The sequence below is a fragment of the Carettochelys insculpta genome, chromosome 1, assembly GCF_033958435.1.
Source record: "Carettochelys insculpta isolate YL-2023 chromosome 1, ASM3395843v1, whole genome shotgun sequence".
In the NCBI taxonomy this organism is placed as follows: domain Eukaryota; kingdom Metazoa; phylum Chordata; order Testudines; family Carettochelyidae; genus Carettochelys; species Carettochelys insculpta.
In genome coordinates, this window is record NC_134137.1 from 63,267,270 (window position 1) to 63,411,448 (window position 144,179).

At 44.1% G+C, this 144,179-nt stretch overlaps 3 protein-coding genes across 4 annotated transcripts; 2 read left to right on the forward strand and 1 right to left on the reverse strand.

Moving 5' to 3' along the window:
* The first annotated feature begins 22,694 nt into the window (after positions 1 to 22,694).
* MED4 (mediator complex subunit 4) lies at positions 22,695 to 41,033 on the forward strand. Its single transcript, XM_074987949.1, has 7 exons — positions 22,695 to 22,841; positions 27,113 to 27,179; positions 32,682 to 32,852; positions 34,332 to 34,389; positions 37,875 to 37,961; positions 38,779 to 38,910; positions 40,280 to 41,033. The coding sequence occupies exons 1-7, from the start codon at positions 22,765 to 22,767 to the stop codon at positions 40,450 to 40,452; spliced, it is 765 nt and encodes a 254-aa protein (XP_074844050.1). The 5' UTR covers positions 22,695 to 22,764; the 3' UTR covers positions 40,453 to 41,033.
* A 3,892-nt stretch (positions 41,034 to 44,925) lies between these two features.
* Positions 44,926 to 50,558, reverse strand: NUDT15 (nudix hydrolase 15). Of its 2 annotated transcripts, XM_074987963.1 has the most exons (4): positions 50,395 to 50,558; positions 50,063 to 50,259; positions 49,250 to 49,327; positions 44,926 to 45,141 (listed from the first exon to the last, which is right to left on the reverse strand). In XM_074987963.1, exons 1-4 carry the CDS (start codon positions 50,544 to 50,546, stop codon positions 44,990 to 44,992), a joined length of 579 nt encoding a protein of 192 aa, XP_074844064.1. In that variant the 5' UTR covers positions 50,547 to 50,558; the 3' UTR covers positions 44,926 to 44,989. The 2 variants fall into 2 exon arrangements, with proteins under 2 accessions (XP_074844064.1, XP_074844073.1); XM_074987972.1 differs by lacking the exon at positions 44,926 to 45,141 and having other exon boundaries at positions 48,315 to 49,327.
* Positions 50,559 to 61,298: 10,740 nt separating this feature from the next.
* On the forward strand, positions 61,299 to 103,714 carry SUCLA2 (succinate-CoA ligase ADP-forming subunit beta). Its single transcript, XM_074987986.1, has 11 exons — positions 61,299 to 61,448; positions 65,189 to 65,372; positions 82,010 to 82,109; positions 82,338 to 82,500; positions 86,517 to 86,645; positions 87,127 to 87,265; positions 92,008 to 92,169; positions 92,256 to 92,398; positions 99,613 to 99,733; positions 100,289 to 100,377; positions 102,170 to 103,714. Exons 1-11 carry the CDS (start codon positions 61,362 to 61,364, stop codon positions 102,242 to 102,244), a joined length of 1,392 nt encoding a protein of 463 aa, XP_074844087.1. The 5' UTR covers positions 61,299 to 61,361; the 3' UTR covers positions 102,245 to 103,714.
* Positions 103,715 to 144,179: the final 40,465 nt, after the last annotated feature.

The following is a 144,179-nucleotide window of genomic DNA, read 5'->3' on the forward strand; positions in this document are numbered from 1 at the left end:
CTCCTCCTTCTCCTCCTCCGGAATGTCCTCCTCAATGTAGCCTGAGGTGAGCCAGGACTCAGACTCCAGGCAGGTTTCCACACTGCATTTGGGAATAGTGGTGGGGTCACCACTGAAAATCACATGTAGCTCATTGCAGAAGTGGCTTGTCTGTGGTGCAGAACCAGAATGTCTGTTCATCAACCTTGTCTTCTGGTCCATCTGCCAAAGGTCTTTGATCTTAACGTGCCACTGCTGCGTGTCCCTTCTGTAGCCCTTCTTTCCTGTGCCCTGCGTGATCTTCTCAGAGATGTCTATACTCCTTTGGCTGTTTCAGAGCGCTGTCTGCACAGACTCTGCTCTCCACACACCAATAAGATCCACCACCCTCCTGTGTACTTCCAGCTGGAGCATATCTGGGACACTGAGTCTTCATGATCGGCTAGGCTGGTAAGCTCTCCATGCTGGTAAAAGAGGCAATGAGACTTCAGATGTTCCTGGGGCTTCAAGAGGGGAGAAACTGTTTCCTGTGTATCTGGCTGCTGTGCAGGAGACTTGAACATAATCCCTAGAACAGTCACAGTGGGTCATTGTGGGACAACAGAATTTGGAGGCACATTCTGTTGACTTACACAATGCTGCCTCCACGTTTTCTCTCTGTAGACTCATAAACATTGAATTAAGCACTGTGCCTCTTGGCAACATGGAGTCATTCAGTCAACGTTACAAATGAGTTAGTTTGAGGGAAGGGACCTGGTAGTGTAGACACATACGCGATTAAGTCAACAGAAACTGCCTTGCATCGACCTAAATTTGTAGTGTAGGCCAGATTGAAACATTTTCCTAGAAATTAAAGCTGGGATTCTAAACTATTTACTTGGTTCCAAGAACTGAGACTTAAAGAAAAACACCAGTAATTGCTAAACTCATGAGAAGGCTGCAAAAGCTGTCAGCAAAGGGAAAGCACAGCGGCACATTTTGTTCAGCCCTAATAATTGGTTTGTGTAGGCTTATGTTTTCAGAGCTATTTTTGAAAGGAAAAGGCCTGGTAAATCTGATTGGATTCTATGGGTAATACAAGGTAGAAGTCAAAGTCCTTTTCCAAAAGAGAAGCCAAGGCTTTTTCCTCCCATTTTTTGTTGACTTTCTCTCCCAAGTCAAAGATCTCCTAAGAATAGCTTGGGTCTATTCATATTCCTTCTAGTATTTGCTATTCATCCTGCGTGCCTGGTTATCTTAGTCATGTCCTGTTTCTTCTGTTACCTGGATGGATGACAAATATTAACTAACTGGAGGACTGTCTGGACAAGTCTTCTCCAGTCTGAAATTTCACCGTAGCCTGGTCAGGCTCAGGAAGAGGTTCTTCTCCCTCCAGATCAGTGAGGGTCCACTCCACTTCACTACAGGAATCAGTCTTAACAATTGTAAGAGTCCCATGGCCCAGGCCTGTGATCAGGCCAGACAGACAGATAAACAGGCCCAGGCCCTCACTGGGGCAGGCTAAGGCTGGCAACTGGGCTGAGCACACAGCCATGCCCTCACTCAGGGTGGGGCTACAAAGAATTCCCATGGTTCAAGCCCAGGCCTGAGATCAGAGCAGGGCAGCCAATAGTTCATAAAACAAGCCCAGGCCTTAGCACAGGGCGGGGCAGCCAACAGCTCAAGGTACAAGTCTAGGCCCTACCACGGGGCAGCAAAGGGTTCACAGGACAAGCCCGGCCCCTAGCTCAGGGCAGGGCAGCAAAAGGCCAGGCCTCCTAGCAGGGTGGAGGGCTGACAAAACACAAGCATGTGCTTACAGTAGTAACGGGGGGGACTGCCACCCACAGATTAATGGTGGTTGGAGGGTACAGGCCTGCCCGCTCCACTGTGCCCCTGCCCAGGGCCCTGGCAGCAGCAGAGTGGTCTGTCACAGAGGGCAGCAGGGCTCCAAACCACAACACGCTGACTCCGCTATTCCTCAGCCACTTCCAAACTCCCCCTTGGGTCATTCCTCACTGGGTTCCTTTGTGTCTGGACAGAGCGGGGTCACCATCCTGGCTTGTAGCTCCTCCTCGGTGAGGTCTAGCTGTGGGCCTGGCAGTCTGGGCCAGTCCTCAGCCTCTGGCAGGGCTGCATCAGCCTTCCAGCCTGGGAGCTCAGGACCAGCATCTGGCTTCTCTAGTGGGTGGGCTCAGCTGATAGGCAGGTGTGGAGCTCCCTCCACCAGGGCTTGGGGCGAGACTCTTTCCCCTCAAGGTCAGTGAGGGGGCAATCTGCCCCTCTACACTCACATATGTGCATGAATGATCAATCTCACCAAAGTGATTTTTCAGGTTCTTGTCAAAAACAGCTTGTGAATGCAACTTTAACCATGAAGTCATCTGAATGAGCCAGTTACAAACGGATGACTATTACAGTCTGCGTCTGCACCAATGTGAATACTTGGCGCTGGTGAAACTGATGTAACCAACCTATAAGACATAAATGTTTTCAGCCTGCTTTGTTAGGATTGCACATGTATTTTCCTTCAATAACAGGGCTTTCATCCTATGTCTTGCTCAACAGTGTTGTGCAGTCATAGCACACCATCATTAGCAGCTGCACAAATATATTCTATTTTCAAAACTTTTGAAACACATCTAGGCTAAGGCTACACTGTCCTCTGTATCCCCAGATAGAAACTGCGTGGTTCCAGTGACCATCCATCCTTTTTTTCCTGGGACAGTCCCTTATTTAAGTGGTCTCACAGGTGTCCTGACTTTTTTAAGAAAATGGGCCAATTGTCCTGTGTTTTGTAGGGCTCCTGTTCCCTGGCACCCAGTGTCTTAAGGCGGCAGCCCCTTCTGCCAGGGAGCGACTCCACTGGGTGGCTGCCCCATTCTCTGGCACCCCACAGAGGCAGCCCCCACTGCTGGTGAGCCCTGCCATGGGTCAGCCTCTTCATTCCCTGGCACTCCCCTCCAGGGATATTGTGGAGCCCCCATCCTCCATTCCCTCTCATCATGAAGCTGCAAACCCCCATCCCTGGTGTCTCACTGTGGGGCAGCTGCCCCATTGCTGAGGAGCCCTGATGTGGAACAGCAGCCCCCACATCCCGGGAGGCCAGTGTCCTGTATTTGCCATAGGGTAATGTGGTCACCCTACATGCGGCCAAACAGCAGGGCTATTCTGAGCGCGGTATTTAGGTCCTGGTAAGCCTCCTTGTACGAGGGTCACTGGGAATTTCGAAATAAGTTAATCAATTTGTGTTGTGCAAATTGCATAACTTATTCTGAGTTAGGGTTACAGGGTAGCCCTAGCCCCAGTGACAGAGAGAATTAATCCCCGCCTTACAGTAGTGTGGTAAAACTTACGTTGTTAATATTTCTGCAATGTTTCAAGATGATCAGAAAGAAGTGTAAGTACAAAATATTACGATGAAGGACGTGTGTCAGAGCTTAATGAGTGCCCCCTGCAGTCCACTCTCTAAGGGCAGGTCTATACTAGGGGAATAAGTTGATTTCAGATACGCAATTCTAGCTACAGTGATTGTGTAGTTAGAATTGACGTATCTGAAATTGACTTACCTGACTGTCTTCACGAAGGAAGGTCGATAAGACAGGAGTGTTTCTCCCATCAACATCCCTTACTCCTCACAATAGCAAGGAGTACAGAGGTTGACTGCTGACTCCAGACAGATTGATTTTGTGCCTCTTTACCGGATGTGTGAAATCAAACTCCGGAAGATTGACCCTGATCATGTAGTACAGATAAGCCCTAAGATTGCTGTGAGGGACATTTAAGATTATGTGCTAGGGATCCTAGGATTCTTTCCCAAAATGGGAGGCATGCTGGGGGCAGGGAGGGGCATGAAGAAAGTCCAGGGGGGGAGGTGTGAGGTGAGCTCATTTCCCCCACCCAAAGAAAGAGCCAGCCTTTGCTTCAGGCTCTCAGCCCCTGATATTTTGTGTGGGTGACCCGATGCAGCCGCTATCAAAAGCAGGCAGCTGGCGAAGACCCACATGCAAAGGTGAGTGAGTGTGGGTTGGAGGGGGAGGAGGATGGGGTTACATGTGGGGCTGGAGGTGCCTGGTGAGGGTAAGGGGAATGGGGTATGAATGGGGTGCCTGGCTTTGTGGGAGGAGAGGGGCTCAGGAGGGTGGCTTGTGGGGCTCGGGTGGCCAGCCAGCTTGCAGGATTTGTGGGACTTGGGTGTCTGGCCCCGGCATCGCAGGGCTCAGGTGGCTTGTGCTGGTGGGCAGGCAGCTGGCTCTGGTAGCGTGGGGCTCAGACAGCCTGGGCTGGTGGGCAGGTGACTGGCCCAGGCAGTGTGGGGCTTGGGCAGACAGCTCAGGCAGCTGGCCTGCAGCTGGGGTGGGCGGCTGGTGGGTGAGCGGGTGGCTGGCCCCGGCAATGTAGGGCTCAGGCAGGTGGCTCTGGCAGTGCAGGTCTCAGGCGGGCTGGGCAGCTGGAGTGGACAGCTCTGGCAGCCAGCACAGGGCTCAGGCAGCCAACCAGCTGGGGCTACACCAGGCACCTGCCGGGGCCAAGGAAAACCGTCTGTGATTATTTTTAATTTTAAATAACATTTTTATATCAAGTTTTTGTCTTTATTGTAAATTACGAATTGAGTTTTTTGTTAAAAGCAGGGTTGGATGATGGTAAAGAAGAGGTGGGAGGGTGTGAAGGTTTCTCAAAAATCAAAAGGGGGGCATGATGCCCAAAAGTTTGGGAATCAGTGACCTAGTCCGTTTGGGTACACTCCGCCCATCCCCCCCTTGACACTATCCTGGTAATTAAACACACCCCTTTACCTGAACTCCCCCAAAAGGTATGATCAGAGGTGACTGGAGAGGGGAACCTGGGGGGACACCGGTTGTGTCACCCCCTCCAGCCTAGGGAAGGGATAGGACAATCCCGCTCCATCTCAGGCCCTGTCCCTTCCCACCACTCCCCACCCCCCTTTCCTCTTCCCCCAGTTGAGGCTGCCCAGGGGATGAGAGGGGCCAGGGATCCAGCACCACCAGCAGCTGGGGCTCACTTTGCTCCCCTGGCTGCATTGCTCTACTGATACACTGGGGGAGCCAAGTGAGCCAGGGACACCTTGCACTGCTTTCCCTGCTGCTGCTGCTGCTGGCGAGTGCAGGGCGGGGAGGCAGACATCAGCCGCGGGCACCAGGCCCCCCCACTGACTTCTGCCCAGCTTCTCCTGCCCAAAGTGTTTGGGGGCATATGAACCCTTGTGCCTGCCTGTGTATCATCCCTGGGCAGGACACTTCAGTGTCAGCATTTAACCTCTCAGGGTCATGCAGGAGCTGTGATGAGAGACACACTTTCCTCCAAGTCTAACACATTAATGCATTTTTATATTCAGTCATGCAGATCATACACAAAATAAACACGAAACCCACGGCCCCATCCCATTTTCCTCCCTACTCCAGGCATTCACTGGCCTGGGTGCGAAGTCCCTTGGGTCGTCCACAGTTGTTGAGTCATCTGGGCTCAGTAAAGCAAGTGGACATCTCTGTTCCAGGAGGGGGCTACATACGGAAGAGGGCTCCCATCCCAAAAGGAGAAAAAAGTTGCTGTAGTTCACTTCCATCCTTGAAAAAGGGCAAGAACATAGGTCACCAGGAAAGTGATAGTACTACTGGCAGTACCCAGTGACCAAACTCTGGGGGGAGAACGGCATGTCCCTTGCTCTGTTTTACCCACCTTCTGCCATATAGTTCCTTTACAGGTTGCACCTCCCGTGGCCAGCACCCTCGGGATCTGATCCATCCCAAATGAGGGAATTTGCCAGATGAAGAGAGTTCCCCTGCCTCAGCCCCCAACCTCCAACCTTAGTAGCCTGCTTTCCTGCAGCTGGCCCCTGCTGGGCTGATGCCATCGGCCCTGATCCTGCATGGCTGCTGGCTCCAGCCCTGGCCAGGGAGCCAACGCCAGACCCTGCTAGGGAGCTGGCAGAGGGAGCTGGGCAGCTGGCTGCAGCCACATCCAGGAAGCCGGCATGGGCAGACAGCTCCTGTCCCAGGTGAGGAGCCAGCACGGGCAGCCAGCTTTGGCCCCGGGCAGCAAGCCAGCAAGGGGAGCCAGCAGATGCACCTGCCAGGGAGCCAGGACCAGGGACACAAGCCCCCAGCCTCCCATGCACAGGGCTCCCAGCCCCCTTGTCACTTGGCTCCCACCTGCTCTTTTTATAGCAGCCTCTCAGCTGGGCTCTCTAATCCGGTACCATCATGGTCCCGCTGGAACACGGCTGTTGCCAGATGAGAGAATTTCAGTTTTGAGAGGTATAGGATAACATTCTGAAGTAGGCCATGGTATTTGCTAAGAATCATTGCTCCAAAATAGAGTCTGGTAGGCCCCTGTAGCCAGACAGAATCCCCCACCTTTCCTCGACTCCATCTTGTCTCTCCCGGGTGCTTCAGAGCACCAAAGGGTTAAAAGAAACGGTTCAGCCCTCGAATGGCCGAGAGTCCAGATGTGCTTATCTCAGTCTTGTCTCATCACAGTCTTGAAGGTCTGTTGCAAGAGACAATGGGCTAATAAACAGCGGGGCCTCGGACTGCCCCTGGTTAATTACCATCAGTTGATTCACCTACGCAAACATCCCAGACAGAGGAAAAATCTCCAGCCCGTAAAGAAAGAATGCCCTAAAATTATCTCCACCCCAGAGGTGTGAACCAGCCCTGTGAGAACTAGTGTCTCAGACGAGTTAATTCAATTGGCACCCTTTTAGATAAGGAAGAAGCATACGTGGCCCAATGGGTACAAAGAAGTGCCTGGCAGACCCCCTAATTGAGCTCCAGTTACCCCTACCTGCCAGTCAGGAGGGTTGTTGCCTCCCGAGGTCCTCGTTATTTATTGCTTCTTCCCAAGGGATTGAGTGAAACGCTGGGCAGGCCACATTGGTAATGCAGGGGTGAGAATAAGACCTATGAAGTGTATTGCTTTCCTTTTGCTTTCTTTGTGCACATTCAATAATAGATCTATGAATTGTTACATGCTAGCTATTGGCAACTAAAGAGCAAAGTGTAAACCTTGTAATCTTTGTAACAACGTATAAAATCTTGTAAGCTTGCAACAAAGTATACATATATATCTTGTAATCTTGTAACCATAAGAGCTTAACTCTTTTAGTTAAATAAACAAGTAATTGGTTAAGTGGTAACCTGACTCTTTCTGTTACTGTGCAAACTGAACACAAAACAAAGAACCCAGCTGCTTTTCAGCTGTAATAGCCTGGTCACTGGTGGGGTGTATTGAGAGCTGAGCACTGAGTTGAGCTGCCTCCATGGAGCAGACTCCTGGGGATCTCGTCCTAGCAGTTAAAGACACGGGTGTGGGGGCTCTCAGTACAACCTGCGGGGCACCCGTCAGCCTTCTTGGCTGCCCACTGCGAAGGGACTCCATCCTAGCAGTTGAAGACTTGGGTGTTAGGACCCTGGGGCATCCGTCAGCTTGCCCGGGCTGCCCGCTGCGAAGGGGTTGTCTGTCCTAGCAGTTAAAGACTCAGATGAAAATGAGGGCATAGGTGGTGTCTCACCCGACCATTGGCTAACAGCCCCCCCCACCCCAGCCATGTGGGGAGGGCATCCCAGCTGGTGTAAATATGTCCCTATGCAGCCACATTCCAGGAAGGGATCCTGCGGGGTGAGGAACTGGACTATAGTTTAAGGGCGATTGACATGATTCTTTCACTAACTTCTGCTTTGGTCCTGCATTGCCCACTTGCTCTGATTCTGTAGAGATAACATGAATGATCATGTCTGTGTGAAGGTTACATCAGGATGCCAGACAAGACATCACCACTTCACGCGAGGGTGTATTACAGACGAGATATCACCGCTTTACACATCGGTGTTGACTTGTTGTTTATAGATAAAATGTTCTGTAAGCTGCACACAGAAACTCTTTGTAACTCCCAGGTTGTTCGTTAATTCATCTGGATTGCTCACTGATTATGCTCATTTCCTTACTGCCTGCTCCTATTCTTTCCTCTGCCTATCAGCTGTCTGTATAACCATTCATAACTTGATGCCTGTCAGTGCACTCTGAAACTCAGCCAAGTTCAGAATCACTCCACCAGTTGGTTGTAATAAACCTTTGTTGCTTCACGTACAGTATCCAGACATTATTCCAACAAGATGGGCAACCTGTAATAGCTTTCCTTGGATGATGACTCAGCACATGCTCATTTTAAGTACACTTTCACAGCAGATTTGACAAAATGCAAAGAAGAACGCAATTTGAGATTTCGAAAGAGAAGGACAGCGTTGGACCCCCAAGGTTTACGAATCTGAAATGACTTCCAAAATCTGAGTGGGAATAGGAGTGGAGCATGATTTCAGATGATTTAAAAGAGTATCTCTTAATGTGGAATTTACAGAGCCTGACACACAAAAGAAAATCAACCTTTTGTTGGTGGCACCTGACTCAAATGATAAAAATAAAGATTTGTCATTCGGCATTGCTTTGGATCATTACAGAACAGAACCCGTCGTTAGCATGAAGGCATGTCCTCTGAAATAGTGGCTGAAGCACAAAAGGACATATGAATGCTTAGGGCATCTGGTATGTAAATATCTTGCCACACCAGCTACAATAGTGGCATGCAAATGGCTGTTCTCATTTTCAGGTGTAATTGTAACTGGCAGCGTTATCTCCTGCAAAGAAAAATAAACTTGTTTGTGTGGGAGATTGGCTGACCAAGAAATAGGACTGAGTGGACACGTAGGCTCTAAAGTTTTTGTTTGTTTTATTTGTGAGTGAAGTTTTTATACATAATTTTACATTTATAAGTTTAACTTTCATGATAAAGAGATCGCACTATCGTATTTATGTTAGGTGAATTGAAAAATGCTATTTTAATCAATTTTACAGTGCAAATATTTGCAGTAAATAATAATATAAACTGAGCACTGTACACTTTGAGGTCCATATTGTAACTGAAATCAATAAAATTGAAAATGAAAATAATCCAAACATATCCAATGAATTTCCATTTGTATTCTATTGTTAACAATGTGATTAAAACTGTAATTAATAATGGTTAATATTTTAATCTTAATTCATTTTTGAGTTAATTGTATGAGTTAACTGCAATTAATCAACAGCCTTTGATTGTATCTTTTTATTTCTTTTGTAACCAATGACTTACATGCATCTATACTTATTAGCATTTCAATTCTATTTTTCTGTAGCTACTAAACTTACCTTACTGTTTTATCTTAACCTGCGTATATCTGGATTAGTGTGTGGTAGGCCACACCCTCAGAAAACCATCATCCAGCATAGTCCATCAAGATCTTAAATGGAACCCACAAGGAAAACGCAAAAGAGGAAGACCTTGTACAATTTAGAGAAGATCTACTGAGGCTGAAGGACAACAACTGAGGTACTCCTGGAGTCAGGTAGAAGTTTTGTCCCAAGATGGAGTGAAGTGGAGGAGACTTGTAGATGAGCTATGCTCCACCGGGAGTACAAGGATTTAAGAAGAAGTGATGGACTTTCTATGAGCTTATACTGTCAAGGAGAACACTCAACAGCCCATGATGCACATGACTGGGGAACAAGGCTGGGATTATGGATATGCAGTCACCTGTACATAATTTAGGCTACGTCTACACGTGCCCCAAACTTCGAAATGGCCACGCAAATGGCCATTTTGAAGTTTACTAATGAAGCGCTGAAATGCATATTCAGCGCTTCATTAGCAAGCGGGCTGTCGCGGCACTTTGAAATTGATGCTCCTCGCCGCCGCGCAGCGCGTCCAGACGGGGCTCCTTTTCAAAAGGACCCCGCCTACTTCGAAGTCCCCTTATTCCCATCAGCTCATGGGAATAAGGGGACTTCGAAGTAGGCGGGGTCCTTTCAAAAAGGAGCCCCGTCTGGACGAGCCACGTGGTGGCAAGCCGTGTCAATTTTGAAGCGCCGCGGCAGCCCGCATGCTAATGAAGCGCTGAATATGCATTTCAGCGCTTCATTAGTAAACTTTGAAATGGCCATTTGTGAGGCCATTTCGAAGTTTGGGGCACGTGTAGACATGGCCTTAGAGACAGCTGGGCTACTTGCACTCAATACTGTGTAGCTGGGAGCAGTTACATGCTGGATGCTGTGTTTGAGCGGAACCTAGAGAGGAGGTTGTACGTGAGCACAGCAACATCAGAGACATTGCAGGCTAGAATTAAGGGAGCACAGCCACTGCTCAATAGTCACGGTTGTACCAAGGGGAATGTCACACTATGTCAATCTAAATTTTAAGGATAGGTTAAGCCTCACTTTGATTTCAAGTGAGGTGTGAATAGCTGACATGTGACAATCCTGTTGACACAGAGACAACCCAGTTAATTAGTCAATATTAGTGCATATGGCAATCCAGCTGGTTAAAATGCTTTGAAAAAATTATAAAGATTTTTATTTACAAAAATAATTTTGCAGCTCTGGAGCCAGATAACAATGGATCATCTGACAGAGCAATGAGTAGCTGAAACAAACCTTTAGAGTGAAAAAACTCTGGCAGCCTTAGCACTAGACATTACAATGACCTCTACCTACAAGGAGTTGATCCTGCACACTGCTGAGCACTCTGGCTCGAATCCATCACAGCTTCAGCAGATGTTTAACTTTATTCAACTACTCACATGCTTAAAATAACCACGATTCATTGTATTGTTGGATTGGGGCCAGAGTGATCATCAGTTTGAAAAATCAAGCCCTAATTTCTTTTGGTATCCACAGTGCACTCAGTCCTCACATCTTAATAAGTCATTCACTGGAAGAGACAGTGCCTATAGCCTGGCATACTTTATACTGTTTGGTTGGCTGCAGTTGCTTTTTGTTACCAGAGGTTTGCATGAATCCACATCCAGATTTAATTCAAGTCAAGAGACGTAGGCCTTTTTGTCTTCAAGACATCACCATTTCCCAAACAACAGAAGTTATCACCTGACATTCTTGCATCAGCAGTGCGACAGCAGCTGTGTCTACACTTGCATTTCTCTTTTGAAAGAGGCATGCAAATGAGGGAAATCAAAAATGCAAAATGAAGTGTGGATTTATATATCTGGTACCTCATTTGCATATTCCTTCTTTCGAAAGAAGAAAAGCAGTGTAGACATGGCTCTTTTGAAAGTAAACCCCACCTTTGAAAGAACCCTTCTTCCCATGAACCCTGCCTTTCTTCTTTCAAAAGAAGCTCTTTCAAATAATATGCAAATGAGGTGCCAGATATATAAATCCACACCTCATTTGCAGTCTGATTTCCCTCATTTGCATGCCTCTTTTGCAAGAGGAATGTAAGTGGAGATACAGCCAGTCTGTATTCCAGAGTCTGAGCATCACCCATTTCTGTCAGCCCTGTCAAAGGAGCTGGTGTCTCTGTTGGAGTTCTGGGATGAGGCTAGCACGCAATTCCAGGAACATTCCCTTCTGTGTTTGAAAGTTCTGCAGCCACTGCTGAATGTCCTGAAACTGCACTGGGATGCAGTCCCACCAATCACTGTTTCTCTCTCAGGCCCAGAAGCACCAATCCTCTGTGCATACCTGATCAGTGAGTAGCTGCAGCATCCTGTGAATTTTTTAGCAGTCTGGAGCATTCACTCATTCTCCTCTGAGCAGGCTGTCTCATTGCTATCACCTCACCTCTAACTGCTTTTCTAGTAGCTACTGTAATGGTAGTCGCTGACATTATGCTCTGCAAGTACAAAAGGCGTGTGCAACCTGTTTCTAAAACGGATATGAGAACTCTGATCTGCACAGAATTGATGTTCATTCTGGTGAGACGGCAGAAAGACAAAAGGGGTGCAAGGAACTGAAAGCATTGAAAAAAGACTGACAATTAAGGGACAGAGGAACCATTATGGGACACCACATAGGGAATTGTGGGAACTTGATTCTGAAGACATTCCCAGCATCCTACAATATTATGGAAAAAAGAGCCACAGAACATTGCACTGGAAACTGGCACGAGACAGCTGGAGACCTACCCACTGTGCACTGTGTCCTCTGCTGGTAACAGAGGCAGTGACAGTCACTGAGGGCCCAACTGCCCATATTGGAAGGGGTGGTGCCAAGTGCAGAAGGGGCAGGGTTAAGGGCAGTTACCCTTAGCACCACTGGAATTGCAGCACTGGGCCCCCCAACGTTGTGCCAAAGGAGCAGCAGCCCTGGGCCCCCTTGAAAGGCTGGGCCCCAGGGCAGCTGCCCCATTTGCTTCCCCTTTCCCCTCCATTGGCAGGCCTGGCTGGCACACACTTTTGCAGCATGGAAGCACAGCATTGGCAAAGCAGTCAGTGTAGATATGCTGTACTGGTTTAGCAAAGTTGGTGGTTGCAAATATACCAAAGTTTGATCACCCAAAATGTCTGGAATAGATATGATCTGTGGGTCTAGAGGCCATATGTGCACTGTGCCTGAAAAAGCCAAGAGCTAATGCATTCATGGATGAACATATTAGTTTGGAGAACAACAAGAAGTCTTGTGGCACCTTGTAGACTAACAGATATTTTGGAGCATAAGCTTTCATGGGCAAAGACCAGCTTCATCAGATGCATAAGTGGGGGGGGTGGTTTCAGAGGGGTATTTAAAGAGTGGGGTCCCAGTAAGAGGGAGGGCCAGAGCTGACAAGGTCTATTCAGCAAGGAGGAAATGGCCCAGTATCAATAGTACTTATCAAAAGGGGAAAAAACAAGTCAGATCAGACAGGGGGATGTGAGCCTTTCTCAGAGTCTAATGGGGAGATATTAGTTTGGAATTTTTCCATAGACTCTTATGGCCCAAAGCATGTTTACAGAAACCCCAGGCTATGGGCACATGGACTCTAAACCACCCTCCTCCTTTAATATAGTTACTTATTATTTTGGGAGTGAGGAAAGTAATCATGGGAGGACAAGAAACACTAAAATGTTTAAAATGTAAAATTATTACATTTTTATAAGCCTTTACTATGCTTACACGTACAGCGACAAGTGACAAGTTTTGTTAGTTGCTGTACAATGACAAACAATAGTGCTTTCATTCTTTTGTAACCCACAGTACATTTTTAACATTATTTTTAAAAGCCATTTCACAGCTGTGATGCTCTCAAATTGTTATTTATTAAAGCCTGACAGACTGCTCAATTTGAACATGCCACAGGGAGCATGAGTTTCTGCCCCAAAAGGTTAAGCAGACAATGAAATCAGCCACAAACTGTCCTTGATAACCACAGTGAGGTAGCTTTAAAAAAAAAACTATCTATCTTTTCCGTAAGTACAGTACAGCGAAAGTAAATACAAATAAATACAGCAAATACAGCATATGTTTACAGTGTACAATACTACTGCTGTTGGTAAATAAAGAACTCTGCACACATTTTTGTTTGTTTCTTAATGTCTAATCTTGTTTTTCTTCAGTGTTATGCATTGCTGGGTATACCTCTCTATTATCCAGAATATTTGAATATCCAGCAACCTCCTGGTCCCAGGGCTGTCAGATATGAAAGTGTTTACTGTATAAACACATTCATGTCCAAAAGGAAGTTTGTTGGAACCTAAGTCCAAGACCTAGCCCAAGATCATATCTGCCAGACTTCAACTCTCTGCCAATTTATTGTGCAGAAGCTGGAGCCCACATGACCTAATCCTGACTAGACATCTGGAAAAGATCATCTGTTTATTTGGGAGTGGTGAGCACTGTGAGCTTAGCATGTGTGTTCTGTGTTGGTAACTGCTAATTAGTAGAGGCTAAGGCTATACTGTGTAAGGCAGGGCCAGTCCAGGCCAGATATTGGAATTTGTGGTCAATGCTTCACTCTGCCTGAATCACATGGCTAGAGATAAGTGTTCATCACTGTGTCTGTGAAACTCTTATCATGGCCAGGCTGCAGCTCTAAGGCCCGGCCCTCTAGCTGAGAGACATGTGGGCAGCTGTGGGGAGCCTGGGTCCCTCCACTTGTCCTGGGCTGGGGCGCAGCTGGCAGGGATGTGGGCAAGGAGCTGCTTTTGGCCCCACCTACACCCCACCCAGTGGGGAGGCACCAAGTTCCCTGGACACTACTCCTACTTTTAGCCGGGCCTGGGAGGAGACTCTAGGGGGAGAAGTGTGGCAAGGCTGGGGCCTCAAGGGGACTGGGAGTTCCTGGCCACTGTCCCCGCCAGAAATTATGGGAAGTCTCCAGCATCCCTTGCCCTTCTCTCTATATCAAATCACAAATGCACCCTGTTAAAGGGCAGGTGTTGCTGTTGCTACTGTCTAACCCTTAGTTTTCTGCCATGGTTATACACTGTGGTAGATTCTATTCAGGACTCACTGGCATCTCATCAGTAGTGAGTGAACAGGTCACAGCAGGCACCAAATGGAAACACAGGCCTCCATGATGAATTTTGGAAAATGATATTTCATTTCAATTCATGAGTTTAACTTAATGAAAAAAATCAGCGTCTAGTACAGCTTAAGGGCAACAGGGGTGTGTTGGCCCCTTCCAGGAGTGTCACAGGGCCAGGACAGGCAGGGTGCCTACTTCAGCTTCATTGTGCTGGTGATCAGGAGCCACCTGTGGTAAGTGCCACCTGGTGAGAGGCTGCACACCAACCCCCAGCTCCTTCCCATAGCCAGCTCCCCATGCCCCTTCTTGCACCCCAAGCCCCCTGCCCTGAGCCCACTCACAGTGCAAGCACCCCAAATCTCTTGCACCCCAACCCCTGCCTCAGCCTTGATCCCCATCCCAGAGACACAGATATTTTGGCGTGTAAATTTTCTTGGGCAAAGACCCGCTTCGTCAGATGCATAAGTGGCGGGGGGGTCAGAGAGGTATTTAAAGAGTGGCGTCCCAGTAAAAGGGAGGGACAGCGCTGACAAGGTCTATTCAGTCAAGGTGGAAATGGCCCAGGAGCAGTAGTATGTATTTTGGTACATACTCCTGATAATGGGCTATTTCCACCTTGACTGAATAGACCTTATCAGCTCTGTCCCACCCTTTTACTGGGACCCCACTCTTTAAATACCCCTCTGAATCCCCCCACCCAACTCATGCATCTGACGAAGCGGGTTTTTGCCCAGGAAAGTTTACGCTCCAAAATATCTGTTAGTCTATAAGGTGCCACAAGACTTCTTGTTGTTCTCGAAGATACAGACTAACATGGCTACCTCTCTGATACTTGTCCCAGAGCCAGTACCCCATACCTCCTCCTGCACTCCCTATCTCAACCCTGTTTTTCCCTCTCAGAGTCACTACCCTGTTTGAAGGGGTTCAAGGGTCCCCAAGCTCTGCACCCTGTTTGCAGCCAGGAGTGACTCTCACTCAGCAGCTATAAAAGGAAGCTTCTTAGTTGGTAGAGACACAGCATAGTACAGAGGTGTTATTACAACAGCCAGAAACAATCAGCCCAATCCAGGGATAGCTCAGTGGCTTGAGCATTAGATTGCTAAACCCAGAGTTGCAAGCTCAGTCCTTGAGGAGGCAATTCAGAAGTCTGAGGCAACTAGATTTAAAAAAAAAAAATCTGGGAGGGATGGTGATAGATCCCACTGAGAGGGCAGGGGTGTTGACTTGATGACCTCTGAAGGCCCCTTCCAGCTCTATGAAATAGGGGGCAGAACTGGGATATTAGTAACATCCATTGCCTCACTGCACTTAGGGGATCCCATTTCTTAAAAATCACCTTGGGGAAGGAAGCCCTGAGGGGTACCCCCCAAGCCAGGGCCTAGCCCCTTCTTTGTCCCTGAGCCCAGACTAACTGCCTTCTAACTCCTGGTTCCAATTCAAACCAGCCAAACCTCTCCTACTTCCTTTACTATGTTTCCCAGGGAACAAGGTGTCACCTGGGAACGCATATTACCTCTATGCTCTGATGCTACCTAGTGCAGCTGAGGGACACTTCAGGGAACTCTGGAGCATCAGGGAATGCATGCCAGCTGACCAGGGAAATAAAATTCCCACACACCTCACTTTGTCACACCCTGTACCTCCTCCTGTACCTCAACACTCTGCCTCAGCCCAGATCCCCCTCCTGCATCCAAGCCCCCACAGAATTTGAACCTGTCTCCCACTCCTGATTCCAGCTCTCTGCCTCAAGCTCAGCCTGGAATCCTCTCCATACTGTGAAATCTTGGCTCCAGCCCAGAGCCCACATCCCCTCCTGAACCCCAACCTCCACATCAGCCAATTGAAAGTGAGGGTCGGGGAGAGTGAGCAACAGAGAAATGAGGGGGATGGCATGAGTGGGCCAGGGCCACAGGATACATGTTGGGTTGCCTTTAAATTCAGGAAGTGATGTTGGGCATAAAAAGGTGGGAGAACACTGCCCTACACTCTGATACCAGGAAAAAAAAACAAGACAGAAAGCTGATTGGTTAAATCTAGTTTTGAATAATGCACATGGTATGTTTGATTTGTAAACAGGATGAGTATGAAAAGGATGGCTTGAAAAGTATAACTATGGGAGCACATCTTCTTTGTGAGGTGAAATTAACAACACACAAGATGGGTTCCTGGAGTGTCATACTGAACCCATCTTACTGTACTGTACTAATACTGTATTGACACTGAGCAATCAGCTTCATTGATACTGGTCTTTTGAATATACTTGATAATACAAAGTGTGCTTAAGCAAATTTACTATGCAGTTTATCAACTTATTTAGCTAGGTACCCAGAAGCCTTTGGGACTGGATACCTTGCATTATAAATAATTTCTTATTGTTACATTAGTGATGTAGTATTAAAACATTCTCTGGATGATTGTCTGATGCTTAATAACTGGAACTTGCAATAGGAGAACACCCAAAGAAAACAAAAGCCTGAAAGGGACTCAGTCTAAAATTAAACTGGATATCTGACCTGGGTTCTTTGCATGAAAGTCCTTGTAGTTCAACACTTAAATGTTGAAATCAATCCCTTGATTTATGAAAACATAATGATGCCAGAACTGAAGACATAGACTCACATTACTTCACACTATACTAGCCTAGCAGAAAAGTTTTGCACAAACTGAACCTTAAAAATCAATCACTTGGCTAGGCCAACACACGAATTACAGAATAGTTTAGTTTGGAGAAGATAAAAGCACAGCAAAAGTTTGGCAGTACTTTACACAAGATAATTCGAAGTCATAGTAGTCTAATATACTGTTGAGAGGACAATCTAAAGTGAGATATCTACTCTCCAGCTCTAAGGATACATTCATTGCCGTGTGATTTAGGGAAATCCTCTCACGGCATATAAAAATCAATGAAGGGTGCTTAGTTATTCAGAAAGGGAAAAGCCTTTCGGAGTGGGGGCACACCTGGCTCAATCCCAGAATGTGTGTAAAAAACAGACTTACCCAAGAAGAAAGAAAAGACTGAAAACTGCCCAACATTTGAGAAGACAGAGGCACCACTGTTTTGTACTGACGAATGGCACTAAAAACTTTATACGCTTATTGCCAACACTCAGCTATCAAGTCTTAAATAATAAGCCTTTGTTCTAATGAAGGTAACAGCATAACACTATTTGGGTTTGGGTGCAAACAGCATTTTATGTCCAACGGTGAAAAACAAATATCAATAGGTGTCTCTGAAGGGTAGCCATGGCAGTCTGTAGCTTCACAAAAAATAAGCACTGGAAGGGTTTAAGATAAGGGCTACAGCAGCGCATCCTTGACAATCTACAACCTATGCTGGAACACAGTCCCTCACTCTCACAGGTCTTGGGTGACAGGCCCATCTTCTCCTACATATAGCCACCCAATTGTCCTCTTCTACAGACAACCACCCAATCTCAAGAAAATACTCTCCAGAAGCCACACACCATACGACAGGAAAACTAACCCAGGAACCTGTGCCTGCAACCAGGAACCTGTCCGAGTCCAAACTCATTGCCAGCTGTGTCCACATAGCTATACAAGTGACCCCATCATCCTACCTAACACATATCAGAGGGGTAGCTGTGTTAGTCCATATCCACAAAAACAATGAGAAGCTCTGTGGCACCTTATAGCCTAACATTTTTTGCTCACTTCTTTGTGGAGAACAGATGTGGTAAGAAGCAGGTGGTTTAAAAAATGGTGAATTCTGTGAACATATCTGAAAATAGGTTATTTTCTGGTGTTGCTGTGTCTTTTTGTTTGCACTGGCAGAGAGAGACATTGGCAAGGTAATGATCTGCACAAGCCATTACTCCAAAATTAAACGCTCTGTGCACAATAATGCACAGTTTATTTGTCAAAAATAACACAATACAATCATGCCAGTTTCGATTATGTTGGTAATCTATTTCAAAATACCTGCTGAGCAATATGTGTATAGCAATACAGACCACAAAGAATTCAGAACATGTTTTTCGACAAATAACTCCTTTCTAGGCATATTAATACAGAATTATTTTAACTACAACACAGAGGTTGTGTCCACACTACAAAAATAACTTTGAAGTTGCTTACTTACAAGTACAACTCCAAAGTAAGCAACTTCCAAACTGAGTGTCTACAGAAAGCCTACTTCAAATTTAAATTTTGAAGTAGGGCACTACTCCCTTCACAGGAATGGAGTGAGGACTTCAAAGCTGGGCTCCCTACCTCAAAGTTAACTTCGAAGTAAGGGAAAATGTGCGTAGACTCTCTGCTGGCTACTTCAAAGTAGTGCCTAACTTCAAAGTTAACTCCGAAATTAGTTCCTAGTGTAGACACACCCAGAGTCACTAAGGCTACGTCTACACGTGTATGCTACATTGAAATAGCAAGGGGGAGGCATTCTTTCAGGGCTGGGATGTGGAGGTTGGCAGGGCCGACGTGCAGCCACCCGCTGCTCCGAGTCGCCAGGTGGACCCCGAGGGGATCAGGGTCCAGGAGGCCCTGCGGGCCCATTTCAACGAGGCCACGGGTTGAACGCTGGTAGGCCCCCCTACTGCACCCCCCCCCATCCTCCACAACACTCCCTGCCCCTACGCCCACACCACAGAGCACCCAAGAGCACCCCCCACCTTTTCTTGCAAATAAAAATAGACCTGTTGTTCGTGAAACTACCAAACGTTGAATTCTTATTATTATATTATTTACAACAAATATAAATATTATATGATGATAAGCAAAAAACAGTGGAACACAAGGAAGGGGAGAACTATTTACATGGGGGGGCAGGTATCCTAAAATAACAGGGGTCTAATACAAACTATATACAAAACACAAGTAAAAGGGGATATGTACAAAGGGGTGGGGCCACATCCTGGGCCCCGCACCCCCTAATCTCCAGCGCTGGGGGTGGGCGGCTGCGACCCGCGCCTCGGCCTCAGCCCTGGCCGGGGCTGGCTGGGGGCCGGGCGGACCGGCAGATATGGCCGGCAGGTGTCAGCAGGCCCCAGGTCCCACTCGGCGGATGGCCCCTCGGTGGTGGACGGCGGTGGGATGGCGGGTGGAGCGGAGGGTGGAGCTGGCAGGGTAGGCAGAGCGGCGGCTGGCGCGGCATGGGGGGCCGGGTAGTCCGCGATGCGCTCAAATGTGCGCATAAAGGCCCCCTGTGCCTCCTGGCGCCAGGCCAGCGCCCACTCCTGCAGATGGAGGCGCTGCTCCTCCACCTGCAGGCGCTGCTCTGAGACCTCCAGCTGCCGCCGGAGGATGGCCAGCAGCTCGGGGGTCCATCGCCATCCTCAGATGGTGCTGGGTCCGCCATCGTCCCCGCCGTGGGGCTGGTCGGTGCTCTGCCGAGGGGCTGGCCTGGAGTGATGGCCCCGGTAGGCTCTTTGGGACCACTGACACCTTGCCGGCGCTCCCCGGTCCCTCCAATGGTGCAGCTGCGGAACACGGGGGGGAAGAAGAGTGGAGACAGCCGTTAGTGTGGGCCCCGAGCTGTGGCCCTTGTCCCCCCACCCCTCTGCTGCTGGTTCCCCATCCCCATGAGATGTTGCTGCTGCTGCTGATGGGTGTCCCACCCCCTCCCCCCGGGGGACCCTAGGTTCCGCTCCTCCATCCCCAGGGATGGGGCATGGCACTGTTGTGCTGGGGGGGCAGGGGCTGATGCACTCTTCTGAGGGACGTGCCACTGCTGCCCTTGGGGCCATGGTCATCTGGGCATGTGCAGGGCCCTGGTCATGTCTGTTGCCCCCGCCCCTCAACCACGGGGGTGTGCACTGGGGGGGTACATACCTTATGGTCCACTCCCACGGTCGGGGGACACCCTGTGGGCAGACGCCCTGCTGGAGCTCCGGGACAGGATGGCGATCCGGAGCCCCCCATCGCTGGAGGAGGATCCCCCACCTCCTCCTCCTCCGGCATCCCAGGGGTGGGCTCCTGGGGGGGCCCCTGAGGTGCAGGGCTTGCCTCTGGGGTGGACTCCGCCTCCGGGGCCTGCTGGGGCTCATCGGCTGAGGTGTCAAGAGTGGCCAGAGGGGAGGAGGTGTCCCGGGGGCCCAGGATTTCCCTGAGCTCCCTGTAAAAGGGGCAAATGACGGGGGCGGCCCAAGATCGGCCGGCCGCATCCCAGGCCCGGGCGTAACACTGCCGCAGCTCCTTAACCTTACTCCTGACATGGTCAGGAGTGCGGGCAGGGTGACCCCGGGCAGCCAGGCCCTTGGCCAGTCGAGCGAACCCATCCGCGTTCCGCCTCTTGCTCCCCATTACCTGGAGCACCTCCTACTCACTCCAGAGCCCCAGCAGGTCCCAGAGCTTGGCCTCCATCCAGGAGGGGCCCCGCTGCCTCTTCCCCAACTGGCTGCCAGCCTGGAAGCCCTGGCTCCCCTTGGGGGCGGTGCCCTGGGGGCGCTTGGGGGGCTGGCTGGCTGCCATGGGTTCAGGCAGTTGGGCTGCGGCTGCTGTGAGATGTGCAGGCTGGTCGCGTGGCTGTGGTGCCTGCCTGCATGGTCTCTCAGCTTGCTGCACAGGAAGGCAGGGGGCGGGGAGCTTTAAGGGGCTGCTGCACGCGGCGACCATCGAGCTCAGGGGCTGGAGAGAGCGTCTCTCAACCCCTCAGCTGATGGCCGCCATGGTGGACCCCGCTATTTCGATGTTGCGGGACGCGCATCGGCTACACATGCCCTACTTCGACTTTGAACGTCGAAGTAGGGCGCTATTCCCATCCCCTCATGAGGATAGTGACTTCGATGTCTCACCGCCTTACGTCGATGTCAACTTCGAAATAGCTCCCGCCACGTGTAGACATGGCAGGCGCTATTTCGAAGTTGGCGCGGCTACTTTGAAGTAGCCGGCACGTGTAGACGTGGCTTAAGTGTAGAAAATCAGTCAAAGTTCTTTTCTTCTATGGATGAAGTCCAAAATTCTGAAATTTTCTCCGTTGCAGTAAAAATTGTCAATTTTTTCCTTGTAGTGACAGATTCACTTAAGTTTGTAAAAATATCTGCAAGGTATGCAAGTCTTGGTAGCCATGAGGAACTTGTCCGACAGTTGAAACCTGGAATCCAAGAAAACCAATTAAGTTAATCACAAAGTTCACAGTAATAAACTTTTCCTCACGTTAGCCACCTCACCTCTGCATGAAGCAGCTCATACACATGATGTCATATTTAATATTTTAGAAGGAAAAAATATTGCACCAATTTTTTTTTTCACAGAACACCTAGTCACATCACACAGAACAGTGTTCTGGAACACAGTGTGGGAAGCGCTGACTCAGGATATTTCAGCAAGAGCCCAGAAGGTGATTTCTAACAAACCTTTATTACTGGAGACACTTTGGCTGTGTCTGCATGTGCCACTCTTTCTGGAAATGGTATGGCAATGAGCTGTCTGGAAGATGCTAATGAGATGCAGATGTAAATTTCCTGGGCCTCATTAGCAAACGGGCATGTGATTCAGAGTCCAGAAGAAGCTCTTCTGGACTCCAAAATATATGTACAGACACATAGCCCATGGAGATCTTCCAGAAGGAGGGGGCTTTCTTCTTCTGGACTCCAAACCACATGCCCACATGCTAATGAGGCACAGGAAATTTACACCCATGCCTCATTAGCCTCTTCCAGACAGCTTATCTCCATGATGCTACTCCAAGAAGTGGCATGTGTAGACATGCCTTTGAGTATCACAAAATCATTTTGCCAATCACTATTTCTACTCAATTTTTTTATTAACTTTCCTCATGCAAATTCATTGCATGACTACTGTGAACTCCTGTCTATTTAAAAACAACAAGAAGTCCTGTGGCACCTTATAGACTAACAGATATTTTGGAGCATCAGCTTTCCTGGGCAAACACCCGCTTGGTCAGATGCATGAGTGAGGAGTTCCAGAGGGGGGTGTAAATAGGGAGTTGCAGTCAAGGGGAGGGCCAGAATTGATAAGGTCTCTTTAAAGACCCCCCTCTTTAAATCCTCCTCTGAAACCGCCCCCCCCACTCATGCATCTGATGAAATGGGTCTTTGCCCACAAAATCTGATGCTCCAAAATATCTGTTAGTCTATAAGGTGCCACAGGACTTCCTGTTGTTTTTGAAGATACAGACTAACAGGGTTTCCTCTCCGATACTTTATATGTAAAAAATCTGTGCCCCACATGTACCAAAAAACACCTCTTCCTCTTCGGGGGCCTGAACAGCCGCAGCGGGAAAGGCCCCTCCGGGGAGGAGGGAGGCACAGCACCGCCTGGGCAGGCTGCAAGCCGGGCTGAGCCCTAGACAGGCTGCTGAGCCGAAGCCAACAGTGCAAGGACAGGATCCGCAGCGCCACGTTTCCGCAGGCGCTTTAAACCGCACTTCCCCCTCGCAGCGACTACAGCCCTGCGCCATCCCCCGCTCAGCTTGCACAGCCGCCCCCCGCCGCGGCCGAGGCGCGGCCGTGCAGACCTCCGTCGCCAGGTGGCGGTGTCGCCGGGCCCTGCCCTCCGCTGCTGCAGGAGCGCGCGGCTGCTCGGGCGCGGCGATGGCGGCGGGCGGGGAGCGGAGCAGCACGCGGGACCGGCTGCTGGCAGCGCTGGAAGATCTGGAGCTGCTGGCCAGGTACCCGCGCGTGCCCGGCGGCTCCTGCAGAGCGGGGCAGCGCCGAGAGGCCCTTTCCAGATGGGGCCCCTCCGGACGCGCCGCCCGGGGGTGGGGGAGTCCGGCCTAGCGGGCCGGGGGTGCCCTGGGTGGGCGCCTTGCCGGTTAGCTAAGCCGGAGAAAGGGGGCGAGTAAGTGACTGACATCTCGCTCCCTGCGAGGCAGGGCCTGGCAGTGCCGCTTCTTGAACGCCTTCCTGTGTGAGTGTGAGAGAAACGGGCGTGCGCAGTTCTCTGTGCCCCATGCGGGAGCGCCTGTGTGACAACCACCTTCAGGCGTTCTGCGTGCGCCTGTGTGGCGGAGGGAAGGGGGTTGTAATACAGACACGGCATTTCGCGGAGTTACAGTTCAATATGATGAGTAGTAACAGAGGGGCGGCCGTGTTAGTCTACTCCAACAAAACAAAGCAGCAGACATGTAGCACTTCAAAGACTAATTAAATGATTTATTCGGTGAGGAGCTTTGGTGGGACAGACCCACTTAAATTCATCAGAGGAGGTGGGTCTGTCCCATCAAAGCTTGTTACCGAATAAATCGTTTTTGTTAGTGTTTAAAGTGCTACACTTCCGCTGCTTTGTTTTATTTAACATGAAACATTTAAAGGTGGGTATCTTATAGAACTGCAGCCATAGGGGACACTTCTTTGATTGTAGCGCTTACAGTGCAAGTGGACAAGGTATAGGCTGGGTACTGGGAGGAAGGGCTAGAACGCGGGTGTTTTAAAATCTTGGCAATTTCATTGATCTTTGCCAAAAGGCTTTTTTGTTTTGTTTTGTTAGTGCTCACAGTACAACTGTGCCTCATTCTGTGTGGCTCATCTGGCCTGTTCTTTAGGGGTAGTGCAGGGACCCAGCAAGTGTGTACTAAAGGTTCCCTCGTGCATATAATGAAATACAATTTGAAACTAATCCTCAGTAACCTTTTTTGCCATTAAGTCACCCATAAGCTCTTGGCACTTTTAATTTTATTTCTGTCCACAGCCCTCTGCCATGCCACAGAAATTTTCTCACTTTTCTTGAGACCGTAATTATTCAGTGAAAGTTGTCATGCCTATGTCAAAGGTTTGCAGACAGTCTTTTGATATATTGTCTCCTTCCAGAGAAGCAGGGTTTCTCTATATATTGCCTCCTCAAGTTAAGTAGATAACCTAATGTGTTTTTTCTATTTTTGTGAACAATTTATTCTTTGTATTTATATCAATTTTTAGGGCTAATGCCATGAAGATATGCTGGTCAGTTTCACTTTGATTTGAATCAGCTTCTTTTTCAGATCCCCTTGTTTTGCCTCAGCATCTGTATTGCAAGTATTACAGGGAATGTTCTTTTATAAAACCAAACTTTTCATTTTTATTTAATCAACCATTTCTCTTGGCCTGAGGCTCTACAGATGGTTGTTTTTATACAACCTAAGTTTGGGGCAAAGTTTGACTGTGGAGAATTATTTTAAAGTAACTTAGCAAACATCACTAAACTTGTTCACTTCCTGCATATGTTTATTTGAAGTCAGAAGGCCTTGATCTGTGGGGACACATGCTAGTACCCATATGCATCCCATGTTGTGAGCATCAGTGAGGAGGGGGAAACTTGGAAATGACAGAAGGGCTTAATGACTTCTTTGTTTTGGTCTTCACCAAGAAGGCCGATGCAGAAATGCCTAACATGCATGCTATTAGGAAAGGGGGGTAGGTTTAGAAGATAAAATAAAAAAAGAACAAATTAAAAATTACTTAGAAAAATTAGATGTCTGCAAGTCACCAGGGCCTAATGAAATGCATCCTAGAATACTTAAGGAGTGGATAGAGGAGGTTTCTGAGCCTTTAGCTATCATCTTTGAAAAGTCCTGGAAGCTGGGAGAGATTCCAGAAGACTGGAAAAGGGCAAACATAGTGCCCATCTATAAAAGGGGAAAAAGAAACTCAAAACTACAGACCAGCCAGTTTAACTTCTGTGCTGGGGAAGACAATGGAGCAAGTAATTAAGAAATTCATCTGCAAACATCTGGAAGAAAATAAGGTGATAGCTAACAGCCAGCATGGATTTGTAAAGAACAAATCATGCCAGACCAAACTGACAGCCTTTTTTGACAGGATAATAAGCCTTGTGGATAAGGGAGAAGCAGTGGATGTGGCATACCTGGACTTTACTGAGGGATTTGACACGGTCTTGCATGATCTTTTTATCAATAAACTAAGCAAATACAACTTAGATGGGGCTACTATAAGGTGGGTGCATAACTGGCTGGATCAGCATTCTCAGTGAGTAGTTATTAATGATTTGCAGTCATGCTGGAAGGGCAGAACAAGTGGAGTTCTGCAGGGATCTGTTTTGGGACCAGTTCTATTCAATATCTCCATCAATGATTTAGATATTGGCATAGAGAGTACACTTATTAAGTTTTCAGAGTATACCAAGTTGGGAGGGTTGCAATTGCTTTGAAGGTTAGGGTCTTAATTCAAAATGATCTGGACAAACTGGAGAAATGGTCTGAGGTAAACAGGATGACATTTAATAAGGACAAAGGCAAAGTACTCCACTTAGGAAGAACCAATCATCTTCATACATATAGAATGGGGAGCAACTGTCTGGGAAGGAGTCCTGTGGAAAGGGATTTAGAGGTCATAGTGCACCACAGGCTGCATATGAGTCAACAGTGTGATGCTGTTGCAAAAAAGCAGACATGATTCTGGGATGCATTAACGGGAGTGTTGCGAGCAAGACTCAAGAAGTCATTCTGCCACTCTACTTGGTGCTCATTTGGCCTCAATTGGATTATTGTGTCCAGTTCTGGGCACCACATTTCAAGAAGGACGTGGAGAAATTGGAGAAGGTCCAGAAAAGAGCAACAAGAATGATTAAAAATCTAGAGAACATCAGCAATGAGGGAAAACTGAAAGAACTAGGCTGGTTTAGTTTAGAAAATATAAGATTTAGAGGGAATATGATAGTGGTTTTCACGTAACTCAAAGAGAGTTTTGCAGAGGAGGGAGAAAAATTGTTCTCCTTGGCCTTTGAGGATAGGACAAGGAGCAATGGGCTAACTGCAACAAGGGAGGTTTAGATTAGACATTAGTTAAAAAAACTTCCTGACTGTCAGGATGGTTAAACACTGGAATAAGTTACGGAGGGAGGTTGTGGAATCTCCATTGCTGGAGATATTTAAGAGCAGGTTAGATAGACACCTATCGGGGATGGTTTGGTTGGTGGTTGGCCGTGCCAAGAGGACAGGGAACTGGACTCGATGACCTCAGTCTCTTCCAGTTCTAGTGTTCTATGATTCTAATGCTCTGCAAACTTGGATCAGATTTTCAGAGCTTACATGAAACTGTTATACAGAAGTTGATAGTCTGCTTAACTTTAACTGTTGCCTATTTTCCTTTACAAAATATTTATGCTAAATGTCTGAAAATTGTTCCTATCAAGATCATGTAGTTCTGTAAAGATTGTTCTAAGCTTTACAGTGTAATTATTTACATTCTTGAAAAAAATTAAACCAAATTTATGTAAAAATACTAATCAAATTATGTTTCATCTTGTTTATCACTATGGCACAGTGATTCTTGAAAACCAAATACAAAGGTAGAATCTGAATTAAATCCAATTTTCTTCTGGTGGGAGCTGTATGAAATTCAAATACATGTTGATGGCAAATAGGAAGAGGTGTTTGAAATCAGCCACTGATTGGTAAAATGAATGTGCAATGCTCAAGTGCAAGTCTGATCCATGTATTACTGCCTCCTTGACCTTTGATTTCCCATAGATCCATGGGTGATCAGTTCTGTGGTTAAAATCTTTGAGTGAATATTGTCAATGCAAGATAGAGGACTGGAAACATACTTGCAGTGAAAAATTGTGTATTTTAAATGGGCTCTGACATACCCATGGGATACGGAAACTGTGGGTCTGCTGTATCCCTCTTAATTCTTTGCCATAGGCTGTTGGTGGGGCCCTTTCAAAAAGGGCCCTGGTCTGGACAAGCTGTGCATCAGTGATACGCGGCAATTTTGAAGAGCTGTGGCTGGCGACATGTTAGTGAGGTGCTGAATATGCATTTCGACACTTCATTAGTAATCTTGTATTTTGTTTACTGAAAAATAAAGACTTCTAGGTCTTAAATACTGAACTATTTCTAAAATACACTGCCACTAATATATTTTAAAAACTCACTGAGAACAATCTCACCTAATTTCTAAACAGTAGTTTAGAATATTGTTTAAAATGCAAATTTCATTTCAGGGAATTGATTGAAATTTTGGCAATTTCAAGAAACCAGAAACTTCCACAACCAGGAGAGGAGAGCCAGGTAAACAATTTTTATTAAATATTTGTCTAGTCAGCTCACTTTCATATTCAGCCACTTTTCCCTACCTAGCCTACCATTCAGGCAAACTGTATGGTATGATCAAAAAGGAGTTCAGTGACACTTGAACACTAACAATTTTATTATGGCGTAAGCTTTTGTGAGTTGTCACTCGCTTCGTCAGATTCATGAAGGGAAAGAAAAAGGAACGGTAGAGGTACAGAGGTGGGAGTGTTACAGCACGGCTAATTCAGTCCGGGGAAGCTAAAATGTTTTCCTGCTCTTTTTTATTTGTGCCCATTCTTGATATCTGATTTGTGTCCATTTATTCTGTTGCATAGAGACAGTACATGGCTCAGGAACAAACCGGACTGTGTCTATGCAATAGAATAAATGGATACAAATCAGACATCAAGAATGGTGAAATACAAAACTGTTGGAAAACCATTTTTACCTCCCTGGATGTACAGATCTGAAAGTTGCCACCCTCAATACTTCAAAACCAGGCTGCAATGCGAAATTGCTGAGCTGTACAATTCATGTACAAATTTGACACCATCAGGAAGGACCTAGGTAGAGATTGGGAATGGCACGCTTATTACCGTAAGTAATTTTCCACCTTAGGTATTGTCACCTTCTTATCCACATCCCCCCAGCTTGAATTAGCCCTGCTGTAACACTCCCATCTCTGTACCTCTACTATCAGTTTCTTATTCCTTCTCTTCATGTATGTGGTGAAGTGAATTGCAACTGATGAAAGCTTATGCCATAGTAAAATTGTTAGTCTTTAAGGTGCCACCAGAGTCCTTGTTGTTTTTTGCTGAACCAGACTAACACAGCTACCTCCGAAACCCGTGTGCTGTGAAATTTTAAGCAATACTAATACTTGAGAAGTTTAGTGTGAGGGCCCATTCCTACTTCAGGGGAAGTCAGTGATAACACCTCTTCCCTTTCCTATCATCAGTGAGCCAAAGCCTTTGTCCTGAGTTTGTAAATAGTAGGACTGAGATCCTGTGAAAATAAGCCCAGTGGTTTAAGTCTCTCTCCAGTATTTTGCTTTCCCAGGGCATGATTCAGTTGCTTGCTGTGCTTGTAAGTACTCCAAGGGCTGTAGAGCAGCTTCTTGCTGACTTCTGTCCCAGCCCATTTACATTACGTAAGTCCCGCATGTTCTTGGAGAGCTGGTGGCAAGCAGCATGAATATGGTGGCTAAGGAACTTTCTAGATGGGCTGTCAAGTACTGGTCTGGAGAGTTCTGAAGAAAATTGTAACCAGGCTATTTCCTCTGTGATCCTTACTCCTGATGAGCTTAATTCACTCTTGGTCTGGCACTTGGCTAAAATCTGTGCCAGTTTTCTCTCTCTGCGATTTGCAATGGATTTTTGTGTTTGATGGATTGTCCAATTATTTGAGATATTTATGGAAATAAGCACTAGTACATAAATGAAGGAGACTTGATTATACCTTGTCTTCCTGGCTACTAAAAACAGGCCATTGAAGATAGCTGATAGTATCAGAAGATTTTTTTCTCAAGGGGGAATCGAAACTGAAAACAGCAAAGGTTAAATATGTGAACACATTTAGTAGTAATTTACAATTATTTTCCCCATTATTATCTGCTGTAACAGTCTCTTGCAGTAGCCTCCAAATCAAACTTTGATAAATCCAAAGATGAATTTCTAGTGGGAGAAACCGTTAATTCAATTTGTGCTCTGAAAAATGGAGTTGTGTTCTCTAAGCATTGTACACCTTTGACTATGATAAAAGACTTTGTAAGCAGAATTTGTCTGCCAATTGAGTAGATGCATGAAGCAGAATAGACTGCATTGCATTGACTCTGGTGCTGAACAGAAGTAAAGTCTTCATCAAAAGAGAGACAGCTAGAGGATTCCCAAAGAACATACCTTCATTAAGTGGCTATTTCTGTGGAGTGTGTAAATGACAGCTGTGCTTTATAAGAAACTGGTGGCCCAGGTGCAGGATTGCCACCACAGAAATTTCATTTGCGGACAAAATGGGAAAAATTTATGGACAGACACATTTTTTTATGGACATGATTTTTATACTATATGAAGACAACATAAATGGCCAAAAGTGAAACGTAACCATCATTCATACATCACAGGAATTCCGTCCGTAAATTTACTGACAGGTTGGCAACCCTACCCAGGTGTTAAATGCACACAGTATGTCTTGCAAAATAACCCTTTGGAAGAGGGGAAGATGGCTCTGAGTTACAGCATACACTGTATTAGTGAGAGGGCTTCTCAGACCACATGCCATTTGAGAGCATACTAACTTCTAGTTTGGTTATAAACCTTTTTAGGAATGAATTTATAGCTGTGCTCTGCTGGGAGTTAGTGCAGAATGGGGCTTCTTGGCTACGTCTACACGTGCATGCTACATCAAAATAAGCTATTTCGATGAATAACGTCTACACGTCCTCCAGGGCTGGCAACATCGACGTTCAGCTTCGACGCTGGGCAGCACCACATCGAAACAGGCGCTGCGAGGGAACGTCTACACACCAAAGTAGCACACATTGAAATAAGGGTGCCAGGAACAGCTGCAGACAAGGTCACAGGGCGGACTCAACAGCAAGCTGCTCCCTTAAAGGGCCCCTCCCAGACACAGTTGCACGAAACAACACAAGATCCACAGTGCTGACAACTGGTCGCAGACCCTTTGCATGCAGCATGGATCCCCAGCTGCCGCAGCAGCAGCCAGAAGCCCTGGGCTAAGGGCTACTGCACACGGTGACCATAGAGCCCCGCAGGGGCTGGAGAGAGAGCGTCTCTCAACCCCTCAGCTGATGGCCGCCATGGCGGACCCCGCTATTTCGATGTTGCGGGACGCGGATCGGCTACACGTGCCCTACTTCGACGTTCAACTTCGAAGTAGGGCGCTATTCCCATCCCCTCATGGGGTTAGCGACTTCGACGTCTCGTAGCCTAACGTTGATTTCAACTTCGAAATAGCGCCCAACACGTGTAGCCGTGACGGGCGCTATTTCGAAGTTGGCGCCGCTACTTCGAAGTAGAGTGCACGTGTAGACGCGGCCCTTGTGTTAAAAATAGCTGAAGAACAGCCCTGGCTTTGGACAGTCAGTGCCCATAATATGTAAGGGAGCGTCATACTCCATGATAATAAAGCAACATATTGGGTTATTCTACTGTGCACCAGAAACTTCCTACTTCGTTGGCCACAAATGTACTTAGTCCACCTAGAGTGGCACAAGGAACCAGAGATGGGAATCTGAACTTCTGAATCAGCAGAATGTAGGGGTACCACAGAGGTAGCACAGTAAGCTCTCCTTAGGAATAGGCACAGCACTCTTGGCTGAAGAAGCACTGTTTATTCTTTTACATAGAGACTGTCCAGTTTGTCCGATGTATATAGTAGAGGGGCATTGCTGGCACATGATGGCATAAATTATATTGGTAGATGTGCAGCTGAATGAACCCACGATGGTGTGGCTGATCTGGTTAGGTCCTGTAATGGTGTTGCTGGTGTAGATATGTGGGCAGAGCTGGCAATGAGGTTTGTTGCATGGATGGGTCCCTGAGTTAGAGTGACTGATGTGCCAGCACATCATGTGCCAGCAATGCCCCTCTGCTATATACATCGGACAGACTGGACAGTCTCTACGTAAAAGAATAAACGCACACAAATCAGATATCAGAAATGGCAATATACAAAAACCCGTAGGAGAGCACTTCAATCTCCCAGGCCACACAGTAGCAGACTTAAAAGTAGCTATCCTACAGCAAAGAAATTTCAGGACCAGACTCCAAAGAGAAATTTCTGAGCTACAATTCATCTGCAAATTCAATGCCCTCAGCTCAGGCTTAAACAAAGACTGCGAATGGCTGGCTAAATACAGAAGCAGCTTCCCCTCCCTTGGCGTTCACACCTCCAGATCAACTGCTGGTAGTAAGCCTCAACCTTGCTGACTGAGCTAACCTTGTTATCCCCACCCTTGCTCTGGCTTATTTATACCTGGCCCTGCAGATTTCCAAGACCAGCATTTGATGAAGTGAATCTGTGCTCATGAAAGCTCATGCTCAAAACTTTTCTGTTAGTCTGTAAGGTGCCACAGGCCCCTTCGTTGGAGCTTCCACTGAATACACATTTTAAAATCTCAGTGTCTAAAATTGGCAGCTTCACAGTAGAAAATATTTGTTTCTCTTTAGGGTGCTCTAGCTCAGGGCTGCATGTTATTTCAAAAGAGGGGCGCAGAGCCATCTACCTCACCTGCACCCCCTTGTCCCGCCCCACCCCCCACTGCTGGTTCTCCCCCCCGCCCCCCCAACCTAGGGAGGGAGCCTCAAACTTTAAAGCCAACTTTGCTGGGGCTTCTCTGGATGCCCTGCGAGGTGATGCCAGGGGTGCAGCTGCAAATGCTGGACATGCGGGGGAGTGTGGAAGGGGTGTGTGGAGGCCCAGTCAGCAGGGGCAAAGATTGAGCCCCAGTTGTGCTTGAGGAGTATGTGAGGGACCATAACCAGTCCCTTCCCTAGGAAAGGCAGAAGCAGGTGTTCACCTTGTGCTTCAGTTGGGCAGGGTTGCTGCTTCTCTTAGGAGACGTGCCTGCAGTGTGAGCCCTGCTTAATGTGATGCCCATAACATCCTACTGTAGGGGTGCACAAAGCAGGGGATGTGATATTTCATAAGGGGGAGCAGGTCAATCCGCCTGTCTCCTCTGCTGCCTCCCCCTACCCCACCTCCACCATGAGAGCATGGTTCATCACTTCCAGGACGCTCCACTTGCTTCCAGGGCTGTTGCGGGGAGCCCTGTTAAATGCAAGGACAAAAAATGGGGTCTGACGCAAAAAGTTTGCTTGCCCCTGTTCTAGCTAATACTCAACTCTGTGTGATATGTTCTGCAGTGGCATAATTAACAGTGCTGGAGCTGAAATGTTCATAACTTGTCTTACGAATTAATGATTTATTAGATAAATGAGGACAATTGGCATCTTTCTTGGTACTCTTGTTTTCATGTGTTCAGCAGCACTCTCAAAGACAATGCCACCAGTTGCGTAAGTTGGGTTGACCTGATTTTGCTAAACTGAGAGTCATATTGGTAGCTTCTCTGTCATCCAGGGAACACAGATACTTTGCACGTTTATGTGTTCAAATTTAATATTGAAACTTGTATCTACCTTGACAGGTGAATGCAAAGTTCTTGTTTCATTCATTAATGAACTCCACCAGCATACCAGCTTTGTTGCAGATAAATACTTTACTAGATGCTTGTTAGGATGTTTACCTGACCTACCTTCAGGTTGCAATTTGGACTATCTGAACTGTAGGTCATATCACAAAGGAGAAGAGTTGGACACTTCATTTTATTTTAAATACTTTGGGAGATTTCAGCAAAATCAGTGTGACTATCCCAATTATGATTTCTGCTGCTCCTCTTACCACTGGATTGCTGTTTGTGGTACTGTTGTGGATTTTGTAATTAATAAGGATGAATAAATTATATAAACACTTATCTGACAGATCCTGGAGTTGCTGATTCAGAGAGATGGGGAGTTTCAGGAATTAATGAAACTGGCACTCGATCAGGGGAAAATCCATCATGAAATGCAGCTATTAGAAAAAGTAGTTGAAAAGAGGGACAGTGATATTCAGCAGCTACAAAAACAACTGAAGGAAGCGGAGCATATACTGGTAAGTCTTTGTTTTGAGAGTTGTTGTTTGAAGGGGAAATAAGGCTGGTTGTGCATAATGTGTAATTCCAAGAAAAAAAACCCAGAATTTTACATTTAAGAAAATTAAATGTATGAATTCTTGAAAGCCTGGAAATTTATGCTTTCAGTAACCAGAATTAATTAAAAGTTACTGTGGTATTCTCACATTTTGGAAAGTTTGTAATGGTAATTTTCCTCAAAGTTCTTATTGTCCCTTCATAATAATTTTACATCCCACCTCATCCCCCCCCTTTTTGGCTATTTGAAATATTTATAGTGAAAATAACACCTGCTGTAAATAATAAGTGAAATGTGCAAAATCAAACCACTGAAGACAGCTGCTGGTTGAATGAGGAAAGCCTAGAAGGAGAAGATGAATGGTGTACTTCACATTTAGCCATATTCCTTGAGAGAATAGCCAACCCTTTGAGAAACTTGGATTAATGAAACAAGTGGGAGCCCTTCTGGGCTATCTGTAGGCATTACAACTGATGTTGGATGGTAGCTAATTAATTTTTCTGACATTGTGCTGTGTGTTTGCACTGTTGCACATAGAAAAATGGAACTATAAGAATATGCCACATTTATTGTGAATGCAGAATTAATTTTCTGTCCCTAGCTATTAATATTATCTGTCACATGTACACACACTCACACACAGTTCTACAGATCAGATATAATTGCCAGCATCAGTTGCTTATGCTAGTCTACTGGGACGTGAGGGAGGGGAGCTGGGTCATGTTGTAGCTCCTGGAGGATGATTGTAGGACCAAAAGACTCAATCCTATAGTTTCACACCCATCTCTTTATAAGTTTTAGTCCATAGATCCTTTCCTGTCCCACTGCCTCATCAGTTAATGGCAGATGCAACTTGTGATCTGTTTTTTTATGAGACTTTTGTTACTTTCTTTCTTGGGGTTCTTTTGCAGGGTTTGCCTGAATTATTCCTCTGCTAACAAGCTGGTGCTGGCAGCTGGTCACCCAGACGAGCTGGCACTGGGGACTGATCATACTTCTCTCTCTATCACACACACACACTCACAAATGAGATTAAACCCACCCTCCCCCAGTTACAATCTAGAGTGACATTATAGTGTATTAAAGAAAGTTACAATAACATAATTCAAAGGCAGTTTTAATAGGTTACTAACAAATTCATCCAAAAGTGGTTTAAACCTTGTTTCACTTATAAAATTCCATTCTTAAAAATTGGTCCACAATTTATGACGTTACATAACATCACATTGGTAGATATAATTCATTAAAAGGGTGATTTCATTCTTTAGCTCCACAACATAGTGAGAAAATATTTATTTAAAACACTGGCATAGTATAAACGTTTGCAAAAGATGTTCATTTGACCTTGATTTTAAGAGGAAATTTTAATAGTGTAAGTGGCTAAATTCACAGGGCCTCAGGTTATAAATTAATAATTGAAGAATAGTTTCTCTTTAACTAGGCAACCGCTGTTTATCAAGCAAAGGAAAAACTAAAATCAATAGAAAAAGCAAGAAAGGGTGAGTATCAATAGTTTATTACACTATTCTGAAGCTTTGAAACTATAGCTTTAAGTGGCTTATCTAAAGTTGTGTGAAAGCATGTAAGTTGGTTTTTAATTGCATCACGTAACTGTTTGACTTAAAAATCTCCATAAAATGGTGCATACGTATAAGGGGTTTCAGTTGAATTTGGAACCTCTCTATCTTAGAAAAGACATTGTAAGGCTGGGTTAATATGGGTTTTATTTTGGAGCGAGCTTGTGTCTCTTGGGGCAACAGAACATTGTAGTTTTATGGTCTAGCTCAAAACATATTTCCCCTCAGTGTTAATTTCTGTGCAAGTTTTGCTTAATAATGCATAGGATTAGCTTACTTTGTCACACAAGGCATTTACTCTAATATGCTGGTATACAATTTGTATCTGATCCTTTTTTTTTTTTTTAGGGGAAGGGGAGAACATGACTTTGGTTTTTTGTTTTGTTTCTAATAAATGTTGACAATACTGTTTGCTAAAAAGCTGTGCCTCAAGGTTTGCTGACATCTAGTAAAATCTGCTTTAGCACTTGTATGGCTGAGCTAGGCATTTTTACAAAAGAGGTGAGAAGGCATTTTAAAGCGATTAATAGTATCTTTATAGTTATTTGTAACTTTCCTCTAAAATGATTTCAGGGTGTTTCACAAATTATACATTGCTGGAAACAGACATGTATGGAGTGGAGAGTGACTCCCATCTGGCACGAGTACAGTGCATGATAGTAAGAGGAAAAGAGGAGAGAAGCTGAGTTAAGTACACTATGGCAGGTCCCTACTATTACAAAATATGCTCTGGCGTCTTAGAACCAGCTTCAGTGTGGACACTAAAAGTCTCCTATTAGAGATCCACCTAGCTCTTAATACATTTTCTCATCAGCAGGTGTCAGTGTACTGTAAAAAGTAGATTTCGTGGAAATTAGTCTGCCTCACAAGGTTGAAAAAACTTGGTTGACTTTTGAGATATTTGAATCTGTAGCTGTAGAATTAATACATTGCAGTCCAGATCCTTCTGTTCAGCTATTTGTGACAATGTCCTGAACAAACTTTCTGGAATTGAGGTAAATAGTATTGAGTTAGTTTGAATCCCTTTTGGGGTTCACGCTGTTAAAAACACAATGGCATATGTATTGTTGTGGAATTGTATGTCATTCCTCTGGGAGGAGGGGGCTACTGATGCCACTCTTCTGTTTGTTGGTCCTGTCAAGGAAATGGGCGTGCATACTAGATGAAACTGGATTCACCAAGGAATAACAGACAAAGAGAGGATTTTTTAGATCGTCTGGTTTAAAACAGTTTATGGTCTTCCTGTTCCAGCAGCTGGACAGGACCTCTAGTATATAGAGGGCCCCTATGCTTAAAGAAGGGTTGGAAACACTTAGCCTACGGAGGCCCCATAAAACTACGTGAAACCACAAGGAAACTCTTTGGGTTGTACACTGAATGACTGCTCCTGTCAGAGACCTTGTTATGATTGGGATGATCTCCGGTCAGCTTATCAGCATGTGGGTAGGTTCTTTTATTGCTGTTCTTTTTTTCTCCCTAGTACTCCTAACAAGAATAAATAGGCTTGTATAGGAAGAACTGTGTGATACCTTAAAACTGTGGACAGTTACTTAGTATCTGAAAAGAAAGCAAACAAGCCTGTTGAGGCAACTTGTCTCTGTTGGGAATGACACAGTAAAGGCAGGGAACATGGAGAACCTGGTCAGAAGGGAGAGACCAGTATCTCCACTCAAAAGTTGATGACCAGAGGAGTGTGAAGCCTTGAGTGGGGTTTTTCTTGCTGCTCACATAGGTGCAGTTGCCCTGAACTGTGGCACTATCCTCTGTGCCAGTGGTCCCCAACCTTTTTATGCGCAAGATCGTTTTTGGAATTTAAGGTCAACCTTAGATCCACTGTGTCCCTTCCCTGAGGTCGCAACCCACTAACTCTATCGTGTCCCACCTTTTTCCCCCGTAGCTTGCTCTCCCCCACTCTTAACTGACTTTTACTGAGCTGGGGCAGAGGAGTTGGGTTGCAGGAGGGGATATGTGTGATGACTCTGGGATGGGGGGGTCAGGTCTGGGATTTGGGGTACAGGAGGAGGTGTGCGGGGCTGGCTGTGGGAGAAGGCTCAGGGCTAGGGGTGCAGGAGTTGGGTGGAGTGCTGGCTGTGGAAGGGCATGTCAGGCTGGGATCTGGGGTGCCCCAGGGGGTACAGGGTGCTGGTTCTGGGAAGAGGGGTTAGGGCTGGGGCAATAGAACAGGAGGGGGTGCTGGATCTGGGAGGGGCCTGGGCGGTGGCTGTTGTGCAGGCTCCCACAGGGTGGCACTGGTAGCAGCTCCAGGTTGGTGCTGTCGTGAGGCCAAGGCAGACTCCCTGCCTGTCCTGTTCCCACTTAGAGCCCTGTGTGGTTACCAATGTCTGCCTGCAGGTAGATAGTCGATATCCACTGATCAGCAGGGCTCTGCTCTCAGGAGACACGGCGGCCAAAGGAGTGGAGCGCAGTACTGCTGCTCCCAGGAGCCAGCACCTTGCACTCGCAGCTCCTCCCAGCTATGAGTATGTCCTGTTCCCAGCCCTGCCACCAGTGGAGCTCTACAAGTAGCGTTCTCTGTCAGCTTAGCACTTAGGCAGCACCCCAGAGAAAGTCAAATTCCGGCCAGCTGATTAGCAGATTTCCCACAGCTGGCAGTATGTGTTTCTTCTGGTGGTGCACAAACCACGTTCATTGGTGCACACAACAAAATTTATTATGCACATAGATGGACATAAATTAGAGGCAACATTGTCTGTGACCCCCGACAGGAGAGGTGGCTGGCTGCAGAGCTGGGGTGGTACAGCTGCATTGCTGGGAGCAGCTGCCAGTGCTGGCACTGGCTCATGGGAGTGGCAGCATCATGCTCCTCTCCTTTGGCCGCAGTGTCTCTTGGGAGCAGAGCAGATTGGCAGATACCTGTGTCTATCATTGGGTAGACATTTGTGTCTGCGCAGGGCTCTGTGTGCCACTCCCTGAAGGGGCCTACAAGTTCTTTTGGCCCCAAGAATGGTGGGCAGGGGTCTTTGTGTGCTGCCCCTCTCTGTTGACACACCCCCATCAGCTCCTATTGGCCAGTTTCCTGTTCCCAGCCAATAGGGAATGTGGGGGGTGGTGCTTGTAGGCAGGAGCAGCACAAGGAGACTCCTGCCTCTCCCGACTACTCGCCACACATACAGAGCTGCGCTGGCAGCAGGGGGCTGGGGCAGACAGGGAGCCTGCCAAATGCTGACTGTGAACAACTGGGAGAATCTGCAGAGCGACCAGTCAGTGACCACTGCTTTGTGTGATGCCTGCATATTGGGGATACCCTTGAGGTTCTGCTACAGTGTTACACTGTTGCTCTCTATTTGGAATATCAAAGTGTTAGTTTTAGATTAATTATCAAGTCAGGCAATTTCCCGAGTGTATGAGCCTGTGTCTCCCATGTTAACTTTTTTCCTTTTTTACAGGTGCTATTTCATCAGAAGAAATAATCAAATATGCCCACAGGATTAGTGCCAGCAATGCTGTTTGTGCTCCTCTGACGTGGGTACCAGGTAAATGTCACGTTTGACAAATGAGCTGCATGCATGAGTTTGTCATGGCATGGAAGTGTCCTCTGATATTAATACAGCAGCAAAGATTAACGATCATCATTTAATATTTGCTTGGATTTTGTAGAGCTTTCCATTATTTAAAAAAAAAAACTTTTTTTTTTTTGCTTGAGATACTTTTTTTTCCTTGTTGAATACCTTGGAGTAAAATTTAGTGGACATTTTAGAGGTGCTTTTGAGATAGCTACAAAATTCACAATGTATGGATTCCATTGATCAGTTGCTAGTGTATGTCCTCCACTGGATCCCTGTTTTCTGTGGGGTCCAATTCAACGTCTTGGCCCTAATTAAATCTGTTAATGGGTCAGAACTAAGTTATATTAAGCACTGTCTTTCCATTCACATTTCTCTGAGACCACTGCATTCCTCAGGGATGTGGAAACTACAAAGACATATTCAGCGATGGGCCTTGGTATCTGGAACCAGCCCTCCTGCAGCGGATCAGAATATACTTTACTGAAGAGCAGGGCCAAGAACTAAATGAAGTCTTGTTAATAGTAGAGATGAGAACAGAGAGATGTCATTTGAAATGAGTTTCTTGTGTACTTCTTTAGCTAAGCTTCAATAAACAAATGTAAATGGAGATTATATTTGGTTTTAATTGCTAACAGAACAGGTGTGCGTCCTATGGCTGATGTAAACAATCAACACAGTTTTCTGTTTAAAAAGTGTTACAGGAAAACACTAGCACCTGTAGGCTGATAGTTACCTTGCAGATGTTAGCTTTGTTTTTAATTATATAAAACAACTTGTTTTTAAGGGGATCCACGTAGGCCATATCCTACAGATCTGGAGATGAGGAGTGGCCTTTTGGGTCAGATGAACAACCCACCCACAAATGGAGTTAATGGACACTTGCCAGGGGATGCACTTGCAGCAGGCAGATTGCCAGGTAATGGAAGTATGCAGATATTTATGTAATGAATCAAAGAAATGCCATAATCATAATTATGAATTAATTCACTTTCCAAGTCTCCCTCAGTAATACCAAGTCAGAACTAAAACAGCTGAACATTCTGGCTGACACGGTTCTGTGTCACTAAGGGACTGGTAAACAAAGTAAGCCATTTGAAAGGGTGGCACAGGAATATAGAAGAACAAGAAACAATGTGTTCTGTTTGTCCCACTGCTAAGTCAAATTGAGATAACTGAGTCGTATTGGTGAATCGGTGGGAAAATTTCATTTATGAAAGGGGGAATGTGAAGACTTTCAAGCTTCCAATCCATTTCTGTGTAATTTCTAATTATTTTAAAATCATGCACTAAAATACAGAAAATTTTCAGGAGCAAGATACTGTATTCTTAGACTTTTCCCCCTTTAATTTATATCCTGTATCAATCTGTACAGTAACCCTACATGGTCAGAAGCTCCAGATCTACAACTGGTGAACTCATATTTACCACTCAAGATAAACTCTTATTGACAAAGCCAATTTAAATACTGTGGTGTTTTAATACTTTAATTATTGAAATTGCTAGTAACAGTGATCTCACTGGGATTATCTTGAAAGCTAGACTGTCCTCTGGTTTAAAAATACTAACAGGGAACTAAGAATGCAGTGGATTAATTATACTGAGTGACAGCTGGCTTTTAACCTTTCCAGTTGATTAAAGGAGAACAAAATTCTATATTGGACTAAAACAGATCTTTCACTTCTTGTCTACTTGTAGTTATGAAAAAATTGTTTTCAAATGTCTGTGACAGTAGGAGACAGCTAAAAACAAAAGTATTGCAGGCATTCTAGAGAAAAAATGTATTTGTATAAATACTGGACTGGAAGCCAGAAATTCAGTCCTAATCCTGGCTGTGAAGCCTTGGCATGTAAGTTAGCCTGTGTCCTGAGAGGTGAAATACAGATAAGGTTCATTCATTTCTCAGCAGTCTTGGGAGGGCTAGCTAATACTTGAACAGCAATCTGGAGATCTGAAGCATTGTGCAAACATTATTTTGATCACAGTAATTTAAAAATATCAAAATAGAGAAGGGTGGATCCTGTTCTAGCAAAATAGAACCTCTGATGGAACTGGTCTTACAGTGGCTGAATGGCTCATTTACAAGAGACTTTTCAGCTGCCAAGTGAACTGTGCAGGTACGTTGTTTAAAAAGTCAAGAATGAGGATGGAGAGAATAGCTTGGCACTGAAAACAAAATTTTTGAAAATGCTTTAAAAGTATATGCAGCTGCACCTGTTTATAGATGCCTGGGTTTCTCCATTTAAAAAGGCTCATGTTCATAAAGCATTGTTGTATTTATTTTTCAGATGTGCTTGCCCCTCAATATCCCTGGCAGTCGAGTGATATCTCAATGAACATGCTACCTCCTAATCATAGCAATGACTTTATGTTGGAGCCTCCAGGGCACAATAAAGAAAATGAGGACGATGTAGAACCTATGTCAACAGACTCTTCAAGCAGTAGTAGTGACTCGGATTGAATACTGAACAGGGACAACACCCCAACCAAATAGACTTTTAGTTCCTCTGCTGAAAGCAGGTTGGACGCTGTTCATCAAAAGCTTCAATGCCAGCCTGATATGGTGGCTTCACTGTGACAAAGACTGTTTAGATCTAGGATGTCAGTTTTAAAATTATGAACTCTTTGTTCCTCTATCCACTGGGTGCTCAATAAAAACAAGCAAAAATTGGTGGTAACTTTTTGCTGTAGAGAGCTTTGCTAGATTTCCAGGGATTGTGTTCTTTGTAAACTATATATTTTTAATATGCATTAGCCAAACTTAAGTTTCTGGAAGGAAGCTGTAAGGGGAATCCCCTTTTATGTTTGTTAACTTCTGTCTTTTGATAATAGCCTTTCTTTTAAGGCACATAGGTATGTACAGCTGTGTAGATTTTAAAAGTTGTCTGCTTTGTTAGCTACTGCCAGAACTCAAGTGTTTGGTCATCTTGTGTGTTATGAGAAAAAATTGCGATGTAACAATAAGCTGTTATACAAAAATATTTTTGTAATTATTGTACTAATAGTGAATTTGTTATAAATAAAAACTCCTCAATTTTGATATACTTTTGCATTTCAACTAACAGAATTTAATCTTGGACTAGCTTCTCTGCCTATCATGTCTCCAAAGTAGAAAACCCCTCTACCAGGGGTTGGCGACCTGCAGCTTCGAAGACACGTGGCTTTAAGGAGTCATTTGTGGCTCCAGATGCTGCCACTGTTGACTCCTCTTGCAGCTCCCTGCCTTGTTGCTGAAACAGTGGAACTAAATTTAGTTGGTTTAAAAGGCTGACACGGCAGAGGGAGGGATCTGGCCCTTAAACTAACTGAATGTAGTTCCACTGTCAGCGGTGGCAGGGCAGGGATCTGCCCACGCTGCAGGTGGGGGAAATGCTAAGCCTGCAGGAGTGCTGGGAGCGGTGGCCGAGTCTGCTCTTGTGGAACTGTATAGCCCTGCTGGGGGGGTGGCTGCAGAGCTGACCGAGCAGTTCTGCCTCCTGCTGGCTGAGCGCAAGTGCGCACGCCAGTACAATGGGCATCTGCAGTTCAATCTGTACAGGATCTTCTGTAAGAAGGGCAAGGGGCTGTCTCGCGTGCAGCTGGAGGGACTTGTTGGCTAAAGTGGATTAATTGTGGAGATGGGGGGGGGGCAGGTTTGGGGCTGAGGGGTGGATTTGGGCACTGAGGTGGGTAAAGCCTGGAAATGTGGGGTGGCTTTGTGGGCTTGGCGGGGGGGTAGAGCCTGAAAATCGAGGGGCGGGGGAGGGGTTGATGTGAACATTGCTCCTTCCTGCTTAAGACCCTATCCCCAGGCACAGTGCTTTTTCCTTTTCTTCATTTGCTCTCTAACACAGGATGAAAATAACTTAACCCTTCTAACTGGTACAAATCATAGTGTGTGCACTGTTCTTAGAATGGGGGTCACAAAAAGTATGCTTTGACATGACTTGTTAGGGACTGTCTCATATTCACATGCACTGTGGCTCTTGAAGTATTGATTTTGTAATTGAATTTGAAAAAATGGCTCTTCTCACTAGTTTGGTTGCAGACCCCTGGCCGAACCAGCAGTTTCAACTCCCCCTCACTTGTGGTTCTTGAAAGTTTTGACTGGGGCTATCAAACAACTAAAAAATTAATCTTGATTAATCATGTGATTATTACAATTAAACAATAATAGAATACCATTTACTTATTTGTAGCTATTTTCTACATTTTTCAAGTATATTGATTTCAGTTACAGTCCCATAAAGTATACAGTGCTCACTGTATTTTTATTACAAATAATTGCACTGTGAAAAAACTTTTTTTTCAGTTCACCTAAATCAAGTACTACAGTGCCATCTTTTTGTCACAAAAGTTGCACTTACAAATGTGGAATTATGTACCAGCAGAAGGTTGATGTTCTTTTTCGGTGGCTTGATTTCAGTACTTTACACACTAGTGTTGCTCTTTTAAGACTTCTGAAAGGATGCGCCAAGCCTCATCCCACTCAAGAGTTTGGAAGCAGGTGCTGTAGCAATCTTAAAACATCTCACAACAGACCTTCTTTGCATTTTTTCAAACCTATAGTGAAGGTAGTCTTAAAATGAACACCACATACTGGGTTATCATTTGAGACTGTTATAACACAAAGTATATGGCAGAATGTGGGTAAAAGCACAGAGCAGGGGACATATAATTCTCTCAAAAATCTGATTACCTTGGGTAGCACAAGGCAGGGAAAATGAAGAGCCAACTGTCTCAGAGGATGATTTTTCTGTAGGCTATAACCATTATTCAAACCAGCTGATTTATTTTGTCAGCTGGGTGTTGGCTGCTGACAAATAAGGCTCTGAACACAGACGGTACAACCCCCCCCACAATAAACTAGTATTTCCTTTTCTTGACTTGTTTGCTACTGTCAAAGGAGTAGATTACACAATTGGAAACTGTACATTAAAAAATAATCAGTCCAGAACAAAAGAGAGTTTGGGAGCATACTGGACTAGAATACTGTTTGGTGAGCAAATTAATTGCAAAGTTAAATGACACCTTTTCATAAAAATCTAGCACATTGTGATTACAGTGGGTTTTCCTCTATTGCAGTGGCTCTCAAACTTGTTGACCCAGGCATGTCCCAGCCTGCTCAAAGTAAACCTCTTTGTGGACCACCAGCCAAGCAGTTATGATGACAAAATGTGTTTCTCTCTGAATTCCTTTAATACTAAATTAGTCATCTTAGGCTACTGGAGCTATAATATAAAGGGGGGTGGATATAACCAGTAACAAAGGAAATATTATTGATTGAAATAAGTTGTGTGAGAATTACATGCCTGGGGAAATAGGTGTAATTCAAATTTTAGGCAAATTGGGGTGGGTACAGGGCTGGGTGAATCCCCAGCAGCAACTGGGCTCTGGGAGCTGGCTGTGTGCAGCACTCAGCATCCTCTGCTCAGCCCCAGCCCAGCCCACTGCACCAGCCCCAGGAGATGGAAAAGGTGGCAGCGGCCCTGGTGCCCCCGTGCCCTCAGGCTCACTTACTTGGCTGCTGCCTCCTTTCCTCTGCTGGGAGAGACCCCACCCGCCCCGTGCTCTCACCAAGCCGAGCACTGGGGCTGCTCCGCTCCTGCAGGTGCTGTGCCATTAAAGGCTCTGCAGGGAGGCAGGGGGCCAGGCAGCTGTAGGGCACCAGAGATATTAGGGCTGCTCGGCATGGCTGGAGCAGGAGGCAGCTCCGCCCCTCCCATAACTTGCCCCACCCCCTGCCTGCAGGAGAAGATGGCCAGAGCTGCTGGCTGGAGAAGGAGGTGGCCCTGCCCCTCCGCTAACCTAGCCCCCACCACCCGCAAGGAGCACCAGAGCCACCAGCTGGAGCAGGAGTGCTGCAGCCCCCTCCAGCATTTGGCCACATGCCCTGTCTGCTGCACCCACCCATCTCCGACCCCAGAGTTGCAGCCCCCAGCAGCTGCAAGGTGGGAGCTGCCTCCTAAGGAGCTCCTCAGCCGGCCAGCAAGCATGCTGCTGGTGTGCAGGTCCCATGGGGGCAAGCGGCGAGGCAGCATTCAGGGAAGTAGGGTCCCCCAGACTTGACTCATGTTAATATAAAAAATGTGTAAGTCGAGTCTGGGCAAATCGGGGGTCTGCTGTAAACAGATTAAGCACTTCAACTTTTTGGTGTTAATTTGCCAAACTGCATTTTAAATAACCTATTAGTTTGAAACAACAGGTTTCAATGTTTCCTTTATTTATGGAAGTGGGGGACTTTTTTTGGGTCTGCGACCACCGATATACAGAAAAATCAGTTGGAGGCCACACAAGGGAGGCATCTCCCCAAAACAATCCAACCCATACTGATGTGCACCCCCCCCGCAACAACTGATACACCTCACCCCCTAGTGCACCAGCCCCATGGGGGGATAGGAGGCAGTGACCTAGCTTCAGCGCTTCCCACAGGCTAGATTAACTCTTTGGGGATCCAGGGGTAGATTTTGGGGGTCCAGGTAGTAGATTTTGTGAGCCACCTCCACATGCTATGGGGTGGGGCCAAAAAAGGGAGGGTTCAGTGTGTGAGGGGGTTGCTAGGGAGTGGGATAGGGTTGGGGGTCTGGAGGGAAGTAGGATGTGGCAGTGGGCTGGGAGTGGAGGTCGGTCTAGGAGGGAGAGTGCAGGAGCAGGCTGGGGGTGACGTGTCTGGCCAGGAGGGAAGATTCAGGAGCATGGGTGGATGCAGTGTCTGGCCAGGAGGGAGGTGCAGGAATGGGCTGAGGGGGTAGGGGTCCCTGGTTGGGTGTCAGGGGGGAATGGATGGGGTGAGAGACCAGGGAGGGAGGGAGGTGTAGGAGCAAGCTGGAGATGTGGGGGGTCTGGGCAGGAGCAGGCTGGGGGAGTTGAGGGTCTGGGTAGGAGACAGGTGCCAGAGCTGGATATGGGTGGAAGAACTGGGCGGGAGGGGTAGTGCATGAGGGGGGCTGAGGTTGGCCATGAGAGGAATGGGAGGGGTCACTTACCTGCTTCTGTGCTCCCTGCCCAGGTACCACCTTCTAGCCAATGGGAGTAACAGGAAAACCCTTCCACAAGTGATTTCTGGCACTGCTTTCCCCCCAGCCAGTGGCAGCACACAGCACTGCAGCACAGAGCTGCACTTCTTTCCACCAGAAACCAGATCTGGCCTGCAGGGCTCCCTGCTTCCCCCCTGCAAGCAGGAAAGCAATGTTGGGAAAGAATCTTGCAGGGGGAGGAGGTGCTGTGGGGCAGGAACGTGCTCCCATTTTGTGAACCTGTGCTCTACACCATGGCATGGACTGCCTGGCTCCCAGCTGCAAATCTTTTGCTAATACAGGAGCATCCCAAAGGGGTCATATTGGCTATCACTCAAAAGCCCCTTTCTCCCATGGGCACAATGGTACCAAGTTAAAACGCAGAAGTTATGTAGCTAGCTGAGAAAACATTGAAAAATTAAACTTGCATAAGTTTAACCCAGACACACTGATTACATAAAAGCCAAATGGTCTCCGGTAATCCTAGGGAAGCTGGCCCATGTCAAACTGAAAATAACTATTCACGAGGGCTGTCATTAGTGTAGTCTCTCTTGGGAAGTACTGCCAGACACCTCATGTTAATCCTTGCCATAATAGCAGACTGACTATAGCATGAAAAATACTTCGCCATTTGCTGTCTCTTCAGGGAATTCTGAAGATGTTGGCAGCCCAAACAATAACTCTCTCCACTGAGGCTTGAGGGGAATGTAGAACCCTTCCTTCAGTGCCCTGTGGCAGAGAACGACAGCTGCAACTGCAGCCTCCCAAGGGAGTACTTGGCTGTGGTCAGTGGAGGAGTCAATTCAGTGCATAAGCTGTATGAGGAATTTATTATGGATTTTGGAATGAACTGGTAAACTAAACAGCCACTGGTAGTGGTACATTTAAGTTGTCATTGCTGGAAACTTGCCTTTCACTCATGAACTTGTACATGAGGCTTTCAGATAAAATGGCAGCATGAGCACATCTTGCTTACTGTCATGCTTCCTAGCCCTGAAGTCACTACAGCCACCAATGCACTGCTTATAACTGGCAAGAGCACACAGGTTATGAGCAGTGTTTAATTTTACGTCCATGTTTGGGCTGACTTTCATAATGTGCACCAGCCTGGACGTTATAAGTCATTTTGCCAACAGACAGTATGTGGGGGGCAGGAGGTGGGGCGGCTCAGATCTTGGGCAGATAGTTATGCTGCAGGAAAGTAGGGGCTCTTTATGAAGGTCCAGGCTCTGGAGCCAGGGATGAGGGGTATAGAAAGAGGAACAAAGCCAGGGCAGAGGGTTGGGGTAAAACTGAGGATGAAGCGTTTGGGGTATAGGCAGCTCCACAAAGAGAGGACTACTATAGCTCTCTCAGTGCAGCTTGGAGTCAAATGAAAGGCATCTCCCCACACTCCAGCAGGCATCACCAGTGGAAAGGTACCTGTCCTCCAGCCACAGCAGGTCCAGGGCAGGCTGGGTGAGGGCCAGGGAAGGAGTGCCTGTTCCTCAGCCATTACAACTCCAAGTGGATGTCAGGGAAGGAGCCCTTCTCCCCTGGTCTCAGCAGCTCTTTGTGCTGGGGTGGAAGGGAGGGCAACCTTTTGCTGAGCTGTAGAAGCTTTGGGGCTTGGAGAGAGGCATTTCTCCCTGCTGCAGCCCTGAGCCTAAGAGAGGCTTAATAACATCACTCTGGGGGATACAAGAGAAGGCAGCACAGCTCAGAACCTAAGCTAGGCCACCTCCTCTTAAAAGAAAAATCTTAGATCTCAAGATGATTTTTTTCCCAGGAAGGCATGACACAGACTTCCCTGAAACACCTATGGACTGCAGCACAAAATGCTTTACCCTAAAACCGGCACAGCTGAAAACAGCCTTCATATCTGTTGGTCAGCACATCCTTCCACATTTGATAGCATCTTTTGCTATTTTCTGCAGATAGGACTGCTAAAAGCTACATCTCTCTCTCACATGTAATATTCAACAGTAATCTTCTCCAGGCCTCAGGGATGTACATGCTGGCAGCAGCTGCAGGGATTGAGTGGCTGCTGGTGAAGGGGCTCCCACAGGGTGTTTTAAGTCCCCTTGGGCAGCAAGTGGGGCAGGGCATGGAGAACTTCTATCCTTGCCAGAGTGGGCACTCCACTCACTGCCAGCTGCCCTCTTCAGAGTGCAGCAGCTCCTACTAGTGGTCCTCAGCTCTGCAGTCCCACTTACGCATGGGAAACATGGATTCTCTGCAAATTCTCCTCCCGGAGTAAAGGCTGTTGTAATATGTTACTCGGATATTGTAATTGTTATGTAAGGTATTATGGAAACTTAGACATACCACTTAGGGAGAGAAGTCCAGTAATACTTAGGTCTTAACCAGTGCATTGTGACAGCTCTTATGGCTTACGAACAAAGCTGGTAATACCACTGAACCACTACTTGTTTTGATCAATGATGGCAAAGCATCTTGAACCACCCCATCCACTTATAACATTAAAAAAAAAATTCATGTGTCACGTTCTGATAAGTACAGTCAGTGGAGGACCAAAATTTAACAACTACCTGTTCGACATGCCTGTGCTAAAAATATAAAATTTAAATAAGTTTTTTTTTTAAACAAACAAACAAAACATTCTCACCAATATACATGATTGGCCTAGGTTTGTTATGTTTCTACCATTGTGTCTGTGGGAGAAAAATTTTGAATTATACCCAGCTTTACCCACACTCAACAACACTATCAAAATTTTCCACTAATCTGAAGACATGGAGTGGGGAGCCAGGACATGTTGATGAGTTCCCCTTGCTATGCTGCAGAGGGTGATGTGACTAAAGTTATGATTGTGCAGAATTCTACTAGTGCAATAAACAGCTCCCTTCCTTTTGATCATTACACTTTCCCACAGAATTACACATTCCAAGCCCAGGGGAAGGAGAGAGACAGACAGACAGACTTCTCTTCACCCAGCAAAAGGTAGAGTAAAATTAGGCAAAGAAGGAACTAGATGCAGCGTCCATTCTTGTCCCTCGAGGGGCTATGAATGCAACACAGACAACAAAAAAAACCCCCCATGCACTAGTCAATTAATCCATAGGTATAAAATGCTTAATGCAAGAAAAAACAAATTAAATTAGGCATGTTCCCCTCACCTTACTGTCTGAGTCTCCCAACCACAAAGATAGTAATTTTAAATGAATCTCTTTGTTTAGTACTACTTGGATTGATGGACAGGATAGCTGTTATCTCTGATAGTCTTGTGTTTTAACGCAAGGATGGGATAATTTCAAAGTGTTTCTACAGGGTACATGAAGTGTCACCTTCAGGAAAATAACTAACTTAAACATCAATATCCTACAGTATGAAGTTTTATTGAATCTCAAATTTCAAGACTATTTTTAGCAATAAATAATCCTACCATTTTATGGAATACACATCTCACCCCCCCGCCCCGAGATTATGCATAGTTAAGCAGCACATTTTAAAGTTATTATTCCCAGTGGGAGATTAGATTATAATCTATTCTGCCCAGCCATCTTCCAACCATATGTCATCAATTTAGCAGTAAAGATGGTAAGCATCTTCTAAGTAAATAGAGGTGATTTTGCATATAAATAAAGTTACTTCCATACTTTAATACTGTTCAGTTTAAAACAGAGGTTTACCTGAAAATCTTCTATCAGTTCCCCACTTCTCTATCCTCCTACCAGTGATGTTGGGGCCACATCAGTGAGGGTTTTGTGGGGCTTTTTGCTTCTCACTTTTATGTGGCCCCTGAATTATTTTTGTGTTGTCAGTGGCCCCCCCACCCCAAGAAGGTTGTGCACCTCTGATTTAAATTCAGTGTCAAACCATTCGATAATTAGAAATGGTGTGAACACTGTGTAATCATAAAGAGCCATGGCTTTTTCTCCAGTTTAATGGTGTCTGGACTCTATCTGAAGAGTGACATAAAATCAGTAATCTACTCAATAGTATGGCCATGTTGATGAAGATATAGTAGGTTTATAGTACCAATCTGCTATAGCATTCTAGCATTTCAAAGTTAAAATATTCAGCACCATGCTGAAAAGTTTCTTTGGAAAAAAAACATTTTCTACAACACTAATTCTCAACACCATTCTGACTTTGGTAGGGACAGAATGCTAGAAGGCATAAGATATCCCCGTCTTTTACATATAAAAGAGGTTTCTCTTTAAGGACAAACACTGATACAATGAATTTACTATGCCATCTACTGGTGCTTTCCTGTATATCCCCTGAGATGACTGAAGTCTTCTGTAAAAGGGTTATAACCTTGTTCCTTCAAACAGCGTAAAGGCCAGAACAGTTGATCGAGTGGAGGAAATTCTTCCCATTTAACCCATTCCCAACCTGCAGAGGAAAAAAAAAAAAAAAGGAAAGTGCAACAGCCAAAAAAATAAGTAGAGTGTAGCAATACACATCTCTATACATTTAGAAGGGCAGGGCTATTGCAGAAACCTGCAACATGTGTGGAATATACAGTACTATATCAATCAGGAAAAACAGCGCAAGAAATTCACAGGATTTGCCTCTTGTCCTTTGAGTGTATTAACATGAAGTGACTCAGGGAAGACAAACTACGCCCCCTCCCCGCACAGCCAGTGTTGGCACAGTTCTGTTAGGGCACACGGGGCCCAAGAGGTCAGGCGAGGGAGTGTGTGATGTAGACTTGCTCTAGAGCGGGTCTAAAGCACAGATCTCCTCACACTAGAGCTGCGATCTGTGCGGGGGCTGTAGGGGTAGGCGGACTGTCCGCCTTCCCTACGGCGCCCGGTGGCACTCGAGCGATTGAGCCGGTCCGGCTCCCTCCCGCTCAGGGTCTCGGACAGCCTGTGACTCGCCTCAGGGCTTTCTGGATCCATGTATGTCCGCGACCACACTTGGGCTCTGGAGCGGATGCGGCGCAGGGCCGCCGTCCCTGCTCAGGGACGTGACTCCCGCTGCCCAGATCCCGGAGCACTAACGGCCCTGCCGCCGTCTGTCCTCTGAGCACCTGCGTGCAGCAGGGCACCCCCGCCCAGTGCCGCCACTTTCCACCTTCCCCCGGCTGCGGCGCCCGCGGATACCGCTCCTGGCCCCGCTTACTCTCGTTCTTCTCGGGTTCGCGGTTCCTGGGCTCGGGCTCGCGCTCCGCGTCCACCTCCCCCTGCATCAGGATGGTGACGTAGTGGTACCGGTGCGGGGCGCTGACCGAGTTCACGACCGAGGCGAAGCGCACTTGCCTCAGGTGCAACGCAGCCTCCTCCAGGCTCTCCCGCTGCGCGCACTGCGCCAGGTCCTCCCTGGGGGGGGGGGCGTGGGGGCGGCTGAGAACGCTGACCTCACCGCTCAGCTGGCGCGCGACCACCGAGTGACGCTGCGGGAGGCCGGGGAACGCGCGCAGGGTCGGCAGGGACCAGAGGGCGCGCAGCTCCTACCCGAATTCCAGGTGTCCTCCGGGGAGCTGGTACGTGCCGCTACCGACGGCACCTTTCCTCTTGCCCAGCAGGACGCAGCCGGGGTGGCTGGGGCTGGTGATGACCACACCCACGCCGACCCCGGGCCGCCTCTGTACCAACTCGCTCTCCATGCTGCTGCTGCTGCCGCCAGTCACAATCACGTGACAACAAACCCCCGTCCCACGCGGCTTTTTCTGCCCCGCTCGCAGCCTATAGCGATCCACCCGGAAGTGACGTACTCCGAAGCTCCTCCAATGCAAAAGATAGCGTCGTAGACACTTCGGGAATTTGTCACACCAGCAATTTCGAACGAGCGCCACAGTGCATGCGCAGTATGACCTGGTGAGGGTACGAGCGAAGGGAGTGGGGGTGCGCGCGCTGCTGTTGCGGGCATCACGCATTGTCTGAGCAGTGAAGGTCTGCTTTTGCCGCCTGAGACGAAGGGCCTTTGGTAGCCGGGATATCTATCCACAACCAGAAGGCTGTGGGGGAATGCTTGAATCTCCCTGGACACTCAGTGCCAGATTTAAGGGTGACAGTTCTGAAACAAAAAAAATTAAAAAAAAAAAATCAAATGGAGAGAGAAATCTCTGAGCTGCAATTTATTTGCAAATTTGACTCCATTAACCATGGATTAAACAGAGACTGGGAGTGGCTTGCAGCTTACAAAGGCAGTTTCTCTGCTCTGGGTGCTAATATCTCCCCATTAGACACTGACAAAGGCTCACATCCCCCTGTCTGCTCTGACTTGTTTTTTCCTCTTTTGATAAGTGCTGTTGATACTGGGCTACTTCCATCTTGCTGAACAGACCTTGTCAGCTCTGGCCCTCCCTCTCACTGGGACCCCACTCTTTAAAAACCTCTCTGACACCACCCCCCCACTCATGCATCTGATGAAGTGGGTCTTTGCCCACGAAAACTTATGCTCCAAAATATGTTAATCTATAAGGTGCCACAAGACTTCTGGTTGTTCTCGAAGCTACAGACTAACACGGCTACCTCTCTGATACTTATCCAAAAGCAAAGCTCCCTGTATACCTGGCAGTGGTTGTTCCAATGCTACTGTCTGTAGGAATAGTAACAGAGAGGTAGCTGCGTTAGTCTGTATTGTAACCAAACAAACCACCAGGGTCGCACTTTAAAGACTAACAAAATAATTTTCCTTGTTCAACTTTGTCAGATTTCTTTTGTCCTAATTCCCCAATTTATCTAGGTCACTCTGGACCCTGCAAAAGGCCCTTCCCCTTCCAGGGGGCCTGCAGCCAGCCTGTGAGCAGTACCTAGTGGAGGTTGCTTTTCCCCCCAAAAAAAACTATCATATATATTACTGAAATGGATGTTTTTGAAGGTCCCTTGCTGAAAGTTTGGCTACACATTTTTATATTATGGAAACAAGTACATCTGTATAGATGGGTGGGCAAAACCAGCCCCAGGAGCCACGTCTATCTCACCAAGCATTTATCCATGGCTCACCCAGCTGATTAGCAGCTTGTGCATACTTACAGCCAGAAGCCATGTGTTCAGCCACCCCTCCTGCACCTTGTTCCATCTGCAGCACAGCTGCCCCTAGGCTTCTCTTGCTAGCTGTGCAGACGGAAAAGGGCGAAAAGGGAGGAGATAGGGTAGTGCTGACGTCAGTGTGTTCCCCAGCCTGTGTCCCCCATTTCTGCAGAGCAGGGACTGGGGAGAGGGAGACAAACAGCAGACCTGTTCCAGTCTGAAAAGTGGATGTAAGTGACTCAGGAGTGCACAGAGAGAGACAACAGAGAAGGACAGATTTCTGTTAAAGGTGGCTTCTCTCAGAAACTTACCCAGCAGCGGGCAGCACACACACATTGTGTCACAGTTACACATACCCACACAAGTCACTGTCACATGTACAACTGCAGGACACTCAATCTGTCTTAAAGTCTGTCTTTTACTTACAAAATTTCTCTTTCATACTTGAGCATTCTTTGTCTCCCTGTCGCTCCCAGCCTCAACCCTTCTGCTCAAGGCCTCTCCCCTTCCAGGGGGCCTGCAGCAGGCCTGCTAGCAGTACCAAAATTTGTGGAGTGGCCCCTCTGCAAAAGTTATTGCTCACCCCTCATATAGAACAATTCTTTGAGCTTTTGAAAATACCATCTGCATTCTAGCATTCAACTGATTTCAACAAAATGTTAATAGATAACAACAGCACATCAGGTGCAGTGGAGAGCCAGTGGCAAAACAAGTAAGCAACAATCGTGTCACTGAAGGTAGTTTCTTTAGTAAAAGCTGCTTTAATTCACATTAGACATGTCTGTAGCAAAAAAATGCAATCCAGTTATTTTACAACTGTGCATTTTCAATTGCTAACTGCACTGGTTAGTTACAATTCGAATATTTCTTTCCTTCAGTTTGGATCGAGCACTGCTATACCTAATTTATGGAAGCAAGCTGATCTAAATGCACTCTTCGTTGGTGCTCATGAAGTGGGGAACATTCCTCTCATCACAGTTTACCAACTCATCTCCCTTTCTTAATTTTACATTTTCTTTAAAAGTAAAACGTTTCTTCTAACTGACTCACACACTACAGTAATCCTTCAATTTACATGGAGGTTGCCTCCTGGGCAACATCTGTGTAACTCAAATTTTGTGTAAATTGGCAAGTGGGTGTTGGGGAGATCCCCAGGATTCCCCTGGCTGGGGGAGCGGGCAGCTGGAGCCACTGCAGAGCTCTGCTGCTCCCTACCACGTGTGTGCCCACTGGCTCTCCCAGCTGGGGGAGCTGGAGTCTGGAGCGGGGAGGGCGGTTTTGATTTGCTCTTAGCTCACATTAATGCGAGTTAAGCATAAATCAAAATCGCCCTTCTTGAGAATTTACTGTATTTTCTACTCTAAGTTTCCAGTGCAGTCCATCTTTCACATAAAACATGCCTTTTTTGTAAACAAAAAACAAAAAAAAGACTGTACTCAGCCAGCTCCCTGACGCCCAGCCCCAGACAATCACATAGCTGGGGCTGCCAAGGTGCCAGTACTCAGTACCAGCAAGTACTATCACAGAAAAAAGCACTGTATGTAGTTATGTCAATGGAATTATTCATGTGCATAAAATTAAACACATAAGTGTTTGCAGGATCATATGACTAGATGATAAACTCTGTATCCGTGTCTACACATGCACGCTACTTCGAAGTAGCGGCACTAACTTTGAAATAGCGCCCGTCACAGCTACACGTGTTGGGCACTATTTCGATGTTAACATCGATGTTAGGCGGCGAGACGTCGAAGCCGCTAACCCCCTGAGGGGATGGGAATAGCGCCCTACTTCGAAGTTGAATGTCGAAGTAGGGCACGTGTAGACGATCCGCGTCCCACAACATCGAAATAGCGGGGTCCGCCATGGTGGCCATCAGCTGAGGGGTTGAGAGACACTCTCTCTCCAGCCCCGGCAGGGCTCTATGGTCACCGTGTGCAGCAGCCCTTAGCCCAGGGCTTCTGGCTGCTGCTGCTGCAGCAGCTGGGGATCCATGCTGCATGCACAGGGTCTGCAACCAGTTGTCGGCTCTGTGGATCTTGTGTTGTTTAGTGCAACTGTGTCTGGGAGGGGCCCTTTAAGGGAGGGCTTGCTGTTGAGTCCGCCCTGTGACCTTGTCTGCAGCTGTGCCTGGCACCCTTATTTCGATGTGTGCTCCTTTGGCATGTAGACGTTCCCTTGCAGCTCCTATTTCGATGTGGTGCTGCGCAACGTCGATGTTGAACGTCGACGTTGCCAGCCCTGGAGGACATGTAGACGTTATTCATCGAAATAGGCTACTTCGAAGTAGGCTTCACGTGTAGACGTAGCTTGTGAGTCAGAAATTTTATTTGTGTGTGTATTGTATTGGACAGAGTCCAGGGTCAAGCAATCTGGTGATGGCAAACATATAATTTAAAAAATAGAAATCAGGGATTATAGCTCTAGCTATTGACATTTGATATACTGAATCATGACTATCTATAAACAATGGAAAAATTATGCTAGGACTAAAAATAATTATTGATGTTTCATCTTGATTTGAGTGCTAGTGTTGACCTAATGCCATATCAGGCTGTTGTTTTTAATTAAACATAATGATGGCTGCAGCTGTTTCATGTGGTATCAGTTGAAGTGAATGATAATATTTATAACATGCATTAGTCGCAGCAGTCTTTTAGCATATGCACAATGTTTAAAAGCAAGCACCCCTAATTTTACATTTGCTCAGAGTTGATAAAACATTTCAACTCTCCCTACAAGAAAAATATATAAACAAAGTGTTATCTGCAGAGGTGGCAGACTTCCCAAAAGGGGGCAGGGGGGCACAGAGTCCAGGTCCATGCCCTACTCTGTAGCTTCACATGCACCCCATCTGCCCAAGACCTCTATCCCCAGTGAAGCTGAAGTAGACTGGGTACTGCAGACCCTCCACCTGTCCCTGGTCAGGGGCCAAAGGCCAAGAGAGAAGGCCCCAGCCTGTGTTCCCCCTCTGCGGGTTTCCTGCCTGCCCAGTCAGGAAGGTCTTTGGCTCCCCATAGTTGTCCCCAAGGCTCTTAGCAACCCACCTGTGATCAGGGCACAGGATCTCGGAGTTGTCATGGTATGAACCATGTAGGTGTTCCAACTTCCCTGGGCAGGGACACAAACTAGGGGCTGCCTTCGCTTCCCCTGCCTCTCTACACAGGGTCTAAATGCCACCCTGGCCCCAGGAGACAGGGCCTTGAGAAGTGGAAAGGCAGGGCTTGTGTTAAAAACAGACTGGCCAACCCTGTCCACTTTCAAAAAGAGGGAGGGCCACGGCCCCACCCTTCTCTACTCTGGGGCCCCTGGACTGCTTGCACAGAGGAGGAAAAATCAGGACTGTAACTTCATAGGAACACCAATTACATCTTGTCATACGAGTCATGTCTTCTAAGCTTGTATAACTTTGCATCATTACTTTTTTGAGCTTGTACAGCATGTAACATAGCAGGGGGTCTAGTCCACAACTAGAGCCCCTAGGCAATATATGACAAATAATAAGCAACAATAATAACATTAGCATAGTTATACTGGACAATGCATAGGAGAAATGCAATTATGCTGACGTAAGAGAACACTACTACAGCTGTTTTCTGCTTCCCTTACAGGAATAGCTATACTGGTATACAGAAATTTGTAGTGATATCACAGCAGCCACACTGTGGCTTGGTCTACACTGCTTGTTTTCCACACTCCTGAGCAATGTAGTTATCTCAATGCAACTCCTTATGGAGACAGTGCTATGGCAATGGGAACACTTCTCCTGTTGACATAGTTACTGCCTCTTGAGGAGAAGGACCTGTGCTAGTGGGCTAAACTCTCAAGCTGATGTAGGCAGCAACTGCAGCACTTTAAATGTGGACAAGCCCTGTGTGTGTTGTGCTTTTACCCGCACAAATTTCTCATCCCTTCCACACTCAGGGACATACACACCTTTACCCAATCCGTAGGGCTCAAGGCGTGACCCTGTTAATTTAAAGCCCCACCCTTACCCAATTCCTAGTGCTCAGGGCATAATTCCCTGCAGGTCTGCAGTAGCTGTGCCACTGAAAAGCCTTACACAGTAATATTCTTATTCTCTAGTTATTTACAATTACCAAGAAAGTAGAATACATACTAAGCACACCATATCATGCTCACCAATCCTGATAAGGCAGGCAAGCTTCCACTGTTGGGATAGACAAAGTCACTCTCTGGATGCTGGTTGCTGCACCTCGGGGTCTTGGGGAAGGGTGAGTCCTCCTTAAGGTGTTCCTTCTTCCCTCCTGCTTGATGTTCTGTTCTTCTTTTTCCTTCCCCCCTTTTTTCCTTCTTGGACGCCAGTTTTAAGTCACAAAACTTGAGTCCTGCTTAGATATACCTTGACCAATTATTTTAGTACAATTCTACTAACCAATCATAACCTACGGTAACAGAATCACCTAACCAATCATAACCTACCACCTTAACTGATTTACACCTAACAAAATTAATTATACAGCGGACGGGAGCAATTACAAACCAGACAGAGATTACACAGAAAACAGTAGAAAAGTGTAGACAATCATCAGAGAATGGTAGTTCCACAACCTCAGCTATTGATATGTCATTGCCTGCCAGATGAAATGCTGTTAACTAAGTTTTCTAAACCCATCTTGAGATCTGTTTAACAGTGGGTGGCGTTGGGATGTGGTCTTCTTCTTAACAGCCTGATGTGACATTACTGTACTGGAATGTAGATGGAATGTGAGTATGTGACTTGTAGCTTCACAGTTAATGGCTGCTGCTCTTTAGTCTGGCTGCAGACAAGCTATAGGCCTCTCAGTATGGCTAGAGAAACCATATTGGTTATAGTAACAGACAGAAAGCTGTGCTAGTCTATATACTGTCAAAACAAAAAAGCAGTCCAATAGCGCTTTAAAGATTAACAGAGTAATTTATTAGGTGATAAGCTTTCGTGGGACAGACCCACTTCTTCAGACCATAGCCATACCAGAACAGACTCAATATTTAAGGCACAGAGAACCAAAATTAGTAACCAAGGTTGACAAACCAGAAGAATATTATCCAGGTGCACAAGGCGCTGAACACTCTTTTATAGTCAAATTTGACCACACTACTTTGGAAAGAGAGGCTGCTGAATTCTCTTTTATATTCAAATTTGACACATTAACACGTGGTTTGAACCGGGATGAGAATTTTTTAGGTCATTATAGGAGCTTTTTTGCATACTTGGCTTAATCTAATTCTTGACTCTCCCCCGCCCACCCCTCTACTCTCTGATTTGCTCACCTTGATAATATTTTTCTGATTTGTCAACTTTGGTTATTATTTTTGGTTCTCTGTGCTTTAAATATTAAGTCTGTTCTGGTAGGGCTATGGTCTGAAGAAGTGGGTCTGTCCCACGAAAGCTCATCACCTAATAAATTATTCTGTTAGTCTACTGGACTGCTTTTTCATATTGGTTATACTGTTACCATGCTGTTTTCACTATTCCACTCTAGTGAAAGCAGTGTATTTTTTGGTGTACACAGCCTTTCATAAAGTCCTCACATACTTTAGGTTATGTTAACATTATTAATAAATAATAGGCCACATCTACACAAGGACACTTTATCAACATCACGATACTGGTATAGGTGAAGCACTCTTAGCATGGATGCAGTTTATACTAGCAAAGCTGTGATTTTCTTCTGTAGGTTATTCTGCTTTACTGGGGTGAAACAAGCTCTACTGGTGAAAACAGTTTTGCAGGTATAATTACATTAACATTGGTGTTTGTTAGCACAGCAATGTTGGGCAGAGATTACACTTCATCTCACCCTTGACTGATGTAGCAGCAGAAGTCTGTAGTGTAACAGGCCTAGTGGGGGGGACAGTCTGGGAAAAGGAGGGGTCCCATTCCAGAACTTCAGGCCCTGTACACAAAGCCACAGGTTTCTCGCTCCAATCCTGAATCCTGGAGTTGGTTATCACAAGTGCCTGGTTTGATCTTATTTGCTCTGGGATGAGCCAAGGAGAGCAGGGCTTTCTGACAAATCCAGAATGGGGGGCTTTAGGAGTTTCAGACATGGAAACTCCTGGCAGGCTACCAGTGGGAAGGCAGCCTGACCAGGCCAGGGACAGCCTGGAGCCTTATCTGTTTCACAGCCCTGGGGTCAAAGGCAAGTCTGAATCACTTACATGTCTGTCCCCACCCTGTAACTCTCAAGGTGTCAACATCTACTGCTCTCTGCAGTTACTTGATAGGGCTGCTAACTTTCTCACTACACAAAACCAAACACCCTGGACTGCTCTTCCCTAAGGCTCCATCCCCACATACTTTATTCCCCTCCCTCTGTTGCTCACTCTTCCCACCCCAGTTGTTCATTTCACCAGGCTGGGGCAGGAGGATGGGGTGCAGGAGGGAGTTAGGGCATCAACTGGGTTTGCTGGGTCGGGTGGGGTGATGAGTTTGGGGTGCAGGAGAGGGCTCAAGTCTGAGGCAGGAGGTGGGGTGTGAGATGGGATATGAGCTCTGGGGTGAGGCCAGAGATGAAGAGTTTTGGGTTCAGGAGGGAGCTCTGGGCTAGATCCGAGTGGTTTGGAGTATGGAATCTTTGGGGTGCAGGCTCTGGCAGGGTGTTTGAGGGCAGAAGGTTGTTCAGGGCTGAGGGTGGAGCATGGGAGTGGGTGCAGGCTCTGGAAGCGTGTTGGGTTGCATGAGTTAGCTCTGGGCTGGGCCAACAGATGAGATGTGGAAGGGGGTCTGGGGTGTGAGCTCCAGGTAGTGTTCACCTTGGGTGGCTCCCTGCCAAGTGGCAAAATGTCCCTCTGCTCCAAAGTGGAGACGTGGCTAGATGGCTCCATGTGGTGCCTCTGCCTGCAAGCACAGCCCCTGCAACTGCAGCTCCCATTGGTTGTGGTTCCCAGATGGTGGGAGCTATGGAGTCTGTGCTGTGCTCTGGGTGGGAGCAGTGTGCAAAGCCCCAATGATTGTTCCTTGGCCAAAGAGCCATGGGACATTGTTGATGCTTCTGGGAATCACATGGAGCCAGGTATGAAGCCTGCTAACCATGCGTGGTAGGTGAATGGTTGATTTGGGGAGGCTAGTCTAAGTCCTGCCTCTTCTGCCAAGGCCCCACCCTTTCCATGCCCACTGGAGCCCAGCCCCCATTTTGGTCACTGCCCTGTCCTGTGATCCCCACACCCTAATTATGGCCATAGGCTCCTGCCCAAAGCTAGTGTCTTTCCCCCAGCTCTAGGCAGCTGCATGGCCCAACCCCCACTGTCACAGGGCCACAGTTCTCCCCGAGCTTTGGAGCTCCAGGAAGTCCCAGCTTGCCTCCTGCCCCTGGAAAGCCCCCGCTCAGCCATGGAGCAGCTCTGCAGCCCCATGGCCCAGCCTTCTTGGCCTGACCTGACCCCCAGCCCTCTCCCATGGAGCTGCCAGACCCAGCAACCCACCAACTGAAGCTGCCTCAATCCCTCCCCCAATACCTAAGCCCTCAGTGCTGGGTGGCTGCAGCCTGCATGCAAGCAGGAGAGGGCTGAAAGTGGTTTGCTGGAGCCACCCATAGTGATCTGGGAAGGTATCACTTTCCCTGGCCTTCATTATTCACTACCCATGCTGCCGGCCCTGCGCCAACTGGATTAGTATTCCCCAGTCAGGTGCAAACCAGAGCAACTGGGGAAGGCCCATTGTTATGACTTCAGGTGCCTTGCACGCCTGAGCACCTGCACCCTCCCTCCCTGCTGGGGAACAGGGCAGCAGCTCTGCAGGGCGGGGGTTCACTCAGTCAGGGCTGTGGGGGCAGGAACAGGACAGAGAGGCTGGTGGAGAAACAGGTGGAAGTGGGGAGCAGTGCAGCTCATCAGTGCTATGGGTTGGGAAGTGGTGCAGGGGGCTGGGGGATTGGGACTACCAGAGTTGGGAGGCCATGAGGGCAGGGTGTGCAGATTCAGCTGCTGATTTGGAAGGGGGTGGGGCGAGGAGGAGATGAAGGGCCAGGGAATGGGCTGTGAGCCCACAGATGGAGCACAGAGGGGTGGGTGAAGGGACTGGGGCACTGGGCTGGGTGGAAGGCAGGGGTTTGGGCACAGTGGGTGGAAGAGTGGGCTGTGGGACTGGGAAGTGGATCGGGGGACTGAGGTGCAGTGGGAGTGGGCTGCTGGGGGGAAGGGGAAGAGGTGCCAGGAAGTTGGGCTGTGGGGCCAGGAGGTGCAACAAGATCGGGGCCAGAGGACTGGCTGGCTGCATGCGGGAGGCAGAGCGGAGGCCAGCGGACCGGAGCTGCAGCCCATGGACAACCTGCCAACCTGAAGCAAATCCTAACCAGACCTACACCGGACCACAGTCACTCTAACTCAGGGACCCATCCATGCAACAAACCTCGTTGCCAGCTCTGCCCACATATCTACACCAGCAACACCATTACAGGACCTAACCAGATCAGCCACACCATGGTGGGTTCATTCAGCTGCACATCTACCAATATAATTTATGCCATCATGTGCCAGCAATGCCCCTCTGCTATAGACATCGGACAAACTGGACAGTCTCTACGTAAAAGAATAAACGCACACAAATCAGACATCAGAAATGGCAATATACAAAAACCCGTAGGAGAGCACTTCAATCTCCCAGGCCACACAGTAGCAGACTTAAAAGTAGCTATCCTCAGCAAAGAAATTTCAGGACCAGACTCCAAAGAGAAATTGCTGAGCTACAATTCATCTGCAAATTCAATGCCCTCAGCTCAGGCTTAAACAAAGACTGCGAATGGCTGGCTAAATACAGAAGCAGCTTCCCCTCCCTTGGTGTTCACACCTCCAGATCAACTGCTGGTAGTAAGCCTCACCCTTGCTGACTGAGCTAACCTTGTTATCCCCACCCTTGCTCTGGCTTATTTATACCTGGCCCTGCAGATTTCCAAGACCAGCATCTGATGAAGTGAGTCTGTGCTCACGAAAGCTCATGCTCAAAACTTTTCTGTTAGTCTGTAAGGTGCCACAGGCCCCTTCATTGCTGGGCGTACATAGGCGCAGCACGGGACACCACTGAATCTGGAAAAAGAGGCACCTGCGCAGCCGCGCACGCCGACAGAGGGCCCGGGCCACGGCCCCTTCCTGACTGAATGGGCCCGTCCAAAATCAGACGCCGGCCAACATAGCGCTGCGAGGCTTTCCCTAAGTTGCACGGCCGCCGCCCAAGCCCCAGGGAAGCCACGCCCCTGGGGCAGCCTCTTCCCAAGCGCCCTCCCCCCGCCCCTGCCGGGCGGGCTCCTGCAGTTGCTGGTTCTCCTCGCTAGAGGGCAGCGCCGCACTCCGAGGCCCACTGGAGCCCAGCGACCATAGAGTTCCCGGTCCTCAGGGACGGCCGTGTCACAAGAGGCGGGGCCGCAGCTTTTTCTACCCTGCGACGCTCTACGGCAGCTGCGACGCGCGTGCGCAGCGGGGAGCGAAGCCGAAAGGGTTCAGCAGCCATGGCTGCGTCCGTGATCTGCAGCCGGGTGTCGGCCGGGCTGAGGCACAACAGCCACCGGCCGTCGCTCGGTGCCGCCGCCGCCAAGGTAACCCCCGAGGCTGGGGCGGGGCCCGACTCGACCCGACCCCTCGTCGTGACATTCCGCGCGTGCCTGAGCCCCCCGGGCCGGTAATGTGACGGGGCGTCCCAGAGCCTCGTTCGGGAGCAGCCAGGCCGCGAGGGACCCTTCGGCCCGCGGCGCCTCAGTACCTCCGTCTGTGCGTGCGTGTGTCTGGCTGGGCCGCGCCGCGCCGGGGAAGCGGCGTACTGACACACCTGTCTGTGGCACCTGCTCTGTGACCTGGCGGCTGCCCCATCGCTGTGCAGCGGCAGCCTGCCTACCTCTGTGGTAACGGCTCCCCTGGGGTCTCGCGGGCTGGTCAGTTCTCTAGGTGCCACTTGTCCCCTCCCTGCCGGGCTCCTGTCCAGCTCCCTGGTCACGTGGATGTTTGTTTTCATTCTCTTCCCCTTACTTCCCGTCGCCTCGCTGCAGGGAACGTAATGCGAAGCAAAACACTGGGCAGTGGGGGGAAACGGATTCAGTGCGTCTTCCCTTCCCCCTGCCATAAACGGAGGGAGGCTGGTGCTGCTCCTTGTCTCCGATTACAGGGCAGCGTCTTCAAGGGGCGCTATCGGTCACTTTGAGAAACAGCAGCTACTGCAGGAAGCCCTATTGATTTGAGTAGCAAGCAGAGAATGTACTAACAAGGACTGGGGTCGCACCTCAAAAACTGACAATTTTATTATGGCCTATGCTTTTGGGAGTTGCAGCTCCTTTCATCAGATGCATGAAGGAAAAGGAAAAAACAGTAGGGGGTACAGAGATGGGAATGTTACATCGGAGCTAATTCAGTCAGGATGGTTATCGGTAAGAAGATGTGAATACCTAAACTGGAAAATTACTTGTGTTAATAGTCCTAGCATCTAAAATTTGAGAGTTTTCATTCTAAAACAAAGAGACTTTGACAACAAATTAGAAAAGGGAAACATCTGAGTTGGAGTTCATTCTCAAGTTTGACACTTTTTTTTCCACGTTGGACTCAACAAAGATACCAATTGTCTTACACTTTATGAGGACAGCTTCCCCACCTTTGAGTTCATAGTGATCCCAGGCAGCCCACTTAATTTAATAGACATTTGGAGAAACTATTTTTCTTCCCTATCTCCTCCACTTCCACTGTCCTATCTAGCTGATTGATCAGCTTGTATTTCATCTTTTCTCTCTCTCTGTCAAATTCTCTTCGTCTCAGTTATCATTCATGGGGATTTTCCAGATCAGAAGTAGTGAGTCTGTCCTACAAAAGCTCATTACCTAATAAATTACACGGTTAGTCTTTAAGATGTTACAGGACTGCTTTTTTTGTTTTGTGAAGATACAGACTAACATGGCTACCTCTCGGAAATTATGCTAATTAGTGAGCCATTCCCAATTCAGTCCCAGTCCGATGGTGTCAGTTTTGCATATGAATTTGAGCTCGGCAGTTCCACGTTGCTGCCTGGGTTTGAAGGTTTTGTGTATGAGTGATTTTTCCACTTTAGGTATGCTCACCTTCTTATGCATATCTACCCTGATTTGAATTAGCTTTGATGTAATATTCCCATGTTTCTGCCTACTATCTGTTCCTTTTTCTTTTCCTTCATGCTTCTGATGAAGTGAGTTGCAACTCACAAAAGCTAAAGCCATAATAAAATTCTTAGTCTTTAAGATGCCTCTGGAGTCCTTGTTTTTGTTGAAACAGTCTAACACAGCTACCTTTGAAAAGATGCATCTGACAAACAGGTCTTTGCCCACGAAAGCTTATGCTCCAAAATACGTTAGTCTATAAGGTACCACAGGACTTCTTGTTGTTCTCGAAGATACAGACTAACACAGCTACCTCTCTGATACTTTGAAAAGAGTGTACAGTTTGTAGTAGTGATTCTTGAGAGATTTAAGTAGGCTTTCCTCTCATTTGTCTGTTTCCCAGGCAAATTCTTTTTTGCTTGTTTTAGGGCATTTGAAATATAAAAAGTCCTTCAGATTCCAGGATATTTAGAGATCCACTTCCAGTCAAAAATCAATATATTTAAATGTTACTGTTGTTAAATCGAAGGTTTTCTATATTAGCAGGCCCCAATTTTACAGATATCGGAAATAATGGACAGTGTCCACCAGCTCACTGCCCCTCCAAATAAATGCCAATGACTCACCAGAGCTACTGCTGTGGCTGGAGGAGTCACTGCTCTGGCTGGGGCTGCCAGGGCTGCAGGAGCAGCCAGGGTCACTGGGGCTGGAGGAGCGGTAAACTTCACTGTGACTCCTTGTGGGCCACCTGCTGGGTGAGGAAGAGTGTTCAGCCTCATCCCAGTAGGGTGGGTACCTGAACCTAACAGCTGGTGGGCGTCCTGCCAGCCAGAGCCCTGGGCCGAGGCACGACCAGTCCAGGGAAACTTAGTTTCTGCATGAGTGTCCAGCCTTGGGTGGGTGAGGAGTGGCTTGTAGCAGGTGAGCCTAGAAGCTCTGCTCTGTAAACAGTGCAAAGAGCCTGCTGCATTCCTCCCAAGTCTTGGACAGAGTGCTCCCTAGTGCAAAGGTGCCTGAGGTCCTGCAGATTTGGATTTAATGGATTATTGGCATTAACGGACAACCCTTCCCCCCCATTAGCCTGTTAAATTGAGGGGTTACTGTAACACCTGAGCCTAAACTAAAGACTCTTAAAAATCAAATATTTCTCGCAGTCCAGTCAGCTTGGCAACTTTGAAGTTGAGAGCTTCAGACAGCTTTGGCTCCAGTTTTGCAAATGTGTATATAAATTAAACCATAAGCTTCAATAAGAACAATTATGTACAGAAAATTAAACAGCGTGCTTTTCTACACCTGTATTTACAAAACAAAAACACCTTTTTCTAATATTTTTTTCTATGATAAACACAAATCCTCGGTTTATGCTACTTGGTAGTGGGTTCTTCAAAATACGGAAAAAATTATTCTGCATTGTGTTCAGGAAGAAATTGCATAGTCTTGTTTATATGGCACATTTTAAACTTGTGTAATAAAATCAGAATTTCTCCTTTGCTCTGTGTGCTCTCTGATTTCTGGCTAGAGTCTATCCAGGAACTTGTGGAGTATTGTGTGTCAGAGTTCAGGAAGAAGTTACTGTGTTTAACAGTAGACTGTCCTGGTTTCAGCCTTGGGCGTATTTTCTACCTACTTGGCTTAAATATTTTTGTTGTTAGTTTCCCTCTGGTTAGCTGCTCACACATGACATGAAGTATTGATAACATTTAATAGAGAAAGTTAAATTTGGATTTTTCAGCATTTATAATGGATAGCAATGCTATATCATATCAACAGTCATTTTAGTAGATTGGTCAAACTCAATACAACCGATTCATTAGATTACTGCACTTGGTGTAAAATGCCCCTTTTTAACCAATGCTTAGCCTCTTTCTTTATCTGTTCCCAAGAAAAGTGCATTAAAGATAACTAGTTTAGCTTTTGCCATACATTTTGCTGTCTGTATCTAATTCAGTCGTCTTTAAACTTTTTATGTAAAATGCTAAATATTAAACTGAGATTGTAGGAATTTATTTTAAGAAAGCAGTAAATGATTCTTATACTTCCATGTTAAATTTACAAATTCTATAGGATTTATGATTGTGCAATGTTCTTATTGTACCAGAACATGCCATTTCACATAAATCCATTCTTCAAATTCCATAGTTGTTATGGATTTAATATAAGATTTGTAATTAAACAGTAGACCCCCTTGTTTGAAAGACAATCACTTTCTTTAATTTTCCTAGGTACTTGGTGGAGTTCCGGGGCTATTCAATAGCCATGGATTTCAGGTGCAACAGCAACAACAAAGGAGCCTGTCACTGCATGAATATCTGAGCATGGGACTGTTGCAAGAGGCTGGTATTTCTGTTCCACATGGACTAGTTGCAAGGACACCAGAAGAAGCTTACAAAATTGCAAAAGAAATAGGTATAATATCAGAGTATACAGTTTATACATGGAATTTCTGGTATAGAGTGTAACCATTTTTCCACCCCTGGAAAGACATGTCATAGTTCTACATATCCTCTATTAAGGAAGAGCTTCCTTTCTTCCCCCCTGGAAAAAAAAACAACCTTGTTTGAATATTACTGAAAGTCTGAGATGCTACAATGCAATGATGAAAACAGTGACATCAGCCAGGTGGCCTAATTATAGAGATGCTCAGCTGGATGAAATCATGTGTCTGGGACTCATGTGGGGAGGATCTAAGTTCTTATATATATGGAAAGGTGTCCTCTGGCACTTGTATTTCTTGCCCTATCTCTGAGGGGGCTCTTCATGTAGTTTAACATCCATAGCTGGAATGAATTAGAGTGAGATGGTTAACAAGGACATATGTTTGTCCAACATTTTCCCCTGCTCCTTTCCTAACTCCCTTGAGCAAGGTAATACATCGTAACTTTTTTTTCCCTAAGAGAGAGATCAAGGGGATCATGGCTAGAGGGGATGTTGAAGGCCAAATTCACTATAGGTGAAAATGGCCTTGCACGGATGGCCCAGGTGTCCCATTTATCCTGAGAGCATTGCTAGGTTTGCATACCACATTTTTGTGATGGGAGTAAAGGCAAAATCCTACTCTTCTAGCAAGGTATTGTGGTCCTTGAATTTTTCTCAGTTTTCCTTGCACAAGTCTCCATAAATTGCTTTTTTTGAGGAAGGGGCCACTGTTGGTGGTCGTGTTGTGGAGGGCATGCTGAATTCCCAGAGTTTGAAGAGATCCAGTTTGTTTGAAGTCTGCAACTTAAGTTGCAAATGGAAACATAACTGTCTGATAGTACAGCATGGGCATTTGTGAGAGAGAGCAAATGTTATGCTCGTTCTAGGCTACTGGGCCTCAAAAACTATGCCAATACATTGTTTTAATGGTAACTTTGCAAGCTTGTTCTTTCTCTGATTTGACTTGACTTGCCCTTTTAATCTACCCATCTCTCCTTTTAAATAGGTATGTATATGTATTTCTGGTTTGATTTTGATCTCCCTTCTGTATTTCTTCAGCAGTGATTTCCTATTAATCTGCAGAAAATAGGCTCTCTAATTTGAAAGATCACATTATTGATTTGTGTCAGTCATTATTTTTAATGCTGAAAGGATTTGCTGATTCCACTACCATATGTGGGAGGCCTAGATAAATATTTCATTTGCTGCAACAGAGGAAGTTACGCAATCTTTATTTCTGTGATAAAGGTAACTGCTTATGTCTTTGGACATTGATGTTTGCTGTGGTGCTTAGATTTATTGCAGATGGCAAGGTGTAAAAAGATTTTTTTTTTTTTTTTTTTCAGAGCAAGTGGTATTGTGTTAGTGTATGACAGTTTTGAAAGGCTTTCCACCCCCCACCAAGTTTGGATAGACAAGACCTGAATTTTAGTGTATCTTATTTTTTTCCTAACTCTGGAAAACTAGTTGGAAGATGACAAAATGACAAATGCCATGTAGACCCCTAACCTCTGGTTCAGTGTTAGTTTATTACAAGAGAGGGTGGTAAGATTCTGTAGCCTGCAGTGTGCAAGAAGTCCTACTGGGTGATCATTGTGATCTTAATGTATGGGGGAAAAGAAAACCCCTCTATAAATACCTTACATAACTAACAGCCCTACAAAATAGTTGGAAGAGAAGTTTTGTCGAAAAATGCAGTGCCCCCAGTTATGGGCTGTGAGAGCTCACCTATATGATCAGATTCCCAGTATACATCTCTCATTCGCACTAAAGAGCAAATCTTTGTATATCACTACTGGTAATGTGAAACTTTGCTAGTGTTATATCACAGCTTGCTAGATAGCAGGTGAATATTGGTGGTCAGGATTTCTCTGGGGGGGTGCATGCGTGTGATCTTGTAGTTCGAGAAGTGATTATAAGCACATAGTTTTCACATTCAAGGCAATGTGAATAAGAGGTTAGTCTTTCATAGTACAGACTTGGTTCCAATTCTTCTAGAAGGGACTTGTGCAGCCTCACCAATATGAGGAGAATGAATGCATCCCTCCACAGAAAAGGAGATAAAGCTGTGCTCCATAGTAGATGTTATGTAATATAAAAATGCAAACAGAAATCACTGTAAAAGAAAGGGGCTTAGAACTCAGACACCTGTCTTTTAGCCAAAAAGCATTCAGTATGGGAATTGTTCTGTATATGAGAAAAGACAATTGCTCAGCTTGATGCTGCAGAACAGAAAGGCATAATTGCTCAAAATGCAGAATGCCCTACAAAATCTAAGATGCCTGAGATATTGTTAATAGTACCCCTGTGTGACAACTTTAAGAGAAAGCAATGTAGTTGTGTTAGCAAGAGACTACACAAACTGCCCTCTTCAGCTATGTGTTTGAGTTCTGAGTTCTCTAGCCCCTGAGTTGTGATCCCTCTTCTCATTCTTCCAGTAGCCCAGTTGTCGGCTTGCTAATTAGTTGCTTTAACTGCAAGGGAGTTATCTCCTGCAGATAATAGAATTCTCTTCTTCCTTTCACAATCTAACCTTGTTTTAGACTCTTAACACTTTAAAAAGACACTACATCTGCTGTCTTCATGACTCCCTGTATTTTTTTAAACTTCTGTGACAGAGTTAGCTCACCAGAGCGGTGTCTTCCGCTTGCTCCCTCAGGGATTAGCTCAGCCAGCGCACCTTCTGGTGTGGTGCCTCTCTTGTCTTTGCAGGTCCACCTTAGTCCAGGAACTGGGATGTGCTCCTCATGATTTGGCTTTGTGGCTCTCTTACCATCTGTGTTTTTCCCCCTTCTACGCAGGAAGTAGTTCAGTTCCAATACATACGTTTGTTCAGTGGTGGGAGGGAAACCTGGCTTTTCTTGGTCTTGGCCCTGAGACCCTGTAGATGGTACCTTTTGCTGCCCCACCTTAATTTCTTTGCTTTAATTTTTTCAATTCCAAAGGCCACTTCCTTGCGAGTCATATGCCTTCTTCACCTTCTTATCCAGCTGGAGGCCCTGCAAAGAACTTCCTTGCCCTAGTCCCCACTATCAGTTGTTCTGTTCGAAGTCTTACCTTGCTGCAGCCCAGTAGGAACACAATCTTCTCTCCTTGGGCTCCCTGCAGCTCCCTTTATGTAAATCTGCTGGGTCCTGTTTGGCTGCTCCCTCTGCAACCTCCCTAGGCTGCCTTTAACCCTTCCTTTCCAATGTGGTGCCAACACTTCCATCATACCTTACAGTCTTAAATATCTCTCTGCCAGTTGTATTACTGACCTTTTTGTTATGAGTGGGATCTGCAAAGGAAAGCCTAAACTTATCTGGAAAACTAGAAAAGGGTTAAGCTAACTTGTCTCTGAGTGAGGGGGTTAGGGGAAAAGTGTCAAAGAGCCAGAAGGAGCTAGAGGAAAAATTCAAACCTGAAAGTGAATCACAGCAGCATCTCTTCTTTGTTAGAAAAGAGAGGATCTCTCCAGGGATGGAGGGGAAGGAACAGCCTCTTCCAGAATAGATTCTCTGTGCTCATTAGAATGTTTGAGTAGGGAAAAGTTTAGGTAGTCAAATAAGGTTTATTGTTTTGAGGTTTGGAAATTGTGTGAGCTGGTTATTTGTTCCTTTTCTTTCTTGTAACCAAAAATCTGACCAAGGAAAAAAGAATCCTTTTTTTTGCTTCAATTCATATTTTTTAATACCTAGCCATTTACAATGCTAGCAAAGAGAGTCTTGTTTTAATAATAAAAGAGCTTTTTCTTTGCTAGGAAGTGCTCATGAATCCTTTGTATCCTACAGGGACTTAAAACTATGTGCTGGCTACAGATGCTACCAGAGAGCTCACAGATGCCTGTGTGTGTGTGTTTTTTTTTTTTTTTTTTTTCCTGGGGTGGTCTTATTTCTTTCCAACTCCTTGGAAGAAGGAGGCTGGGGGTTTTGCCTTCAGGGAAGAGAGTCCAAGTGATCTCTTTCCTGAAAAGAGGATTCTGTATACTTGGTGGTGGCAGCTGCTGATTGAGTCAAGGAAAACTGCAATCAAAACTTTTCTGTCTCTGGAAACTGCAATGACCGGGTCTAGCAATAGAGAAGTAACCGTGTTAGTCTGTACTTCAATAAAACAAAGCAGCAGAAATGTAGCACTTTAAAGACTAACAAAATCACTTATTCATGTTTTATTTGACTAGCTGGCCCCCATTACTTGCACTTGAAGTGCCAGGGTGGGGAATCAATCATGACATGGCTTAACCATTTCCTTGCTCTCCAGGCAACTTTAGGCTTTTCTTTGCAGCTCCAACGTATACCACCCCTTCAGTGTGGCAATAAGCTGTATACCTTTATGCTGGTGTAATTGTGTTAACGTTAGTGGTGGTTGTGCAGCTTAACTATACTGGTATAGTTAAAAGTGGTATGAATTTTTTTTATGTAAATAAGCACAAAATTGAACCACATCTAGATTCTGAAAATTGCTGTTTTTGGGATAGCTTACATACAATAAAATCCAAGTGAACACAAAGCAAAAGTACAACTTGCCCTGTCTACTCTAGGATTTTGCAGTGTACTGCTGTCTTTTAGTAAGAGTATATTTCCCCCTTTCTTGCCCCTTTGGGAATGGTCTTTGAAGGGAGGAGGATCATTCTAAGGAGCAGGACTCTAGTGAGGTTCAGAGGCCATTGTAGTTATGGTTGTTTCAGTTGGTACTGTAAGGCCTACTTCACTCTATATTGTGAGTCTTCTAATGCTTGTATTAGAGAGTAGACTGTCTGTTACTTTGATGAGCAGTAAGGTGTATCCACTGAATTTCTTCCCCATATACAAGGAAACTTTCAATCTTCCCCAGAGATATGAAACTGCATATTTAAATTCAAACTTTATAATTAACTTATTTTGTAAGTCTTGTATTAGTTTCCTGAGACTTGTTTGACACGGCTTGGTTATTTAAAAGTAAGTTGCTCTGAAATTAGTTGAATGCCATGTGCAGCTCAGCACAATGGCAGGTGGAGGCCCACACCCCGTCAGACTGGATGAATGCTTCCACAGCCACTCATGAATCACAGAGAGAGGGGCTCGAGCTGAATTCCCCCCCCCCCCCCCCCAGCAATATACCTCAAAAATATACCGTCTTGCACTGCTCAAGATGAGCTGTGGCAACTTATTCATTTGTTCCCCAGTTCCTCAGTGGAGAGTGAGAGAGACACCAGCTCATTTCAAACTTGAGGAAGTAACCCTACCAAACATTTCAGGCAAGCTCACTGGTAGAGATAAATAGTTAAACAAGTTTCAGTATAAAAGATTTTAAGTGAGCATAATTGATAGGCAAGCGTTAGTTATCAAAAGAAATAAAATACAAGCACACCGTCTAAACTCAGTCCTATTAGACTGTGCAACAATTAGATCAAGCAAGTTTTTCTCACCCAATGGATGTTGCCATTTGTGGTATACAAATTTCATCCTTGTAAGCCTAGCTCTGTCCACCTGTCGTTCAGCCTTCTCCATCAGGGTTCTTGTTGCTTGCAGCATAGGTGGGGGCAGGAGAAAAGAGAAACATTCACCTGCTGTAATCCGCTTTTATAGCCTCTGTCCCATGTGATTGGAGAGTATAAGTCCAGGTATGTCTGGTGGGCATTGTTCAGTCTCCAGGCAAGGTTCAGCAGTTCTGCTCGTATGACCTCATGCATAGACCCCTGCGTGGATACAAAATTTGTATCATCATCTTCAGCTGCAAAAATGATTTGCAGATACCTGCATCCATGTTGATGGATGCAAACCGGATAGCCTCCAATTTGCAGGGGTCTAGATATAAAATTTGTATCTGCATCTATATGGCAGAAATGAGCCATGGACAGGTGTGGATGCGAATACCTGCTGATACCTGTGGATTTGCAGGGCTTTACTTTTGCAGATCAGTTACTGAATTGGACAATGGCTGTTGATGATTGTGTTTGACATCTCGTCCAGGCATTGGTTATTTTCCTTGCTTTTGTCTTTGGGGTGCTAATATCTGTCTGATTCTCAACTTACAGTACTTTTTTATGACAAGCATACAACAAAATTTCGTATCTTTTATGTGCACTAAAGATATCTATACAGTAAAAGCCTTGTTGTCTAGCATTTGAATAATTGGCACACACTGTTAACTGGCATCTGTGAGGGGGCTAGCTGTCTTGCTGGGGGCAGGTGACCCCTCTCCAATAACTGGCATATTATCCATTTTCCAGGGGTACCATGTAATTAAACTTCTACTGTATTTAGATAAAACAGAGGGTTTCCACTGATCCTAACCTTTCTTCTGATACCTTACATGGCATGGTTTATATGCAAGATCGCATCACAGCGCTATATAAATGAGGGTTATGGGAGGTTACAGGGCACTCCACTAAGGCATAGAATGTCACAGTTCATTATCCAATTTCATCCTGTAAAGCTCAAATTTTACTGGTACTGGTTAAAAGAAGTCCTTTTGGAGCTATGGATTGAATGAGTTTTTCATGGGTTCATAGGCCAACCATAAATACTTATTGGTTTGAATGCATTTTTAGGCATTGAGGTCTGAAATGTTGCACTATTAAAGTGGGGGTGTTTCATAAGATACTGAACTGATTTTTTTCAGTTTTTCTATTATATATCTATTTTTCAGTTTTTCTATTTTCTATTTGGACACAGACTGGCTAACATAGTAAGGCGGGCTTTAAACTAGGTTCAACGGGGACAGAGAAGCAAAGCCCATGGGTAAGTAGAGAAGATGGAGATCTGGGAGATGGGTCGGAAATGGGAGGGAGCACGGGCTATAATGGCAGAGAAAAAGGCAGGTCAGGGCAAAACTGGGAGGCAAGATCAAATCAATATCTTAGATGCCTATATACAAATGCAAGAAGTATGGGTAATAAGCAGAAAGAACTGGAAGTGCTAATAAATAAATACAACTATGACATTGTTGGCATCACGGAAACTTTGTGGGATAATACACATGATTGGAATGTTGGTGTGGAAGGGTACAGCTTGCTCAGGAAGGATAGATGGGGAAAAAGGGAGGAGGTGTTGCCTTGTATGTTAAAAATGTACATACTTGGACTGAGGTGGACATGGACATAGGAAACGGATGTGTTGAGAGCCTCTAGATTAAGCTAAAGGGGTAAAAAAACAAGGGTAATGTCCTGCTAAGAGTCTACTACAGGCCACCTATCCAGATGGAAGAGGTGGATGAGGCTTTTTTTAAACAACTAACAAAATCATCCAGGGCCCAGGATTTGGTGGTGATGGAGGACTTCAACTATCCAGATATATGTTCGGAAACTAACACAGTGACACACAGACGATCCAATAAGTTCTTGGACTGCACTGGAGATAACTCTTTATTTCAGAAGGTTGAAAACCCTACCGGAGGGAAGCTGTTCCTAGATTTGATTTTAACAAATAGGGAGGAACTGATTGAGAATCTGAAAGTGGAAGGCAGCTTGGGACAAAGTGATCATGAAATCATAGAGTTCACAATTTTAAGGATGGGTAGGAGGTATAACAGCAAACTAGAGACAATGGATTTCAGGAAAGGGACTTAGGTAAACTCAGAGAGCTGGTAGGTAGGGTCCTGTGGGAAGCAAGACTGAGGGGAAAAACAACAGAGGAGAGTTGGCGTTTTTTCAAAGGGACATTATTAAGGGCCCAAAAGCAAGCTATTCCTCTGTGTAGGAAAGATAGAAAATATGGCAAAAGACTGCCTTGGCTTAACCAGTCGATCATCTGTGATCTCAAAATAAAAAAGAAATCCTAAAAAATGGAAACTAGGACAAATTATGAAGGATGAATACAGGCAAACGACACAGGAGTACAGGGGCAAGATTAGAAAGGCCAAGGCACAAAATGAGCTCAAATTAGCTACAGGCATAAAGAGAAACAAGAAGGCATTTTATAAATACCTTTTAAAAGCAAGAGGAAGACCAAGGACAGGGTAGGCCCATTGCTCAGTGAGGAGGGAGAAGCAGTAACAGGAAGCTTGGAAATGGCAGAGATGCTTAATGACTTCTATGTTTCAGTCTTCACTGAGAAGTCTGAGGAAGGAATGCCTAACATAGTGAATGCTAGTGGGAAGGGGGTAGGTTTAGAAGATAAAAGAACAAGTTAAAAATCATGTAGGAAAGTTAGATGTCTGCAAGTCACCAGGGCTTGTCGAAATGCATCCTAGAATACTCGAGCTGATGGAGGAGGTATCTGAGCCATTAGCTATTATCTTTAGAAAATCATGGGAGACGGGAGAGATTCTGGAAGACTGGAAAAAGGCAAATATAGGCCCATCTATAAAAAGGGGAATAAGAACTGTGCAGGAAACTTCAGACTGGTAAGTTTAACTTTTGTGCCAGGACAGATAATGGAACAAGTAATTAAGGAGATCATCTGTGTTGCGAGCTCTTTTGGTCAGAATAAATAAGATATTAAAATGAGCCCATCACAAGGAGGCCTTGAACCTCCTGTTTCACAGATCGCAGGACCCTAAACTGATCCCTGCTCCAACCCACAGATGGGAGAGCATCACCCCGGCGCACTTAAGACCCTGCTTAAGCCTCCCAGAGGGAAGTGGCTGGCCGAGATAACGAGACCAGGACAAGGACTTGATTGAAACATAATAACTACACAATTTATTAGATACCAGGAAGAAAAATAGACAGTAATTATAATAATGACTGACTAGTGCAAGAGACTTACAATATACATTGTTTCCGAATGCTATTTCTTCTTTTAGTTTTATTGAACCGGAAGGCAAAAATCTATGTAGGTTAGGTTATTTAATATGGATAGATATAAATAGGTAAGGGTATTTAAATCCCTTCCGTGTCCTGTAAAGGGCGGAGTGAAGTTGCTGGCTTCACCCCTTACCGGGGGCAGGGTGCTAACCTGCTCCTAATGGTTGGACCCTGGAGCCAGTCAAGGCTGTTCCTCTTTTTGGGAGGCCTTCTGTAACTCCTTTTGTGGGCCCAACTACATATGTGATCCCAGGAGGCAAAATGCCCTTCCCTGGATCACGTTAGGTAAACGGAGACGGGAGGCTCTGCCTACACCCGCAATAATTGGGAAAAGGTAATATAGGGATGAGGTTAAGTGGGGTTAAACCTTCCCATTATCTTTTCTATTGCTAACAATATTAACTATTATCTAAATATATATGTAAACAACAATACTAACAATAAAGATTATTGGTTAAATGTGCTTTCTGTTTTTCTTTATATAAATGTTGGAACCCAGCCTGGGCTTATAGGCCCGGCCCTGAGGGTCAACCCTCGGGTACTGTGCTTCCCCCGTCGGGGAAGCCCACAGTAGGGGTGCGACCCCTACTCCCCCAATGGGGGCCCCGATGTCCCAGGTTGATGTATTTAAAGTGTCTGTATAGCTAGGTAGTTTTACATGTCTTGTCCAGTGGTGAATGTCACGTCCGGTAGATGAGTCGAAATCGGTGAGTCAGGTCTCAAGATGGTGGCAATGGCGGGGCCAGAGGTGTGATGGCGGTGCCGGAGGTGTGATGGTGACCTCAGGGTTCTGTTACTGGGTACGCAGTACCTGCCTTGCGGCAGGCCAGTTCGCCACCCAACCACATCCCCTCTGAGGCCACTAGCTGCTCCCTGAAGGCGCTGCTGGGGAGCACTGGCGCCGCTTAGGCCCTTTGGCGCCGCAGTGTTGTGGCGGAGCTGTGGTGATTTCAGCACAGGTGAGTGATTCAGCTGCTGCGAGGCTGAGATGGCTCTTCGCCTCGAGGGCTAGCCTGGGGGCTCGGTAGACACTACCACAGCAGCCACACCTCCCTGTACAGGGGCACAGAATCCTTGCCTGTGTCCCCAAGGGCTGCCGAATGACAGGCAAGCCCTGCTTATGTACACTGATCTCATTAATAATTCATGATTCTATCTCCCTATTCATGATCTAATTACCACAAAGGTGCGGTTCTCAAACAGGTCCTCCTGGGTGTAGAAGGTTCTGGAAATCCAGACTTTCGCCCAATCAGAGGCCTGTATTCAAATCCCTGATCATTAATAATTCATGAGTTCAGGTTACCGGGGGAGCTAACTGACAAAAAATGACCGTTGGTGACTGTTAGGTAATGCTGCTAAATGGCAGCCTATGAGACTTTAGGATTTCATGTCTCTGCACTGATTTTACACAGCCAAAGGCATGTAATCCCTGGCCCACAGGGACGATTATGTCCAAAGGTGTTAAAAAATCCTGACAATCTGCAAACACTTGGAAGGTGGTAAGCTGATAAGGAACAGCCAGCATGGACTTGCAAAGAACAAATCATGTCAAACTAATCTGATAGCTTTCTTTGATAGGATAACGAGCCTTGGGGATAAGGGAGAAGCGGTGGATGTGGTATACCTAGATTTTAGAAAGACATTTGATACAGTCTCACATGATGTTCTTATCAATAAACTAGGCAAATACAACTTAGATGGGGCTTCTAGAGGGTGGGTGCAAAACTGGCTGGATAACCATACTCGGAGAGTAGTTATTAATGTTCTCAATCCTACTGGAAAGGTATAACAAGTGGGGTTCTGCAGGGGTCTGTATTGGGACTGGTTCTGTTCAATATCTTCATCAATGATTTAGATATTGGCATAGGCTAGGAGGGGTTAGAACTGCTTTGGAGGATAGGGTCAAAATTCAAAATGATCTGGACAAATTGGAGAAATGGTCTGAAGTAAACAGGAAGAAGTTTAATAAAGACAAATGCAAAGTGCTTCACTTAGGAAGGAACAATAAGTCTCACACATACAGAATGGGAAGCAACTGGCAGAAAGGGATCTAGGGGTTATAGTGGACCACAAGTTAAATATGAGTCCACAGTGTGATGCTGTTGCAAAAAAAGCAAATGTGGTTAGGCCCCAGTTGGAGTATTGTGTCCAGTTCTGGATGCCACATTTCAAGAAGGATGTGGAGAAATTGGAGAGGGTCCAGAAAAGAGCAACAAGAATGATCAAAGGTCTAGAGAACATGACTTATGAAGAAAGGCTGAAAGAACTGGGCTTGTTTATTTTGGGGAAAAAAGAAGATTAAGGGGGGACATGATAGTGGTTTTTAGGTATCTAAGAGGGTGTCATAAAGAGGAGGGAGAAAACTTGTTCTTCTTGGTCTCTGAGGATAGAACAAGAAGCAATGGGCTTAAACTGCAGCAAGGCAGGCTTAGTTTGGACATTAGGAAAAAAGTTCTTAACTGTCAGGGTGGTCAAACACAGGAATAAATTGCATAGGGAGGTTGTGGAATCTCATCTCCTGGAGATATTTAAGAACAGGCTAGATAAGTGTCTATCAGGGATGGTCTAGACAGTACTTGGTTCCGCCATGAGGGCAGGTGGCTGGACACGATGACCTGTCAAGGTCCCTTCCAGTCCTAGCATTCTATGATTACTGAATGTTAACTGCAAAATATCTCTAATAATCCGTTAATATAGTATTTGCATCTCATAGGTATGTTAGCCTTTTTTTCAAAACACTTTTCTTTAACATTTGTCTTAAACTGTTGCTTTGTTTTGTCTATCTCCACAATAATAAGTATTACCATGGAGTTGCTTAAAAGCTATGCAGGATTACTACCTTCCTGCACATGTCACTTTCTGTGCAGCACAGGATTGTTCTTCTCTTACTGCTGTAGCAAATTGCAAATTTATGTTTTACTTGCTGGCCATAATCACTTGAGAATATTTTTACCATTCCTGAAAGCAAGTTTTCCTTGCTCTGAATTACTTCCTCAAGTATGTCGGCTTTTTTTCCTTTCCCCCAAGTGGAATTGTATGTTTTCTGCCCACACCTGAGATCCCTCATCTATGCCACAAATACAAGTGTCAGAGAATTTACAGCACTATTTTTACCTAGATTAGGGAATAAAAATTATAACCAGATTTGTTCCTGGGGCTTGAGGCTTATCATAGATAGGCCCTTTGTATTTCCTCTTCACTGATGTTCACACATTCTTTCAGTAAAAAAAAAAATATATATTTCATTAACATGCTACATATTCCTCTTTTAGAATAACACGGAAAATCATGAAAGACAGGCTACTTTCCTTCCTCTTCCAGTCACCTGATCGTTCTCTTATCACAACACTAAATGCTACATCTACACTAGAGTTTTGTAGACAAAATGGGTTTTGTCAACAAAACTCACAGAGCATCTACACACACAGTGCATTTTGTCGACAGGCTGTCAACAAAAAAGCTGTGTGGATGCTTTTGTAGACAGAATGGATCAAAAAGTCTATCTGCTTTTATGTGTAGATGTGATCTGTTGACAGAAGTTTTGTTGGAACATCTCTTCTGACCGTAACTTCTGTGGACAGACATCTAGTGTAGACGTAGTCTGTGTACTTCCTCTGTGTTAGTTTCTTGCTGCTGTACATAATTCTCCCACAAGATGTGACTCCAAACAATTCAGATGACAGAATTTAACTTGTTTGCTTCCCTTAAGATGATAAGGCTCTGTGAATTCTGTGAAGGTGCTGAAGATAGGACATAATCTTTAAATCCCAAAATAGCTTCTGTGGAGATCAAGCAGATAAACATCAGCATCTGATGAGAATAGTGGTAGTAGGAATCTATTACAGAAATTTTCGCCCTTTTAAATCAACAATACTTTGGAAACTGTTCACTACATCTGATAGATCTGATTATTACAATAGGATCTTTCGCTGTTTTTAAGAATTCAGTTCATCTTTTGTTCACATTTGTAATAAAATTAAAAAGGAGTGTTACAGAAGAGGAAATATTTTAATTAAGAGTTGGGAAAGTTTTGTATTACTGGCACTTTTAGTATCTTCAGACTTAATGTTTATACAGTATTTCTCTTTCTCACTTAAAACTACTGCCCAAACAAACATTGTCTCTTGTCAGTTGACAGGCAATCTCACCCAATAATGCGATTAGCAACAGCTATTTAATAAACCGTTTTGCAGCTTCATGTTCTTTGAGCATAATGCTGCATACCCACTTATTAAAATCCAGTGTAATTATTTCAAGAAAGGATGAAGAGTCATCATTTGTATTATTGTAGGACCTAGAGTCCTTAATCATGAACCAGGAGAACTTTTTGCTAAAGTCTCTGCATATGGCATATGTTGCAATCAGAGTAATTTTCTGAATTTCAGGTTAAGAAGGATGTTTAAATAAGGTTTCCAAAACTTGGTGTGCCAGAGAAAATTCAATTTAAAAATGTCAGTTTCCATTAAAACTAACTTTTAAAATATCCCTGTGTATTGGGAGTCAGATTTGCTTATTACCTAGAGAAGGAAATAAGACTTTACTTCTGATAACAATGTGGAACCCAACTGATCTATGAAGAACAAGCTGAATTCTGTTTTGTGTCATAGATGTACAAAATAGTTAAGTTTAATTGCCAAGACCAGTTTCCTTTACTCCCACTCTTTTAAGCCAGTGTGATTTCAGTAAAGGCAATGGGGTTGCTCAGGCTTACTTTAGGGAATATACTGTCTCTTCAAGAGACGACATTACATTGCATTCCATAATGAACTTAGACTAGGCAGACCTCCTGAACATCATAAAAGCCATAGTACGGTCTAGAAATAGCCTGATTATTTCAGAGTTGAGCCTGTATTTTCATTTCAAGGCAAGAAGTTAATATGTAGTATTGCATCTTGGTGATCCATTGATTGGGTTAACGTAGAACACCTTTGTCTGCTAGGATTAGTTCCTGGTGGGCCACTGCTGCTATATTTACCTGAGCTGTCTCAGGTATTGCATGATCACCCCTTTTTTTTGGCTGGGGATTGCTATTTGCAGCCAGTGGAAGCAGTGGGAAGCTGTGCATACCTGGACGCCACTTCCCACTGTTCCCATTGGCTGTGAACAGTGATCTATGGCCAGCATGAGCCGCAATTACCTGATTACTGGCACCTCCACATGTAATGTAGCGGTGGGGGCCTGCCAGGGACCAGATCTGACTCATGGGCCAGTATTTGCCCACCCCAAGCTAGCCACTAATTACTTTCACGGTGACACCTGCATCTACCCAGTCCCAACCTTGTTCCCCAGAAGTACACTTTGCACTGCCCTGTATTCTCCTGAACAGCGTAAGCTAGGACCCCAAAGTGGGCTGGGACCAGTGTTCCCTGTAAGCTGTGTGCTTATGTGGTCACTTGGGAGAGAGGTTCAGCTGCAGCCCAGCTAATTAGCATCACACCCACAACTAGGAGTTTTGTTTCTACTGATGGTGCATATTCACACATTCCTTGGTGCACATAAAAATTATACTGCATATGAATATAAAAGATTAGAGGGAACATTGATTGGGACTTTGTTTTAATGAGGTTTCCACATTAAACTGATGTTAAACTTGTTGGGGTCTAGGACTGAAACTTGAGCTGCACTACCCAGGGCCAAAGCTGAAGCCTGAACCTCACTTCTTCGGGCTGAAGATGGAGGGCTTCAGTCCTGGACCGTGTTCCTTCTAACTTTTTCGTTCATGGGTGGAATAAAGTTTGTGTGCAGTGAGGCATGTGCAGATGTGCACTGCCAATGGAGGAACATGATGGTGGCTGTGGGCACTCTGCTGATCAGCTGGGCAGTACCTGAATTTCTCCTGTGGGGCTGCCCAGGTGCTAACCTTACAGGGAGTACTGGTCTTGGCTGATAGGACTCGGGTTACATGCCCTTGACTGGGAGCTGCAGCCCTGGTGGTTTGTCTCTATCGCTCATCCCACCCAGGACAGTGGGGTTTGGCTTTGCTTCCCCTTCCACTCCCGCCTGTAGTATTTGGGCTCTGGTAGTCTTAGGCTTCAGTCTCTCTCCTGAGGTTATGTAATAATTTTTTTGTTGTCGGAATGCTGGCATGGTGAAGTGAAGTTTGAGCATCCAAAGTTTAGATGACATCCAGTCCTCAGTAGCTATAAACATGGAATAGGGTTTGTGAAGATAATTATGTTGGATGTAAAGGTCATAGTATGTCTACATGTACTGTGCACATCTTAACTCATGAATTCTCTTCAAATATTTTATTGATTGATAGTGATGGAAGATTTAAAGAGAGCTGTTTATAGATCTTAAAAAAAATGGTGGATTGGCTATTAATACTTTTCACTGCATTGCTAACTCAAGGCAATACCCTAGTTATAATCTAACTTGAGCCTTGCCCACATATCATACACAAACTCAGCTTTGATTGTGGGCCTCTTGGTTGTAGGCTAAAACTCAGGTTAGCACAACTTTAAAAGCTGCCCTGGCCAGTTTGTTGCATGGTGGCAGGGTAATTCAATCTGAGTGCTCCTAGTCCTCCACTGCTTTCAAGGGATTTTACCATCACCATCTTGTGTGCCCAGAAAGCATAGAAAAATTCTCCCAGGATTCACAAAGGAAAAAAAGATCATAGATGTGCTTCGCATAGGGCAGCACAAAGATCCCTGGGGCATGTCCCCAGAAGACCAGGTTTAGATTACGAAATCCTGTTGGGTGTGCTGTGTTGGTGAAGGGTGGGATGTGGGGAACCACACACCCTAGCCGACATAGCTATACCAGCAAAACTCCAATGGAGACACACTTCTGTCAGCATAGTTTTATATATCATTTGGGAAATTGTTACTATGCTAGCAGAAAAGCTCATTTTGTTAGTATAACGCTGCATCTACACTGCAGGTGTTTGCCAGTGTAAATGTACAAACCAAGCATTTACAGTGTAGAGAAGACCACCTGTGTCATCTCTCTGGAGGTGGTGGTGGCGGAATTGCTTGAAATACATTAACAAAGATGATGGCTGAGTCTACATCAGAAGTGCTGTACTTTGTAAACTATGTCATCAAAATGCTCTAAGTATGGATGCAGTTTATACCAGCAAAGCTTGTTTTACGGGTATGATTTTTCTAGTGTTGCCTATCTTCTGAATAACAAGTTAGAATTGTAAAAGTGTGCTTGTGCCAATACAGTTTTGCTAGTGTAACTATATCTGTATCAAAGGATTCTTCTGGCAGAAGCATGAGAGTTAGGAGTCCTCCTCATTGACGTTCCATAGTCTACCGAGATCTGTAGTCTAGAACATGTAAGTGAAGTTGAATTAAGAAGCTAGACAGTCTAAAAGCTCATGTTCTTCTCACAAAAACTATTAGATGTATTTAGGCCATGACTTCTGCCACATATTTAAGTGGCCTGCTGGATTGGGGCCTTAGTTGTTTGCACAAGCGCTACTCATTTGGAAGAAAACTTGAGAGAGTGCCTGTTGTATACTCACAGGCAAGATAGTGTGTAAGGTGGATGCATGTGACTATTCATTATTGCACATACAAAAAAATCCTGGCTAATGATAGTTAGAAAAGTTCTGTATTGACTGACTAATGCTGTAAATAGTGAGATATGAGAGAAGATTTATGTATGTAAATGTTTGAATAGTGACTAATTAAACCAAAAGTCAGGGCATACATTTTATAAATACAATCTGGATTTTGCTGGATTTTGGAATCTTTCTTGAGCTGTGAGCCTGACTTGTCAAGAGAAAACATTGGTAAAAATAAGTGAGAGTTATGTTGCCATCTTATCTCAGTTATCTGTGATTCCACTTGTGGGAGGGGAAATAAACGGAAAATAGCCTGAGCCTTTTCTGCTACATATAAAACTAATTAATTTAGGAGTCATGACTTACAAATTCTGGCATATGTAAATTTCTTTTTTTTTTTAATTCTAGGTTCAAAGGACCTTGTGGTAAAAGCTCAGGTTTTAGCTGGTGGTAGAGGAAAAGGAACCTTTGAAGGTGGCCTCAAAGGCGGAGTGAAAATAGTTTTTTCGTAAGTTGTATTTCTAAATTGCCAGGTAAATTGAGAATTTCTTCAATCCATTTGTATGACTTGGAATTTTAATTTGATTAAAATGCCTTTTAGACTCTGAAGAAGTTCTAAACTAGGTAAGACCATATTTTTACTGTAGATTAATATATAGAACTCTTAAAATTAATTGATTCTTCTCTTTGTACTCCATCATTTCTGTTGTCACATTGTGAGCTTCTCTTATTTTAGTCCAGAAGAAGCAAAAGAGATTTCCTCCAAAATGATTGGAAAGAAGCTGTTTACCAAGCAGACAGGAGAAAAGGGCAGGATATGCAATCAAGTATTTATCTGTGAGCGCAGATATCCCAGGAGAGAATATTATTTTGCAATAACTATGGAAAGGTCATTTCAAGTGAGTAATAGAAATAGTGCTCATAAAATGAATTTGATATATTTAGAAATAAAATAATATTACTGCCATTCTTCACATGGGTCATATTTTTACTTCAAACTCATTTATAGAGTTGTATGTGAACTTAACCTTCTGTTTGGTAACATGACCTTGGACTGCTTGCTTTTCAAGCGTTTGAAATGCCAAAGGTAATTTGCTGTGGCTCAGTGCAATTAAAGGAATGCTGCATAACTGGATATCTGGGGTGCTGACATTTCTGACCTGCAGAAATTTCATAATTGCAGTGGGATAGAGAAGTTATCTAATTTCTTGTCTCCTTGACCACACTCAATTTTAATCCTCTGGGAATGAAATTTTAAGCCTGCAACTACAGCTGTCTAAAGAGGTGCAGAAAAACAAGATGACCAAGATTTTAAAAAGTTCCTGTATCTGTTTAGACATGTATGTGAATTGACCTTTAACTTGCTGATAACTGGAGGAATTACATTAGCATATCCTCCTCCTCCTAGAGGAGTTACATACCATCCAAAAGTAGTATGTAAGTATTTGCATTTCCAATACAGTGGACTCCCTGAAATCCCCAAGCTTAATTCAGTAAGTTTTAATATAATGATTACATGTTTGCACACACTTCTCTCTTGTTTTTACTATTCACGTTCTTCCTGTTTGCTTCAAAATGTTCAGGTCTGAATTATTCTTTGAAGTAATCTCTGTGACTGATTCTGTAGGCGCCACATTCTTAAATTTATAGAAGAAATGTCTGCAGCAGATTTTCTTGAGTTAGTTGATTTTTCTGTAAAGTAACTCACATTTCACAAAATAAATTTCTTATCTGGTATTTGAAAAAAACAGATTAATGAATCATAATGGCTTCTCTCCAAGAAATGCCCCAGGAAAGAAGATGGCTACCGGTCTCTTAGAGGACTGAATCAAATTTAGAAGCACTATCAACATGAATAAGCATTAAACTTAAAATTACGCTAGTCTAGGAAGGTTTGCCTGTAATTCAATGGCAATAATCCATTGCAGCATTTATTAGAATTTATTTATTCTAGCAAAACTCTTTAATTTTTTATATTAAGGCCACTGTGATACCTCCTGGAGTAGTAGGCATCCTTCAGTCTACATAGACTATGGATCGCGCCCTTTATAGTTTCAATTGAGAACTTCATTTACAGCGTCTACTGTGACTATGAAGACCCACACGAGAGTGACAGTCCTTGCTGCATCTCTTGCAGATGTGGTGGGTGTCTGGCAAGTCCTTAGTGTGCTTTCTGTGCACTCGCTTCTCCTCTGCTAGCTGTCTGATCCTCATCTCGCCCTTCTGAAGGCCCTTGTGTAACCCCTGCCTCCATCTGCTACGGTTGTCTGCTAGTTCTTCCCAGTTGTCCAGCTCGATGTCTACCTCTCTGAGGTCTCTCTTGCAGACATCTTTGTAGCGCAACTGGGGGCATCCGGGAGGTCTTTTGCCAGAGGCTAGCTCACCATACAGGATGTCTTTTGGAATCCTTCCATCATTCATCCTGTGGACGTGCCCAAACCAGCAGAGCCGACGCTGCCTGAGGAGGGGGTGCATGGCTGGGATTCCAGCTTGCTCGAGGACGGTGGTGTTGGTCATTCTGTCCTTCCATGATATTCCAAGGATGTGCCTGAGGCAGTGCAAGTGGAAGACATTCAGCCTCTTTTCCTGGCGGGCATACAGGGTCCAAGTCTCACTGCCATAAAGGAGGGTGCTGAGGATGCAGGCTCTGTAGACTTGCATTTTGGTGTGAGTGTACAGCTTGTTGTTATTCCACACTCTCTTCCTGAGTCTGGACAGAGTTGTGGCCACTTTTCTGATCCTCCTATTTAGCTCAGTGTCCAACGACAGGGTGTCAGTGATGGTGGACCCAAGGTAAACGAACTCGTGGATGACCTCTAACGTATAGACATCAGGAGTATTTATTTGTAGGGTTGCAGCTGATTCCTGCATAAGCTGTGGGACTGTTCAGTTGTTGGCATTGTGCACCACAACTGATCTCATCCCAGGTTATGCCCGTCTTCTAAGCTTTTTTCTGTTGGGAGAATACCCTACAAAGTACAACGACATCATTACAGCTCAGATCTGGAGCAGATGGCCTTTGCCAGCTTTCTTGGTTGTTGCATTAATGCTAGAAAGGCTACAGGAAGGATGGCTCAGTCAATTCTGTAGATCACTCTCTCATTTACAATGTTATGGGATCTTTCTGGGGAATGATACCTGCTCTTTGATTTAGAATTTCTGTGCAAATCATGCATAGTAGGGTAAGTGATAAATGTCTCTTGTACTGTCTACTCCTGTTTCCCCAGGTCCTCTTCTTAGGGCTAGTGGCCTCTTCCTTTCCATAGGAAATGGTACAGCCTTTCAATCTCAAATGTCTAAAAATCTCTATAAACTGCTGTATCATGACATCTAGAGCTTTCTGTATGAGAACGACAGAGGTAGCTAAAATGTTTACCTCATTTGTGCCACAAGATGGCATTAAAATACCACAACTGGCTATATTTTAGCTTATTTCACATTGTTCAAACAAGGATGTTTATCATAAGTTTCAGCCATGATAGATTTAAACAAAGTAGGTGGGCTTTTTGTGAATTACTTACAAAACAAAACTATTACAGGATTGCACTGGTAATTAGTTTTTTGCCTATGAATATGAGGACTCTTGTCTTCTGGACAAGAATTCTCAGAGTAATTGGTTATGCTCAGCACCTAATTAACACGCTATGTGTTGTCCTATGTTTGTAAGATTTAAAAAACTCCGAAATGTGAGAATTCTGTAGAGTATAGCATGCGTTCTAACAGTGTCAAGCTTTGCTTCAAAAATAAAATATTTATAGGTGAAAGCAGCTTGTTACGTCTTAAGCAGAACTAATATAAATGTTTAGGCTCTAATGACATGATTTGTAATTATGCCTGAAATAGTTTTCAAAAGCACTTGTTCCTCTGTTTGCAGTTACATTCGGTATGTAATTGTCAAACTATTAAGAAATAGTTTTAGAACTTTTCTTTTGGAAGAAGGGTATCCAAATGATAGTTGTTGTGTGTTTATTAAACCTCCCCCCTCCTCCCACTTGTCCGATGCATCAGCAACAACCATGCTCTATACATCTGTAATTGCACTTCTCAAGTATGCTTTTATAAACACTAGTAATGTACTCATGGGAAGTACTGACTTATTGGTCCGGTAAGTGGAAGTCTCTCATTGTGCATGCCATATAATGCTTGCATGTGTAGTGATAGCGAACGTTGGTTAACTCACTTGAGCAAAGATGCCTCAATTCTGAACTGGATGGACTGCTTCCAGGGGCATGTGATTGTTCAGTGTCCAGGCCCATTGCCTTCTTGATGCCTCTGTTGGGATTAATTGTGAAAGTGGCTTTTCTGACACCATTTGTAGAAAGGTATTGACTCCACTAAACTCATTTCACTCCTGTCACTGAACAGCAAAACACTGTGTGACAAGTTTTCAGAGGTGGTTATAGTTGTCAAGACTTCTGATCCACTGTGAATAGGAATAGAATGCAACAACGGGCTGTGCAGACCTAGATTTACCTTCAGAGACTGGAGCGTGGCAAACTATGAAGAAAATGAAGGTTGTTCTCTGTTCACTGACAGCGTAAGCTGAAGAAAGGATATGCTGGGTGTGATGTACCATTGTGTAACTATTTTTCTGTCCTAAATTTTCAGCCAACATGATATGTTCTTCTCACAGTATAAATAGTGACATTAACTAAGAAAAGCTTCCTCATGAGGTAAGGTTTTAGAGTTGAAAATTTTTTTCTGTCATGTCATAAGACTTGTATATGTGTACTGAATGAAAGGAAAAGAGTAAGAGAATAAAAGATAGACGAATTTAATGGATTGCCAATAGCAGAGAAATTATGGTCGTGTGGCCACCCCTGTAGTGAGAACAAGAGGGTCTGTGAAATATTTGTGGAAACAATGTAGTGAATCGTATAAAAGAAACTGACACTGAATATTTCTCTTTGTTTAGGGTCCTGTATTGATAGGGAGTTCTCATGGTGGTGTTAACATTGAAGATGTTGCTGCAGAGAATCCTGATGCAATAATTAAGGAACCCATTGATATTGTGGAAGGCATCAAAAAGGAACAAGCTATAGGGGTACTGTAGAATACATTTCCATATAATCATATTTAGAAGGAGTTTTGCTTTTGTAAATATACTTAGTAGATCAAAAGACTGTATAAAATTTGATTAAAGAAAACTGACACTTCCAAAAAATTTTATACTAGATATTTTAAAGGAGTGTTCAGCTTACAGTGAATAGAAGTCTAGTTCCAGATGTGGGTGCTTAAATTTGGTCAGTGTGTATTCTGAAAGCCTTAATTTCACTGTGTCTTGTAGGAGCAACACAACTGATTTATTTATTTATTTATTTATTTATTTTAATCTTTTAAACACATAGGAGCCCGTCCCTGCAAGGCAGGTGAAATTCTGTAGCTACAGCTTAATAAGTTATAGCTTTGTTCAAATAAAATAAAATATATATGAAGCTGTGAGCTTCCCTAACTTTGAACCATAGTTCACAATTTTAATGCCTAATGTTATAAACTGATTACTAGAATTTTTTTTGTACTTTCAGTTGGCCCAGAAAATGGGATTTCCACCTAATCTGGTGGATGAAGCAGCAGATAACATGATCAAGCTATACAATCTCTTTATGAAATATGATGCCACTATGGTAGAAATAAATCCTATGGTAGAAGATGCATCAGGAGTTGGTAAAGTACTTTCTTTATAGAATGTTTGTTTTAGATGGGCTGTTTGAATCTGTATAGAGCATGTGTCCTTCCACAGGGGTTCTGCTAAAGTTTCTACAACAATATACAGTAAGGATGATTTAGTACTAACATGATGCTGTGAAAAATGTAGTAAAAATTGATCACATCACTTAAATATTTGCCTTAGTATTCAGCGCTATGTCAGTGAGCCACCTACATGGTGCAAATACAGTGCAAAATACAACGGGTTCAATTTTCTCTAATGCTTTGTGGATTATTTTCATTTCAAATGTGGAGTGGAATATTTGTGTAATGTTCTATATAGAGATGCTCATATCAGTTTTTGAGTAGTAGTTTAGGGGACACTTAACTAGTTTATGTGAAATGTTTGTGCTGTAGATGTATTCTCAGAGCTACAAAACCAGTGGACCAGGCTGCTAATACAAAATGTATCCTAATGCTGCCATACATGGTAATGCATAAAGACATCTAAAGTTTAACATTCAGCTGGAGATTGACACTTGTGGTGTATAAAAAGCTTTGGAAATATGGTCCTATAAGAATTAGTATTTTTTTCCCATGGGGATGTGTCTACACGGGCACAAATTTTCAAAATGGCCACGCTAATGGCCATTTCAAAGATTATTAATGAGGCGCTGAACTGAATGTTCAGCGCCTCATTAGCATTAGGATGCTTCTGGCTGCAGTGCTTCAAAAGCGGCATGGTGCGGCTACACGGGGCTCCTTTTCTAAAGGACCCCGCACCTTTTTGAAATCCCCTTATTCCGATCAGCTAACGGAATAAGGGGATTTCGAAAGGTGCGGGGTCCTTTTGAAAAGGAGCCCCATGTAGCCGCGCCGAGCTGAGCCATGCGCTTTTGAAAGCGGCGCATTCGAAGCGCCGTGGCCGGAAGCATCCTAATGCTAATGAGGTGCTGAATATTCAGTTCAGCACCTCATTAGTAATCTTTGAAGTGGTCATTAACATGGCCATTTTGAAAATTTGTGCCCGTGTAGACACACCCTGAGAGAAGAACAAGAATGTATTCAATTGTGTGCAATAATTGCTATTCTTCTTGGAAAGAGTCCAGGACCATATAATTGTATATAAATGTATCTTAGTTCTCTTGACTTTGATGTTGAATTCTTGAGGACAAGATTTAAGAAGTGGTAGCACTTGTGTGTGCCCAACTTGAAGCACTTTGAACTTGCAATTTTCAGAATTTCTCCCTTTCTGAAAATTAGGCCTCCTAAGACTTTTTTCAAGCTGGCACCCAAAAACTGAGTGGCTTCTGACTCATCTTAGATGCTGAAGGAAGTGTAACATCTTAACCATGTTTCTTTGCCAACTGTATTGTTAAGAGCAAAATGTTTGTCAAGCACTTAAAACTGTTACCTGCCAGACTTTTGTATTGCCAGCTGATGCTCTTTCAATGCCAGTCACAGATAGAAAAGGAACAATTTTCTTTTGGATTTATTTGAGTCTGCGTTATAAATTAAGAAACAAACCCTACTTTGAAGAGACTACAAACATGGGTGAAGTTTTGGTCGGGAGAGGAGCAAGAAGGTGATTGCCCCTCCCCTTCCAATTGTGAGTCTTGGGGTGGTGTGGAATTTATCTGCTCTCACGCACAGCCTCATTGGCCTGACTGGAACTGCCCTTCCCAACTATAGAAGTCAATCTGTCTGTGTGACTACAGGATAACCAAGAAGTGCGGTTTTCAAGCAAATGTGGATTAATTTAAGCTCTTTTCTCTGAAATAAAACTGTAACCCAAAAGTCAGTGTATACAAGTATTCTTCTTTAGAGAATTTCTTTTCTTCCTTTTGACTTTGCAGCAATTGAGAATATCTATCTTTAAAAGCAGCTGATAGTCTCAGCATTTTTTTCTTTTTCAAACAGCTTGGATTCAGATACACAAAGCTTAAATTATAGCTTGGCTTCTTTACCCAAAGCTTTTTGTGGTATTGCATGTAGTTTCATGGTATGTAGTAAAGTTACACGAAAGTACTGCCTTCACTTAGAAATATAGTTTAAATTACAATTACAAATTTTTTTGTAGCATTCTAGAGTTGAAAAGGTACAAGTACCCAATTCTTTCTTTCTTTTTCTCATTTACCTGGATTTCTCCTGGTATGTCTAACGGTCAGTTGAAAATATAGCTGCATGTTGGAAGTACCTTCTCAGGGTTCGGGTTTTTTGTTGTTGTTAGTATTGTCTTTTGAAATCTGCTGAAATGTAGGAATTGGTACAACTCTCCTTCTTCCTTAAACATTTTCAGTATTTAGTCTTCGCTTAATTCTTGCTGTTGGGATTTGCACATTTTGTGCGGGTAGTTCAGTCTGCTTTTTTTACGAGTGTTAGAATGAAGATGATAATGTATGTCACTTCTTTAACTGACACTGTGTTCATATTTTGAACTTCGACCCAGTGTACTTGGATCTCCTTTTCCTCAGTTTTCTTAGTAGACAGTTAAGGATACAATTACATCACAGAGGTTATGAAAGTCAAAGACTATGTGACTTTGATTTTGAGACCTCTGTGACATTTTCTGCTTCCCCCAGTGGAGAGGGAGGAGGAGAAGAATTAGTGACCTGAGATCCCAGCTGGACTTCCTTTCCCCTGAAAGGCTTGTGGGGCTTGGATCTCTTCTTCCCCCGCACTCCCCCTCCATGGGGCCTAGGCGTCAGTTATCCTCCATTAGGACTTTCCCCAGTGTCTGTCCATTATCTGTAGATGGTGATGTTCTTCTGGGACTTTTTCTGCATTTCTTTTGACTTAGCACATGCTGTCTTTATGAAGCACATAGATTTAATTTAAAAGCAAAAGCCTAAGTAGGTGGCTTTTTAAAACATATATACAAAGGGCATGGTGGTAGGTTTAGCCTGTTCAGACAGTTTCTTATTTTGGTGAGTTTGTGTTCTCTCTTCTAGACATGTTACTACTAGAAAGACAGCCCAGACTGTAAAAACACTCTTCAAGAAATTCATTTGTATGTTTAAAGGTACTTGCAAGTCAGGAGTCCAAAGGTGAAGTAATGCCTCTAATGTGAGGTAGTCTCGTATTATGAAGTCCTGTGATATTTACATGATGTCTTTTAAGCAGAAGGTTGCATTCAGGGGTTTTTTTTAAAAAAAAAAAAAAAAAAAAAAAACCTGCTGAGGAGCTTTCCAAACCATTGATGTTAATTTGCATTAAGGGTGGGAACTTCCTGAAGACAGGAAGAAAACTAGGGTTATGCCGATATGTAAAAAGGGTAAACAGAATGACCTGTGTAATTTATGGGCTTGTCAGCCTAACATTTATCGTGGGCAAGATAATGGAGTAACTGATTTGGTAGAGGACTTGATTAACTGAGAATTAAAGGAAGGTAATTGGGTTGTTAGCAATCAACATAGGTTAGTGGAACATAGATCTTGTCAAATTAACTTTGACTTTTTTTTTTATAAGATTACAAGTTCGATAAAAGTAATGGTTTTGATGTAATATACTTAAAACTTTTCTGCAAAACATTTAACTTAGTTCCACAAGATATTTTGACAGAAAAACTAGAACAATACAAAATTAACATGGCACATCAAATATATTAAAAACTGACTGACTAGTCTCAAAATGTGATCATAAATGGAGAGTCATGACAAAGCAGGCGTATTTCTAGTATGGTCATGCAGGGATTGTTTCTTGGCCTGATGCTTTTTAAGGCTTTTGATCAATGATCTGAAAGAAGACATAAAATAATTACTGATATAAAAGTTTGCAGATGACACACAAAATTGGAGAAGGGCTAAATGAAGAGGACAGGTCACGGAAAGTGATTTAGATTACTTAGTAAACAGGGCAAAATCAAACAGCATGCATTTTTATTATGGATATAGGCAAACTTATGCATCTAGGAGGAAAGAATATAGGCTGTTTTCACTAGATGGGGACTCTGGGCTGGGAAGCACTTCCTCTGTAAAAGATTTGGGCGGGGGGGCAGTGAATACTCAGTTGAACATGAGCTCCCAGTGTGATGCTGTGGCCCAAAGGGCTGTGGTGATTCTTGGTTGCATAGATTAAGCACTGTTAGAGGAATAGAGAGGTGATTTTTCCCTTTGTATTTGGCATTGGTGTGACCACTGCTGGTGTACTGTGTCCAGTTCAAGAAAGATGTTAATCAGGTGGAGAGGGTTCAGAGATGTATCATGAGAATAATTAAAGTGTTAGAAAATGTGCCTTAATAGTGACAGACTGAAGGTGCTCTGTTTGTGTAGCTTAACAAAGAGAAGTTAAGGTGTGAATTGATTAGTCTATAAGTAACTAAGTGGGGAACAGAAATTTGATGACACGCTGCTCTGTAGCCTAGTGGAGAAAGATATAATAAGATCCAATGTTTGAAGTTGAAGTTAGACAAATTCAGACTGGAAAATAAATATTATTGATGGTAAGCAGTAATAATTGGAACGGTTTACCAAGGGTTATGGTGGATGCTCTACTGCTGGCAATTTTAAAATCCAGATAAGAAGTTTTCAGAAATTATTTTGGGCATGCTCAATGGCCTGTATTGTACATAAGGCCAGACTAAATGATCGCAATGGTCCCTTGCTGGCCTTGGAATCTATGGAGTGAAGACTACGTGACTTAGCATGTAAGCTCAAAAAAGAATTTGGTGCCCCAGTGTACAATAGAATAAGCACTTCAGAGAAGTATTTGACCTGTCTAAAACTTAAACATTAAACAATTTTTTTTTTTTGTTTCCCAAGTGATGTGTATGGACGCAAAGATAAACTTCGATAGCAATTCGTTCTATCGTCAGCAGAAAATCTTTGATCTGCAGGACTGGACACAAGAGGATGAGAGAGACAGGGATGCTGCTAAAGCAGACCTCAACTACATAGGACTAGAGGGCAACATAGGCTGTCTAGGTATGTGTGTTCTACATATTAGATGTTTAAATACCTTGGATGTAATTGTTGCCAGTGCAGTTCTTCAATGTAACTTTTTCTTACAGTGAATGGGGCTGGATTGGCAATGGCCACAATGGATATAATTAAACTTCACGGAGGCACTCCAGCAAATTTCCTTGATGTGGGTGGTGGTGCTACGGTACAACAAGTAACAGAAGCATTTAAACTTATTACTTCAGATAAAAAGGTAACACAAGGGTCAGGTTTTTTTTTTTTAAATACTGCAGTGTTGAATAATAAATGCTGAATGACAATGCATACTTTGGCCATTTCTACACGTGCCACTTTCTCCGAAAGTGGCATGCTAATAAACGGCCTGAAAAATGCTAATGAGGCACGGATGTAAATTTCCAGTGCCTCATTAGCATAGGGTCACATGATTTGGAGTCTAGAAGAAGCTCTTCCGGACTCCAAAACAGCATGTAGAGGCGCAGCCCCTGGGGGATCTCCCAGAAGGAAGTCGTCCTTTCGGAAGCCTAAGCCTGAGCTTCCGAAAGGACGACTTCCTTCTGGGAGATCCCCCAGGGGCTGCGCCTCTACATGCTGTTTTGGAGTCCGGAAGAGCTTCTTCTAGACTCCAAATCATGTGACCCTATGCTAATGAGGCACTGGAAATTTACATCCGTGCCTCATTAGCATTTTTCAGGCCGTTTTAGCATGTAGAAACGGCGTTTGTTTTCTCTAACATACGTGACTTCTAAAGGTGAGCTACAAAGAGGGGAACTGTGCTGTCTTTAGTATTTGACCATATGGATAAAGAAGGCCTGAAAAACATGTTAAGTTTTTTTGTTTTTGTTTTTGTTTTTGTTTTTTCATTTCTTATCCATCTGGAATTAGTCCTTTTATTTGCTGAAGGACTGAAGTAGGAAGTCTCTCAGCTCTCACTTGGAGGGACAAGCATGTGTGTCTAAATAACCCACGGAGCCCCTTTTAGTCAAATGTCTGGCAACTGTATTTGAGACAATTGTGATGTTAAATTCCCAGTAGATCTTTATTTTTCCCTAAGCAGTTAACTAGCAAAATCAAAAGAAGACACCTAACACTTGTGATATATCTGTAATGTAGTGTGTTTGTAATGTATAGCACACTATAATACAAGGTGAATTGGTAGATACTGATACAGATACGCTCCCTCTCGGTGTGTCTCCTTTTTTTGAAACTTCAAGGATGGCAAGGCCTCTGGAAAGGGAAGAAACAGAAGCAGCAAATCCTGTTCTGAAGAAAACTTCAGGATTTTTATGAAAGTTTTTTTTTTTTTATTAAAAGAAAGTTATCGAACTCCCTTCTTTGTGTGTTACTTTTTAATGGTAATTAAAAATATTCCCCTTTAAATATAAAAGTAGGATTTTCTAATTTTCAAAAAAACTTTCCTATGTAATTTGAAGGTAGGTTAAATATAACACCAAATTAAATAGAAACAACTAGTCTTTAGGAGACATCCAAAATCATTTAAATGTAGTATAAGTTTAGAGAAAATGCTTTTTTCCATGTATTCAGAATAAATGCTAAACAACTTACTTTTTAATTATCTCTGCAGCTTCAACTCTGGTTTGTTTTCTTTAAGTGAACATATATCTTAGTTAAAATGTAACTGAGTGTAATTTTGGCCACTGTGAAGAAGAACTCGACGGCTGCCCTAAAAGCAGATGCTCACTAATGGATAGGAGTAATACCACAAAGGAAACCTGAGTTTATTTGGCACTCTACTAACAACTCTTCACTTTAAGCAGTTCTGCTCACATTTCCTCTCCTTTCAGAGAAGATTTTAAAAAGGTCACTCTGTTTCCTCTTTCCATCCCCTTCCTCTCAAATTTCTGTCCCTGAATCCCTAGTCTGATTGTTTTTCTTCCTGAATTAAATCATTCCTGCAGTATGCTCAATTTCAAAGCACATCATAAAGCAAAGCTGCCCATGAGTACTCATCAGTATCTCTTTGGATTATTAAATCTCTTCCTGTACAATGGAGAAGAACTTGCAAAGGAGTCACTCGTGCCATTCTAGTTTTCTATATGAAGTGCCCCTTTGACTTTGTATTTTCCATCATACGGACAATAGAACTTGATATCCATGGTATCACTGCTTGCTTGTATTCCACCTCCATTGAGGGTTAAGGCTGCAGTGAGAAAGGCAGACTGGCAGATACAATGGATGTAACTTGTGATTCTGTATAACAGTGGTGCACTTCACATATGAAGGGAGAAATTAGTACAGTTAAGAACAATACCATATTGTGGAAAGCTGAGTGAAGAAGAAATAAGATGGTCATTGAAAGTTGTGCAGCTAGAAGGTTGTGGGTGATGAGTAGTGATTTCCAGGAGGATGGAGTTTCCTAAAGCTGGGGAAAGGGTAGGAGAAGTGTCTGTAAGCAATAGGTGGACAGGAAGCAGTGGTACAAAGATTGATAGTAGGAAACAAGGAGGTGACTAATACAGTGATATGAGGTGCATTAAAAGCTTGAGATGATTATGAGTAGTAGGGGAGGAGATGCTGAGCCATCTTTTGAGAGAGAAGAGCTGGCCAGTTTTCTATAACCAAATAATTACAACACAATGAAATTATTGACTCTTAGTTTACACAGAAACCTTGGTGCACTGTCATGTTAAAGGTTAGTGTAAAACACTTCTGTATTCATTTCTGAGATTATAAATCGAGATAAAGTAGATAATTTTATTTCTACCTAACTCTTCAGGTAAAACATCAGTCTTTGCTTCAACAGTCTAGTTGTGAATGTGGATTGAGAGCCTACTTATTGCGGTCAACTCCTAGGTAGTAGTAGACATTCATGTTCAGTGTGTTATGGGCTGGGACCATATTATTTTTCTTTCTGGCTGACTTTGCTGTGGCTGCTGCTACACTGATTTAGGGCTTGGATTGCTTGCTGACAAAACAGCATTTTGATAAAAGCATCAGTGCTTAATACCAGTAAGTGCTGGGATCCTAAGATTTCTTGTTTGACGAAGCATCTCACAACAGGAATTGATAGGAACCATACTGAACTGTAGTAGATATGGGTCAAGCTTGTCTCCTCTTAAACCGTAAAAAAATTTTGCCCAATGATAAATACTGAGACAGTAGTCTTCCTACAAGCTGACCTATAGCCGTAGAATGATTTCATCAGCAGTATTCAGTAAACCTATGGGATAGCCTCCTCATGGAGCATGCTCTATATCAGAGGTCAGCAACCCTTCTGAGACGGAGAGCTGAAATTTGACCTTTTGACCTCTGTGAACAGTCCAGAGTGTCAGTGATACTTTTTAAGTCACTAAGGCTACGTCTACACGTGCATGCTACATCGAAATAGCTTATTTCGATGTAGCGTCATTGAAATAGTCTATTTCGATAAATAACGTCTACACGTCCTCCAGGGCTGGCAACGTTGATGTTCAACTTCGACGTTGGGCAGCACCACATCGAAATAGGCGCTGCGAGGGAATGTCTACACGCCAAAGGAGCACACATCGAAATAAGGGTGCCAGGCACAGCTGCAGACAGGGTCACAGGGCAGACTCAACAGCAAGCCGCTCCCTTAAAGGGCCCCTCCCAGACACAGTTGCACTAAACAACACAAGATCCACAGAGCCGACAACTGGTTGCAGACCCTGTTCATGCAGCATGGATCCCCAGCTGCAGCAGCAGCAGCCAGAAGCCCTGGGCTAAGGGCTGCTGCCCACGGTGACCATAGAGCCCCGCAGGGGCTGGAGAGAGAGCGTCTCTCAACCCCTCAGCTGATGGCCACCATGGCGGACCCTGCTATTTCGATGTTGCGGGACGCGGATCGGCTACACGTGCCCTACTTCGATGTTCAACTTCGAAGTAGGGCGCTATTCACATCCCCTCATGGGGTTAGCGGCTTCGACGTCTTGCCGCCTAACGTCGATGTTAACATCGAAATAGCACCCAACACATGTAGCCGTGACGGGTGCTATTTTGAAGTTAGTGCCACTACTTCGAAGTAGCGTGCACGTGTAGACACGGCTTAATAGTCCTACTTACAATATCTTCATTATAAATAAATATGCTGTTCCATTTAGGTGGTGGTTGGTACCATTAGCTGGTCTTCTGTTAATCCACAGGCAGCATGGCTTTGAGCAAGCTCCCTGCTGCATGGAGGAAGAGGGACAGGGCTGAGCTCCTGACATGTGTGGATGAAAATCAGCTAATGTGTCACTCTTGGCACGTGTGCCGGGGTTGCTGACCCCCTCTGTACATGTACTGAGATAATGGCCGGTCAGGAACCAAGAAGTCATGACATAATAGACCCCATAAAGTGTATTTAATGGGAGCCCAATTTCAGGTATTCGGTTTAAATTAATATCCTGAAAAAAAATGTTGATTTTCACATTAAAGAACAAAAGAATATTCAAATTTTAGTCATTTGGGTGGTTGACTGAGAAATTATGATTGCATGTATAGGTGCTTAATTTGTCTGATTTTTGTGAAGAGACTTCCTTGTCTTTAAAATTGTTAAATGAGTAACATTTAACTGCTAATAAAGTCACAGTTCTTATCAGTTTTCCTGGTTAATTTTGTTCTCTAGGATCATAGCATTTCCAGGGCTTTAAACTTGAACTTAAATGTATGCAGATTAAAATGATTGTCTTTTATATAGAATCTCTTCACAGCAGGCTGTAATGGGTGAACACCAAAGGCCTCTGAACTTGTAGCACCATCAGAATAAATATCATCTGAGTCGTTGTGGAAGCATGCATTTTGTACACATGAGCATGATTACTGTATCGTTTGCTTGCATCAGACGTGTGAAGTAATTGTTGTTTTTGTCTCATTCAAGCATTGAGGACATGCCCTCCCGTCATTTGTGTAGGCAGAAAACTCCCTTATGATCAGCACAAGTCTAGTTCAAAATGCCGCGAAGAAGAGCTTCTGAAAGTAGCTTGAGTTGGCGTTAGCGACTGAATACCATGTCTGTGTTTCTTTTGGGGTCCCGGCGGGGAGACACTGTCATTCCAGAAAGCCTCAGGCTTTGCTGCCGGCAGAGTACTTGATATCAGTGATACTGAGCTCTAGCTCACTAGATTACACTTTTCCTCCTCAGAAGTATGAGCAGGAAATGCAGAGAGCCATTTGCTTTGTTGGTATTCGGCCATTATGAAGCCTGGACTTCATTTCGCTCCACCTCAAAGTCTTTAGTGACCTTTCCCTATAGATGGAGGACTGGGAGACTCATCTGAAGTAAATTGATAATTTTCATTTTGAAGACCTTGTTTTTTCCTTTAGTGCTTATTGCAGACCTTGCTTTAAGAGGTGTCAGAGCTCTTCTTGCAGTCAAAGCACTCCTTGTGTAGCATGCCCTCATGTCTTCTGAGTTGGTATATTTGGTTTATGAGATATAGGCATTCACAATAATTTTCCTTCTGCACTGAAGGTTTAAACATAGCAATTGTTGAAATGGTGTGAAGCACTACTTATGCTCTTGTCTTTCGCATCTCTTACAACTGTATTGTTTGCCTGAAGAGGTGAGAGTAGGACAGTGATTCTACTAATTCCTTCCCTGAGCACCCTAATCAAATTTCTGCAGATGGGACTTGTACAGCGGGCAAGAGGCCATTTGTCTTGGCCGTACTGGAGAAGCTGAGGGCCTCCTCAACTTTTCACCGGTTCCTATGTTTATATGTATATATGGCCCTGTTAGCTTGTATAGCTCATCTGAGCTCAACTGCTTTGGCAGAACATATCAGTCTGTTCCAGTATAACACAACTTCCAAAACGTATTTAAATTAGGACATTTTATTGTAAGTTTGGTGCTTGAGATAGATGATTGGCAACATAAGCTCTAAGTAAATCTCTTTTTAAAATTTTGATTAAAGCCCTTTTTTATCCACATTGAAATTTTGTGGAGACTGAGTCAGGAGTAAAATCCAGGAGTCCTGAAACATGCTCATTCTTTGTTCTAATGTAAGTCCTTCAATAGAGTTCATCTTTCCTATGACAAACCAAAGTGTTAATTTAGGGAATGCGTTTAGAAGGATTCTCTTTAACTAGAAGGCCCACCCCCAATTGGGAAATGGTGATCTTACTAGCTGAGATTTTTTTTTTTTTTTTTTTTTAATCTCTTTAAATAAAAATAACTTTCTTCAGAAAATTAGTTGACTAAGACTATTGGGAAAAGTTATGGTACAGTCATTTAGACATTCATATAAGAAATCAACATGTTTTTCTTTGGTTTGCACCTTATTTCAGTTGGCGTCTTACAAATTAGGGTGTTTCATTTTTTTAAAAGGGAATGGTTATTCATGCCTGCTACTCTTGATGTTTTAAAGAATAAATACAGAAACTTTCCAAAAACAAAAATAAATCATGGAGCATCACTGAGACTTAAATGGCAAGCATTATTCTAGGCTGTATTAGCAGGAGTATTGTAAGCAAGACACAAGAAATAATTCTACAACTCTAATCCGAGTTTATTTGGCTTCAGCTGCAATATTGTGTCCATTTCTAGATGCTACATTTAAGGAAATATGTGGACAAATTGGACAAAGTCCAGAGGATAGCACAAAAATGATGAATGGTCTAGAAAATATGACCTATAAGGGAAGATTGAAAAAATGGGTTTGTTGACTGGAGAAGAGAAGACTCAGTGGACATCATAACAGTTTTCAAGTACATAAATGGTTTTTGCAAAGAGGAGGGAGTAAAATTAGTCTCCTAAACCTCTGAGGCTAGGACAAGAAGCAGTGGGTTTAAATTGCAACAAGGGCAGCATAGGTTGGCATTAGGAAAATATTCTTAACTATTAGGGTTGGTTAGCACCGGAATAAATTGTCCGGGGAGATTGTGGAATCTCCATCATTGGAGATTTTTAAGAGCAGATTATCGAAATGTTTTGTGAGGGATGGTCTTAGAACTTAGCCCTGTCATGAGCACAGAGGACTGGAGTAAATAACTGATCAAGGTGCCTTCCTGTCCTGATGTTCTATACCTTTGTCGTAATTGTCTTTCAGTACAGCAAAATCCTGTTTATCTAATCCTCCATTATCTGTCTTGCCACATACATTTTAGAATGTACACAGGGTATCTCTCTTGTTGACAGGCTTTCCATTCTCTGGATTATCTGAATCTTTGATTGTTATCTGGGCCAAGTCCCGATTACCTAAGACAAACAGGATTCTGGTGCACGTTATTTTAGAGACAAGTAACTCGTTAGCCTTATTCATATTCTAGGTGAAATCAGCGTTCTTGAACCAGGTGCTTAGCATTGCATTTCTGGGGCTTGAATATTTAAAAACTGATTTTTTGCCCATCTGAGTGGTCTGAATCTTTCTTATCTGATGCAATTATCTTTTTTTCTGCTTGTTAAAATTCTCAATATTTGCGTAGAGTGGTGGACTTGAGCTGTGTTCTGTCATTTAACATATAACCCTACATGGCTGCTTCTGTATGTAGGTGCTGGCTATTTTGGTGAATATTTTTGGAGGCATTATGCGATGTGATGTTATTGCACAAGGTATCATTATGGCAGTAAAGGATTTGGACCTAAAAATACCTATTGTTGTTCGGTTACAAGGTGAGCACTCTTCCGTATTGTGTATGCCTAGATCTTTGGATCTGTGTGTGTCAGTAGTGCTCTCAGGTGCCAGAGAAGTACTACTAATAATGATGGCAGTATTTAGGTGTTCATACAATGCATAGCACAAGTGCTTGTAAACAGAAGACTATTTTGTAGAGATATCTATATGTAGCTATACAAAGCACCTGTGTGTGTGTGTGTGTGTATATGTGTATGTATATATATATATATATATATATATATATATAAAATAAAAATATGTAATAAATAATATAAACCATTTAAAATCCAGTGGTTTTCTTACAGATGCTATTAAATATTTACTATTTACCATATTGGTTTTGGTAACTGTTTAACATTTTAGAACAGCAAATCTAACTTGCTGCTACTGCAAATGCCTTCTAGTGCATGCTGTATTTATCTCAATTTCGAGTTTTCTTGGTAGACCTGTCCAGGAAAACTTGATTGTCTCCTGCTCATGCTATCTCTGGTTGAAACTTATAGTATGTCAGAAGTGAATTCTGTTATTTAGAACTACTTCTCTTTCTTCAGGTACACGGGTTGATGATGCCAAAGCTTTAATAACTGCTAGTGGCCTCAAAATCCTTGCCTGTGATGACTTAGATGAAGCTGCTAAAATGGTGAGTAAGAAAGAGCTTTTGGCATAACTCTTCAAAACAGATACTGTGTTTCAACATGAAGTCTTCGTAAAGTTTTATCTTGTCCCAGCCACCTTAAAACTTTGGCCAGGGATAACATATTTGAAGTCTTGAAGATGAGTGGGACACCATGTATCCAATTATTTCACAAAGCAGTCAGTAACTTGTAGGGTGGGGATTTTGTAAGTAGAATCTGTTTTACCCCCAACTAAGAGCCTGCTCTATTACAAGAGAGGGATATTGGCTAGATTGCCTGCTTTTATAAGAGTCAGGAGATCTTTAACTTTTTAGCTGGGCAAAAGGGACCAAGCTAAAAATCTTACGTGAAAGGCTGCACTGCTAACAGTGCATGTCTCCTTGATAGAATACTGTTAGGTCAGCACTTACAGGTGAAAACCAACAGTAAGTTTTTGAATTTCCTAATAAGCAAGGTTGCTACCAGTGCATAATCTGAATCATTTGTAGTGTTAGCTCCTGGGGCTGAACTCTTCAGAACTACCTGCATTCAGTGGAAGAACCTGCTCACCCACATCCACAAAACTCTGCGTTTAAGGGCATAGTGGAAATGTCATTAAGCTGGTCAAGTTCAGTCTATGCTTATGCTTCTGCAGCAGAGAGTATGGGTTTTAAACCTACATAGCATTTGTATAAAGTGTCCATCGTTCAAAATGAAATGGGAGTGGCTTATTCCTGTTGTGTCTGGATTCCCTTGCAACATGGCTTAAATTAAAGAGTAACAAGGGCTCCTGATCCTGAATAGGAGTGTAAGCATATACTACTTTCAGACACAGCCCTTTGTAGACAAGTCCTCGCTCCCTGAAGAGCTTTGTCTTAAGAAATGCAGCAAGCAGGTGCAACAAACAAATGCAAGAGTGAGAACGAGCAACAATAATAGGATCACATGAGTCTGTAGATTACTTATGCTCTATTTGCTAGTTTTATAAAGCTGGGAATAAACCTGTATTTGTAATTCATACTGGGCACCTGACATCTGAGACAAAAGTGGACTAGAAATAAGGTGTGTATTTTAACTGTGAGGGAAATTAATAACTTGAACAATATAACAAGGTTGTGGTGAATTCTCCACTGCAGTAAACTTCTAAAATCCAGAATCTTAATTCTTTTTCTTGAGGAGAAAAAATAGGCTTTAGTTCCAACAAAGATATTGGACTTGAGGCAGGAATTAAATTCAGGAAAGTCCTATGGCCTCTGTCACAAATACTGCCTAATTACAATGGTCTTGTCTGGCCCTAAATCTGTGAATCTATCTTTTTTTCCTTATCACAAGTTCTTTCTGGCATCACTTTCTAAAATAGACTGTCTAGTTGAACTCCTAAAATTTAGTACAGATTTCACCTTCCTGGTATGGCATGGTCAGGACCTGACAGGTTCCGAACATCTGCTGTACCACAGGGGGGTCCAGGGTTTCTGCCCCAAGTTGCCCCAACCCTCCTGCTCCCCAAGGAGTCAGGGCTTCCAAGGGCTGCCATGGGGCTCTGGCAGGTGGAGGCTCCAGCCCCCACCCTACACTGCAGTAGGACTGGCAGGGGCTCTAGCTTTGGCCCTAGCCACTGCTCTGGCCCTGGCCACTGCCCCACAGAGGCAGTTCTGGTCCCAGCCCTGGGATTCTCTGGTCCTGCGATATCCATGGTCTGGTGGTGTTGGACGAGAAAGTACTGGATGTAAGAGGTTCAATCTGTAATGTCATTTGTAAAACTGTCAGTATTACTTCAATTATTGCTCTAACTTTTACCTATTTTTCCCCTTCCTGCAGGTTGTGAAACTTTCAGAAATAGTGACCTTAGCAAAGCAAGCTCAGGTGGATGTTAAGTTTCAGTTGCCAATCTGATCTGAGATGTCACGGGTGTGTCTAATGTGTTATATTCTCTGAAATACTGTGTTCTCTGTTTCCCCCCGCCGCCCCCCCCCTTTTGTGTGTGGAGAATTTAATTGCTTGACAGGTGCACAACTTTAAAGTACCTGGTCTTTCATGTTAATATTCAAAATGGTCAGAATTCATGTACATTTGTCTGTGTGGCTGATCTGTGGCCTTTTAGTTGCAGTCCCAGCCCTCCAGCTGCTGCTGAAGAACGTCACTTGCAATATACTCATTCACTATTATCAAACAGTTTTTGTTGGAAAACAAATTCTTCTGAATAAAATCTGAAGTTACTTTATCTGCATATTCATATTAGCTTCAGGAAAGATAAATATGATGACTAGATACTCTAACACTCATAATATGGAGGAATGTATTGAAATATTTTTATTGGTGACCTTTATAATCTGCAGTGTAATAAATGGATTTAAGCATACCAAGCATAATCATAAACAGTGCATTTGAACAAACACAGCAAGTCTAGAAGTGCTTTGTGGATCTGATCAGTTAAATATTGGGACATTGGAACAATCATGAGAAAATATACTGTAGCACCAAAGTCGTCTTAGTTTCTGGTGCTTACTGAAAAGTTTCATGTAGCTTTGTATGTGAACAATAAAGCATATTTTTAAACATATATCAGACATGTCATACAACAAATTAGAATGCCAATTGCAAGTTAATAAGATTTCTTACAAGAGATCAGTATTACAATTTTCCTTTGTCCACTTTGATTAATATTTGACAAAGGGAAGTGAGCCCATGAAGGAGTTTAAACCAATAGGCAAAAGAGGTTTTGCACATCTATAAAACAGCATGTCTGTTCTGGTACTTCACAGAATGGCTTTGAAACATGTACACTTACAGGAACTTGGTGATACAGTGATGCTTACATAATGTCTTGTACAGTGTTGTACTAAAAGTGAATGTACAGTTCTTCCCAGTCTGGCTTTTCTGCAAGGAAAGGCACTGTAAGAAGGTAGCACTAGAAAGCATTTGAGTTATGAACAATGCAACACAAACCTATCAACAGGATATCTTGTCCTTTGCCATTTTGCTTACCTGGCAGCATTTTTTCAGTTTTAAGTGGCCAAAAAGCTAAGGGAACTTGATCAAATATAATGATTTATTTGTCTCTGCTGCTAACACACGTTAAATTGGCATTTAAAGGAATCTAACTTTCACGTTTGTTTTAACTTGTCCTATTTGGAATAATGACAAGCTAAGTTAGTATCTGGGTTCCTTCACTTGATGGATCCTTATATTGAAAGTGTTATGGTGTTCACTGGATATGGAGAAGCTTTTTTATTAGTTTTTGTTACAGTAGACTCCACATTCCATTTGGATTGTTTCCCATTTGTGCAAGGTACTGCACAAATTCGCATATGCTACTGTTTGTCACTGTACTTTAAAAACATTTCACTTTGTGGTGCATAAAAATACTGAACAAATGCCTTAAAAATCAATCATGTTTACTTTGTGTGGGTTGGATGTTGCCTCATTAGCCTTGTTATGGGTTCCTGTGTCTCCTTCATGATGCTGACCATGGATTTCACAAAGGCAACTTCCATAAGTTTGTATCACTGGAGGACAGTGACTGTGATGCCAATTTTTAAAAAGGACTCCAGAGGCGATACTGGCAAATGTTGGCTGGCAAATCTAAATTCAGTACTGAGCAAACTTGGGCTTGTGTGTGTTTGTTTGTTTGGAGTTTGGAGTGCTGAGCTGAGTGTTTGTTTGAAAGGCCGTGTGCTCAGGCAGGCAGTTGGAAGCTGTGAGTCTTGATTAGGTTTGAATTGAAACACCGTGTGCTGATTGGCTGAGCTGTAGGCAGAGGGAGGAGCTATCAGGGAGGCCAAGCACTTAAACCCCGCTAGTAAGCGACCAGGGAGCTGTGCGACCGGGTGCTTGCGAACAGGAGGGAGTTTTGAGAGGGGAGTTAGAGGGGGAGCTTGGAGGGAGCCAGTGACTTCTATTGCCATTAAACTTAAATCCTTTATAACAACCTCTATCTGAAACATTTAATTAAACCCTCATATATAATTAGAGTAGGAAATGGAGGCAGAAGCCCAGCAGCAGAGTGGGGGCTATCCTGTTTATTGTGTCGAGTGCAATATGTATGACTACCTACCCTGTGGGCGGGTGGCGTATGTGTGCGCTCGATGCAAGGAGCTCCTGGCCCTCAGAGACCGAGTGCGTGCTTTGGAGGCCAGGGTGGCTGAACTGGAGGAGCTAAGGAAGGCAGAGGTGTTTGTTGATGAGACTTTCCGGGACATGGTAGGGCTGTCCCACCTCCAATCTGACAGTCCTGATGCTGTTACGGAGGATGAAAGGCTCAGGGAAGGAGAGCTGTCAGTGGGAGCAGAGGGAAACCATCCCATAGTTGGGACCCTCCTTCCAGAGGGTGCTATGGTATCCTCTTGCGCCAAGGATACTTCTCCGGGGGAGGAAGCGCCAGCTGTTAGGAAGAAGCGGGTTTTAATAGTGGGGGATTCGATCATTAGAAATATAGATAGTTGGGTTTGTGGTGACTGGGAGAACCGTATGGTGACTTGCCTGCCTGGTGCGAAGGTTGCGGATCTCTCGAGGCATCTAGACAGACTTATGGGCAGTGCTGGGGAGGAGCCGGTGGTCGTGGTACATGTCGGTACCAATGACATAGGGAAGGGTAGAAGAGATGTGCTGGAGGCCAAATTTAGGTTACTAGGAAAGAGACTGAAATCCAGAACATCTATGGTGGCATTCTCTGAAATGCTTCCAGTTCCACACGCAGGGCCAGATAGACAGGCAGAACTTCAGAGTCTCAATGCATGGATGAGACGATGGTGTAGGGAAGAGGGGTTTAGATTTATTAGGAACTGTTGACACTTTTGGGGTAGGGGGAGCCTATACAGGAACGATAGGCTCCACCTAAATCAAGGTGGATCCAGACTGCTGGCATTAAACATTAAAAAGGTCGTAGAGCAGTTTTTAAGCTAACAGGTGGGGGAAAGCCGATTGGTTACGGGGGAGCACGTGGATTGGACGGAGACTTCTCTTACACGAGGCTCCATAGATAGGGATTCCCTAGAAGTTAGTCGGATAGGGAACGTGGGAAATATATGGGCAAGATCAGATGTGAAACAATCGCATATAAAAAAATCCAACGCGTCTGTGAAAGGCGGACATATAAATAGTGGTAATTTTTTAAAGTGCTTTTACCCAAATGCGAGGAGTCTGTCTAATAAGATGGGTGAACTGGAGTACCTCATATCAAAGGAGGAAGTTGACATAATAGGCATCACAGAAATATGGTGGAATGAGGACAATCAGTGGGACACTATCATACCGGGATATAAATTATATTGGAAAGACAGAACAGGTCGTGCGGGTGGCGGAGTGGTACTATATGTGAAGGATAATATAGAATCAAATGAAACAAAAATCCTAAAGGAATCAAAATGTTCCATAGAATCATTATGGAAAACAATTCATTCCTCTAATATGAATATGGCATTAGGAATATATTACCGACCACCTAACCAGGACCGTGATAGTGATGCTGAAACGTTAAGGGAGATTAGAGAGGCTATCAAAATAAAAAACACAGTAATAATAGGAGATTTCAATTATCCCCATATTGATTGGGTACATGTCACCTCAGGATGGGATTCAGAGATTAAATTTCTTGATGCCTTAAATGACTGCTTCTTGGAGCAGCTAGTACAGGAACCCACAAGGGGAGAGTCAATTCTCGATCTAGTCCTGACTGGAATGCAGGATCTGGTCCAAGAGGTAACTGTTATTGGACCGCTTGGAAATAGTGACCACAATATAATAACTTTTAATATTCCTGTGTTGGGAAGAACACCGCAGCGGTCAAACACTCTGGCATTTAATTTCAAAAAGGGGAATTACACTAAAATGAGGAAGCTAGTTAAACAGAAACTAAAAGGTAGAGTAACTAAACTAAAATCCCTGGAAGCTGCATGGAAATTGTTTAAAGACACCATACTAGAGGCCCAACTTAAATGTATACCCCAAATAAAAAAACACAGTAGGAGACCTAACAAAGAACCACCATGGCTTAACAGCCATGTTAAAAAGGCAGTGAGAGAGAAAAGGGCAGCTTTTAAAAAGTGGAAGTCAAATCCTAGTGAGGAAAATAGGAACATAAACACTCCCAAATTAAGTGTCATAATGGAGGAAGAAAAGCCAAAAAAGATTTTGAGGAACAGCTAGCCAAAAATTCAAAAAATGATAGTAAAATGTTTTTTAAATACATTAGAAGCAGGAAGCCCGCTAAAAAAGCAGTGGGGTCCTTGGACGATAAAGATATAAAAGGAGCGATCAAGGAAGACAGTGCCATTGCGGAGCGATTAAATGATTTCTTTGCTTCAGTCTTCACGGCTGAGGATGTTACAGAGGTTCCTAAATCTGAGCCAGCCTTTTTAGGTGACAGATCTGAGGAACTCTCCCTGATTAAAGTGACATTAGAGGAGGTTTTGTAGTTAATTGATAAGCTGAATAGTAACAAGTCTCCAGGACCAGACAGTATTCACCCAAGGGTTCTGAAAGAACTCAAATGTGAAATTGCGGAGTTATTAACAGTGGTTTGTAACCTATCCTTTAAATCCACTTTGGTACCCAATGACTGGAAGACGGCCACTATAACGCCATTATTTAAAAAAGGCTCCAGAGGAGACCCTGGCAATTATAGACCGATAAGTCTAACATCAGTACCAGGCAAATTAGTAGAAACACTAGTAAAGAATAAAATTGCAAGGCACGTAGAAGAGCACGAATTGTTGGGCAAAAGTCAGCATGGTTTCTGCAGAGGGAAGTCGTCTCCAACTAATCTATTAGAATTCCTTGAAGGGGTTAATAAACATGCGGACAAGGGGCACCCAGGGGACATAATATACCTAGATTTCCAGAAAGCCTTTGACATGGTCCCACACCAAAGGCTTTTATGTAAATTAGTCGGTCATGGAATAGGAGGAAAGATCCTTTCATGGATCGGGAATTGGTTAAAAGACAGAAAACAAAGGGTTGGAATAAATGGTAAATTTTCACAATGTAGGGGGGTAACTAGTGGTGTTCCCCAGGGGTCAGTCCTGGGACCAATTCTGTTCAACTTGTTCATCAGTGATCTAGAAAATGAGGTAAGCAGTGAGATGGCAAAGTTTGCAGATGACACCAAGTTGTTCAGGACAGTCAAAACCAAAAGGGATTGTGAAGAACTACAAAAAGATCTCAGCAAACTGAGTGATTGGGCAGCAAAATGGCAAATGAAATTTAATGTGGGTAAGTGTAAGGTAATGCACATTGGAAAAAATAACCCAAATTACACGTACAACATGATGGGGTCAAATTTAGCTACGACAGATCAGGAAAGGGATCTTGGAGTTATAGTGGATAGTTCTCTGAAGACATCCACGCAGTGCGCAGCGGCAGTTAGTAAAGCAAATAGGATGTTAGGAATTATTAAAAAAGGGATAGATAACAAGACAAAAGATATCATACTTCCCCTATATAAAACTATGGTATACCCACATCTTGAGTACTGTGTGCAGATGTGGTCTCCTCACCTCAAAAAAGATATATTGGCATTAGAAAAGGTTCAGAAAAGGGCGACCAAGATGGTTAGGGGTTTGGAACGGGTCCCATATGGGGAGAGGCTAGAGAGATTGGGACTTTTCAGTCTGGAAAAGAGGCGATTGAGGGGCGATATAATAGAAGTATATAAAATCATGAATGGTGTGGAGGAAGTGAATATAGAAAAATTATTTACCTTTTCCCATAATACAAGAACTAGGGGACACCAAATGAAATTGATGGGTAGTAGGTTCAAAACTAATAAAAGGAAATTTTTCTTCACACAGCGCACAGTCAACCTGTGGAACTCCTTGCCCGAGGAGGCTGTGAAGGCCAGGACTCTGTTAGGGTTTAAAAAAGAGCTTGATAAATTTTTGCAGGTTAGGTCCATAAATGGCTATTAGCCAGGGATAAAGTATGGTGCCCTAGCCTTCAGTACAAGGGCAGGAGATGGATGGCAGGAGATAAATCACTTGATCATTGTCTTTTGTTCTCCTTCTCTGGGGCGCTTGGCATTGGCTACTGTTAGCAGACGGGATAGTGGGCTGGATGGACCTTTGGTCTGACCCAGTATGGCCGTTCTTATGTTCTTTGTTGAAACTATAGGAAAGAAGAGAGTTGTCAGACATATAGATAAATAAAATTTGTGGAAGGGTTACTACCACGTTTTTTGTAAAGGGAAATCATGTCTGATCAATCTACTAGAATTCTTAGAGGAGGCAACAAACGTGAAAAAGGGATAAGCTAGTGGACATAATGTACTTAAATTTCCAGAAGACTCGTTTGGAGAAGGTGATTAAGGAAGAGTTAGTTTCTTCTTCCTACAACACAAGGACTAGGACCAAATGAAATAACTAGGTAGCAGATTTAAAACCCAACAGGTTTCAGAAAAAGCTAAATCAATTCATGGAAGATAGGCCTATTGATGACTACTAGCCAGGATAGGCAGGGATGATGTCTGTCACCTCTATCAGAAGATGGGAATGGGTGTCGGGATAGATTACCTGCTCTGTTCATCCCCTCTTCTACCAGTGGCCAATGCCAGGTGCCCCAGACAGAATATTGGGCTAGAAATTGTGGAGGCAAAAATGGGAAGGGAGTAAATAAAGGATAAAGAAGTTTACAGATAATTTTGTTTGGTGGCACATCTGATATTTGGCATGTCATATTCACAACTGAGGTTTAAAATTTCTTCAGTGAAGTCAGCTGAAAAAAGGGTCTACAATTGATTTTTTTAGTGGGCTTGCAAATTAAAATTAATACATTTGACTTTGAGTTTCTAACTGAAAAGCAATTACAACTGCATTTGAGAGGTCTGAGATTGTCTCAGTGTACTTTCATATGAGATGCCCTCAATGAGGTGTCATTTGTATGCTTTCTCTCAAAATTGCAACAAAGAAGGTTTTTCATGGCAAATTAAACTGTTGGTAACACCTGTGCAGCATCAGGCCCTTCAAAGGACTGACACAGGTAACTGGTTTGACTTGATTACATTTTTGTTGATGTACAAGAAGGGATAGAGTACAGCTCCATCAAGTTTAGCTTGTAACTTAATAGAAGTAAAAAGCAATTAAAATGTCTGCCACTGAAGTCAGATAGAACTGAATATCTGGCACATATGTTCCATGTGTTAAAGGTGTCACTTTGTTTTACATTTTTTAACAATAAAACCACACTTGAAAATGAAGAGATGACATACAGAAATGTAGTCAAAAGTGATACACTAAAAATGGGAAACAGTGCTAATGCTTTGGAATACAGTTGTCATAAGTCTCATTAGCATCGAGGTGGGTGAGGCAATATTTTAACTGGACTAACTTCTGTTTGTGAAAATAGCTTTTGAGCTTATATGGGGCTCTTCAGCTTGTAAGCATCTCTCTCTCTCACACACACAGAAATTGGTCCAATAAAAGATATTACCTAATCTATCTTGTCTCTTTTATATCCTAGGTAGTAGTAGTAGGCATCCTTCAGTCTGCATAGACTATGGATCACGCCCTTTAAAGTTTCAATTGAGGACTTCATTTACAGCGTCTATTGTGACTATGAAGACCCACACAAGAGTGACAGTCCTTGCTGCATCTCTTGCAGATGTACTGGGTGTCTGGCAAGTCCTTAGTGTGCTTTCTGTGTGCTCACTTCTCCTCTGCTAGCTGTCTGATCTTCATCTTGCCCTTCTGAAGGCCCTTGTGTAACCCCTGCCTCCATCTGCTGCAGTCGTCTGCTAGTTCTTCCCAGTTGTCCAGCTCGATGTCTACCGCTCTGAGGTCTCTCTTGCAGACATCTTTGTAGCGCAACTGGGGGCATCCGGGAGGTCTTTTGCCAGAGGCTAGCTCACAATACAGGATGTCATTTGGAATCCTTCCATCATTCATCCTGTGGACGTGGCCAAGCCAGCGGAGTCGACGCTACCTGAGGAGGGTGTGTATGGTTGGGATTCCAGCTTGGTCAAGGACAGCGGTGTTGGTCACTCTGTCCTTCCATGATATTCCAAGGATGCGCCAGAGACAGCGCAAGTGGAAGATGTTCAGCCTCTTTTCCTGGCGGGCATACAGGGTCCAAGTCTCGCTGCCATAAAGGAGGGTGCTGAGGATGCAGGCTCTGTGGACTTGCATTTTGGTGTGAGTGTACAGCTTGTTGTTATTCCACGCTGTCTTGCTGAGTCCGGACAGAGTTGTGGCCACTTTTCTGATCCTCCTATTTAGCTCAGTGTCCAACGACAGGGTGTCAGTGACGGTGGACCCGAGGTAAACGAACTCGTGGACGACCTCTAAAGTATAGTTGTCAATGCTGATTGATGGGGATTCAGCAACATCCTGACCGAGTACGTTTGTCTTCTTTAGGCTGATGGTAAGCCCGAAGTCCTTGCACGCTTTGGAGAACTGATCCAGCAGTTTTTGAAGCTGGTCTTCTGTGTGAGACACTACAGCAGCATCGTCTGTGAACAGCATGTCTCTGATGAGGACTTCTCGCACCTTAGACTTAGCTTTCAGCCTTGCAAGGTTAAACAGTTTCCCATCAAATCTTGTGTGCAGCAAGATGCCCTCTGTTGAAGATCCAAAGGCATGCTTCAGGAGGAGTGCGAAGAAGATCCCGAACAATGTCGGAGCAAGCACGCCTCCTTGTTTGACACCGCTCCTGATTCTGAAAGCATCCGATAATGCGCCGTCATATTGGATGGTTCCTCTCATGTCTTCGTGGAACGACTGGGTCATCTTGAGTAACCGTGGAGGACAGCCTATCTTGTGGAGCAGTTTGAACAGACCATCCCTGCTGACCAAGTCAAAGGCCTTGGTCAGGTCGATGAAGGCTATGTAGAGTGGCTTTCTCTGCTCCCTGCACTTCTCCTGTAGCTGCCTTAGAGAGAAGACCATGTCAATGGTAGACCTCTCTGCGCGGAATCCGCACTGCGATTCAGGGTACACCCTCTCAGCAATCTTCTGGAGTCTGCCGAGGATGACGTGAGCGAACAGTTTACCAGTGACGCTTAGGAGGGAGATTCCACGGTAGTTGTTGCAGTCACTTCTGTCTCCTTTGTTCTTATACAAGGTTACAATGTTAGCATCGCGCATATCCTGTGGAGCCTCACCCTCTTTCCAGCACAGGCACAGTAGCTCATGTGGGGTTCCAGGAGTGTGTCTGCGGCACATTTGATTACCTCTGGTGGTATACCATCCTGACCAGGGGCCTTTCCTCCTGCAATGCTGTCGATGGCTCTCTTCAGTTCATCCACAGTCAGTTCTTGATCCAGTTTATCCATTACTGGTAGAAGCTCGACGGCATCGAGGGCTGCGTCAACCACAACGTTCTCACGTGAGTACAGCTCGGAGTAGTGCTCAACCCAGCGCTCCATCTGTTTGGCTTTGTCAGCAATGACTTCACCAGATTTGGATTTCAGAGGTGCCATCTTGTTCTGGGTGTGTCCTAATGCCTTCCTCATACCCTCGTACATTCCTCTGAGATTACCAAAGTCGGCACAGGTCTGGATGCTGCTGCATAGCTGGAGCCAGTGGTTGTTGGCACAGCGCCTGGCTGTCTGCTGTACTGTTCTTGTGGCCTCTCTAAGTGCTTGCTGGGTACTCTGGCTCGGTGAGCGTTTGTACTCCAGGAGTGCAGCGCGCTTCTTTTCAATGACTGGAATCATCTCATCAGAGTTAGCTTCGAACCAATCGTTTGTGTTTCTAGCTCTTCTTCCAAACACGGACAAGGCCTTGTTGTAAACTGTATCCCTCTGATGTTGCCATTTGGATGTCGCATTGGCACCCCCAGGGCCGCTGTGCAGATTTTCCTGGAGGGTCTCTCTGAACTTTTCAGCTTTCTCCGAGTTTGCGGTCTTTCTGGCGTCAATGCGGGGCCAACCAGCAGGTTTAGAGCGGTGCAGCTTCTTGGATCTCAGCTTGAGCTTGGAGCAAACTAGTGAGTGATCTGTATCACAGTCAGCACTATGATAGCTGCGTGTCAGAAGGACGTTTTTGAGGTTATTACGCCTAGTGATGACCACATCTAGTTGATGCCAGTGCTTCGAGCGTGGGTGTGTCCACGACACTCTGTGCTGTGGCTTCGTTTGGAAGAATGTGTTTGTGATGCACAGCTTGTGGTACGTGCACAGTTCAAGGAGACGCTGTCCATTGTTGTTCATTTTTCCCACACCGAAGTGTCCCACACCGAAGTGATTGGAATGTTGGTATTGAAGGGTACAGCCTGCTTAGGAGGGACAGACAGGGAAAGAAGGGAGGAGGTGTTGCCTTGTATATTAAAAATGTACACACCTGGACAGAAGTGGAGATGGACGGGTTGAAAGTCTCTGGGTTAGACTCAGAGGAGTAAAAAACAAGGATGAGGTCCTACTAGGAGTCTACGACAGGCCCCCTAGCCAGGTGGAAGAGGTGGATGAGGCTTTCTTTAAACAGCTAACAAAATCATCCAGGGCCCAGAATTTGGTGGTAAATGGGGACTTCAACTATCCAAGTATATGTTGGGAAACTAATACAGCAGGGGACAGACTGTCCAATAAATTTTTGGATTGCATTGCAGATAACTTTTTATTCCAAAAGGCTGAAAAAGCTACCAGAGGGGAAGCTGTTCTAGATTTAATTTTAAACAAATAGGGAGGAAATTATTGAGAATTTGAAAGTGGAAGAATGCCTGGGTGAAAGTGATCATGAAATCATAGAGTTCACAGCCCTAAGGAAGGGTAGAAAGGAAAACAGTACAATAGAGATAATAGATTTCAGGAAGGCAGATTTTGGTAAACTCAGACAGCTGGTAGGTAAGGTCCCATGGGAAGCTAAACTGAGGGGAAAGATGGCTGAGGAGAGTTGGCAGTTTTTCAAAGGGACATTATTAAGGGCCCAAAAGCAAGCTATCCCACTGTGCAGGAAAGATAGAAAACATGGCAAAAGACTGCCTTGGCTTAACCAGGAGATCTTGCATGATCTCAAACTAAAAAAGGAATCGTATAAGAAATGGAAACTAGGACAAATTACAAAGGATGAATATAGGCAAACAACACGAGCGTGCAGGAGCAAGATTAGAAAGGCTAAGGCACAAAATGAGCTCAAACTAGCTGCAAGCATAAAGGGAAACAAGAAGGCTTTTTACAAATACATTGGTAACAAGAGGAAGACTAAGGAGAGGGTAAGGCCATTGTCAGAGAGGAGGGAGGAGCAGTAACAGGGAATTTGGAAATGGCAGAGATGTTTAATGATTTCTTTGTTTCGGTCTTAACTGAGAAATCTGAAGGAATGCCTGACATAGAGAATGCTCGTGAAAAAGGGGTAGGTTTAGAAGTTGAAATAGGAAAAGAACAAATTAAAATTTACTTAGAGAAATTAGATGTCTGCAAATCACCAGGGCCTGATGAAATGCATCCTAGAATCCTCAAGGAGCTGATAGTAGAGGTATCTGAGCCTTTAGCAATCATTTTTGGAAAATCGTGGGAGACGGGAGAGATTCCAGAAGACTGGAAAAGGGCAAATATAGTACCCATTTATAAAAAGGGGAACAAGAATAACCCAGGAAACTACAGGCCAGTCAGCTTAACTTCTGTGCCAGGGAAGATAATGGAGCAGGTAATTAAAGAAATCATCTGCAAGCAATTGGAAAGTGGTAAGGTGCTAGGGAACAGCCAGCATGATTTTGTTAAAAACAGATCACGTCAAACCAATCTGATAGCTTTCTTTGATAGAATAACGAATCTTGTGGATAAGGGAGAAGCGGTGGATGTGGTATACCTAGACTTCAGTGAAGCATTTGACATGGTCTCACATAATACACTTAATCAATAAACTATGCAAATACAACTTAGATGGGGCTACTATAAGGTGGGTGAAAAACTGGCTGGATAACCGTGCCCAGAGAGTAGTTATTAATGGTTTTCAATCCTGCTGGAAAAGTATAACTAGTGGGGTTCCGCAGGGGTCTGTTTTAGAACCGGTTCTGTTCAATATCTTCATTAACGATTTTGATATTGACATAGAAAGTACACTTATTAAGTTTGCAGATGATACCAAGCTGGGAGGGGTTGCAACTTTGGAGGATAGGGTCATAATTCAAAAGGATCTGGATAAACTGGAGAAATGGGCTGAAGTAAACAGGATGAGGTTTAATAAGGACAAATGCAAAGTGCTCCACTTAGGAAGGAACAATCAGTGTCACACATACAGAATGGGAAAGGACTGCCTAGGAATGAGTACAGCAGAAAGGGATCTAGGGGTTATAGTGGACCACAAGCTAAATATGAGTCAACAGTGTGATGCTGTTGCGAAAAAGGCAAACATGATTCTAGGATGCATTAACAGGTGTGTTGTGAACAAGACACGAGAAGTCATTCTCCCGCTCTACTCTGCGCTGGTTAGGCCTCAGCTGGAGTATTGTGTCCAGTTCTGGGCACTGCAGTTCAGGAAGGATGTGGAGAAATTGGAGAGGGTCCAGAGGAGAGCAACGAGAATGATCAAAGTCTAGAGAACATGACCTATGAAGAAAGGCTGAAAGAATTGGGCTTGTTTAGTTTGGAAAAGAGAAGATTGAGGGGGGACATGGTAGCAGTTTTCAGGTATCTAAAAGGGTGTCATAAGGCAGAGGGAGGGAACTTGTTCTTCCTTGCCTCTGAGGATAGAACAAGAGGCAATGGACTGAAATTGCAGCAGGGGAGGTTCAGGTTGGACATTAGGAAAAAGTTCCTAACTGTCAGGTGATCAAACACTGGAACAAATTGCCAAGGGAGGTGGTAGAATCTCCATCACTGGAGCTATTTAAGAAGAGGTTAGATAGATGGCTTTCAGGGATGGTCTAGAAAGTGCTTGGTCCTGCCATGGGGGCAGGGGGCTGGACTCGATGGCCTCTCGAGGTCCCTTCCAGTCCTACTCTTCTACGATTCTATGATTCTAAGCAGGAAGGCCATGAGGCCCAATCAGCTCCAACTCTTGCATTGAAGTCGCCCAAGATGTACAGTTGTTCACGAGCAGGTATTTGCGCTACAGCAGCACTAAGCACATCATAGAACTTGTCTTTTACTTCTGGTGTGGCGTACAGGGTTGGAGCATGAGCACTGATCAGGTGGACAGGACCGGCGCAAGTTTGAAGCGTGATCCGAAGAAATCTTTCTGATCCGCCCATGACTAAATCAACCATTTGTAGAAGGGTGTTTCTGACAGCAAAGCCAAGACCATGCTCTCTGGGTTCTTCTTGGGCTTTACCCTGCCAGAAAAAGGTGTAGTCCTTATTAAAAAAAAAAAAATGTATATCCTAGGACCAGGATGGCTAACATACTTCACGAATCTGGTTTTTTGATAGAACTTAATCTCAGTTAAAATCTGCAAGAGGAATAATATAAGTTGGCACTTTGTCAACAGGTAGGAATGTAATCCATCAAAATATTAGCAACGCCAGGTAACTTACTACACATTTTTAGTTAGCAATCTTGATTTCACAAGTAGATTAAAATATTGCTGTATAAAGGTCTTTTTCCATTTAAAGAATGTTGAAGTCTTGAATCAGGAATATCCACATGAAAACTACAGTCACAACACAGAAGTAAGGAAGCTATAGAAGTAGAACTGTACACAAATATTTTACCACAGCCATGAAAAACAGAGGTGAGAGCCATCCCAATGGCATTTTTAAGTTATATGCTCTGAGATGGTCAGACAATTCTTTGTCACTTCAGTATCTTCAGACTTGCAGCTTTGGTATAATATGTTGTGATTTAGTAAAAAATGGTGAACTTTGGATTTTTTTGAATACATACTAATTACTATAGCACTATGGTGCACAATGTACATTGGAAAACAATTAGAAGCAGTATTTGGTTCATCTAGCAAGGTCTAAGACTACATGGTACACTTCATTTGGTATATTGAGTTGTGATCATTTATTTAGCAGAGAGTTTACATTCTGCTGCAAGAGAGAAATGCTACTTCTCTGCTACATGCTAAACATGAAAATGTAGTTTTATCTGTGCTATATTACACAGCCTACCTGACTCTATCTGGGAGGATAGAGGTCAGTATTTCAATGAAGAAGAGAGTAAAGTGTTTCAACTTTAAAGATGAATCAAAATAACTGAATTCAAAGAAACTGAGATGGAGTTTGTTGCATAAGCCCATCTGTAAATATACAGAGGCATAGGAAACATGATTACATGTTAGATGTGCACAAAGCTTCCACCACTACCTAGATTTCATATTTTAGTATACTGTTATTTTGTTTTTGGTAAATAAAACAAGTAGTCCTGTGGCACCTTATACGCTAACTTTATCAGAGCATAAGTTTTCCTGCGCAAAGACCCACTTCATCATATGCATCTGACAAAATGGGTCTTTGTCCATGAAAGTGTATGCTCTGATAAATCTTAGTCTATAAGTTGTCACAGGACTTGTCTTTATCTGCAGAAACAGCGACGAACATGGCTACCCCTCTGATATTGGCAAATAGAACTACTGGAAAGCCAACCACTTGAAAAGTTGACTCTTGTCCACTGATACAGATTTTAAGCAAAATGGTCTGCTGTTTTATCAAGGTTACCATAAATACCTATCTGCAATACTAGTTGCCAAATTGTCTGAAGTATGTTTTAACCTTCCCTTCTGACTCTGGAGTAGCTAAGGTGATAGAAGTCTGCTGTTGACTCTTTTATAAAAAAAGCACAAAAATCTAACTTCATACAGTGTACATAAATTTTTAATATTACCTGTCAGGCCAGTGTTCTTCTATGTGGGAGGAACTTGCCAAAAAGAGCGTTACTCAGCTGCAGATAGAGGCGCGTTATTAACTCTTGGGCAAAACTACTCTTCATGAAATCCTTGGACTGCTCCTGAAGAAGGGGAGAAAATGAGGTGCTGAGGAAGCTGTGAAAAAAGTTGGAACAGAAGCATTTGGTCCATGTCAAATTATAAACAGGCTTCTTCCTTTAATGTGGGGAGATACAATAGAGCTTTCCGCTTAAGTACTGTTTGGTGAGCAGGTGCCATGCTCCCTGTAGCTAGAGAATGATTACAAATTCAGAAGAGTAATAGCAGCAAGATGCAGCTAGCTGGGTGAAAGATTAGTCTTATATGTAGCCAGAGTTAATTTCAAGGTAATGAGTGGAGAATTTTAAGTCCTCTCAGTGAAAAGAGCAAGCTTTTGTGTGTAAAGAAAGGTACATGAAGGACTGGAGGAACTCAGTCATTCCCAAACCTTTTACTCTGTAAAATATTCTATTTTATAACCTAATCAAAGTAAAGCTCAAAGAAAGACGGTCATATTTCTCTAAGAAACATTTGGACTGTGTCTACACTAGAGAGTTTTGTTGCCAGAAGGGGCCTTCTGCTTACGTAATTAAAGGAGCGTTTACAGGCACAAAGTCTGTGTACACACTGGCCAAAACTTCAAAATGGCCATGCTAATGGACAAATTGAAGAATACTAATGAGGTGCTGAAATGAATATTCAGTGCCTCATTAGCATGCTGCCAGATGCAGCACTTTGAAAGTGCCACTTTTGACTGTGTGTGGCTTGGCTACACAGGGGTCCTTTTCGAAAGGACCCCACACATTTTGAAATCCCCTTATTCCTCTCAGCTGACTTCAACATGTGTGGGGTCCTTTCAAAAAGGACCCCCCATGTAGCCAAGCTGTGCACTTTCGAAGTGCCATGGCCGGCAGCATGCTAAAGAGGTGCTGAATATTCATTTCAGTGTCTCATTAGTATTCTTTGATTTGGCCATTAGCATAGCCATTTCAAAGTTTTGGTGAAGTGTGGCCACAGCCAAAGCATTCTGTTAAGTGAGTCTTGACAGAATGCTGCATTTGTCTCGACAGTGTTATCCTTTGCTAATTTGAGGAATAACGGTTCTGTCAACAAAGTTCTGTCAACAGAAGTGCAATATAGACACTTCTGTTGACAGAGGGGGCTTCCAGTTCACCAAGCAGCCCTGTATGCAGAGCTTCTGGTCAGCCGTTCTGTCGACAGAGGTTGGGGCAGTGTGGCTGTTCTTTGTGGACAGAGCGGGTTGCTCTGTCAGTCTGCTTTTGTGTGTAGATGCGTTGTGTTGACAGAAGCCTCCAGTGTAGATACAGAGTGTGTGTGTGTGTGTGTGTGTGTGTTGGGGGTGGTACATGACCATATGAACCAGGCTTCACTAAGGAGATGAAAATCCAACCTCTTCCACTGTTCCAGCCTGAGTGGCTCACTGTCTTTATTACATGCCCCCACCAACTCATTTTCTGAAGAAGTGGCATGAGAATTTAAGACAATACTCCCTACATACTTGCCAATCTGTGAAGATACGTGGCAGTGCCCTGCCTACTAGTGGAAAAAATAACAAAAGATCTGTTCCTAACTGCTCTTCAGTGTTGGGGGAGGGGGGTGGAGAGAAGGTGATAAGATGTGAGCCTTTTCCACCTGAATGGACTGGGCAAATGCAGGGAATCAAATGGCCCCACTTTCCCCCAGTTAGATGGCAGGTGGTACAAAAGGCAGTAAAATAAGGAAGTGGGGGAGGGCATAGGAACTGTAGAATCACTACTTATAATGGGAAGCTTCACTGTTTCACATAATTTGGAGAGGCATCCATAATTTTGATATCCAGTAATTCCAGGTGGTGAAGCATCTTAATCAGAAATGCTAGAATCAATGCAATTTTATTGCTGTTTATCTGAACAGGCAAATGTGGCTGACTCAGTTTGTGTTTTGGTCAATACTGCAGGTTGATGAATGCTCTGTAGTTACCTGACAGCTTGAATTTTTTTAAAATGTGGAATAAACAAATCAGTTTTCTGCAAAACAAAGCTCAGAAAAACTTGATTTGGGTCATAAAACTGGCCATACAGTGTCAGACCAAAGGTCCAGCTTGCCCAGTATGCTGTTTGTCCACAGTTGTCAGTGTCAGGAGCTTCAGAGAGCATGAATAAAACAGGTAATCATCAAGTGATCCATTTCCTGTCATTCGTTCCCAGCTTTTGGCAAACAAAGTGTATGTATACACTTGGGAATAAAGTCAAATTTATTAAAGTTGATTTTTCAACACAGTTTTATAAAGTCAAATTTGATTGTCCACACATGCTCACAAAGTCGAGTTAGTGTGTCCCAATTAAATTGCCTAGTTTGACCATGGCAACAGTGCATTGTGGACACAAGCCCACAGTTCTTCGAGTGATTGCTTGTGCCTTCTAAGTTGGTGTGTGCTGGCACATGCCCAGTCTCTGGAAGCTTTTTGCCCTAGCCAGTAGCCATAGGGTCGGTACAGCACCCCCTGGAGTAGCACAGATGTGGCAACCAATCTGTGCACCTCCTGCCCCTCCCACCCCCACTCAGTTCCTTTTCTTTGTGCTGCTGGTCATTGGAGCTCTTGCTTTCTCCTTTCAGTGTATTAGCTAGTAGCCTATTCTAGTGTAAATAGTTTTCAAAGAAGTGTAAATGGTTTGTGTTTACTAATTAGTCCTTAGTGTCTTAACTAATAGCCAAAGTGGGGCTTTCCATCCCCCTTGGCATCTTAGTGCTGGGGAATGCCTGACTCCCCAGGCTTTAAGACTTGCTCCAAGTGTGGCAAATGTATGTCTAAGAGTGACCCCCCACTCAGCTTGTCTGATTTGCTTGGGGGAAGGACACTTGTGTGACCGCTGCTCAATTTGTAAGGCCTTTAAGCCCAGAACTTTGAAAGACAGGGCCCAATTCCTTAAAGTCCTGCTAATGGAGGTGGCTCTTAAACCTCAGGAGTCTCCAGCAGGTGTGGAGAGTGTAGCCTTCTCAGTGCAAAATGCACCGGCAAGAAGGAACTGAGTGGTGGTGGTGGGGGGGGCGTGTTTTGAGTGGTACATATATTTGTCACCATACTGGCACCGCTCCTGGGGGTGCTGCACTGACCCTATGGCTACTGGCTAGGGCTAAAAACTTCTGGCGACTGGGCGAGCACCAGCACACACCCAACTTGGAATGGACATGAGCAACACATCTCAAAGAACACCAGTTACAGAATAGGTAACTGTCTTTTCCTGCAGCCTGGTTATATTTTGGGTTTCTGTGTCAGTATCTAGTGGGGGAAAAAAAAAAAGTCACCACAAGTGGGGATCTGGGTGTCTGATGTCATCATCACACAGTGCATTTCTCTCGCTTCCCACTTCCCATTGAGAAAAAAATAGCCAAGGGAATTTTCATGCTGTTTTTACATTTCCTGCTACATGCCATTACAAAGGATAACATGAATCCACAGATGCTTCAGTCTTTGGTGCAGTGTTTTGTGATGACTTCTTACATTGCGATGCAGTATATTCTGAATGTAATGCCCTTGGAGTATGAGTACCTTGAGGTGGGGGACTTTTTCACACATGGAGATCGAGAGAGGAGGAATGCAGAGTTGGTGGTGGCACTGGATGTATTGTACACCGTGGAGCTCAGGTTCTGGACCCGCAAAACCTGCTCAGAGTGGTTGGAATGCATTGTTTTGCAGGCATGGAATGATCAGCAGTGGCTGCAAAGCTTCCCCATGTGTAAGGCCATTTTCATAGAACTTTGTGAATTGCTATCTCCTGCCCAGAATGAGACCTGCTTTGAGAGTTGAGAAGCATGTGGCAATTGCTCTGTGCAAGTTTGCAACACCAGATAGCTATCGGTCAGGGGGAAATCAATTTGGAGTGGTCAGATCTACAGTGGGGGCTGTCATCATCCAGGTAGTCAAGATGATCACTAACCTTCGGCAAAGGACAATGACTTTGAGGAATGTGCAGGACATAGTGGATGGCTTTTGTGCCATGGGTTTCCCTAACTGCAGTGGGGCCATTGATGGAACGCACCTCCCCATCCTGGCACAAGGCCTCAGAGTACACAAACTGCAAAGGGTACTTCTCTATGGTGTTGCAGGGGTTGTTGGCTCACAAAGGTCATTTCACCGACATCACTGTGGGGTGATTGGAAGAGGTGCATGATGTACATATCTTTAGGAATTCTGGTCTGTTTATAAGGTTCCAGAATGCTACTTTCTTCCCAGACCAGAAAATCAACATTGGGAATGTGGAAATGCTCATAGTGATTCTTGGTGACCCTGCTTACCCCTTGCTCCCTTGGCTCATGAAGCACCCTGGACCCCAGTAAGGAGCTCTTCAACTACAGGCTAAGCAGATGCAGAAGGGTGGTAGAATGTGCCTTTGACCATTGAAAAGCCAGGCTCAGGTGCCTTCTGACATGCTTAGACTTCAGTGAAGAAAATATTACCTTTGTCTTGGGGCCTGCTGTATTCTTCATAACATTTATGAGGCGAAGGGGGAGAATTTCATTTCAGCGGTGGGGGGGGGAGCACATCTCCTGGCCAGTAATTTTCAGCAACTGGGCACAAGGGCAATCAGGAGAGTTCAGAGAGATGCAGTGAAAATCAGGGATGCCTTGAAAACCAAGTTTATGAATGAGCATGCATGGACCTTAATCTCCTCCTATTAACTAGCAGGAATGTCAGGTTGTGCCAAAAATCTCATGAGGACAATCCAAAAGTGCCTGTCTAAGACTTTCAGTGAGATGTCCAAACAGGATCAACGCTGCATCCCCAGAAATATTAACAAGCTGTTCTAAGGGAAACGGGCATAGGCCCACCTCACCATGATTGCACCATGCTATTATCAGTGAAATAAAAACATAGTCATCAGAAGTGCCCTCTCCAACATGCTGGTTTGCCTCTGAAATCTCATGGGATGAGGGGACTGGCTCCAATATGATAAACAGCTCCTGGCTTGCAGAAACAGCTTCTGCGCTGGACTGCACTCCTCAGTCCTCCAACTCTTCCTCATCCACCATCTCAGACCCTGCTTCATCCTCCTTTCTGCTGTCAGAGGTCTACTGAGCAATGAATACTGAGGAGTCCAAGCATTTTTCGGGGGAAGAGATTGGGTCTGTCTCCAGAATAACATGCAACTTATCATAATAGGGACATTTTTGGGGGGATGACCCAGACCAAACATTAGCTTCTTTGGTCTTTTGGTAAGACTGCCCGAGCTTCTTGACTTTAACGTGACACTATGTCCTTGGTGTGCCCTCTCTAAATCATGCCTTGTGATATCTTTGCATAAATGTTGGCATTTCTTTTTCTGTTTTTGAGCTGCATGAGGACAGATTCATCCCCTGTTCCCAGTGATGACTGTTCCTCACTGGGGCTCTTTTGTGACCCTGTGAACTCTTGGCTCATAGGTGTGCTGCAGAGATGTGCTCCTGACATCTGCTCACTGAGCTGGCAAGAAAGTAAAGGAAATGAATTCAAAATTCCCAAGCTGATGACCTCTGCTTCTTGTCACCTACTTCCTGCTCATCTTGAGAGCAGGGGAGGTGAAGCACTGACCAGAAAGGATACATTGGGGGCATTGTGGGACACCTTAGAACACTAATAAAATTGATTTTAATACCACTGCTGTGTGCACTTGCATAAGTTGACATCGAAAAATCAATTTTTGTCATTACTCCCAGTAAAATGGGGGGTAGAGTCCCTTAAAATTCACCTATTTGAGCACTGTGGGGAAGAATGATGCTTTATAAAATTGATCTAAGACGCTTAAATTTAATTTTATCCCCTAGTGCAGAACAGACCAATGTTTAGGGACCCCATCCTGGCTAACAGCCATTGATGGATCTATTCTCCATGAATTTATCTAGTTCTTTTTTTAATCCTGTTATAGTATTTGGCTTCCCAAGACCCTTTGGCAAACAGTTCCATAGGTTGTTTGTGAATAGTCTCAATTGAAATGTTTCATAGATTTCTTTAATTTTACTTTATAAATCTGTGTAGTAAAAAAGGAATAATATAACATTACAAATTGGTGGTGAATTTTCACCAGTGTTCAGTGTCTTTGAATGCATCTATAAAAGAAAGAGAATAGATCTTTTTTGCATATATTTAAATATATATCGTACATTTTTCATTAAGAAATTGATTTGATTATTTTTTGTCTGCTCCATTTATGATCAGTGAAAATTGTTTATTCCCATTACTAGGGAAGGCTGCAGCAATGGCAAAGACTGCTTTTTGGGAGGAGGACAGAGAGCTTAAAGGGTTAATTTTCCTCAAGACTTAGGTGATGCTTCATTAGGCAGGGGAATAGCTATAGAGGAAGTTTCTTGTAAACATTTGGCATCTTTAGAGCCACTGTATCTAATTCAGGAGTCAGAATAATGGTTAAAGTGAAGGAAAGCAGAGCACCAAGGTGAAATATGAAGGCAAACTTTCAGAGAGAATGGGAGCTTGAGAACATTGCACCTTGGAATAAAGAACATAGGCCATAAGAGCAGGCTGGGGGATTCAGGGTCACAGCTTCCCAAAACTGAGAGACTTGGAAATCACAGTGGATAATCACTGAACATAAGCTCCCTGTATAGTGTTGTGGCCAAAAGCTCTAATGTGATCCTAGAATGCATGAACAGGAGACTATCAAGAAAGAGTGTAGAGTTCATATTACCTCTATTTGACACTATGTGAACAGTTCAAGGGTGCTGTTAAATTGGAGAGAGTTCAAAGAAAACCCAGTGATGAAAGGGCTGGAAACATGCCTTATAGTGGTTGAGCTCCCTGAGTCTTTATCTGTTTAGCTTGATAAAGAGGTGAGGAGAAGGTAATAAAGAAGCTGAGAGTTCCTTAAGAAGATGGTGTAGTTTCTTTTGGTATTCTTCAGTAGGGTCAGAGAGAAGAGGTCTGTAAAATGTGGTATTGGATAGTTGTCTAGCCACCTCCTGTTCATAGTCTGACTTATTCATGATGACTACAGCACCCCCTTTGCCACGGTTATAATGTTAGAGTTAGTTTTGAGACTCTGGACAGCATAGCGTTCAGCACAATTGAGAGTATGTGTCACTTGTTTGCGCATGGTGTCAGCCTGTGCAAAAGCATTGAATATAGAAGCATTGTGTGGAAGTAATGAATACAAAAATTGACTGTCACTACGATCATCGGGGGAAGTCCACACAGAATTCTTCTTGTGTTGGTAGTCAGGATCTAGCAGCTCGGTGTGATGTTCATTAGTGTTTTGGGAGTGTTCCATTAGACTAGTGTTTCCCAAATGGGGTTCTGTGAATCCCAGGTTCCATGAGAAAATGCCATTACAGTAACATTTTGTGGTTTAAAAACAATAATTAATGTTTAAGCATTTATGAATGTTATAAAAACAATTTTCATTTGTGTTTGCCATGTGTCTTGTGTAATTCCAGCTTTGCTAGAGAGGGAGGACGATGATGTCACTACTTAGCACGACATGCACTTGTCTAGGATTAAATGGCATCTCTTTTTAATCCCTACAGTCTTGGTGGGTTTCTCTTGAATATTGTAATGGACTATTTGCTAATTATAGAGCAGCCACTATGTCTGCTTCTGAGGGATTAATGAGAGCTGGAGATTGGCTGCTCATAGCTGACAAACCACCATTTGCAGTCTAAAGACCATACAGATTCAGTCATTTAAATGTGAATATTTTTAAAATGTGACTGAATGCTGGGGTGGGGAGCAGAGGGAAAGGGGTTTCCACAGCCTGTTTTGGGCACTGCTATATTATCCCCATCAGAGATGACTAGTCTTGGAGTATCACAGAACGCTTCTGAGAAGTAAATGTTCTACCGTTGGTGTGCATTAGATTGCATTAATTTACCTGAGGAGGAAACTCTTATTCCCACATGAGACCCTCACCTTCAAACTACATATAGGCTGTGTCTACACTACAGTGATCTTTTGAAAGAAGTTCTGGAAGATCTCTTCTGAAAAAACTTCTTTTGAAAGAGTGCATCCACACACACAAAAAGCACATCAAAAATTCACCTACTCTTCTCACAGAGAGTGTCTGTACAGCCCCTGTTCTTTTGAAAGAATGGCCTGGGGATTGAAAAATCCAGTGTCATGAGGACTGCTATTTCAAAAAAAGGGCTCCTAGGGTGTCTACACACACTTTTTTCTGGAAGAATCTTTCAGAAAAAGGTGCTCTTCCTCATCTGGGAGAGGAGGAGGGCCGCTGGGAAAAATGCTGTGTTCTTCTGATTTAATAGCAAAAGAGCACGTTTTTTGTGTGTGGGCTCTCCACGGGTACTTTCATTAAAAGGCCCGTTTTTTTTTTGTTTTTTTTTTTTTGAAAGAACTTGCTAGTGCAGACGCAGCCATAGTGATTGCTTTCAGGAGCAACATTAGCCTCTCTAGTACATATGCTTTTGTCTGGGAGAGATGATGTATACTGTATTTACCATGGGTGGAGTGTGGTCTTTTAAATCAAAGGCTATCTTCAGAAATGATCTAGTGCTGTGTTACGTATTTTCTTTTATTTTACAATCAGAATTTTGTACAGTGAGAAATTTAAATTGCAAGTTTACTTTTGACTGTATGTATTTTCAATTCCGTCAGTTATGTTTATCCCTATTTATTTTATTTTGTCCATTTCGGGAAGTAAATTTCTAATTGATTTTTAGGTTATGTTCAGTGGCCCAGAATTTCTGTTAGTGTTTGTGATGGTCTTCAAAAAGAAGCCCTACATTGCTGTCTTCCTGTTGATTTTTACTATGAGTGTTATTAAGTACTGATAATGCAGCCCACGTTAGTTATTTAGGCTCCCATTTGTCTCTTGAAATAGACCTAAAACCCTGCCTACCAATCAACTAAAACAGTGAATGTGTATCTCTACGTCACCTCACAATAAGAGATTTGATTTAGCTCAACATGGCAGGCAGATTGGAGCATTACACTGTTTTGTTTGCCTTTTTTGGGATGCTATTCTTAGTCGGAATATAACTAGGGATAATTTCTTATGGCACCATTCAAAGCTTGCTGAACTCAATGAGGGTCTTTTCATTGTCTTCATTGGATTTTGAATCGGGTTCTTATAAAGCAATATTATTGCTATTAATAATTTTATATTTATTGTATGTAAAGCCATTCCACCCAAGGCTTTACCAGATATTACTTACATACACATAACAGGAAAGTGCTGGTTTTTGCCTTTGCCACCTCTGGACTCTCTGATTCCATTTTATTCTTATCCAGCCCATCTAAAACACAACTGCTACAGGCATTGTTGATGCCTGTTATCCAATACACCTTACTTACCTCTTTGATTCCCTCCACTGGCTCTCCTTCACCCATGTTATCAAGTTTAAACTTTTCCTTGTCTGTCATCTTCAAGGTCTTGCACAGCTGTGTCCTGACCAACACTTCACATCTTGTTTTCTCTGGAGCCCTCTCTCCATTCTGTGCTCCACCAGTGCCAGTTGCCACACTCCATTTCTCCTCCTACGGTTCTAGCCTTTTGGATTTCTACACTGCTGCATGCTAGTTATGGAACAGCTTCTGTATTCCAGTTATCATCAGATACCTTCTTTAAAAACTAACTAAAATACTTCTTCCATGTTGCCTATCAGCATTAACCAATGCTGGATTTTTATCCAAAGTATAGTGTTGTATGCATTTATGGCATAAAATAAATGCAGATTCAAACTCCCTCATTTGGCACTCTGTCATCCAGCAACATCCCTTGTCGTCCCTTGGACCAGAGAGCAGCAAGCAGGCTGGGGTGCAGAGCCCACACTGGTACTCCCGCCAGGGAAACCCCAGCAGATACATGGCCGGGAGCTGGCTGGGGTGCATACACCTGTGCAGCCCCAGCCACTAGAACCCTGTTCAGGGATGGGGGGAACCCTGGCAGTCCCACAGCTGGGATCTGGCTGGGGCATGGAGCCACACCGGTAGCCCCAGCTGCGGGGACCCCTGTGGGCTGGGCTGGGGGGAACCCTGCAGGAGTGAGTCCCCCACCTCCAGGCACCTGGGCTGACCTCACATTGATTGGCAAATCCCCTTGTCTAGGAACACTCAGGTCCCAAGTGTGCAGGACCAAGGAGGTACAATCTGTAATACCCTGCAAGATTATTTGCTAATTTTTAGGGGAAAATTTTATGGAAGATTGCTTTACGGATAGTTTAGAAAGGAGAGCTTATTTCCATGAGATGATCCCCATTAGAGAGGGTCAAAAGGTGAAATTTATGTTTTGTGGGAAATTCTGACACTTTGGATTTTGTTTTCATTACAAATTGGAGCAGACTGTAAATTAAAAAATTCTAATTCTGAAACACTTTGCTGATGTCACAACATAATATGAAATACTGTATTAAACAGAAGAAAGATATAGAACAAGTAAAACATAAAATCAAAGGGGAGCTAAATAAAGCCAAAACACCATTTTTACGTCACTGCAACAAAAATCTTTGAAATTACTGAAACAAGGAAGTTGAAATGATTCATGTACGCTTTTCTATGTCAAATTTGTCATCCTCCATTTTTGACTTAACTGCATTGGGTGACAAAACGTTCTGTCAAAAAATATCGTTGACTAGCTCTAGTCTTTGACTTGACCGGTATCCTCAGGTCACTTGGCTCTCATTATGCTGTTGTTAACCTCAGCCATGTCCCTCACAGCACCATTTGGACAAGGGACTCGGAATTTCTTCATTTATGGTTGGCTGCAGAAGCCTATTACTTTGCTACTATTCCACATCACTTAGAAACTGATTTCTGTCCTTTCTTTCATGGACAGTGACTGCCCTCAGTGACTGCCCTCAAACCAAACATCTTTGCAGACAATACAGAGGCGTTGTATGAAAGCAAAGTATTTTGGCATGGAGTAGGGAATGGTTTTGCATCCCTGCACATCCTGACTAATAGCCATTGATCAACTTATCTTCTATGAATTTATCTAGTTCCTGCTCATGATTTTATAGATCTCTGTCATATCTTCCCTTGGTAGCCTCTTTTCCAAGTTGAAGAGTCCCAGTCTCATTAATCCCTCCTTATAGATCAGTAGTTTAATATCGCTAATGATTTTTGTTGCCATGTTCTGAATCTTTTCCAATTGCAATGTCTTTTTTTGAGATGTGATGGCTGAATCTGCATTCAGAGTTCAAGCTGTGGGTCTTTTCTAGCTTTTTATAGAGATAACTTGAACTTTTCTGTCTTATCTATCTCTTCGATAATGATTCCCAGTATTTTGTTAGCTGTTTTAAGTGCCAATGCATATTGAGAGGAATAGTCACAATAACTCCTAGATCTTTCTTGCGTGGTAACAGCTAATTTAGACCCCATTACTTTATACGTATAGTTAAGATTATGTTATCCAATGTGCATTACTTTGGATTTATCAACACTGAATTTCATCTGCTATTTTGTTGTCCAGTCACTCAGTTTTATAAGATCTCTTTCTAGCTCTTTGCAGTCTGTTTTGGACTTAACTATCTTGAAGAGATTTATATCATCTACAGACTGTGCCATCTCACTATTTATCCCTTTTTCCAGAAAAATTTTGAATATTTTGAACAGTGTTGGTTCCAATACAGGTCCTTGGGGGATACTACTATTTACCTCTTTTCTTTCTGAAAACTGGCCCTTTATTCCCACTCTTTGTTCCCTATCTTTTAACCAGTTACTGATACATGAGACTTTTCTTTTTAATCCTATGAGAGCTTACTTTGTTTAAGAGCTTTTTGTGAGAGAACTTGTCAACATCTAAGTACACTGTCTACTGGATCACCCTTGTTCACATGCTTGTTGTCACTCTCAAAGAACTCTAGTAGATTGGTGAGGCATGTTTTTTCTTTACAAAAACCATGCTCACTCTTACCCAATAAATTGTATTCATCTATGTGCCTGATAATTCAGTTCTATAATATATTTTCAGCCAAATTGCCTGGTATTGAGTTAGGCTTACTGACCTGTAATTTCTAGGATCACTTCTGGAGCCTTTTAAGAGAAAAAAAAATGCAAAACAAGTGTTAAGCAGAGCATGAACACAGAGCAGAGCACTATGACATGCACAACTACTGAGGCTCTAAGCTTTGCCATGGAGCATTGTGATTACATTACCTGGAGACTTTACATACTACCAAAGTCTCTCTCATTGCTTCCGTAAAGCAAACTGTTGACTGACAGATGGTGTTAACATCTCCCTGAAAAGAGAGTTGTTCTGATCTAGAGGTCACCATTGCTTAAACATTCCAATAATATGTTGACTATCTAAAGTTCTTCTTTTGAGTGCTGTATTTATCTTAAAGCAAGACAGACACTGGCTTACAACATGGGATCTCTGTACTGTTAATGTCACAACTGTCACTTTTCAAGAACCTGAAAGCTTCCAAAGTGAGGCTCAGAAATGTCTTCTCTGCTGAGAAACTTTCTTGTTAAACATAGTTCTTAGTTTCTGCTTAGTAAGTGGGACAGGTGCACTTCTGTAGTGAACAAAACGCTTCCATCTGTATTACACTGAAGAGAAGTTGCTTTGGTGGGCAGCCGATTGCTTGGATCATAATTGCATTTCGGAGTTCAGCTCTGCATTTATGCTTCAGCAATTGGATCAGGAGTAGCAAAATGAATGTCAAACTGGTTCTGTAGATCAATGGGTTTCATTCTTTTTTTTCACTCACAGATTCCTAGGAAATTTCTAACAGAGCTATAAACCCCAGTGGAAATCTTAGACTGTGACACCTCCCCTCACCCCCAATTGTCCAGAGACTACGGATTGAAAACTCCAGCTGCCGAGTGGCCTCTGCTTACCCTCTCTGCCAGATGACTGAGTGATGCACATGAGGGAGCTCTTCTCCTTCTCAGAGAGGAGGAATATCAGACAGCGTTGTGCATAAGGAAATAAATGAAGAAAGAAAGCAAATTAGAAACAGAGACAGAGAAAAACAGGTGTTTTTGTAAAGCTGTAGGTAGACAACTTTATGAAGCACATAAAATGTAACTCATCAATAAGTGAAATTTAGGCCTGGTCTACACTAAGAAATTAAGTCAAATTTAAGGGTCTAAGATCGATTTTTATAAACTCTCCATCTACAGCCCAGAACTCAACAGCTTGATTTTGAGGGACTTGAAAGTCGACTTCTGTAATGCTCGTTCCTCCCACAGTAACTTGAGAAGTTGAATTTGCAAAGGCGAACTTTACAAGTGGAGATGGCAGCGTTAAGATTGATTTTATTAGCTTTTAAACTATCCTACAATGCCCCTCGAGGTGTCCTTTCAGGTCATCGCTCTACCCTTGCTGCTCTCCAGGTGTGCAGGAAGTAGGAAACAGGAACCCTGGCATTTTGAATTCATTTCTTTATGATCAGTGTCACAATTGCATCTAGCCACTTCAGAAAGCCCTAGCATGGAGCCATCAATAGAGTCAGGATCTCAGTTTGGTTGGCATGCTAGCACCCACTCCACCACACCACGTGGCAGCCTGGCTGTGAGGACCAGACAGCAGCACATGAGACAGCGGGGCAGCATGTTCTGTGCTGGGTGAAGGCTTCTTCCCTGCATAGGATATAGCAGGAGAGGCTGAGATACTTTTTTTCTGTGCTTCATGTTTGTACATGGCAGTCTCCCCCACAGGCACCATGTAATTGGGGGTCTAGTCCCCACCTCACCATGTGGTTAGCTCACCTAGGTACCCCGTGCTGGTAGGCCAGCCCCCGACCCACCACACCATGTGGCAGCTAGGCTATGGGGCTCATGCTTGCAGGAGAGGCTGAGAAACTCCTTTTCTGCTCTTCACATCTGTATGAGGCAGGCCCCTTTCCCCCACAGGTGCAAGGCAGTTTGGGGTCTAGCTCCTGCCCCACCACACCACATGCCAGGGGTACAGGGTGGACTGTGCTTTACAGGCAGCTGCATGGCCTGGCCTGTGAGGGGTGAAAGCTCACCTGGTGGGAAATATTTTCTGGGATTGTGGCTATGGGGAAGGCTTCCCCAGTGGCAAAGATTTTTGGGGACTATCACTGGAGGGGGGGAAGGCTCCCCACATAGAAAAGAATTTTGGGGATTGGCTGGCCCCTGGAAGGCAGCACATGCCGGGAGGAAGGCTCCCCTGTGGGGCCACACCTATTTTCTGGTGACAGCACCAAATTAACAGGTGCCTCAGCTTGCCCCTGCCAGCTGAGCTCTGGGGAGCCAGCCCCAGCCGCATCTATCTACTGGGCTGTTGCCCCTGCCTAGGCGCACTGCTACAGTACTCACACTTCCCAAAGTGCGTGGCTCGGGGGAGCCACAGAGTGTCTACGTCTACACTAGCTCCAAACTTCGAAATTGCCATGCAAATGGCCATTTCAAAGTTTGGAGCTAGTGTAGACACGGCCAGTCTCAGCAGTGGCCTGTTTGTTGCATTTCACTGAGGGAAAACAGCTCCATGATGTGCTGCCCTGCTCCATGAAAGGTGTTCTTTCACCAGGCAAAACTGAGATGCCTGTCGCCATGGCACAGTCAGCTGGCATGCAGATGCCCTAATATTCAGGACTGACAACACTCTGAAGAGTTTCACTTTCCTTAACTTTATTATCCTCTGCTACTTCTTCAACTTCACCAGTCTACTGTGCTCTGGGCAGATTGCCACCATCAGAGCTGGCTATTGATGTGCCAATCATCAAGGCATCCTGATTCAGAGGCAGGCTTTGGAAAAATGGCCATTTGTTTTCAACGGCAGGGGGGTGAGAGAACAATGCACTCTGGAACAATGACATCACCCCCGCAACCACTTGCAGGGCATATTTTCCCATCATACTCTGGCAAAAACAAACAAACAAACAAACCCAAAATGCAATGGGGCTCCAGGAACTGTGGGACAGGTGCCAACAATGTACAACTGCAGCAGTCAAACTTAGGCAATGTAGTGGGGCACACTAAGTCGACTTTGTGAGCAGGTGTGGACATTCAACTTTGGCTTAGTAAAATTTAGTTATACAGAGTTGGCTTTATTCTCAAGTGTAGACATATCCTCAAATGCTAGAGCAAGCCTCAATAATGCTCTGTCACAGGGGGCTCCATGCAGATCTGGAAATAGTGTTTGACAGTGGCTTTGACCCAGCTTTTTAAAGGTACGTAAGTACCTAAAGAGACAGGCAGGCATCTGGGGATGCCTAACTCTCATTTGAAATCAGTGGGAGTTAGGCACTGTAAAAAGTCTAGGCAATTTTATAAAGAAAAGGAGAAATCAAATGAGCATATTAATGCTAAAAGCTTCATTTTTTAACTTCTATTTGTATTGAAGCTTATTGTTGATACATGGATGGCTAGAATTTCAAAGAAAACTCTGTACAGTAGGGTCTCAACATGTGCAAACCTAAGGTTCATGAATTCAAGTATTAGCAAGTGGCCATGAGTGGCTGCTTCTCCAGGACCCTGGTGTGGAGAGCGTTGCCAAGCTGCTGCTTCCCTAGGGCCCTGGGGAGGGAACACCAGTAGCTGCTGCTTCCCCTAGGGCTATGGGCAGGGAGTGCTGGTAGCTCCTGCTTTCCCTGGGCTCCAGGTAGGAGCCCTGGCAGCTGGGCTTCAGGCGGGAGTGGCTGCTGTACAGTACTGTGTTCACGAAATTTAACATTTGTGAGGATTCTCAACACGAAACCCTCGCGAATGTTGAGACCCAACTGTACTGGATTATAATGCTGAGTTTCACCCTGTTACCTAGCCTTGCCTGCTGCAATCAGACAAGTAATATATTCTCTTTGCTCCTGAATGCCAAAGGAGAGGAATCCATGTTGACGGAGATCAACAACAGTTTGAACTATATGGAGAATAAAAATAACAGCTACTCAGAATTACTACATTTTCCAAAGAGGTCTGACAGTTTCTCGCTTCTGAGTCTGAGGTTGGTCCGAACTGCTGATATCATCTCAAAAGATTTATCAGTATAAAATTAATAAAATTAATTTTTAGTTAGGACTATTGAAATGAAAATAAGAACAGCCATACTAGGTGTTAGCCAGTGGCCGGGTAATGTGCGGTGAGGTATTCCCCTGGGTCCTAACCAACCCAGTTTTTTACTGTTAGAGCAGGGAGCTCCTAGCACTCTCACCTACGGCCAGGCTGTCGTAACCAAACGGTTAAAGTTCTTTTTATTGTGCCGGCTGTGTTGCAGTGACAAAGAGTAACAGCAGTCAGGCTTAGATCTTAACTAGTTACAAGTTTATTAAGCTACAGTTATAAGCGTGCTGTTACAAAAGGCTATTGTCTACTTCTTATATGCTAGCAAAGTACAGGTGTTAACAGGTTAAGTTACAATCCAATACAAAGATATCTGTTACCATCTAACACAATGACATCTTGGTACAACGACATCTAATTACAGAGCTCTAATTCTTTAACTGTGCGCACCAAAAAAAGGAGACCTCGCATGGGTATATCTTACCCTCCTTGCGTCTCTTGATACCAGCGTAGCCAAGCCAGATCGGTCACTCAGTTCCGCGGAAAGATGAATACGAGGTTGGGCGTCCCCAGCTGCGGACCTCGGGAGGTAATCACCTGACCTGACCAGCAGGTAGTTGGTGGAAATGCACTCAAAGTTAGAGTTCTGCTGGGCATACCCCCTTAGGTTACGTATTCTCTTTCTTATCTATGGTGCCAGATCGTACTGGTCTGTCTTTTGTGACGCCAGTTTTTACAAGGGCAATTCTTACTTAATTTGCACTTGTAAGACAGGAGATAAGCAATCTGGGAGTACAGGACATTCTTTTACAAGGGCGGAGGTTTCTCTTCTGGGATGGTATGTGTGTGTGCATCAAATCCATTAATGCCAGCTGGGTGATTTCCTGAGGTTCCCCCCCCTTGTTGACAGTTAGCCTGCTAGCCCTCTATCTGTGTTTTCTGTTCCTCAGGGTCACGATGAGCCAGCACATCTGGGCCTCAATGAGAGGCATCAAAGCCTGTGCTGTCAGCAGCCGTTTCCGTGCCCTGTGTGCTTGTGAGGCTCCTCAGTGAGGTGGGTGGGGGGGCAGCGAGCAAGCTGGCTTGTAAGGGGGAGACTTTGTCTGGCTACACTAGGTCAGACCAAAGATCCACCTTGCTCAGTATTCTGTATTCCAACAGTAGCCAATGCCAGATACCCCAGAACTAATGAACGGAACAGGTAATCATCAAGTGATCCATCTCCTGTCACCCATTCCCAGATTCTTGGAAACAGAGCTTAGTGACACCATCCCTGTTCATCCTGGGCAATAGGTCCATTAATGGCTGTTTTCCATGAATTTATTTAGTTCTTTTTGAACCATGTTATAATCTTGGCTTTCACAACATCCTCTAATAAAAGAGTACCTCAGGTAGGCTATACATTATGTGAATAAGTACATTTTAGTTGGCTTTAAATCAGCTGACCATTCACTGCATTGGGTCACTGGGTGACCCTGGATCTTTTGTTTATGTGAAGGAGTAAATAATATGTTCTTCTTCATTTTCTTCACCCTAGCCATTGTTTTAGAGAAGTCTATCATATTCTCCTGCCCCTGCTTGTCAGTCTCTTTTTGAAACTGAAAAGTCCCAGTCTTACTAATCTTACATCGCACAGAAGCTGTTCCATATCACTAATAATTTTTATTGCCTTTTTTGACCCTTTTCTAATTCAAATATATCTTTTTTGAGATTTGGGTGATCACATCTGCAGACAGTATTCAAGAGGCAGGCATACCAAAGCTTTTTATAGAGTCAGTATGATAGTTTTTGTCTTATTATGTATCTCTTTCTTAATGATTTCCCACACTGTTTGCTTGTTGGGCTGCTGGTGCTTCTTGAGTGGATGCTTTCAGAGAACAATCCACAATGACTCCAAGATTGCTTTCTTGAATGGTAACAGATAATTTAGACCCCATCATTTTCTATTTATGGTTAGGATTGGATTGTGCATTTATCAATACTGAATTTCATCTGCCATTTTGTTGCCTAGTCATTCAGTTTTGCGAGATCCGTTTGTAAGTCTTTGCAGTCTGGCTTGAACTTAACCACCTTGGGTAGTTTTTATATCACCTGCAAATTTTGTCATCTCACTTCCAGATAATTTATGAATATGTTGAACAGGTTGAATAAAAGCAGTTTTGAATGACACTACTTGTCAAACCTTTTAAGGCTAATTTCATGAGTCTCCATACAGGTAGTAAAACCTAATAGAGAATGACAAGCAGGAGTGAATTCTGGGCTGTACCCTTAAATCCAGCTAAGGAGCAATTCATGCAGCCCAGGAGGATGTCACCTGGTGCAGCCTCTGATGATAGGGTCACTCTGCAAAAGATCAAATTTCCTAGTGCAGTTTAGAGCAGGCAAAACGCACTTCAAATTACATCAGCAGCCAACAGCATCAAGGGGTTGTTATGACAGCTGAAGATTGTTGTATATTGAAAACAATAAGAAAACTATAAGTTATCATTTTTGATTTTTCAGGTGGTTTTCCTGGTCCTGTTTTCAGCCTAAGGAGCTTTGTATGGAAGTCTGTGATGGGTTCTAGTGACAGTTAGTTCTGTAGCCAGCCAGCCTAGAGTAAGCTAAGTTGAGTTATGCCTGTATATTTTAAGGTGAAGCTTGCTTTACATAAGAACATAAGAACGGCCATACTGGGTCAGACCAAAGGTCCACCTAGCCCAGTAGCTTGTCTTCTGACCATGGCCAGTGCCAGGTGCCCCAGAAGGAATGAACAGAACTGGCAATCATGAAGTGATCCCTGCTTGTCACCCATTAGCAGCTTCTGACAGAGATAGGGGCATCATTCCTACCCACCCTAGCCATTAATGGGCCTAACCTCCATGAACTTACCTAGCTCTTTTTAAACCCTGTGGTAGTCCTAGCCTTCACTGCCTCCTCTGGCAAGGAGTTCCACAGGTTGACTGTGCACTGTGTGAAGAAAACTTCCTTCTATTTGTTTTAAACCTGTTCCCCATTAATTTCATTTGGTGTCCCCTACATCTTACATTATGGGAACAAGTAAATAATATTCATTTTCTCTTTGCCACTCATGACTGTATATACCGCTATCATCTCCTTTTCTTAAACTGTGTCTTACACTTTCTCTTGAATTTCATCTTGATGCTCGTGATCACTAGACTGTGGTCCGAGTCTATATCTACTCTTTGGAAAGCTCGGCACTGCTGTACTGATGTTATACATCTTCTTATCAAGATCTTGTCTATCATGTTCTTGGACTTCCCATCCTTTGATCACCATGTCCACTTCCTACAGTCCTTTTGTTGGAATCTCGAGTTGCAGATCACCCTCTCATGCTCCCTAGCAAACTCTAGTAGTTTCTTGCCTCGTTCGTTCTTTCTCTGTATCCAAACCTTCGCATCGCTGTACAGAAACTAAGCCACCCGCACTGGACAGGGAAAGATGGAAGGGAATAGTGAGAGAGGCATGGGACACCAAAGGGCGCTGAGCTCGTGGTCGTTGATGTTGACGATGATGATCTCCTCTTTTCTAAGCAGAAAAGTCCTAGTCTCTTTAATTTCTCTTCGTACGGGACCCGTTCCAAACCCCTAATCATTTTAGTTGACATTCTCTGAACCTTTTCTAATACCAATATGTCTTTTTTTGAGATGAGGGGACCACATATATATGCAGTATTCAAGATGTGGGCATTTATATAAGGGCGATAAGATATTCTCCATCTTATTCTTTATCCCTTTTTTAATGATCCCTAGCATCCTGTGTTGCTTTTTGACTGCTGCTGCACACTGCATGGCTCTTTTTTGGGTCTCTTACTGTGTTTTATAATTTGGGGCATTCATTTAAGTTGGGTCTCTATTATGGTCTCTTTGAAAAGTTTCCCTGCAGCTTGCAGGGATTTTATCTTAGTCACTGTACATTTTAATTTCTGTTTAACTAACCACCTCTTTTTTGCATAATTCCCCTTTCTGAAATTAAATGCCACAGTGTTGGACTGCTCAGACGTTCTTCCCACCACAGGAAAGTTAAATGTTGTTATATTATGGTCACTATTTCCAAGCAGTACTGCTGTAGTTACCTCTTGGTCCACACCCTGCACTCCACTCAGGACTAAATCGAGAATTGCCCCTCCCCTTGTGGGTTCCTGGACCAGCTGCTCCAAGAATCAATCATTTAAGGTATTGAGAAATTTTATCTCTGCCTCTTGTCCTTAGGTGACCTGTACCCAGTCAATATGAGGATAATTGAAATCCCCTACTATTACTGAGTTTTTTATTTTGATAGCTTCTCTAATCTCCCTTAACATTTCATAGTCCCTATCACTGTTCTGGTCAGGTGGTTGCTAATATATCCCTGCTGCTATATCTTAGAGCGTGGACTTACTATCCATAGAGGTCTATGGAACATTTTAATTCATTTAAGATTTTTACTTCATTTTAATTTTACATTTTCTGTTCTGTCCTTCTGATATATTTTGTATTCTGGTATGATTATACCTGCAGTCTGGTTCTAATTTGGTGTAGATGGAGTCAGCTCTTCCTGTATAGCTCCTGCAACCCCCAAAATTTCCCAAGTTCCTAATAAATCTAAACCCCCTCCTTCCTACACCATTGTCTCAGCCACACATTGAGACTCTGGATTTCTGCCAGCCTACCTGGCCCTACGCATGGAACTGTAAGCATTTCTGAGAATGCCACTTATAGAGATCCTGGATTTCAGTCTTTTTCCTGGCAACCTAATTGGCCTTCAAATTTGGCCTGCATGATGTCCCTCCTAACTCTCCCTATGACACTGGTACGTACATGTACCATGGCCACCAGATCCTCCCCAGCACTACACATAAGTCTATCTAGATGCCTCAAGAAGTCAGCAACCTTCACACCAGACTGAAGCCCTGACCCTGGCTAGAGGGGAAAGGACTGACCAGCCATCCCAGATGGATAGAGGTGAGTGCAGCCTCACCCCTCCAGCAAGAGAGGTGTGGGACCCGGCAATACACAGGGGTATCTTCCCACACAGTGAAATAATTGAAAAACGATTCCAGGCTTAAACAGCAAAGGATCAGAGGCTATGATGCACGTTAAGGTTGTCAGTTAATGTTTTTCAGGAGACCAAATGAGATTGCAGAATTCATTTACCAATTGTTTTGAGACTCTAACAATATTATGTAAAAAACAATATTAAAGAAATGGTGCAGTTCCAACCATTAGAAAGTGTCAGAATGAAAGCTGTCTGTGCCCCTTTGTGAATGCATTATGACATAGTCTTTAATTACTTGTTAACACATTATTTTTTCCATAAGACCTCCCCTTGCAGTGCCTGGGATGGAAAGTGCTCTTTTAATGAGCTGTATTCAGTATTTTGTTTTTTTCCTTATTGTTCAACATGCAGCTCTAGGCTGCATTTATTGCATGCTGTTCAAACCCTGCTCTGAACAGAGAATTATTGATTTCCTGATCAGCTGTTCTGTGGTGCTTATCGCTAAAGTAGCCAACAGCTTCACAAATACTGATTTATTTTCATAACACTCCTGTGAGGTGAGGGCCTATTATTATCCCCATCGCACTCACAGGAAACTGAAGCACCATGAGATTAAGGTCAAAAATATCCACTAATATTGAGAGCCCACTTCGAAACTCTTGGGAACTTCTTTTTTTTTTTTTTCTTTCTTTGGCATTATACAGGGCTTTGCAAGTACAAAGCACAGATCCCCTTGACTTAATTTGCAACTGTGAGTACAATTCAGGCCTAGCATTTTAAGTTGGGTACTTGAGGAAGTGAGGAACACTGATTAGTGACCCTTGGGAAAAGGTTGGTGCAAGGTACTCACCTGGGATAACATAAGAACTCTATGGCAGAGGTAGGGATAAATCTAGTTCTGCAGAGCACCACTGAACTGCACGAACTATTAGATCATCTGTTCTTTTCTGGACAAAACACCAAGGAGTCCTGTGGCGCCTTAAAGACTAACGCATTAATTTGGGCATAAACTTTCATAGGCAGAAACCCACTTTGTCAAATGTCTCACTCACTACACACCTTATAACTTCTGCAAAAAAGAAGCAGAGGGCCCTACAGACAACTGTCCGCTTCCCTAAACAACTCTGTTTTATCTCCAGAGACTGGTCCATCCCGGACAAAGCATACGATGATCATGTAACCACAGGCTGTTATAATGCATATGCACAAGCTGGCATTGCCATATAAGTCTCAGGCTGCATCTACACTATGAGCTAAAATTGAATTTATTAAAATTGATTTATTGATGCTGGGTTTTATCAATTTCAATTTTGAGCATCCTCACTTTCCCACATGCTCCCCACAGAATCAACTTATTGCTGCCACATACAAGTAGCTTAAATCAACTGTTGCAGCAGTGTATTGTGGGAACCTATCCCACAGTTCCCTGGGCCCCATAACATTCTGGCTATTTTCACTGGTGCAGCATGGGAAAAAAGTGCCCTGCAAGTGTCTGTGGGTATCTGACGACATCTTCCCACATTTCGTCCCTTACATTTTGTTTCCCTCATTCCCCTGCCGTGTTAACCATACATCCCTTTTTTCAGGTGGGGTCTAGTTTGCTTGTATAAGAGGTGTGCTTTTTATAACTGAGGGGAGAAGAGGGATAGTAAAGCCCTTAGGAAAGGTTAGAAAAAAGATTTTGGGCTTCCCAACTGACAGGTTTTGAAAATGGGATGCAAAAGCACAGGATCTTTGCAGGCTTGGATCTGGATTTAGACCTCCTAACAAAGAAGATCCTCAGATCAATAATTTTGTCTCAAAGGCCCAAGAGGCGGGTCCCTCTGGACTGAACAAAAGGTGCAGACCCTCCTGGGCCTGTGGGGTGAGGTGGATCTACTCCAGGACCCCGCGGTGAAGTGCCGTAATGCGCAAGCCTATGCCGGATGGTCACCACCCTGGCGAAACAAGGCCATCCTCCACTGCAGTGTGGAGGAAGGCCAGGTGAAAGTGAAGGAGTTCTAGCAGGGCTACATCCTGACCCAGGATGCTGTCTGATACTCAGGCACAGAACCTGCTACCTGCCACTATTAGCAGCCTGCCCAGGCTTGGTTCTGAGTTTATATCTGGCAAAGAAGACGGTCAGAACAAGCTGAAAAGAAGTTTCTCATCTGGTCATACAAGCATGACCCCCACCCATGTATGGTGTGGGGTGGAGCGTGGGGCAGTGGCTGGCATCAGGGAGCTTGGAGAAAAAAGACAGCTTGCAGAAGTATACACAGAACCACAGACCCCACAGCTGCGCTAATAGCAAAGAAAGAAAGAAAGAAAACATATTTCAGCCTCTCATGACCCTACAGCCACGGGCTTCCAGGTGCTGAATTGAAATGGTCTTCCTGTTGCCCAATTTATCTGCACCTAGAGAAGTGGAAATGTAAGAGGGCAGAGCGGAGAACTGTGGGGAATTGTGGGGCACATACAGGACAACTCTGGAGGCTAATGAATCCGAATTAAAGACATGGCACTTCCTCGCTACCCTTCGTATGGAATTTTAAATTCGAACTGAATGCTTCACCCGTCAGGTTACTATGATATGATATCAATATTATGTCAGTTTTAGTGCACCATAAATTGAGCTAATGGAATTTACAATGAAGATAGGTACTTCGTAAAATCGGGCTAAATGACTTCAAATTGATATTATCTCACAGTATAGACGTAGCCTGAGATCTGACCTTGATTTTTATTTTGGTCTGTCCCTATTGACTTCACTGGAGTTACTCCTATTACAGCAGCATAAATTAAAATTGCATTTCACTCCATACATCTTCCAGTATGAATATATTTCCTCCCAGATGTCCAAACAGCTCCTATTTTTGGGAGCTAATAATATAGCTACTGAAACCTATTTCATAAGCACGTAGTACTGAGATTATAGTACTGGATACTTGTCTGGACAGAGATTTTGCTACAAAAAGTTATATGAGCCTAGGGAACAAAATAGAGATCTAGAATTAAGGGCTTCTAAGCATCCTGTATTTGAAAGTCTATGATCTTTACCAAATGATCCTCTTCATTTTGAATTGTGCTCATAGGTGGGTCTTCCCCTCAGGTAACACTGATGGTGTTCTGAATATCAGAGTGTGGAATGTACCCTGTTTACAGCATAACTCAGGGATGGGCCAACCACAAATAGTAGGTGGGCTGTATGAGTGGCTGTCCTTCACCTACAGCCCACTGGGGTTCCACTTGTGGCACCGCAGTCCCCATATCTGCTCTGCTTCCCCACATGCCTCTGGCACACTGGGGAACCAGAGCCCTGCACTTATCTGCTTCTCCCTACTCCCTGACTCCAGCCCTTTCAGAGCAGGCAAGTTGCCTGATTTGCTCTCCGTCTCTGCTCCTCCTCCCCTCTCGAGCTGGAATGTGATGAACAGCTGATATGTGGCATTCCAGCTCTGGATGGGAGGCGGGGAGAGGAGGTTGCAAATTGAATCAGGCAATTTGTGGCTTCTCTGAAAGTGCTACGTGTGTGTGTGCAGGATTAAGAAGTGCATGGCTCCAGTGCCACAGTGCACAAGAGGTATGTGCAGGAGGAAGCAGCCAGGGGGTCTGTGGGCCACAGGTTGCCCACCACTAGCATACATCCTCTGCTTCTAATCTTGCCCACAAACATAACCAATTGTGCTAGTGTGCAGATACAGAAAGAGGCTGAAAAATTATAGCGATTGAAAGTAAATAATAATAATTACATATCCCACCTAAGGGCCCAATGGGGTAAGTTGCTGGCCGTTGCCTGCAGAGAGCTGATGTCCACAATTTCAACCAAACTCTTTACTGAACATGACTTCAGTGGGAGTGTGGGTGCTCAGTTCCAGCCCAGATCAGACCCAAGATAAGACCTGGCTCTTGCAATAATCATGCTATTATGGTTGGCAACATTGTATGACTTATGTCCCCTGGTGAGAATTTTAAGTGGAGAGAGCTCATGGTCATGAATAATACAATCTCACACCAGTAGCCCTACTCCAGCTTTGTCAAAGGCCTGAAAATCCAAGGCTGACAGTTCATAGAAGCTCTCAGGTGTCTGTGTTGTTATTATTGCAAGCACAGAGTGGAGCGCAAGTACCACATTGAAGTGGCTGTATAAATAGATGCTTTTAAAGCCAAAGTTCAGACACTTGTATCTGAGAGTGCTGTTTGCTAGTGAATGGTGTGGCTCAGAAAAGATCACAAAAGACATTCAAGTGACTATGGACTCATTCGTTGGACAAGGACTTTCAGAGAGACATACTGTGATAGTTCTTATTGGCAATGTTTCTGAGAAGGAAGAAGGAGAGGAGTTCCAATTTGTGAGCCTTTGTTGTTGTTGTTAGCATGTTGTAATGTTTAACATGACTGTCTGGGCTCGTAGGCTACATCTGCACTATGATATAATTCGAATTTATTAAAGTTGATTTTATAATACTGGTGTTTCTAAATTCGATTTTGAGCACCCTCACTTCCCACAGGCTCCCAACAAATTTGACACATTGCTTCCACACTGAAATCGGCAAACACTGACTGTTGCAGCAGTGCATTGTGGGAACCTATCCCACAGTTCCCTCAGCCCTGAATTCTGAGCCAGGAGCAGCAGCATTGACAGTTTCCCAGGTCCAGCAGCTTGGGGGACCCAAGAAACTGACAGCACAGCAGCCCTGGTCAATTTCCCATCTCGCACTAGTACAATAAATCCTCCATTTACTGAACTAATAGGGCTGTCCATTCTTCCCCATAGTCCCTTAAATGTGAGGGTTTACTCCCCCTCCCCACAGGCTCCCCCAACCCCAACTTCCTCCCCAAAAACCAACCTCCCTTAAACAACCCCCCATAACCCCCCAAAACAGTCCCCCCTCCCCCAAAAACCCTCTTAAAATAGAAAAAAAAAACCCCCTGACACTCACCAGCTCCAGTGGAAAAGCTGCTGGAGCTTGCTGGCTGGAGGTGCCTGATCACAGGTGGCCAACGGTGCCTGTGGGGTGGGTGCCTTCCCCTTGGTGCCTGGTCCTGCGCTGGCTGTAGCAGCCCAGCCGTGGGCTGCCCAGCCCTACAGCAGCTCAAGCTGCCCTGCCACAGGGTGCTTGGCCCCTGCCACAGGAGTTCAGCAGCCTGGTCAGTCTCCCAGCTCCCACTAATAGCAGGGAGCTGGGAGCCAGGTACAGCATGCACAGCTTTGTGGGATAGGTAAGGGATGCCTGTGGAGGCTAAAAATGTTTAGGACATGGTGCTTCCACACTGTCCGTTAATCGAACTTCTTGATTTAAGCTTGACACGATATCCATCAGGTAACTGTGATTTTGTAATCTTGAGATTAGTGCTCCCTAAACTGAGCTAATGGTATTTTCAGTGAAGACAGTGTCATGGTAATATCGAGGTAACTGCCTTGAATTTGAATTTATCTCATAGTGTAGACGCAGCCCTATAATGACACTGAAAAACCAATCGGGGGCTATAGTAGCTGTGCTTTCATTATGGCACTCAGACTGCATTTTGCTCATGTATTATTCATGTCAAATAAATAAGTGAGCCATGCACTAACTGAGTGAGGGTAAGGTAGTAGGCATCCTTCAGTCTGCATAGACTATGGATCGTGCCCTTTATAGTTTCAATTGATGACTTCATTTACAGCTTCTATTGTGACTATGAAGACCCACATGAGAGTGACAGTCCTTGCTGCATCTCTTGCAGATGTGGTGGGTGTCTGGCAAGTCCTTAGTGTGCTTTCTGTGCACTCGCTTCTCCTCTGCTAGCTGTCTGATCCTCATCTCACCCTTCTGAAGGCCCTTGTGTAACCCCTGCCTCCATCTGCTGCGTTCGTCTGCTAGTTCTTCCCAGTTATCCAGCTAGATGTCTACCTCTCTGAGGTCTCTCTTGCAGACATCTTTGTAGCGCAACTGGGGGTGTCCGGGAGGTCTTTTGCCAGAGGCTAGCTCACCATACAGGATGTCTTTTGGAATCCTTCCAACACTTTAATGTGATTGTCAGTGTGGACTGGTCTGATGTAAACAAGGGTATATGGTGAGGTGGTAAAACTTACAGATGAAGCAAAACTACTAATGATAGTTAAATCCAAACCAGATAGCAAAGACTTACAAAGGGATCTCACAATACTGGGTGTCTGAGAAAAAAGATTGTATTCCTCTATATAAATTATAAAGCCATGGTGTCATGATCATGAGGGTTAGCCAGC

Excerpts from the sequence above, each read along its gene's own strand:
- MED4 (XM_074987949.1), top strand. The coding sequence starts at position 22,765 with ATGGCGGCGGGCGGGGAGCGGAGCAGCACGCGGGACCGGCTGCTGGCA. Across the intron at positions 27,180-32,681 it reads AACCAGGAGAGGAGAGCCAG|ATCCTGGAGTTGCTGATTCA; the intron begins GTAAACAATTTT and ends CTTATCTGACAG. Across the intron at positions 37,962-38,778 it reads TCCTCTGACGTGGGTACCAG|GGGATCCACGTAGGCCATAT; the intron begins GTAAATGTCACG and ends CTTGTTTTTAAG.
- NUDT15 (XM_074987963.1), bottom strand. The coding sequence starts at position 50,546 with ATGGAGAGCGAGTTGGTACAGAGGCGGCCCGGGGTCGGCGTGGGTGTG. Across the intron at positions 50,260-50,394 it reads GGAGGACACCTGGAATTCGG|GGAGGACCTGGCGCAGTGCG; the intron begins GTAGGAGCTGCG and ends CCCCCCCCCCAG. Across the intron at positions 45,142-49,249 it reads ACGCTGTTTGAAGGAACAAG|GGGGGAAGCAGGGAGCCCTG; the intron begins GTTATAACCCTT and ends TCCTGCTTGCAG.
- SUCLA2 (XM_074987986.1), top strand. The coding sequence starts at position 61,362 with ATGGCTGCGTCCGTGATCTGCAGCCGGGTGTCGGCCGGGCTGAGGCAC. Across the intron at positions 61,449-65,188 it reads TCGGTGCCGCCGCCGCCAAG|GTACTTGGTGGAGTTCCGGG; the intron begins GTAACCCCCGAG and ends TAATTTTCCTAG. Across the intron at positions 99,734-100,288 it reads TATTGTTGTTCGGTTACAAG|GTACACGGGTTGATGATGCC; the intron begins GTGAGCACTCTT and ends CTCTTTCTTCAG.